General features: G+C 41.3%; 3 protein-coding genes and 2 pseudogenes across 5 annotated transcripts in view; 1 reads left to right on the forward strand and 4 right to left on the reverse strand.

Moving 5' to 3' along the window:
- Positions 1-14,505: 14,505 nt before the first annotated feature.
- LOC143438332 (wee1-like protein kinase 2 pseudogene) lies at positions 14,506-15,258 on the forward strand (annotated as a pseudogene).
- A 5,227-nt stretch (positions 15,259-20,485) lies between these two features.
- Positions 20,486-81,905, reverse strand: Faxc (failed axon connections homolog, metaxin like GST domain containing). Of its 2 annotated transcripts, none has more exons than XM_076924075.1 (6): positions 81,318-81,905; positions 76,393-76,528; positions 63,889-64,085; positions 54,614-54,837; positions 34,505-34,621; positions 20,486-28,691 (listed from the first exon to the last, which is right to left on the reverse strand). In XM_076924075.1, the coding sequence occupies exons 1-6, from the start codon at positions 81,581-81,583 to the stop codon at positions 28,402-28,404; spliced, it is 1,230 nt and encodes a 409-aa protein (XP_076780190.1). In that variant the 5' UTR covers positions 81,584-81,905; the 3' UTR covers positions 20,486-28,401. The 2 variants fall into 2 exon arrangements, with proteins under 2 accessions (XP_076780190.1, XP_076780191.1); XM_076924076.1 differs by lacking the exon at positions 81,318-81,905 and adding an exon at positions 74,496-74,658 and having other exon boundaries at positions 76,393-76,530.
- Positions 81,906-94,208: 12,303 nt separating this feature from the next.
- LOC143438481 (dolichyl-diphosphooligosaccharide--protein glycosyltransferase subunit TMEM258 pseudogene) lies at positions 94,209-95,627 on the reverse strand (annotated as a pseudogene).
- Positions 95,628-102,579: 6,952 nt separating this feature from the next.
- On the reverse strand, positions 102,580-138,100 carry Coq3 (coenzyme Q3, methyltransferase). 2 transcript variants are annotated; one of them, XM_076924077.1, is made up of 7 exons: positions 137,950-138,100; positions 119,082-119,199; positions 116,401-116,553; positions 114,287-114,386; positions 112,953-113,195; positions 105,839-105,998; positions 102,580-104,125 (listed from the first exon to the last, which is right to left on the reverse strand). In XM_076924077.1, the coding sequence occupies exons 1-7, from the start codon at positions 138,056-138,058 to the stop codon at positions 103,905-103,907; spliced, it is 1,104 nt and encodes a 367-aa protein (XP_076780192.1). In that variant the 5' UTR covers positions 138,059-138,100; the 3' UTR covers positions 102,580-103,904. The 2 variants fall into 2 exon arrangements, with proteins under 2 accessions (XP_076780192.1, XP_076780193.1); XM_076924078.1 differs by lacking the exon at positions 137,950-138,100 and adding an exon at positions 137,460-137,481.
- A 3,239-nt stretch (positions 138,101-141,339) lies between these two features.
- The window catches only part of Pnisr (PNN interacting serine and arginine rich protein), a 27,601-nt gene continuing 24,761 nt past the window's right edge, over positions 141,340-144,179 (reverse strand). Inside the window, exons 11-12 of the mRNA XM_076924079.1 lie at positions 143,158-144,179; positions 141,340-142,924 (exon numbers count right to left, since the gene is read on the reverse strand). The exon at positions 143,158-144,179 is cut by the window's right edge and continues 65 nt beyond it. Coding sequence (XP_076780194.1) covers positions 142,894-142,924; positions 143,158-144,179 — 1,053 coding nt within the window. The 3' untranslated portion in view covers positions 141,340-142,893. The remainder of the gene's footprint in view (positions 142,925-143,157) is intronic.

The raw sequence follows: 144,179 nt of genomic DNA on the forward strand, positions 1-144,179 counted from the left end.
TTTTAAAAACTCTCAAAATCCAAACAATAGTAATTCCTAATGGATAGAAATGACACCATACCAGTCCCAGGCCTAAGTTTTAATCAGGCCAGAAGCATCTATGTTAGCTCTTTCAGGAGCTCGAGCCACCATACAGATAATTTCACTATCCTTGTGGGAAGTGAAATCCTTCCTCCACAGAGGGAAGTGGCCCCCGATGGCTGGAGAGGGAGAAGGCTGAGGTCTCTCAGCATCCCCGGCTAGCCCTCAGACTAACTGAAGCTCCTTTCACTAGCAAGCTGCAGTCACTTAACAGACTTTAAGCAACAGAAGGAGTTAAGCACAGTTGATCAACAGGACTGAATAGATGATAAAATAATTCATAACTTCACTCCATTAAGCCTTAGAGAAGTTCATTACACAATATGCAACTACAACAGAATACTGTGTCTGGTCAATCAGACACAGCCTTGACAACTCAAAATGCTAAACCTACTTATAAACATCTACTTCATGTGAAAGAAAATTGCCAACACTTCCAGTTAACCAGCCCAGTAGACAACCGAGAGATCAGGGCAGCCCCAATGAACGTGAGATAAACACATTAGCTGAGAAAGGGTGACAGGCCCTACAGAAAGAGACATGAATACCTCCTGGTGTGACCAGCAAAACCCCATGCCACCTGAGATTACTTGCCACCCCCCTCCATAAACTGTGGATGACATCACTTCCATAGAGATTAAGTTCCAACTGTGTCACATTACAGAAAAGAAGGAAACTCTTCAAGAAACCAGCCAGATTATTTGTTGAAGAGCCACTGTCTCTGGATTCAAGGGAGAGGAAAGCCATTTGCAGCGCAGAACATTGGCTCTCTCAGAACTGGATAGCCTTAGCAACCTCTCTGGCTTCAAATTAGCACCTCATCCATAGTTGTCAATATCCAAGGAAAGGACATCAGGTGCGGGGAGATTGTTCCATGGGTAATATTGCTTACTGCATAAGCATGAGGGCATGGGTTCAAAGCTCAAGCACCCAGATAAGAAACCAGGCATAGTAAGTGCACAGCAATATCACCAGCACTGAGAGAGCAAAGTAGAGATGGGAGGACCACTCAGGCTGATCACCATCCCAGCTATAGGGAGAGGTACTGTGTCAGGGAATAAGATGGAGTGGCAACATAGGACACCAGATGTCCTCCTCTGGCATATGCACAAGCCCCACACACGTATGCATACATCATACACATAAACACACACAAAGCACACATCACAATATGATCAACCGGAAATTAGGGGAGCAATTAAGGCAATTAGGGTATATTTATGTGAAGTTTAATAGTTTCATTTAAAATTATGATTATGAAAAATGGTATTGGCATGGTAAATTCTCATACTCTGTTCTTCCTAAACAAGCAATGTAAAACACGTGACTTGAAGCTGTCTGTGCCTGCCTCCTTGTCAATCAGCAGGAACAACAGCATCCTATCTCATTAGCTTTAAGACATGTGGGTTTTCTCACTATCTCTCTGAAAATCATAATCTAGGATGATCTCTAGTTAATTAATCATGTTTTTCCTTCGCCTCTTAGTGTATATAAAATGCACTATATCATAGAACCTACCACACTTTAGGCTTAGTGACAAGCAAGGTTAAGTTCTAACTCTAAGTTGTGCTGAGATGGACAATGAAACTATTTATATGATTAGCATATAATGGTAATAACAATAATACTGACAAAGGGTTAATATAAGCGAGTAAACTGGGAACTGTGGTGTGTAAAGACAGACACGTAGAAATCAGCTATTTATAACTGTTCTCAGATGAGGGTGTCATTGCATACATGTGCTTACCTCGACAGAATAGTCACCTACCTGCTAGGGTAAGCCAAACAGCACTAACAAGCAAGCAATCCCAAAACACACAAACACACTTCTCTCTTTCTTTTCATGTCTGGACTTCATATACTGCGCCCTTTCCCATCCACCAAAGCAGGGCTTTTAACCCTGATTCCATATCACATGGAAACCTTTACCAAATGCCAATGCCTGGATTTCCACCTTCATCCCTCTCAAATACACACACACACACACCTTGTTGGATAGGACGCTGACACGAGAATTTTAAAGCTCCCTAGATACTTCTTTTATGCTCCTACATCAGAGAGCTACTGCGGTAACTTAGAAGATACTTGGTACTAACTGCCATTCTAGGATAGAGCAATGTGATTAGGGGCCTGCAGTCAGTGAGATCTGCATTCAAGTTCCTGTTCCTCCTGTTGACAAGCTAAGTGACAAACTGTTTAACAGCCCACAGCCTCAATGTCTCCATTTATATATTAGAAATAATACCTAGCTTATGGGATTGATCAGTGGGTAATGAAATGTCGGCAAATCAACTAAGCACACATATCTAATACGTAAGTTATTGTGGGTATTATTTTATGTCCCTTAAGGCAGGTACCCAGTGATTTTCCTGTAGATGTACCTAATAAATATTCATTGATTTGAATTTAGAGACTATAGAAGGACCCTCCCATGAGACAGAAGGACATAGAGATGGGAAATGAAAGGATGTCACAGAAGGGCCAAACTCATAATTCAGCCTAGGCCTGTCTGAGCCTTCCACGATGAAAACCCAGGAGCAATGATATATACTCAGAGTCACAGGACAACATTCAACCCTATGACCAACAAGGAAGACTCTTTAACAAGACACCTTCTTCAGCCTCCTAGGTAAGTAAATTGTCAACTGATTAGCATCTAATAATTTGGTAATCAGTGTGGTGTGAAGGATCTTCAGGAACAAGGGGTGTTAAAACAATAACATGTATTTGTGAGCTACCAGATGCAGTGTAAAAGCCTTCCTTTCCCTGGGAATAAACCCTGACCTCAAAAGCTGAGCATACAAAGAGGCACAATCTCCAAGCATCTCTGGGCGGGAAGACCACCAGCCCACACTTGCCACGCTCCAGTGATAAGCTGTGCTAACAAGAATGTGCGGGGAAATGAGACCCAGGTCCCATCCCTCCCGTCAGCAGCAAATTCTTATTTCTTGACTAAATAGAAGCCCTCTGGAAGCAAAGCAAAATGATTTTTTTTTTAAGGAAACAAAACCAGATTGGAAATCATTTGCTGCCCTCTTGTGGATGGCTTGGGGGTCCTATCCTGATGCTTTTCAAAAGATGTGTACTAGGGAAGTCCAGATGTGCAGCCCGCTGCTGAGAAGAAGCAGGAAAACAACAGTATCTCCTGCTGTTCACATTCACCCCACTGTCGCTTGGAATCAGGCTAGTTCCATCTAAGTCAGAAGTAGCCCAAGGACATCTGCACTGTGCCCTTAGCCTCAGGAAGACGAAAGGGAAAAGAGAAGAGAAAATCTGGTGTTGAGTTTCTTTCTCTTTCCTGGAGCACAAACCTGGATTTGGACTCCCTAACCGGCAATCCTCTCATGGAAGAAAGGAGAAAGACTTCAGACTGTTCCTTGGGGTACTTCTTTGGGGAATGGGAGTCCGTGGGGGCAAGGGTGGAGCCATAATGAAATCCTGGACCAGATCAACTGTGAAACCAACCTGGGCTCTAAGGAACAGCAGGGACGCAGGTCTAAGCCAGGAACAGATGGTCTGCTCCCTTTCCACTACAGCCCAAGTCCTGTTCTCAAGAGGATAGACAAGACTCAGGGCCCATGAGGAGCTAAGAGAATTGGTTTTGTCTTTAGGAATGTTGAAAAATATCCTCGTGGACTTGGAATATATCCAAAGTGCACGTCACAGCCCCTCTAGAGATCAGCCTGTGCTAATGAAAGATTTAAGGTTCCCCTGTTAGTTCCCACATCATTCGCAACTTAACTAGTGACAGGCAAATGAATGTGAAAGGATATTTTTTTTAAGTTATTACATTCTTAAAACGTAAATGAAATGTCAGAAATCTTACAAAAGTGCAACCACATATGTGAATAATCTAGGGAAGAGAAGAACCTTCATAAACAGTATCTTACTTACTATTGTTTTGTATTGATACATCACAATATATGCAGGAGCAGTGGCTCCTACATAGCATCCTCTCTGATCCCACTAGTATATTCACAACAGAAAAGACTGCTTCCAAGACCATTTGATTCTAAATCTACTGAATGTAAAAATTGACTGATTTATTTTTTTTAACTTTGTTAACTGTGCTGGCCTTGCATAGGAATGGCAGCACATTAATTCTTCTAATGGAGAATTCATGAGAGTCAGACCTGATCGTATCTGTCCCTACCAGGATGTCCATCTAGCCCTTGTATGCTAGAACTCCATTGTTCAATATGGAGGCCACTAGCCATGTCTATTTTTTTTTCATTTGTATTTCAAAATGCCTCCCTTGCAGAAGTTACATTTTAAGTATTCAGCAGGCATGCATGGCTATGTACTAACACTCCAGAAAAATATTAATATTAAAAATTCAAAATATGGTTTCAACTACATCTATATCACTTTCGTACCAGCACAAGGTTGGAAAAAAAAAAAGGCAGATTGAACCCTGACAAGTCAAAGGCCATCTGTATATGGGTAATAGATGATCTCTTATAAACAAATAGTTATATATTTTATATAAACTATTTAGTACTTGTCCTGTGGGATTCTTTTCCCCCTAAAGAATCATGTGCTAGAAGCTTATTCCCCAAGTAAGGTGGTATTTACTTCAAGCAGTGTGTCCTAGTGAAAAGTGAGCAGGTCATGAAGCACTACATCCATGATAGATTAAGAAGAGTAAGGGTTTGGATTCTCCATGTGTAAATGTGAGGCCACCCAGCAGAGTCGGCTGGCCCCACAGTACATGGCTGCTCCTCTTTCTATTTTTCTGCCGTGTTGCTAGACAGCTAGGAGGTCTTCATTCGAGTTTCAGCATCTGACTGTTGAGTTTCCAGCTGAACCTGTTAGCCACTAGAATCAAAAGATAAATAAATTTCCTTATAAGTCACCTAGCATTTGCTATGATGCTACAGAAACACAAAATACGCTAATATAAGTTACTAACTGTTCTTCATAAAAATACATTTTATTGAAAAAAATGTTTTTTAGACATTAATATTGCTTTATAAAATTGGAGAATGACTATTTAAAACATAAAGGTCATCTTTGATCTTATGATTCTACAGTAGAATCCGAAGAAAGAAAGGAGATCAAGAAGAAAGAAAATTTAACTCGGGGAACAGGAAACCTGAAGTCAAATCTTAGCCCAAGTCTCAAAAGCTCTTACCTTTGTTTGTTTATTTATTTATTTATTTATTTATTGAAAAGTAAATGGAAAACACTGGCACTCATGTGTCCCTAGAAAATACCATTCTTCCTAAACCTTTGTGAGACACAATCAAGTTCTTCCAAGCAACTCTAGGCCTTGTAACCCAATGAATCTTAACTAATCCAGATGGAGTATACTCTATTTCACTCTGCTGCACACAATCCTGTCACAGACAGTATTATAGCATTGTGGATATTGAATTGTCACGAAAATAATTTTACTCGCTGATCAGAGCTGCTCACTAGTAGGAAGCTGTCAGTGCAGGTGAAGCGTAAGAACAAGAGTAGATGCAGGGGCAAGAGTATGTAGTAGCCTAGAAAGCATCCAGAGCACTGGGAAGATCATACAAAACCAGGAGTATTTAAAAGGGGGTTTATTTTCCTAAGACCCAGCCTCAGCATTGGGCACACTAGCCTCAAACCCTGATGATGCTACAAGAGCTCCCTAAGCAGATGGGATGACAGGCATGTGTCAAAATACTCAAATTTTATGGAAATACTGCAAGACCTACATGAATGTTGTGATCATCGCAATGACATAAGAGATGTTCAGAGGATCTGGCTTCTTGGCATGAAGAGACTTGGAGATTTCAGGTGGCCCTGATCCTCACAAACCAACACCATAAATGTGCACAGTGAGAAGTGAACCAAACCCAGAGCAGTCTAAGCCAACACCATGACCACACATGGTGAGAAGCAGCAAGTGAATCAAAACCCAGATCAGGATAGGAACCAAGATTTACAGTCTGTATGACCAAATCTGCCATCATCCTACAAGGCTAGCCCTGGCTAAAGATCACAAAGATAGGGGTTCTAAAGTAATGAGAGATATGTAAATCACATGGCCTGAGGTGCCATTAACAGAACAAGACTGTGAATGAGGAAGGCAGGAAAGGTCTAAGAGAACGTGGTCGTTTCATCAAATGTTAAAAACAACAAACAAACAAACAAGCAAACAAGCGCAAGGCAGTTGTGAAGAGGGTCCATGCCTGAAAGCTCAACACTAGGGAGGCAGAGGCAGGAGGATCTTCAGGGGAATCCAGACCGGCTTCATCTACGTAATTGGTCTCAGAGCTATATAATAAGACCATGTCTGAAATGTTTTAAAAAGAAAAGAACAGCGAACCGGCGGTGGCGCAGCCCGTAAGGCAGGCGGACGCTGTCTCTCTCTGCGCATGTTCGAATCCCGCTCGCTCCCGCCTGCCTCCTCCCGCGTCTCATGGGGAAAAGAAAAGAAAAGAAGAGAAGAGAAGAGAAGAGAAGAGAAGAGAAGAGAAGAGAAGAGAAGAGAGGAGAAGAGAGGAGAAGAGAGGAGAAGAGAGGAGAAGAGAGGAGAAGAGAGGAGAAGAGAGGAGAAGAGAGGAGAAGAGAGGAGAAGAGAGGAGAAGAGAGGAGAAGAGAGGAGAAGAGAGGAGAAGAGAGGAGAAGAGAGGAGAAGAGAGGAGAAGAGAGGAGAAGAGAGGAGAAGAGAGGAGAAGAGAGGAGAAGAGAGGAGAAGAGAGGAGAAGAGAGGAGAAGAGAGGAGAAGAGAGGAGAAAAGAAAAGAAAAGAAAAGAAAAGAAAAGAAAAGAAAAAAAAGAAAAGAAAAAAAAAGACCCACCTGGAAGCCTTGTTTGCAGCTCCAGTGGACAGTAGTGGGGTCAATGAAAACAGCAGCCCTCTCTGAAAATTCTCCAACAATAGTAACAGACAGAAATGGGCTGCTCTCCTGGTACTGTTCTCAAGCAGTCTATGCTGGGATATTGGAAATCCCTTCGGCATGGAGTGGATGGACGAGCAACAGAGATGCCACCTAGTCTCCTTCAACACTAAGTTGAAGCATGGTGGTTTCCTGGCTTCTACCATGCAGCATCTGCAGCACCTGAGCAAGTGCTCGAGTTTGATTCTGTTGCTATGATAAACACCATGACCACAAGCAACCTGGGGAGGAAAGGCTGTACTTCATCTTATACTTATAGTCAGTCCTAGAAGAAAAGCAAGACAGATACTTGAGGAAGAGACCACAGGAGAATAGAACACTGCTTACCAGCTTGCTCTCCGTGTCTTGCTCAACCTTCGCAACCAGGCCAGGACCCCTGCCCAGGGATGGAGCACTGACAGTGGATCGGATCCTCTCACATCAATCATTAATTAAGAAAATGACATGCTAGTGTAAAAGGTGGAACTCTCATGAGACTTCAGCCCTACACGAATAACCACAAGCAACAAAAAAATTCAGAGAGTAGGAGAAATAGTCTTCCTCAAGGGAGAGAGCACCAATTTGTTGGCTAATATCAAATGGTCATCCCTGAAAACATACATACAAGTAACATTATACAGATGAAGCAGATTGTATTTATATATTTAGTATATACATATCCATATGCACATGTATATCTACTAAAAATTTTTAAAAAGAGGATATGAATTTGAAAGAGAGCAAAGGGTACGGTACATGGAAGGATTTGAAGAGATGAAAGGGGAGGAGAACATGATATAATCACAACAGAATTTAAAATTAAATTAGGAAAAACAAACAAGCCTTTTAAAAGTATATATATATGTATAAATATATAATTTATATAGAATTATGTATATGTATATGTGTGTGTGTAATCTTCTGTCATGTAACAACAGAAAATTAAAAAAATAACAATAATAATCAAAAGAAAACTGGAGATACAAGGACATGGAGAAGCTCAGCCTTTCTCTAGCCTTCCTGGAACAGTCTATGCTCAAAGTACCTTCCCAAGCTCTTTAATAAATCTCAACAGCACTAATGCAAGTCACGTGGTTAAAACCATAGTTTTAACTTCCAATTCAGTAGTGGTAGTAAAGGTTCTTTTTATCCAAACAAGGATTTCCCTGGGTGTAAATGTCACTTTGATTTCCTCAAATGAAGTGATGACGTGAGAGCCATATCCAAACTTTGTGAATACAGCTTGAGCTGAGCACAGAGCACTTCTTTCTCTGTTCTAACTATTCCTAGTCCTAGGCCTGGAAGCTTCTAGCCTTCTTGTATAATAGTATCTTCCCAGCTGACTGATTCAATGTGCTTTCTCTCGGCTTCTGACTGAATTGCTCTGCCTGGCCTCATACTAGCTTTGGCAACATCTTCTGCCTCCTTCTCACTCTCTGGCTCATTCTATCTTCACCTATGTCTAGCTTGTTCTCTCCAACCCCTATCATTGTAAAATGTCTGGCTATAACTGCCACACACACACCTTTCTCTCTACACTACTCTCTTAAGTCACGTCTTCTCTGTTCTCATGAGAGTTGGGTGTATCCTATCTCTGACTCATTCTGACAAATCTTTCTCTGATTCATCACTTTGTCTGACCCTCAATTAGATGTCACTTTCAAACATGGCTGCTTCCTCCTACAAATTAACTTCACCTTTATTGTTAGGGATTAAAGATATGTAAAGGTGTGCCTGTATTCCATCCAGAGAATACTGTAATTCAGGGCGTGCCTGCATTTCCCATCATATAGATCTAGAAGGTTTTTGGATGTGAGCCCTTGACAGGGCAGCCATGTTGCTGGATTAAGATTTCTCTACACCTGAGGCTTGTTGCATTTCCCCTTTTATATCTATCACATATTGAAGATCTCCAGCAGCACCTAAATTTCTCACTTAATGTTGAGTCCCCTACTTGGTATGCAGAAGATTCTGCAGCACCAGTCATCAGGAATGAGCTATAACAGCATTGCAACAAACACTCCACAAACAGCTCCTGGCTCTCAGGTGTCATTACATGCAAGTTAAACCAAATGGATGAATTTCTAGCAGGGATAATGTAGTTCATGTTGACATTATTCACTGCTTTCCCAAGAAGACAAGCATTAATCAGACAACACTCATGAAGATTTCTGTGTATAAATATTTGGGTGTCTGGCTAAATAGTGCCCTAACCTTTAAAAGCATATAGACCTTATGCTTTAAGTAGGATCATCAGTATAAAGGGTAATTTAGGACAAATAAAAGGAAGAACTTCTTTGCCCAGGAGTCTGGGTGTATATGAAACCCATCACTTCAAGGGTCTGAACGGCACAAAAATAAAAATAATCTAAACAATAGCTTAGATCAGTCACTAACCACAAGGTTCTGTGGGTTTTTCTTATAAAAATCACTCAAGCAGTGGGAGGTGATAGCACAAGCCTGCACAAGCTACATGGGGTGCTAAGTATGAAGGATCAGTTGAGCTGGATCCCATCTCCCTGAAAATTACTTAATCATGGGTTCTTTCCCTTAGCTTCTAATTGTCTTTACCTTCCACAAAATGGTTATTGACCACAGGTACACACATACATACATACACACATACACACATACACACACACACACCTGGCATTTTTAATTTTAGTTTTAGTTCAGAAACTCCATTACTTTTTTCTGGAAGTGTAAAATTTGTACAGTGAGATACAGTGCATCTACTACTGGGAATGGATAGAAAGTGTGCAGGCATAGGCTAGGTAGTAACTGAACAGATGGACTGTGTGTGCTTCAGAAGTTAAGATGGAACCTTGGGGCAGGAAAATTCCTTGGAGAGGGGTGAACTGGGTGGGCACAGATACGATGAGAGAATGGAAACCCTGAGCTGAGACATTAAGGCAACATGGAGGCTGACACAAATTTGAGTAGTAGGTTATCTAGATGGAGAACAAAACCCATGAGAAGAGAGTTCTTATGGGACATAAGGAGAATGAAAACTTTAAGACTTTGGTATTAGATTTCACAAGAAGGCTTTGGATTTATGTCTATTGTTAAAATGGCAAGGAGCCAGCAAATAAGCCAACAGGAAGTGCTATAGATATAGGTCAGTGGAACCCAAGTTCAGAACATCGATGAGAACAGAACTGATATTGAGACACACCATGCTCCCCTCCTGGGGCATGCTGCTGAGTAATTGTTCTTTGCCTGTGGCACTAGGGGCCTCACACAGGCTAGGCAAGCACTCTATCAGAGAACTTCATCCCCAGCCTTTTCATTTAACTTTTTGAGATTTTTTTTAGATAGGGTCTTGCTAAGTTGCCCAAGAATCCCTGAACTGCAATCCTCCTGCCTCCACTTCTAAGTAGCTGGGGATTACACACTAGAATTACCAGCATGACTGCATTTTTCCACTTGCCTTCTCAAAAATCCCCATTGCATATGGCACCGTCAAGCTTATCTTACCCCCACAGTGCTCCAGTCTGGCACACACTTATTTATAAACTTAGCTGCCAAGTACTTGCAGCAAGAGCTTGCCACTGCATGCAACCAGTCAGCTGACTAAACCCCACATACAAACAGTTCATTGTTAACAAATATTTAGAGGTCATGCATAATGCTCATCTCTGTAATGTATAGAAACATGAAGAACGAGGAAAAACAGAGTAATACTTTCTTGAGAGTCTCAAGTTCACTATGTAGCTGAGGATGACTACAAACTCCTGACCTTCCTGCTTCCACCTCCCAAGTCCTGATCCTTTTACCTCAGCCTCCCATCACAGGCATTTATCACCAATCCCAGTACAGAGTATTATTTTCTTTTTCTTTTCATCTTGTGTGTGTGTGTGTGTGTGTGCTATCTGTAGTTGTATATGTATGTATCTGTATACTTATGTATATATCTGTGTCTTAAATATGTGTGACCACATGTAAATACACACGTGCATGCAGAAGCCAGACACTGATGTCAGGTGTCAGAAATGTCAGAACCCTTTCTCAACCACTTGATGCTTTGTTTAGTGCATCAGACTATCTCACTGAACCTGATCCAGCGACTCTAGCTAGCCAGCTTGCTAAGGAGTCTCAGAGTACTCTGAATCTCACATCAGAGACAAAGTCTGGCTGCAGTAACCAGTTACTTAGATCAATGGAGAATTTTCATTCTACTACTTTGCAATGGTAAAGAAAGCAGATGGTGCTATGAGAAGAAAGAGAGACACAGGGCTGGTGGAGCAGAGCCTTGCTACCTCCCACACCGAGCATGGACAGAACTGGTGCCAATGTCCTATCCACTTAGGTGAGACTGTCAGGCCTACCCAGAAAATATTTGGTTCCTTTCTACATGCTATGTTTTATTAGATGTAAAGTTGTACATTAGATGTACTGTGACCTCACCCTTGACTGAGAACCTTAGACAGTAGGTGTCAGCTAATCCTGCTCCCATCAGTGAAGCCACGGAACACATAAGCACATGTATCAGACTGGGGTTTTGTGAAAAGTCAATATTTTCATTATGTCTACATTTTAACATAAAGATAGATAAAAATCAATTGCACCATCATTATTTGGGGGAAATAAAATATTTTTTAATGACATCATTCTCTCAAATGTTTCAAATAAATGTTTCCCCACTCTGCAGTTCTGAGTGGCACCATGTTAAAGAGACAGACGCTCCCAGAGAGGATTTTGGAAGAGTGATAGAATCCAACCCAAGAGCAATAGCATCTCAGAAAAGCCAGCCAGAGGTACATCTGCTTGTTTTATTTAAGGGGATAGATCACCAGGACTAGGCAGTCTTCAAGGGGACTGTGAAGGTGCCCCAGAAAGCCAACCTTACACATCTGTAGATATCTACAAACTTCGAAATGATTCTTCTATTTCAACTTGAGAAAACTCAAGAGCTGTGACTAAATGCTGTGGCAGTCAGTGTGTGCACAGGACAGCACACGGAAGGAAGGACAGGAAACTGAGAGAAGAAAGAAAGATGTTTGTGAGATACTCATTACATACAAGAGATACGTAGGAAAGAGGACCCAAAGCAACATCACATTGCTATGAATTGGAATTTGTCTTATAGAAAAAATAGGGAGAGGGAAAAATAAGAGAAGGCTCATTTTCTCCTACTACAGGGGAATTTCTCCCTCTGTCTCTATATGCAGAGGTTAGAGGATAGCCCCTTGTGCTGGCACTTAAGCTACTGGAGCGTCTCTAACCTCACTCTGCTTCCTATAGGATGAAAGAGCCAATAGCTAAAGGGAAATTACTTCTAAAAGTGTTTTACACTACTATCCGTGTGTGTGTGTGTGTGTGTGTGTGTGTGTGTGTGTGTGTGTGTGTGTGTGTCTGTAAGTATACGGTAGGTGTGGGAGCTTTGAGACCCAGCACACATGTGGAAGTCAGAGACCAACCTTTGGTAGTCAGCTCTTTCCCTCCACCATGGGGTCTGAGTGGCTCATAAAATGAGTGCTTTCATTCACATCACCAGCCCAGTAATGAAGTTGAAACCTCAGACAAATCAATAACATTTCAATGTGTGTTGCTTTGACCAAGTAATACAAAGAAATATCTAGGTGTCCTGTGTTTTTAGTAATATGAAATTAAGATACCTAACACTGAAGGTGCCAGCAAGTGACTTTATTGGCCATCAGAAGAGTACCACAGTGAAAATATATGGTGCCACCATAGGCAGGATTTGGAATTCATCCCCATGCTATGTGTGTTTCAAGGAAGCAGGAGCTATTTGAATTGTGGGGCTATAATTCCAACAAGGGATGCTGAAGACTGCATAAACCACCTGAGCCTACAAAAATTACTATCCTGCATTTCAGGCACCTGTGGTTTGTTTTATGAGTAATTTACTGACTCCCTTTGCACAGTGTGTTGTGTCAAACTTCAAACTTTGGATATTTCTTTGCAATTTGATTTGTCTTTTACCTGAGAATCTGTCCATTTCTATAGTAAATCTTCATTGAGCACTTACTATGTGTGTCATGCTGCGGGGAGAAGTGGATTGTGTGGTCCTGTTTGGACCTCCAGCTGCTGTGGACTTTAAAACCTTCATATTATCCAGCACAGAAATCAAACATCCTAGAGCCAGCAAGGAAGCCCTGCTTAGAAAATAAGTACCTATTGACATCTTAAATGAAAGCAAATGTTTATTCTGGACAAAACCACAAGTGCTTCAGGATGGACTTCTCAGAGAATTTCATCCTCAGGGCTCTAAATAGCTTCCCAGGACTCTACTTGCAGAAAAGAAAGCAAATGCGCAGTGACTTAGGAATGCTCCTTTAAGGAAGCTTCTACAAGGAAACATTTAGATGGTGTTAAAACATAAGGCATACACACAACCATTCCATACCACTGACCTCCAGGCAACTAGAATGCTGTTGGTAAAACCAGGTTCTTGCCTATGTAAGATGCACGCCATATCTATTTTAAGATGCATTGTTACATCCTTCATCCCTTCATCACAAACATTGTCTAGTATAAGGTGTTGATTATGAGAATCCTTGAGAGTGTGAGTCACTCTGGCTGATAGTACAGCAAAATCTCACACTTATTTAGGATTCAGATCAAGGGGTGTTGATTGGTAGAAGGAAGGGTGGGCTAAAGTTGTAAGAGATGCTGAGGTTTGTTTGTTTGTTTATTTGTTTGTTTGTTCCTCCTTACCTTTGAGGATTCAGTGTTACCTTCTCAAAGACCTCCTCACCCACCCTGTAAGGCTCTTCACTGAGATGGGGGTGCAAACCAGGGGCTGAACAAAAAATTAAACTTCTTTGATGAAGAAGAGACAGATCAAAGGGCAGAAGACTGCAGAGAGACCTTGAGGCCAAAATACATGAGTTATAAGAATGAGGACTTAGGGGATCCTGAGACTCTGCTCAGAGATGAACTTGTTGCCTCTCAGAATAGACACAAGAGAAGTTCAGATGCTGTTCTTCTGATTCCAGTTTCAGACTCTCCCAAATGTCTGGAGATACCAACACTACAGAGCAAGAGCAAGATGGGGATCCAATGACAATTCCTCTACTCCCAAAAGTTTGCTAAGCCAGCCAGAGATATCTTCAAAAAAGTTCCCTGCCCAAAGCTATAAACACCAATAAGAAGACCTCCTTGTCATTAGTCAATATTAATCCAATCATCTGAGAACCCTATAGAAATTATTCCTTCAAACAAAGGGCAAGAAGAAAACCAGAAGATAACCTGAGGGAACTGCAGAAGGGGAAGGCAAATCAGAACATGCTAGTTTCGACAGGAAACTAATATGGTTTCCTGCTGTGAAAAAGAATTCTTGGAAGTAGACAAAATCGGAACTGGGGGGTTTGGTGCAGTCTACAAGTGCATTATGAGATTGGATGGGGGCTTGTGAGATGGCTCACCAGTGCAGTCAAGAGCACTGCCTGCTCTTCCCAAGGTCATGAGTTCAATTCCCAGCAACCAAGTGGTAGCTCACAACCATCTATAGGTGGATATGGTGCCCTCTTCAGGCAAGCTGGTGTATATGCAGCAGAGCACTCATACATTAAATAAATAAAGTTTAAAAAAAAAAAAAAAACTCAATGAGACTGGATGGATGCATTTATTCAATAAAATGCTCTACAAAACCCTTTTCAGAGTTATCAAATCAGAAGTTGGATTTGTACAGCATTAATGCTCACATGGTAATTATCCATCACCCCCATGTGGTACATTATTGCTTTTCCAATGCAGAAGATGATCATGTAATCATTCAAAATGAATACACTAATTGTAAGAGCTTGCATGCTGCTATATTTGAAAAATCAAATGCTGTACCTGGTAATCACTTCCAAGAGTCCAAACTCTAAGGCATCCTTCTGCAGATTCCCTTGAGGCTTAAGATCATCCCCAGCTCTGTCAGGGTACACCTGGACATCAAACCCAGTAACATCTTCATTTGTCATAAGATGCAAAGTGACCCTCCTGGAGGCCCAGAATGTTGAAAATAAAAGCAAGCTGATTGGCTTCTCTTTGGTGGTGTGATGTATAAAATCGGCTGGGTCATGTGGCTTCAACTAGCAACCCCAAAGTAGGAGAAAGATACTTCCTTTGCTTCCAGGTTAATGAGATCTTGGAAGAGAGTGGCCAATACCTTCCCAAAGCATATTTTGCTTGTGGCTAACAACTGCAGTGTCTTGAGGAACAGAGTCATCACCCACTAATGGTAATGTGTGACATCATATCCACAAGGGTGGCTTATTGACATTCCTCAGGAGCTCCCACATGACTTTTACAATCTATTCAGGCAGAAGGTCAGCAGGCCACACAGAGCGACATCCACCACAGTGGTCTAGGAACCTTGGGAGCCTACACAGAGTGAAATAGCACAAGACATCTGGTGGGAGAAAAGTATAGAAAGTGTTCAAGCTTTACCAGTGGGGAATCTTCCTTGGAAGAACTCACTTCTCACTGGGCAGGCTTTTTGCCATACGGCCTTTAGAAACATCTTATAGGATGGAGAAATGACCAGCTTGAATGTCCAAAAATTTCCAAAGCAATCTGATTCGGTTTCTCTTGACAAAACCACAAAGCTTTTAGCAATTGTCTCACGTATAATAACTGCTAAGCACTTCCCAGCCCTATTGCAATGTCTAGTGCCACCTACTGAGAACTTCCGGTGAATAATGGCCAATGTTTTATCTGATACTGTATTATTAAATAAAAGACTATTATTATGTGAAATGATTAGAAATAAGGCTATGGATATTTCTGAGCTGCATATTAACTTGTGAAACAAAATTGGCAGAAGCAGAGGAGCCAAGGGACACTTGAGATGGCTATTCTCTGTAGGTCTAGCCCTTGTGTGGCTGTTCCTTATTACCTTTGAGTTTCTGGACATCACCAGATTCTCTTAATTTTAGCAGAATTTGTCTTTGTTTCCTGTGCCTTTTACATATTTTAACCAAATTTTACAAATTTTAACAAAATTTCTGTGTGTACATTTTAAAGGAACAGAACATGTATTAAATCTCTCATCTTGTCCAAAGACAAAAATGAATGAATGAATGAATGAATGAATGAATGAATTCAGGTCACTTGGTCAGTCTATGAATTGCCCTTTCTCAAACATGTTGCTTTTACTTTTTTTTCCAACCAAAGAAATCTAAGTTTCTCTCCTTCTCTCCTATAGAGGGGACACTTCTACAGTTGTTCTGACTTGGTTGTAAGAACAGTTGGTTGTAAGTTAGCTGTTAATGCTGTGAAGTCACATGAATAATGGAGGTGAGGAGCCTGGAAGGACATCTGCAAGGACTCCTGTTTACAGGCTTTAAGGACGTGCTCCATTGCAGGGCCCAGACTACCTTATTACCAGCATCTATGTTTGATCAAACATACTTCTGTGTTCATATCTGACCTTCCACTGAGGGCGAGGGCAGCGCTTGTCTTTACATAGCACTGGTCTCACCCTCAATGGAAGGTAGTAGAATCCAGTCTGAGTCCAGAAACTTGAAAAACATGGGAGCTAATATGTAAATCCTAGTCTGAGGACAGAAGACAAGACGTTTCAGCTGAAGTAGTGAGGCAGGTAAGGGATGGGGATTTCTCTTCTCCTCCCTCCACTTTTGTCTTATTTGGGCCCTCAGTGGAATGAGGGCCATCTCACTCCTACCCACGCATACCCTCATAGATAAGGAAGCCTACTTCTGCTGAGTCAGTGATTTCCTCTTTTCTGGAATATGCTGGGATCCAGATTGACCCAAGGCTTTCTCAGAAGCTCTGGTGAAAGGATAGGAGAATGTTAGTTCTATGTCCTTGCCCAGGGACAGACTTGGCAGGGTCCAGTCTGGGGCTAAAACCAGGGCCTTGAAGGAGTTAAGGTTTCCATTTCTGGAAAGTTGACGTTTCCCCTAAGAAGACTGGAGTTATCGGTCCCAAGGCTGCTGAGTGATTGATCTGTGTGATATTCTCTGTTCCTTTTGCACGACCTTGCTTGATTAGCTTCCCATTGACTTTGTCCATTTTATGAAAGCTTTCTATTGACGCTGTCCCATCTCTACCCTGTAAATTGTATATAAGATGCTGCATAATACTTCTTATAAAACTTCTTAATAAATTTGTTTGGCAGGAGCCATCAGTTTATGCAAGAATTCTGACCCCAAACTTTCTGTCTTCTGTGTCTTCTCGTCCCTGGACCTCCCTCTCTATAACCTTGTTATTCAGGATCCTATTCCTGTGGCCTTGGGTCAGAAATATATATCTAGAAATGGAAACAGAGTATGTATGCCCTCAGCTTACCACGGTGTTGCTGAATTCCTCTTCAATGGTCTTTTACAGTGTGAACTTTATCCTACAGTATATAAATTCCTATAAGGCTAATCTTATTGGGAAACATCCTCAAAGGCATACACAGAAATAGTACTCAATCACGGAGTCTCATGACCCATTCAAGTTGACACATAAAGCTAGCCATCTTAGAATTAAATAATGGTTAATAAAGTTAAGCATCATTGGCTCACTGTTAAATGAATGTTTACAATGATGATTACGATGGTGACAAGAACAAAATATATCTCCTAGCATTGCAGTGAAGATTACATGAGTTATACGTGTAGGCGGCTAAGAGCACTGTACTCGATGCATAGTGATTTGTTAACGTTAGCTATAATTACTTGATTTGGTCAATTAACTCCTCTTTTCGATGCTGTAAGGATCATCAAAGCAGAAGGTAAGTTAATATTTACAGACCAATAGCATCAGGGAAGGATGGGAAGAGGTTTGGGCTGGAAGATGTCAGAGATCAACATGGGAGGTTCCTCATTTTACGTAGAAGGGCACAGGCATGGTTTCTATTATCCTAAGGACAATTAAACATCATATACATGCAATAATTGTTCTCTAGTCAACCTCTGTGCTTCAACTATCTCTTCATGGTTGTTTCACACACACACACACACACACACACACAATTGGAAGACTTAGCCTCCTATTGGATGGGTTCCGTATGGCTAGCACCAAACTCCTTACCCTCCCCAAGCCTGTTTCCTTCTTTCTTGTCCCCCGCCCCCCATCTGACATTAGGAACATCAGAGCAGAAAGCTCAGCCTCGTCTTCACCTCTCTCCTATGCCCTCACATCCAAAGGATTGCAGCCTTTCCTTCCTGCACACCCAGTACCCTGCCCTATTCCCTGCTCTTGCCTCCCTAAGTCATGCAAATACGGTGCCACTCTCCAGCACAGTGGACTCTTCTCTGATTAGCCTTGCACCCAGACTGCCCTCATATAAATACCACTTAAATGCAGTGCCCATGTTACTCCTCTGCTCAGAAATCCCTCTTTGTAGTCATGTTAGCTTCCAAACAGTCTGGCCCTTCCTCCTCACATACCCCATCAATGCGAACTATTTTATGTCAGTGAGTAAATGCACAGATGTTCTACCATCTTTCCTGAATTGTCAAGTAAAGTTGGAGAGGGGCCCATAAGGGCAGAGAAGGCACCACAGCACGGCCGGCTAGCCTGTGCATCTCTTAGGACAGGGCTCTGAAACTCCTGGTCCTTCCTGCCTTTCTCTGACTCTCCTTTTCAAGGTTGCCATGGATCTTGGTTTTATTTGGAATTGGCCAGGACACACTGCAGAACACTTGCCCAAGCCAACCCAACCTCCACTCCCACGTGAGAAAAATCTCAGTCTCAGACCCTAAGGGCATGTCCACTAAAGATAGTTCTGTTAAGTTTTAATACCAACAAACCAGGCACCTCCCTTGTGCACGCAGAGCTACCTCACACTTAAGAAGAAGAGACCATCTCCTTTTCCTCTGTATTTTCCAGCATTTTCTTTTGTCCATATAGGATATGCTATTTAGCTGGGAAAGTCTCTAAGAGAAAAGTCTGTTGCTGAAAAGAATCATAATCAACTGGGAAACCTTTAATGGGAGCTGACAGAACTGCCAGGTCCTGAAGCACAGGGACCAGTTCATCCATCTCAGCACTTGCAGAAAACAGAGACAAACTATGAGTCATGGAACATTCGGCACAAGCAGCCAAGCGTTCATCTTCACCCTCTAATAGTACAAGCTGGAAGGCAAACAGCCCCTGTCCTAGTGAGTTTAAAGGCAAGCACAGCAATGCCTCCATAACAAGGCAGGCGCTAACATTAAGAGTCCATGTCCACACTTTTTCTCCATATAAGTTCTAGAAGGGTCTGACCTACCAAGTTACATTTGGGTAGAGGATATTTGTCCCAAAATATATCTGACGAGGGTCCATGGAGACTGGGCATGGTGATATATGCTTTTAATTCCAGAAGTCAGAAGACAGAGAAAAGGGAGCTCTTTTTGTGGTCCTCTGGTCTATATAGTAAGTTCCAGGCAATCCAAGTCTAGTGATATGAGATATATACTAAAAATAAGCTGGTGAATGGCTAAGAATGGATCTTAGGCTTAGTGCAGTGGTGGTGCATGTCTTTTGTTAGCACTCAGGAGGCAAACGCAGGCAGATCTCTGAGTTCAAGGATATCCTAGTCTACAGAGTGATTTCCAGGGCAGCCAGGGCTACAAAGAGAAATCCTGCTTTGGAAAAACAAGAGAGATGGGGGAGGGAGAAGGAGGGGAGGGGAAAGGAGGGGGAAGGAGAGAAAAAGGGAGAGAGAATGGAGTTCTTAAGCAAGATTTGTGCATATGAGGTGTCCAGTACTCTGTGCTTGGCACGTACTGTCACTGAGGTACATGCCATCTCACTAGTTCTCAGAGACCAGAAATTCAAACCATTCCACTTAAAATGTGGGATTAGAGATCCTCTTATCATCTATTTAGCAGCTATTCTGATTGTGTGGTAAAGTTTGGACGTTACCTTATTGTATTTTGCCCCAAATGGTAAAAATTAGTGGTTCAGTATCAAAGCATTAGATTTGAAGATGATATTTGAAGCAACTTATCCCCACAGAACCTGTCATGCCTATAGGTCCAGCTATTCTGAGGTTCAACGCCACACGTATACTGTGGAATGTGTAGAAACAGATTTGTCTTTACAAAACCACACCTGTGCATCTCTGACTTGAACATATTAGCAACACTTTAGCCAGATGCAAACCCCACCCACTGGGTCTCTAAATTGGAAGCACGGTTACTTTATTGATGTAAAATAGAGACTAAGAGGCAGTAAGAGGTGGATTCGTTGCAGGGTCTAGCCACAGCTAAAGCTTTAAGATGTGCCTCTACCTGTCCCTCTGATTCCTTCTTGGCCAGGGTTATGGTTCCTCACAGTGTTCATTCAGGCCACAGGGAGCACAGCGAAGGGGCAGAAAAAGGAGCACTACATATCCCAGAGACCAGTGCTTCTTCTTTAGAAACATACTCATTTAAAACCCAAGTGGGAATTTATGTGCCTAAAAAATTCATTACCTTGGCCCAATTGTATAGCAGCCTTACAGCTAAAATATCCCCCTAGTAATCTAAGAGCCCACCACTTAACAGCATATTTCCATATTATGCAACTTTCCATATTTCCCCCTAGGTATAAGGATTAAACATTCAAATTTTCCAAAAAAAAAAAAAATGAATTAGAAGGAAGACATCCACAGCAAACTATTTCATATCCATTAGTTATCATTTACACATCAAATACATATAGCATGAGACCAAATATACAGAATTTCCATGTTTATATAGAATAATCAACATAGTGCACAATTTAAATCTATCTTACAGTCAAGTGTACACATGGAAGTATGGCTTGTAAACTACTAACAGTAACTGTGCTAAGGTAACTCATAGCTCCGGAAAGAAACATTGTATGACACCTCCAAACTGGGGCTCTCGATAGGGAGATGCTATCTGTGTTTGCAAACCAGATGATACAGGTACACGTCCTCCATAAGCCCCAGGCAACTGAAAGGCAGGCTGATATCATGCCAGTGTAGGCCCTTACTATCCCATATACCTTAGGGGAAACCCAGACATCTTCCATACATTTGGATACACAGGGTGAGGTGGTGATTACCAGGTATTAGCAAAGCTTGCCTGTCAGAAACGTCCCCACATTCTCTAGCAATGCAACTCCATGTACTGAATAATTTGGGTTCCTCTTCCTTCATCTTCTTGTCTTCCGTAGTGTGGTGAAAGCATGTGGGAGTTGTCAATGCATTTTTTGATTGAGTGTTCCCAGAAACAGAATTAAAATGAGCTCTTGTAAAAGTGAGATCTGGCTACATGATACCCTGTCTCAAGTAGGGAGGAAGGAAAACAAGTAAAAACCTAGCCACTGACTCCTTCTTATCGCCTACTTCACATAAAAATAAGTAAATAACTTGACCGTGTATCGAAGTCCGTCCTGCCACACTGGTTACAGACAGATGCTCTAATCAGTTACAGCTTTCGGGTGCTATCTAAGCAACTGTCTCCATTCCCTGAACTCTAGTTTCCAATGCCTAGGCCTGAGGTGCTGAGTCATGGACATCATATCCATACATGCAGCAGTGTCTGTACATATACATCTGCATTTACTGTAAGTAAATAAAGAGAGACCAGCACAGAAAGTTCTACTAATAAATTAAATACAATGGTTTGGACAGATGTCTAAATATAGATGACTCGTGGTGTCTCCAAAGATTTTTTTTTTAAACTTCTCAAATAAAATATAATTGCTTCGTGCGTTGTTTATGAGTTGATATTAGAATAAAGATTCAAAGGTGTAAACAAACACACTGGGCCAGAACCTGTAAGTTTCTCTACAAATTGCCAGCCCACTGGGACAGTACCAGGACAGGAGTACTGAGACAGAGATGAACAAGGCTGTGAATTCAGGGATTATGTCTCTGGTGAGAAATTAAGATAAATGTTGCTTCACTGTTTCCCTCACTGGCCACGTGTGCATCCATCGGCAGTCTGTCACCGTGCAGACTGCTCCTCATCTAGAATCCTATGCTTTTTATTATTTTTATAACATTCCCTCACCTAAAAACCTTTCCATGAGAAAGACATTTCCAACCCAGCCACACCTCACCATTGCCTGAATCCTGGTGTTTGTTGCCACTTCTTTCTCTCCTGTATCAGTGAAAGTCGAAGAACCACAAAAGGAAGACTTGGAGCCTTACTTTCCTAACTGCCATCATGAAGTAACCATCACCCAAATTAAAACCTGAGTTGTCATTTAATCTGGTACAGGTCAGTTGGGAAAAAAAAAAAAAAAAAAAAAAAAAAAAAAAAAAAAAAAAAAAAAAAACCTGTTTACAGGTGGCAAGATCTGATCTCATGAAGCTTACTCGTGAGGCAAAATCACTTTGACAGGGAGTCACAAAAACGTCATTCCTGCTGATGCAGAGACCTGCCAAACAGTTGAATGTTCTCTTCAGTCATATTATTGTGATAAATTAATTAATTCATTAATTCATTAAAAGTTAAATTCTAGCCACCGGGCTTGGTTAATAAACCAAAAGTGATCTCTTAGAAGGGGTACGATTAAAGGAAATATGAAAGACCTGAACATCTTTTAACAACTATTAAAGGGTAAACCCCGCAAACTGAAGAGTGTTCCTCTCTTTAGCCTGAAACAAATGTCTTAACTTACAAGCTAAATTCATTGTTTTAAAAGATCAGAGGATGACTTAAGTGCTAAATAAAGGAAAAGATTATAATATTACTAACAAATGAAGTGTACCATAATCTAGAGCCACAGAAAAAAAAAGCAAATAAATAACCATAAATGCTTGCCAACAGAGGGTGGGGGAGTAATTACTCAGCAAAACTATGTTTTGTAAACTGAACTGTTCATGATAAGTGTATATGTCTACCATTCAGCAGTCACTAGATCGTCTTAAGATAGAAAGCTGTAATGAGAGACAGTCATGGTTTTAAGCGCTAGGAAGCAATGCTGGAATTAACTGCACAGGATGGTTCCAAAGCACAGGACTAGGTGGGAAACCATATTCACGACTTATTTATTTCACTATTTCAAAGACTCCTTCTGTGCCCACGAATTAGACATTTTTGGAGCCATTATTCTCACGAAAGCAGAGCTTTGTAGTTGTCATGGTCTAGCAAGATGACTTTTGGAAACTCTAGGTCTGGGGAAGGTCTCTGCTCCTGCAAAAGCCAGAATGGCCAAGGCCACACTGTCTATTGGCTGTAGGACAGCTGAGTCCTTCTCCCTTAAGCCACGTTCACTACCTCCCATAACTGTCCTCTGGAGGGCACGGTATTGACTGGCTCCAGCAACTACTTCTTCAGGGCTTCAGATATTCTTCAAAGTCTAAAGACCTAAGCTCCAGGTCAAGAAGTAAAATGAGGAAATTGTCCTACATGTGTTTGTACCTGCCCATGGCACTAGTAAGACTTCTATAGGCAAGGGGAACTCCAGTCCTACCCCTCCCCCCACCTGAGGGGTCCTTGTGTATGCTGCAGGTTCTTACAGGTCACTAGAAGGACCACATAAAGGTAAAGCATGTCACAGTCACACACAGTTATCTCTGGCAAAGCTCAGATTTCAAAGTGGAAAGTATAGTCCTAGGTCTTCTCAAACAATACTGTGAGCTCAGAAAGGATTCTAGGTCAGTCATGAGCACTAAAGAGAACTTGGTTCTGATTTGGGGTTGATTGTTTTTGTTTTTTTTTTTATGCAAGAATAAACTGAGCTGATCCCTACCACCATAACACATTACTGTTTTATTGAAAATACAATCAGCAATTGATCCATGAAAAAATGAACATAGGAAAACTTGTTGCGTAGATGTTATTTCATAAGGAAAATGAACAAATAACAACAAAAGAAAAGGACCCAACCACTTCTTTCCCACCTTCAGTCCCAAAACAGCTGCTTACCCACTCAGAGGTGGTAAATTTCAGGGCAGAAACCATGTCTCCCTGGTCCTAAACTCATTTTGCTATATCAGCCGTGGAAGTGATTAAAATAAGTAACAATAACGGCAACAAAAAACTGTATCACTTTCAAAACTGTAAATCCAGGGCTGGAGGGATGGCTGAGTGGTTCAGAGCGATTGCTGCTCAACATCGAGGGCCAGAATTCGAATCCCAGCACCCAGGTCTCACAAACACCTGTCTCTCCAGCTAAGCAGGATCCAATTTCCCATACTGGCTTGTGCACCCTCAAAGGTACATGCATCCACAAAGACATGTACACACAACATCCCAAATCTATCTAAACAAAGATAGTTTCTTAAACAATGTGGGGCAGCTGTTCTTTCTCGTCTCTCCATTGCTCAGCACTTCCTCAGTGTTGATAACAATAGACATCACTTCTCATTCTAATTATGTCCTCCCCGGATGTGTAAACGACAACAGCAGCAACATCCAGTAACTCATTAGAACAAGACCTCTTCATCTGGGGTCTGTAGACCCCCTAAGGAATTGAAGAGCAATTCCACTATCTAAATCTATGAATTTATATGTAAAATCTCAGCTATTTGCATATATGCACTTTTCTGGGAATAGAGCCTAGGACTCTCATTAGATTATCAATAGAGGCACTGAAATACACACTGAAAACCCATTACTTCATAGAATGTGGCCCACTTTCTGAGCATGATTTTCCCATCTATCCTTCAGGGAAAGAAATGATAAGTGTTTTTGTTTTTTGAGGGAAGGGGAATGATAATAAGTTGGGAATTCTTCATGCGGAACTGATGAAGTTGGGCCTTAAGAGATGAGTGACTGGGGCCAAAGGGTAGGGCATTTCAGCAGAGGGACTGCCATGACCCAAAGAACAAAGGTGGAGCATGGGAGACATGATAGGTAGTAATAAATGGATCTGCTGCAGTACAGGCTGTGTAGACAGTCCTCGGAGACAAGTGAAGAAAGTGAGAATATCAAACCCTAAGGGAGGAAGCCTCAGCCTGAGCCAATAAATACTCCTCTAGAGACCAAACATTTTCCAGAGATTACTCCAGTGGAATGTGTGAGGTGTGTATGGAAAAACTCTGGGCATGTAAACAGTTACTACAAAAAAACTAAACAAAAGAGGATACTCTGAAGTCAGAGTGTCATGTCCGCCCCATCAGCAAACTCTGTTCCTAGTGTGCATCCCAGGGTCAGACAGAGGGGAGGTGCTCAGTACATACTGAGGGAGTGAATGAATGAGTGAACAGAAGTTATTTTAAAGATAATAAAATACAGAGAGGGAAGTATTGGTAATTTGTAAATCCCTCTTGTTATTATTCACAAGGCCTACCCGTGCTATACATATACATATACATAAACTAAGGTTTCTATCCTATAAGGTTGAGTTGGTCTGAACCAGCCTGACTACATGAGGGACATAGGAACCCAGCACTCAGAGTGAGGGTGGGGTGTGCCACTACTGAACGTGGGGCAACTGCTCAGAAACATGGATTGATGAGGAAACCAAGCCAAGATGCTGTGATAGCAAGAGCCCTCGGGGCAAGGTGAAAAACTTCAGTTTTGGGTCTTATTGTTTGGATACATGGTATGTGATGGAGACAGAGATGACCTTGGAGCTCTCTTATAAGGGGTTCTCTAGAGCTAAGTCCTGGAATTTCTTCAGTTCTATCCTCTCAAACAAAACAAATCTCATACTTCCTTTCCTCGACTCTTACTCATTTTCCAAAAGTTTATGTGACACCTCTGTGTACACGGGAAGATGCACTTGGCCTGCACTGCAATGGAAACTCAAGTCCAAATTGTTCTGAGTCTGTGGTCGATGGTTTCGTTGCCCTAGCCTTGGTTGTGCCAATGGTCACAATCGATTGTAGGACAACAAAATGGTAAGACCTGGCAACACAGTCTATTTCCGCATAAATGTATTTTGCCCTTTTAACTGTCCTGATGGATCCAAAGCATATAACTACTGCTCACTGACTAATACTGATTGTGGAGTGGGAAACAGACATATAAGAAGCTTTGTTTCTATAATAAAAGGTTTAAAATAGCATGTGGTCCCTGGGTTCTATCCAATCAAAAGCATCTATTTATATAAAAGACTGTGCTTCCTTCAATTATTTTCTGTGGGGGTGGGGAGAAGAGTGACTTGAGCAAATGAGTCAAATGTTCCTGAATTTCTCATTGGCTTCCTTATAAGGCACACCTGTTCACCAAATTGGACAGGATTTCAAATCTGGGCAGCACATAAATAAGTGAAGGCCTCCCATAAAGACCTACAGCGCTATGATTTTTGTCTTGGTCATTTTGTTTTAATAACCTATGTGGAGGATGGAAACAGGGGTATATTGTCATATTCTAATTCGAATCTGCACCCAGCTATAAGGTGTTCGAGTAGCCATGACTCCAGTTGGTAATACCCGTTCATCACACCCCTTCTTAGGGGACCTGGGTCAAATGAGTTGCCCTACTTCACAACAACCACTGCCTATCTGAGGAGGTTCCCTCCAAGAAATGCATAAAAGAGCAGATATTCATCCGCATACTCATACTGAAAACATTCTTACAGGAAAAAGCATCACTTGGTAAGAATACTTGCTTATCTGCAGAGTGTCAGGCATTTCCTTCCAGCTGAGAAAGGGAAGCAGTCAAGAAATGTGTGCAGAGTCAAGTCCACAGTCTTCTATCCATTCTCTGTCCATGTCTCCCAGTCACACGGACCTGCCGCGAGTTGCTTAGAACACCAGGAGACACCCAGGCATGTCTACTCGTGTGTACTTTCTCCACTCTCTCTCTCATGACTCCTCAGACAGGTCCTCCCAGTAGGAATGGTTTTAATATAAAATATTCATAGCTAAGCTTTCTATGAGTAAGGATGTCTAACTTAAGAGTTCAACATTACTCCATAGGCCCTAAGGCTGCTTAAGTGGTAAACATCTTTAAAACACTTCCTCTCTGCCTCTTCGAAAATGGACAACACCCTAAAAATTTTCGTGGAACAGCTATATTAAAAAGAGTTTACTTTTCAAACAGAGGACATTACCTTCTCAGAAACTCCCATCTTTAAAGGGCCTCTTCAACCCTGTGTGAAGTAATCCTTACACAGTTGGTCAGAAGCAAAGCCACTGGTGCACAGTTGAGTCTTACAGCCCAAATCCACAGCCATCACACAGAAACCTGCCCCACAACTGCCTGCAAAACGAACTAAGCTACCCAATGCTGTCTTCAGAGACAAAGACAAATACAGGGGAATCCCACCAGTCGGAGGCTCTGTGGCCAGGGAGAACGGGGAGAGGGGTGATGGGAAGGGATGAGCGACCATGAAACACTAGGATTTGGTGTCAGTGATATCATGTCGTCACCCAACAACAGTGAGACACCTGACAAGGAAACTGCAGAGGACTCAGACACAAGGAATATCTTCTTCATGCTTCTTTTTTCTAATACATCTCCATCTTTAAAAAAAACAAAACAAACAAACAAACAAAAAAAAAAACCCACAACAGTTGACAAGCTTCTGCCTACAAAGTCAACTACTTTCCTTTATCTCTGCTAACCTGCCGTGGCCCTAAGCTTTATCTTCTACAAATCAATAAACACAGGTAAGTTAGCACTTGTGGGGCGCAGCAAAGCCATTCTGATGGTCCTGGCAAAGAAAGAGACGCCGTTCTGTAAAGCACAGAGCTGAGGACCATGCGTAGCTGTTGCTGATTTGCAAAGTCCTTTCCAAAGTCCCTCCAGCAAAGTCACAGGAAAAAATGACACAGTCCTAATTGGCTTTGTGTGTGTTTCATCTGCACAGCCTTTGGCAAGTGACTGTGCTTGCTGCCCAAGTATGACAGTCCTTTGCCCCCAGACCCTAACATGTATGAAGCACAATGAAGAAGAAAATAGGTTCATGTTGCACCACTTCCCAGAGGTTTAAAGCATCACACTAATGCTGCCACGTGAGTCCCCACAACACCCCTGTGAGGTAGGTAGGTGGAGAGTATTGTAACCCCCACCATACAGGTGGGGGAAATGAGGCACACAATAGTTACAGGGCCTGCCCCAATCACACAGCCAGTCACTGGCAGTGAGAATGACACTCGTGCTGTGTAGCACCCCCATTCAGCGCCGCACACAAAACAGCCATCCACTGAATATCGGTGGACTTCACTTGACTTCTGTCTCGACATACAAGCACATACATAAAGTACAACAGCAGCCAAAGGGCACAAACTCCTACATCTTTTCTGATAGCATTTCTCATTACTTAAAACCCCAGTCGATGAAAGATGGTCAAGAATCCATCTGACAACCGAGTCCTCAGTTGAACAGGAGCAATACCAGTTGACAACCCACTCGTGTACCTCCCACACAATATTGGTTTTCTAATGAAAACAAAAATGGATTTCAGGTACCATGCTGATATTTGTTTTGTCTGCTCTGGACGAAGCCATCTGAATGGTTCTGTGTTTTTTGTTTGTACAAAAAAAAAAAAAAGAAAGAAAGAAAGAAAGAAAAAAGAAATAAGGCGGCTTATAGTCCAGTTAGCATGTTAAAACTGGCCCAAGCTTGAAGGTCTCCTCCCAGCTCAGATGGATTTCTACCTGGGAAACAAGACCGACCCCAGGGAGTGGTGACTCCTGAGAAGAGGGTCCATGACGGGCATCATTTGCACTGTTCGTGTTCTGTATAATCATCCATGTCTACATCAGAGTCAAAGAGAGAGTGTCCGGTGAAATCCGTGTCTGGGGTCCTGGAAAAACTGTTCTCAGCCCCCTCGTCTTCAAAGGTGTCTGTCCTTGAGTAAAAGCTAAAATCCAGCATGGGTGTGTGAGTCTTGCTACCCTCGCTGCTCTCCTCAGACTCATAGATGGTGTTGTCATCGTCATGGTGCCACTCGGGCCAGAATTTCCTCCTGATCCTCTCGCAGTACATGGCAAGGTTGATCAGCTCACCTGCAGCATGGCAGAGAAGCAAGAGTTAGCGCTCAAAGGCAGTGACCTAGCGGTGCTGTGGTCGGAATGTCTGCGTTCCCATTCTCCAGGAATCCACATGTCACCATCCAAACTCCCAAGGAGATGTCGTCGGGAGGTGGGTTGTCAGGAGGGGGTAAGGATGAGATGAGCCCTCACGACTGGGATTAAAACCTCAGGATTGACTGAGCAGGAGAAGTCAAGGACATCACACGACCTACAGAGTTAACTAACCTGGGTCTATGGGAGTTCACATAGACTAAACCACCAACCAAAGAGCGCGCATGGTCTGACCTAGGTCCCCTACACATAAGTAGCAGATGTGCAGTTTGGTCTTCATGTGAGTCCCCTAATAATTGGATTGGGCTGTCTCTGTCTCTGTTTGTCTGACTTTGGATCCCCTTCCCCTAGCTGGCCTGCCTTGTCTGGCCTCAATAAGAGAAATTATGCTTACACCTGCTGCAACTTGGATGTGCCAGGGTGGGTTGGTACCCATTGGGGGCTTCCCCTTCTTTGAGGAGAAGGGCAGAGGGTAGTGAACAGAGGAGCTTGTAAGGGTGCGACTGAGAGGTGGGGCTGTGATCAGGATGTAAAATGAATAATAGTGAAAACCAGAAGAAAACAACAACAACAAAAACCCAAACAACAACAAAACCTCTAGAACAAGGCTCAGCTAGTGTTCCTTCTGTTATATGAGAACATGGTGAGGAGGCACTCCATCTGTGAACAGGAAACGGGCCCCCCTAAGACACAAGTCTTCCATACCATAATCATGGACTTCCCAAATTCAAGCACTGTGAGGAAAAAAAAAAAAAAAAACTTTTACATATGAACACCTACTTCATGATATGAAGAAGACATGACATAGTCACTGGCCTCCCAGGTAATGTAGAAGAATGAAGCCAGGTATACATTAACACTATTTTTTCATAGAAATACTGTCAAAATATTTGGATTTTTATGTGCACAGTAAACGTTTTTTAAAGTAAGAAAAGTTAAAGGCAGGCCGAGTGGACAAAGGCAGAATGCTCTATAGCAGACAGGAGAGGAAAGTTTCCAAAACCTGGCAGCTCCATCTAACCATCTGGCTTTGTGAGACAGTTTACCACTTCAGACCTGGATATCAAATGGACTAATGTGACCATTCATATTTAAGTTAATTTATGAACACCAACCCAGGCATAAACCCTTTGACCTACAATCTGTCCTACCTGCAAGATATGTCAGGGCAATGGTGGCACAGAGCTTATAGGAGTAACCAACCAATGTCTGATTTGACATAAGGCCCAATCCATGAGGTGGAACTCATATCTGACACTGCTTGGGTGACCAAGAACCAGAGACCTACAATAAAACCAAATACTACTGGTCTAAAAGAAATTATCAATAAAATGACACATGATGATAGTGCCTTATTCCATCATCAGCAGTGATTCCTCCAGCAGCTGATGGGAACAGATGCAGAAACCCACAGCCAGACGTTACACGAAGAGAGAGAATATAAAAGGGATGTCTCCATCAAATCCCTCTCCTCAGAACTCAAGGAACGTCTCAAAAGAGAGGGCAGGATGAGCCAGCGGTGGATGAAGGACACCAGGAGAGCAAGGTCCTCTGAATCAACTAAGCAAGGCACACGTGGACTCACAGAGACAAAAGCTGCAAGCACAGGGCCTACTGGATCTGCACTAGGTCCTCTATGTGTATGATAGCTTGTAGTTTAGTAGTTTGGGGGACTCTGAGTGTGAGAACACGTGGGCCTCTGACTCTCGTGCCTGCTCTCAGGACCATTTTCCTCCTGTTGAGTCGCCATGTCCGACTCCAATGTGATGGGTTTGCTTCATCTTATTAGACTTTATTTTCTCATGTTTGGCTGTGCTCTCCTAGAAAGAAGCCTGTTCTTTTCTAATGAGAAACAGAAAGGGAGTGGATCCAGAGGGGAGCGGAGATGGGGAGGAACCGGGAGGAATAGAGGGAGGGGAAACTGTAATCAGGCTGCAGTGTATGAGTAAAGAATCTGTTTTCAATAAAAAGAAAAAATGAAAATAAATTTTTAAAACTATGCCACAAACAGTTCAGAAGTGACCTTACAGATAGGTGTGCCAACAAACACACATAATAAAACCTATGGTTTTGCTCTTTTAAATATTTTAATTTAAACAGCTGTACACACAATTATAAATATGATATAGTATCTGACCACTGTTTCCTAATTTCAAATGAAAAAAATGCATGAATTTTGCCTTTGTTCCACTAGATGGCAGTGTTGCTTATAAATAGTATTTGATCATCTTACTGTAAGAAGACTGTATATCTTTACAGCTATATAAACATTTCACTTATTATACATGTAATCCATGTTTAGTTTTTAAAACCTAGGAAATCTCAATAAGAAAAATAAAGAATTTTCAGTAACCCATTCTCAATAATAACTTTATACTCTCACAGAAAGTACTTTCAAGCATTTACATAGCCTTGCACTCACTAGAGTCTGTGCCTGACCCTTTCTGCTGACAACACAGAGCGAGCACCTCTGAATTCCACAGTGCAGCAACCACAGACATCTCCGGTGCATTATGTGGACGCACACACTAATTACTTCTTCCAGTCCCTGTCACAGTCATTTGATCTGTTCCTACACTCAAGGCTCTGTCGGTTAGAGTCTAACTGCCCTGGTTTATTTTTTATTAAAGAAAATAACATAATTCAGAAGACTGTAAGTCTGTGGATAGAAATTGTACAAACACATAAAGAAAGAAAGACCACTTACCATGTTACCCACCTAAGGTAATCACAGTTCTCACTTTAATTTGTCTTTTCTACTTCTCTAGATTGCCGTTACCTGTTATCCCGTGAACATTACTGCAAATGTTTTCCCATGTCGTGAAAACGTTCCAGATCCTGATGGGTGTTCTCCTGACATTGGCACTCCCTCTACAAGCATAACAACACAGGGCCCTGTGGGCCTGTGAGCCGACGCCTTCTACTGGCTAGAGCTGAGCATAGTGTGCTCCATATGACCCAAGACCTTGTCTTCCGAAGCGGGTCTTTATGCTCATGCTCAGGGGGCAGAAACTGAGAACAGAGCATCCCTCTTCTCCTAAGGAGACACATACAAAATGTTCCCTTTCCTCCTTAAGGGGAAGCATAAAATACCTCCCCGGGTACCACTGATAATCACAGGGAACTGAGAACTATAAACTAATGTTATGGCCACAGCAAGAGAGACAACTGGTAAACATTGGGTATTACTGTCTAACTTAAAGATCTAATCAAGTAAATTAAGAAAAAAAAAACCCTAAAGTGACACTCTCAGACAACTTGAAACCTGAATGCTCCTCTACCCACAAGGCAATCCTAGAGTCCTAGGATAAAGAGTCTTCTTTTGGGATTTCCCAAGTGGAAATACCCTTCTCTGCCTTTTCAAGGAAAAAAAAAATAATTAGTGTTATCTTCCTATGTCACCTTAATATCCCTAATAATCAAAAAATTCTGTGAACATTTTCACTGACACTGGAAACACCATCACACTGACCCCAGAATCCAAGATCAACTTTCTCCAAGATCGGTGGTGTGTGGTAAGAATGTGGATGAAGGAGAGGCCTGAAGCATCCCCCAGCATTAGCTACAACCTGTCCTGGTCATTACCAGTAAATATTTGCCAAACATGGGACCAGTGGCCACACACACACACACACACACACACCATAGAAAATGGCTTATGAAAAATGACACCATAGAAAATGTTGGTGGGATTGCTCAGCAGGTAAGTGTTACCAACCCTGACAACCTGAGTTTGATCTCCAAAACCCACATAATAGAAAGAGAACCAACTCCTAAAAGTTATCCTCTAGTCTCCACACATGTGCCACATGTTCATATACATCATTACACACACACACACACACACACACACACACACACACACACAATAAAATTTAAAAAAAATAAAGAACAGAAAATGTTACACAGTACATTGACAATAAAAAATGTGGAAAGACTATCACTGATAACACAGATTACAAAAAAAGTCAAAATTTTAAGACAAATTATAGTTAACCTAGTCAAGGAATTGAAATTAAAGAGGCTTTGGGAGATTGCTCATAGGTGCAGAAAATGCTCTGGCCTTGCTAGAAGGTATACAAGTCTGAAGCATCAATCCTTCGACATAGCAATCCCCACCTAGGGTTTAGCCTCAGGGAATAATGAGGGAAAGGATGAGTGCATATACAAAATAATATTCACTACAGAGCAATGATTTAGGGTAGGGAAGGGGCTGGAGAAAGGCTTCTTCAGTGAGTGAAGTACCATGGTAACCCTGAGGACCTGAGTTCAGATCCCCAGAACTCATGTAAACGCTAGACATGGAGTTCCAGCCCAGCCAGTCAGTGAGGTTCAGTGAGAGACCCATCTCAAAAAAGAAACAGAGTGGAAAGTAAAAGAGGAAGAGACTAATGTCGCCTTTGAGCTTCCATACACACATGCGCTTACATGCATAGGCACCAGGGTGAGCTCTCACACACACACACACGCATGAACACACATATGCACAAAATGTTAAGACTTAAAGAAAAGAATACTAGCGAAAATACCTTAAGCAACCCACAAATACAAAGCAATACCCATTGCATAAATTACAATATAGAAAAAAATAGGATATTATACAATTATCAAATTCATTCTTGGGGATTTAATAGCAAGGGAAGACTAAAATGCACTGTTTATTTTAAAACTTCAGGTTATAACAGCATCGGCGTTATGGTTCCAGCTTTCTTGGTTTTTTTGTTTGTTTGTCTCTGTTTATTTTACTTTATTTTTTCATTGGTGGTTCCAGATTTTTAAAGTACATTCACCGTTGTAATTGATAAAACATGAAAGTACATAATACAATATCAATAGTTCTCTGTGAATGGTGGAGTCACAGATGTGTTTGTGTGTCTGCTTGTTTGCTTGCGTGTATGTACACTATGAGACAGAATCTCTCCATATGCTCAGGCTGGCCCTCAGCCACCATTCTCTTGCCTTAGGCCTGAATGTTCTGGGACTACAGGTATGACTCACCATGTCTAGTTTACATATCTCAATTTTAAAAAAAAAAGTCTCTCTTTTTTATATTTTCTCCAGTTAAACCTGTAATATTTGCTGATTATATGTGTAGCTACAGTGTGTGACTCTGTTTTTATTATACTTATCTATTTACAGTGGCATGAGGAAGGTCAGGGACAACCTGCAGGAATCCATTCTCTCCTTCTCCTATGTAGGTCCCAGAGATGGCATGCTGGGTGTCAGGTTTTGTAGCAGGTTCCTTTACCTGCTGTGCTATCCCACTGACGCACCGCATGTACATTTAAGAATTGCTGGCTATTCAGTCTGTCTCCGTCTTCATTTAAATTAAGAATTTCCTACTATGTCAAGGACTTCCAAGAGCAGCTATCATGGCTCTGTCAACAGCTAAAACCGAAGAACTAAAACTCACCTTAACACACTCATACACACAACAAGGCCAAGCATGTCCTGGTTGCTTGTTCCAAAGCTACCACAGGAAACCTCCCGACCCAGGCCACTCACACACCTGGTTTTGGAACAGTCCTGAATTGACCCAGCTCTTTACTGCTGCCCTCTTGGCAAAGCTTCTACCAGGAGAGCAAAAGCACTGAAAGGGGTGGATACAAAATTAGCTGCATGCTGGGGACACAGAACTGTGGGTGTCACTGGTTCTCACTGCACCCATCTCCCCATGTGGCTGCCCACCCACCCAGCCCTGAAACTCCTACAACTTGAAGGGGATCATTGCTTGCCTTTGATGAGCCGCTCCGGTCTTGTCCCAGGCAAGGTCCACATCGCCTGTGCCAAGTGCCCAAAGACAGTAGCATCAAGAGTAGAAAGCTTTGGCCCCATGATGTACTTCTTGTCACCTGCAGCAAATGGAACAGAAAGGTCACTGGAATGACACTGTATAGTAGGATCACAAGGGCATGAAGCCCATTCTCACTATACATTTGTTTAACTGTATACCAAAACCCTTTATAGAGTCAAATGCATGCATGCCCTTTCCAAAAGAGACCCCCCAAAAAATGTTCTATGACACAACAAGATAGCTAGCAAAGCAGAGAAGGGTGCTCACATAAAGAATAAGGATGCTTCTAGAAAGATGAATATCAACTCATCAACAACTGACTTCCAGGGAACCTCCTTGTCTCAACTCTAGTAATTAAAAGGTGTGATACTTACCAATACCTGGAAGTTTGCTAGAACCATCTCAAAAGTAATTTACACCAAGGACATGAGACTCCAATGTTTGTAAGACTAAATCAATATGTATTTGCTTAGAAACAAAATCAAAGCCTAGGCTAAGGAGTTGGAAAGCAACGTTATCAGTGATACTCCCATGGACAGGGCAACTGTATGCCACAGAATAACAGCTTGCCTGAGAAACGACAGCTACAGAGAAGATAGAAGGTCACAGGTTCAGCCCTGGCATCAGGCCCTAGGCAAGGATGTTTCAGACATCGCTCTCATGTCTCTTTAACCAGCACTGATGGTAAGTTCAGGCCTTGATACACATGAGCTATCACACTTGACAAAGAACTTCCCAAGTTGTTTTGGGGGACTGGTGTTAGCGACAGTGTAGCATAAATAGAAACTTCTATTTTTAGCAGACTGAGACCAACAGAAAACCACAATGTATCTAGTCAAATGTAAAGAACAGTTGGTCATGGGATATCCAGTTTCAGTTGATATGGTACGTCTTCAATATAATCCCTAATACCTAAAGCTCAGGGAACAGCACAGAAGAGGGGACAGAAATATTTTAAGAACCAGAGGACCAGGACTTCTGCTTCAAAATTGTATCTTCTAGACATGACAGGGAAGCCACAGCCCTGAAATCTCCACAATATGGTTGACTGTACAATACCTGATTAATGACACCACCAATCAATATTCCAACATAGATAAGGGAAATGTCATAGATGAAGAACTATAGGTATAATTAATGACTGCTGAGAAACAGAGACTTAGTCTTCCCAGGATGGCGCTCCTAATTAATTATCCAGTACCAAGTGGTCAGCCCTAAAAACATACATACATAATCAAAACCAAATGGACTCATCAGGTGGTATTTATATATTTATTCATATATATTTGTAACAATAATAAAGACAAATAGGCCATGAATTTGGAGAGAGGAAAGTGGGTTATTTATCATTCACATATGTGAAATCTTTCTAAATTAATTTAATTGAAATGAAAACTGCCCCAAGTTGGTTGCTGGGCTGTTATCAAATACTGTATCATAAAGAGACAACAGTAGAGTTGTATTCTCCCAGGTCACATCCTGGCACATGATTATCCATCCTGATAATTACTTAACCTCTCAGAGACTTCCTGTCTGCAATAGGGAGATGACATAAAAGATTCGTGTTCCTAGGGCCTGGTGATATATCTTAGTCAATAAGGTTTTTGCTTTATAAAGATAATAACATAAGTCTGATCCTTACAACCCACAAAAGGAAAAAAAATGGGCAAAACAGCACATGGTTGTAACCTCCTTGGGGTGTAGAGCCTTGTTTGCTGGTCAGCAAGCTGAGCCTATTTTGTGAGTATTGGTGAGAGACCCTGTTTCATAAAAAGTAAATGATGGCTGAGAAATGACACCCACGGCTGTTCCCTGGCCTCTTGAGAGGCCTAGCACAAAAAGAGCATGTAGGAACACAGTTGCTCTCACACACAAAACAGGGCCTGTTCCTCAGGACTACTGTGGGAATGTAAAAGCATAATGGACTGTGCCCCAGTTCTGAGTATCTTGGTGACCGTGAGCTCTCTTGATAACAGACTCTCCCTTTCCATGCCTCATCCCCTATGAGTGTCGTCTTGTAGGTCATATCACTCCTCTTCCATGGCTTAGTAAAGGAGTTATAAAATAAAGCCCAAACTCAACTCAGAAAATGACACCCATATACTCTGCTCATGCTCATGGAGGTAGAAACAGATGGCCCTAGATATCTGTGGGAAAGCTAGCTTCTTAGCAAGCTGGAGGCAGGTAAGAGACCTGCATTAAAAAAAAGAAAAAAAACTGGTGGACAGTAGACAATGGCTGAGGAAACAGACACACACACACACACACACACACACACACACACACGTACGCACTCTGAGGGAAATGCTAGAGTGTATATTATGAAGTCTCTGATAAAAACCAAAGACTTCAGGGACAAGATGGGAAAACACATATCGATAAAACATTAAGTGGCTGGAGAGATGACTCAGCAGTTAAGGGCACTGACTGCTCTTCCAGAGGACCTGAGTTCAGTCCCCAGCACCCACATGTTGACTCACAACCATCTGTAATGAGATCTGATGCCCTCTTCTGGTGTGTCTGAAGACAACCACAGTGTATGGAAAATAAATGAATAATTTTAAAAATTTTAGAAAATCTAAAATTCAATCATGATAATACATATATGTCTATAGAATCATTTTAGGCCAACTTGTGTACATGAGATTTAGCCAAAATTATTTAGGCTCAGAAAATAACAAGTAGAAAGAAATGGAGTTAATATAGAACCACACTAAGAGCCTCTTGAGCTCTGGACCAGTATTTTTTTTTTGTCTCCATAATATTATGAATATATCATCATCTCAGAGACAAAGACCTTAGAACTAGCAGAGCCAAGGAAACTTGCTAACACATGCTACAGTCAGAAGAAGCACAGAGCAGAAAAAGGAAATCGGGGCAGAAAACTGAGAGATTTTAAGATGTTCATAAAATAAACATGGATTGAATTTAGCATCTGTGGAAAACACAGTAATTGTTTCCAGAAAGAACCAGTTCAGTATCCCTTCCGATCCAAAGCTCTCTTTTATTACTTCTCTACAAGATCTGTTCCCCCACTGAGCCCCATTTCCACCTTCATGATGAGGGTGCCAGACTATTCTGTAGTTCTTAAAAATGAGACTAGATATATCTCTTTGGAATACCCCATTCTTTCTTCTGGAACCACACAGAGAATGTGTGACCCATGCATAGTTTCACAATAGCCATTCCTGTCCCCTGCTACAGAAGAACTAGTCACCTTTTCCCCACATTTCTATGAGATGGCACACTGCAAGGTTTCCTTGAAGCAGCAGAAAGAGCATGACTCTCCTTCCTTACTAACAATTTTTCCAGTTTCAATTATCATTTCTCATCACATCTCTGCAACTTTACAGAATTTTCAGATTCTATGGAGCAGAAATGAATGAATTTTCAAGAGAAAATGATTTTTTTTGTTTGTTTTTTTGAGACAGGATTACTCTGTGTAGCCCTGGCTGTCCTGGAACTCACTCTGTACACCAGGCTGGCCTCGAACTCAGAAATCCACCTGCCTCTGCCTCCCAAGTGCTGGGATTAAAGATGTGCACCACCACTGCTGGGCAGAAAATGATTTTCAAATACTCATTTTTGTTGATTCACGGTGAATAACACTTGTATGTTTTGCCCCCAGAGTTCCCTGTACTTGACACTAACAAGCAGACAATTCCAGTGAAGTCAAAGTGGATGCCATTCATGCTTCATGTTGTCCCCCTCTTGCCTTGAATTAACTGAGAACTCAAGCAAAGTTGAGAATCAAACATTTCAAATGCTGCCCCCAAGGACAGCAGAAAGCATCAGGGTAATCTTGAAGTCATCCACCAGGAAACACGTCCTTTCAACAGCTTATGCTTCTGACCTTCCCAGAAGATAACAGAGTAGAAAAACAGCCAGCTTTCTGCTCTCCCTTAAACTCTGGCTCAAACCACTCTTTGTTTGACATAGTATATACAGCAGCCCTTGTTCATGGTTCCAGCAAACTCCCAACTGAGCACACAGTTCTTAGCTTCTCTCTCAGATGAGGTTATCATGCACTGCTTGTTTAAGTCTCAGAACCAGGAAACAATGACAATTCTCTAGTTGCACTGACCAGCTCAAAATCTGGGGAAAGACAAAGGTGGGTAAGGAGAGAGACTAGTAGACTCTGCTTAATTTAATGCCTTGTCATTAGCTAGAGTGAGTACCTGATAGCCCTCTAGTTTTCTGTACGATCCTCAGAAACAATTTCCTTCGGCTTGGATGAACTCTGCACATCATCCCCACGCATGACCAACACCAATCACCCTTTCTCTTCCTCCCAATCTCTCCTTTGCAGATATCCTACCTAGGAAACTTCGGCGTAGGGTTTCACCCATGCAGAAAAACCTTGCCACACCTGCCTTGCCATCCACGCTGACTACAGCATCAGTGTGACAAAAATGTGCATGCAGAAGCTACTGAGGAGTTCCAGTGTTACAAAAGCACTGAACTTACACCCATGTTTGGGCATAAGTGTTAAGCAGAAGCCTGAATATTTGTAAAGACAAGTGCCTCAGGTTCCCGGGAAATTTGAGGAATATATTTTAATGTTAGGAGTATTACCTATAATTCTTTTTTTGTTTTCCTCTTTGCTCTTTAGAACAAAGGGCCTTATAAAGTTTCCCTTATTATAGTGCCACCCTTAAAATTTTTATAAAAAATATAATAAAAATATGCAAAAATGAGTAATATACAAAAAAAAAAATAGTTCAATTTTATTCCCTAAGCCAGTAAAAAAAATAAAAAAAATTTAGGCCACTTTAGTGTATGTTAAATCCGCCCCCCAAAAAAAAGGTCCTAAAAAATATTGCTAATGCCACCAGCAAGCATGCAGGAAGCAGGTGGTGCAAAACATGGCCACCTAGTCCAAAAATAATGTATACAACCATTGCAAAAATGGCGCAATTGTTAAAAGGGTACAAACAAACTGGCCATGGGACCCTGTGCCCACAAGTACCCACAAACTATAAATAGGCTTTGAGGCTGTCTGCATAGGCTGACCACTGTCTGGCACGTCAACAGGGCAATGTATTTTTGTTGTTTATGATGTTATAATTTTTTGTGCAATGCATTTTGTAAAAAAAATTGCTAATGCTTTGACTTGGAGCAATACCAAGCCTTTCAGTTCCTAATTTAATTATATAAATTTTTGCCTAAAACTAATAAAGTTCGCAGCAGCATCAAAACCCTTCATGTGTTCGTATTGTCTGTAGCACCGAATCCGTTCCCTCACCTAAGTATCTTCCCATTCCCTAAATTGGTGCCGAGACCCATTAGGTGGTCTGCGGTAAACCTGACTTATGGGAATTCTAGGTAATGAAAGCATTTCTTGGAAGGGGCAAGAGCCATCTACACTCACTTCTTGCAATTCAACATTACTGAACAGCAGCTCCTCCATCTTGAAATGAGCAACTAGCATCTGGAGCAAAGCCATCTGTGTTTCTAACTCACTGCTAATCAGAGGACTTGTATATCTTTTCCTATATTATGTCGACATTGTTGCTTCTGGGTCTGACCATCCATCTGGCTGCAATGGTGAAATTTGAGAGGTATAAAAGTCAAATAAGGAGGCTGGAAAGACGGCTTTCTAGGTTAAAAACAATGGCTGCCAAACCTGGCAGCTGGAGTTTGATCTCTGCAATCTACATGGTGAAAGGAGAGAATGAGAGAATAGACTCCTACAAGTTGTTCTCTGACCTCCACATGTGTCCCCCCAACACACACACAAACATGCATGCAACTCACACACGCACATGCACGAGTGCATAAAAGAAAACTAAGTCACGAGTTGAGTGTCCCCCCCCCCCCCCAATTTCGAATCCCCAAATGCACTCCTGAAGCTAAGAATTTAGAACATTCAACTGAATTTATCAAGACAGGCTCCCTCACTTCTGCCTCGGCTGCCTTGTTTTGGGGCATCAAGTGAATCTGCTTTTCTATCTCTCTGTTCAGACTGTCTCCTTACACAGACTACTTCACAGCCTTGGAATTTACCTTAATGAGAAAACCCATTACACAGAACTCAGTGCCATGCTGAAGTTTTGTTTCCAAACCCTCTACAAAGAGCATGTCTTTCTATTGAGAAAACAGGACAGTAACAGAGCAGACGGTGTTGTGTCTAATCATCAGGGCTATAAGAGGTCACCCTCACAAGCAGACCCCACACTCCTGGATGTTTCTTCAATGATGGACTCCAAGCGTCACTTTAGCTGGAACCCAAGATCTTCGATCACATTCAACATCTGGGTGAGCAGGGAACCTATTGGACCTGCCTAGAGAACAAACTGTATTCAAATCAAATCCATAAGAACAGATCACCAAGGAAGACATCCAATTGCTTTGTCTTTGCATGGGCACATATGCAAGTGTGTGTGGGAGGATTCACATGTGCATATATGTGTACATGTGTGCATGTGTGTGAAAATCAAAAGTCAGTATCAGACATTATTCTTTAGGAGCCATCCTCTACTTTGTTTTTTTGACACAGGGTATCTCACAGGGAATTGGGACTCACTGATAGGATAACTTGATTGACAAGTGAGCTCCAGGGATCTCCCCATCTCTACTTCTCCAATGTTGGAATACAAGCATGTGCCTCTGCACCCAGCTTTTTACATGGATTCTGGGTGTTTGAACTCAAGTCCTCATGCTGGCAAGGGAAGCACTTAAGCAGTTGAACTATCTCCCCAGGTCCCTGCCTTGTCTTTCAACACAGGAGTCTACACCTCCTTAGGTCTCTGGGCTATGCTGAAATTCTGTGTGAGGGTTCTCGGCATGTGCAATACCAACCCTCCACTCCCACTGTCGGGGAGACCTCACTATTGCCTATCCAAGGTTCTTATCACTTGTGTCTGAACCATTAAAAAGTTAAGAATGGGCACACAGATCTTCCCCCCAACCCCCTGTGCACATTCCCTTCTCAAAGATCGCTGAATCCACAGAGAGAACTCTGTCTGCCATGCTCTGTAATCTTGGAATTAGTCCCAGTTTCTTCACAGCCAAGATAAAAATATTCCTGCTGGTTCAAGAACAGTGGTGATAATAGTCTCTCAGAGACTGCACAGTAAGATGCTACCTCTAAAAGATGTAAAATCTGTTATCTAAACAACTTGAAAATATCTGAGATCCAGTGCCTACTATCTACTAGTGAGATAAACACTCTTAGGACTGATGGCAAACTGGCTTTGCTCTCCACGGCTTAGCAGCTAGATACAGGAAGCCACTATAACTGAGGCTAAGGCTATAGTGGAGGGTTACTGCAGGCTGCCGACAAAGTAACGCCCAAATTTAACATCTTTCAACAACAACAAAAAAATTCTTCTTGTTATTATTGTTTTTAAGACAAGAGTCTCCCTGTGTCATTGGCTGTCCTAAAACTTTATATGTAGACCAGGCTGGCCTAAAACCTATAAAGATCTGCCTGCCTCTGCCTCCTGAGTACTGTGATTAAAGATATGTGCCACCACACACAGCTCTGTTTTCAATTTTTAATTACACTTTGTGTGTGTGTGTGTGTGTGTGTGTGTGTGTACTTGTGCCATGGAATATTTCTAGATATGAACTGACCAGTGGCAGAAGCTGATTCTTTCCTTCCACCATGTTAATCTTAGTGAATGAATTCGGGATGCCAGGCTTGGTGTCCTTACTCAATGCGCTAGATTCTATGGGCCCAGAACCTATGAACTCTTCTCTGGGTACCACAGGCTCAGGGTCTCTCACAGGACCACTATCGAAGGGGTAATAGCAATGAGCCTGCCTGATCACGAGCAGTACCTGAAAGCCAAAATAAACCTTTTCTCTTTGTAAGCTGATTGTCTCCATTACTTATTACAGTATCAGAAAGCTGACTAATATGCCAGGGTTGCAGTTATCTAGAGAGCTAACTTAGGGAAGATCTGCTAAGAAATTGTTCACATAGCTGCAGATATGTTATTTCTCTTCTCATGAAATATATATATAATATATAATATATATTATATATTATATTATATATTATATTATATATTATAATATAATATATATTATAATTATATATAGAGAGAGAGAGCGAGAGAGAGAGAGAGATAATATAATATATATATATAGAGAGAGATAATATATATTATATTATAATATATAATATAATTATATATTATACATTATAATATTATATATATATATATATATATAGAGAGAGAGAGAGAGAGAGAGAGAGAGAGAGAGAGAGAGAGAGAGAGAACAGATTTATTGGGAAACTGCTCTTGGGTTGAAAGTTCACTGGCCCCAAGAAAGGAGGCTAGGGAAATCTCCATGGGAAGGGAGACAGAGGGGAGGGGGGAGAAAAAGAGAAAAAGAACAAAGAGAAGAGGAAGAGAAAGAGCAGAAGAGAGAAGGGAGAGTGGGTAGAGGAGAGGAGACCAAAATGTCTGCATTATATAGATAGAGAAGAGCATCTGGGGAAGGGCAGCCCAGCCCCTGGGTGGAGAGTTCAGGGTTGGGGCAGGGTGTGCCACATAGGGATTGAGGGATGCTGGGAGAACCTGGGAGCCAGATGTGCTTGGAGATGTAAAATATGCAGCTAAAACCAAGCAGCTGATACTATGTCTCTACTGTTCACCAGCTCTGGGGTAAAGACAGCTCTTAGTTGGTCCATGAACCTTTCTAGTTAAAGTGACATATATAAAGCTGCCTATTGTATTATTATTCTATTTTTTTAGTGTTTTAAATGTTTCATAATAAAAACAAACCACCTGACTAAGGGGATGTGTATCAACTACACCTGACCTTAAATTATAATGTTTGACAGATATTCTCTAACATTAAAGCAGTCTGTGGTGTTTTGAATAGGAATGGCCCTCTATAGGCTCATAGATTTGAATATTTGGTCCACCCGGGAGTGGCACGATTAGGGGGTGTGCCTTATTAGAATAGGTGTAGCCTTGTTGGAGGAAGTGTGTAACTAAGAGTGGGCTTTGAGGTTTCAAATGCTCAAACCAGGCCCAGTTTCTCTCCCCTCCTCCCCTCCTCCCCTCCTCCCCTCCTCCCCTCCTCCCCTCCTTCCCTCTCCGTCCTCCCATCTCTTCCTGCTGTCCCAGGCTCCTTTTCCAGCACCATGTCTGCCTGTTGACTGTCATGCTTCCTGCCATTATGATAGTGGACCAAACCTCTGAAACTGTGAACTAACCCAGTTAAATGCTTTCCTATAAAAGAGTTGCCATGGTAATGGTGTTTCTTCACAGAAATAGAACATTGACTAAGACACAGACAGTGCTGTCACCACAATTTTTTTAAAACAGACAGTGTGACTTAGCATAGCACTGTAATCCCAGCAGTTGGGAGCCGTCAAGGAGGACTTCAAGTTCAAGGCACCCCCAACTACATGGGAAAAGTCTGCCTCAAAACAAGCAGACACAGACAATGCTAACTAGTCCTAAGTAACAGGCAGATTAACTCAACTATGGGGGGATTGTTTGGGACCTGTATGCCCCAACAGTCGATTAGAATGGTTCTCTGATGACTTTGTCTAAAGAATAAATTCTGGAAAGACAGAAACTACTGTAGATATGAGATCTGTCTCAGCTCTAAACTCCATCTCCCAGCATCTGGCCAGTGGCCGGCACTACAGGAACTCAGAATATATAATTGTTCTTACATCAGTGGAAACCAGGTTACAATACTTTGTCCTTAAATCTTGTACACTAAATTCATTCCTTTCAATATTTAGTGTCATATGACTACAGACTCTAGAACTTTAGGAGCTCAGCAAGGGCATGGGTACTCAAGCTAACCATTGGATTATGTGGGCCTACCTCATACTATCAGGGCTCACTGTGCCCAGTTACTTGGCCTTCTATTCACTAGGCCTTCTAGTAGGTACCAGCATCACAGGAAAGCTGGTCAGTTTTCAATATGATCATGTCCACAGGCAAGGCTGGGAGAAAGTAGAGAAGAGGAACATAGGAGAGATGGATGGCCCCTTACTACCAGCAGGTATGGACGGTGCCTCCACACTGGGTACCAATATAAAAAGAAGCTGCTCAGAGGGGAAACCACCTATCTTAGTAGTTTCATGAGGTGAGAGGGAGAGAAAATACAAAGAAAATGTCTAAGTAGAAGTAAGTATCGAGCGAGGCAGGGGAGATAGCCCACACAGTGAACGTCAGTTATACAGTGTGACAGACGCATATGGGAACAAATGAGAAAGAAGATCTCATGAGGGCAGGGTTAGGGTATAAAGAGAGGAGCTTAAATATTAGGAAAGAAGAGTGAAGGCTTTCAGTTCCGGTTTATATTTTAGAACCAGCTACAGAATGAAGAGACAAGATTAAAGGTTGAGACAGCAGTCAAGAAGCTAGAGCAAATCCAGGCAAGCGCTTTTCTACCTCAGCGGACACTTCCACCACAGTGGGTACTTCTACCATAGAGGCGGGGCAGAAAGCCCTCAGGAGATTACGGAATTGGGCGAGCACTCCACCAATCAAGTCTCTCAGTGTTCTCAGTAAGCAGTCACTTACTCAGTCAGGGGCTTGGGTCCAGGTTCCATTACCCATCTACAAATCAGACATAATTATATCACTGGTAATCATAATTAGAGTAATGCCCACTTTCTGATGTTTTTGGTGAGGATTAATAAAATAATTTCTACTCTAATTCTACCAAACCTGCATAATACACTGTCATGACATTACTACTCAGACATATATCTAACTTATATTCGGTATTCTTGTGCATATTTTAGCTTATGTAATACATTCATAATAGACACACTATTTTGAATTGAGTTCCATATGAAGGTATGCATTATATACTGCACCTCTTGCCTATGTGCACTGTGAGTACTGGATGAGTGGCAGCTCTCTCTTGTGGATGTCATCTTGATTCTATATAAGGCAGAGCACTCGAGGCTTGAGATATAGAGGTGAATAGAACAAACTCTCATGTAGTTACTACGTTAAGGACTAAAAACATGCTCATCATCTATTTTTAAAGCTGATTGTCTATGTGGTGTTACCTTCTCAGGGTTTTTATTTTTTGAATCCTTATAAGGAATTGTGTGGAAACACACAGGTAAACCCTTTTCTCTAAGGAAGAAGAAGCTAGGATACCATATCAGAAATTCACAAGGTAGGAGGACAGAACCGAGTATCACAAGCTAAGCCGTCCTCCGACCTACGCACACACCAAATGAAATGAAATGAAATAAATATAATTTAAAATTTTTTTCTAAATGGACATAGTGTCAAACTGCCCTTTAAACTCAGATGTCTCTACCCAGTCACAATTGACCAAAGTCCTAAAAAACTAGTGACTATGTAGAGACCAGCCAGAAATGGAAGATGGGGTGGAGAGACCTGTAAGAGTCAGACAGAGAGAGGCCAGGAAGGACTGCTGTACTTGTGAACGCAGAGCAGATGTGGGATCCCACGCAAGAGCAAGAGCAAGCCAGTAAACACCCTAGCATGGGGGAAGGAAACTCATGAGTGTCCATCCGTAACTCGGCAGCTATGGACAGTTTGTCTTCTGGGGGAAGAAGATCAGTTTTCGTCAAGGATGTGGCTCCTGGCAGGTGAACCACGCTCCAGTGCATGACCCCACCCCACCCCAAGAAGTATATGGACAGCACAATTTAAAATCAATAGGGCATTAAATTTTAAAAGGCAAAGAACTATGACAAACATTTATTAATTTTTAAATCCAAAGTTACAATTAATGGATGAAATATGATGCGAGAAGGCCCAATTAGGGTCACATCCTCAACAGCACTGAGGTAAACCTGACTTGATCTAATTTGATCCCCTCCCTAATAAAAGATTCCAGTATTTCTTTCTTATAGTGGCATGAAGGCACAGAACCCTCATGGGCCCCTGCATGTGTCCCCTACCCAATCTTCCCTTCCCTAAGTACATAAGTCCTCACTCCTAACCTGCGTCAGATTTCAGACCTGTTTAGACCATCCACAAATAAGCAAATAAACAAATTACACAGACTGATCAAATGGGGATGCACAGTTTACATGAATGAAAAAAAAAGCTTTCAGCTTTTGGAAAGAAAAAAAACATCTCTTCATAAATACTGCTGGGAACGCTGACTTATCTGGCTGTCGTGGGGCTGTATACCTGGCTCTCTACCTGAATACACACATCTCCCAGGTGATCTGAAAGAGCAGTCAGGCTACAGGCCACTTTTCCAAAAGTGTCCCCATACTGTGGCAAGCACTCAAAGCCTGTTTCATGAAGCACTGCTTTGAAGTTCCAAAACATTCCTTTTAATACCTTTTTTTTTTTTTTTTTTTTTTTTTTCTTTTCTATGTGGATCTCCCGTTTGGGGCATGATTGACAGGCATGACTGTTTTTGCATCTTTATTCTTCCCAGCTGGCCTGAGTTCCCAGCATGCAGTGTGTGTGCTAAAATGTGTACAGACACAAACTATTGCTTTTGTCCTTTCTCACTACCCAGCTGTGAGGTTTGCTCCATCGTGTTCACTGGGAACAATGTGTTCTAAGCAGTGCCTAGGCAAGGCCTGAAGGCCTAATGTGAAAGTGGCCCAGGCATTCCTTTCCATGAGGTGCCATTTGTGTGACATGCAGAATAGGGGGCTGAAGACATGGTTCAGCAGCTTAGAGTACCTGCTGCTCTTGCAAAGAATGGGAGGTTGGTTTCCAGCACCCACATCATGAAGTTCCAGGATACCTGACACCCTCTTCTGACTGCTACAGATACATACACACAAAATAAAAAAAAATTTTTTTTTAATTTTAAAAATTGAGTATCAAAAACGAGTATAAAATACTATGCCAAAAATATATACATGGTTCAAAATGTTACATTTAGTAAGATAGTGGTACACGCTATAATCTTAGCTACTGAGAAAACAAAGATATGAGTTCAGAACATCTGAGGCAATTCAGTAAGACCCCCATTTTTAAAAAGAAATGACATCCTACCTTTTAAGTTTGTGTAATTACTATATGTTGATCAAAATATTTATTAAAAAGATAAAAATGTTCAATTGTCCAAATCAAAAATCCTCTGAGGAATAAAAAGCTAAAAGAAAAGATTCTGGGGCCAGGGACATGGTTCAGCAAGTAAACGTGCTTGTCAGATGAACCCAATAGCCTGCATTGCACCCCCCCCCCCCCAGAGAATCAGCTGAAAGGCTGGTGGCCGGCCAGCCTGCAGGTGACTGCAAAGCCATGGCAGAACCAAGAGTGGCTTTCCTCATCCAGGTGGAAGGTGAGAACTGACTCCTAAAACCTGCCCTCTGACCTCCAGGGGAGCTTTGCTAACTGGGCCATCTCATCTCTCAGCCCACCCAGACTAAGCTGTTAGTGTTTCTTTGACACTGGGAACATGGTGAGATTGAAATCCACTGAAGTCATTCAGTACTCTTCTTTTACATGGGCCTCCCAACTCTGAATAACTGCAAAGTAATTTCTGGATCTACATACAAAATCAAACATTTTTCTCTACTAGGCTTCATCTTGTTATGGTTAAAAGCTTGGGGTTCTTGGCTTTTCCATCCAATGTCATCGGAAAATCAATTTCTCCAAAGTTGTGAACAGGTCATTGAGAAAAGTACTGAACACAACCAGCATTGTTGCTAAGTGGTGGGTGGTGTCATTCTATCATAACTAACAACAGGAAAATACAGTTGTTCGCCCTGCCATGAGTCTGCCTCAATCTAACGCAGAAGTTTTCTATTGTTCGCTCGGGAGGAGGAAGTTCTCTTGCCCACCAGAATATCATGGCATCCAGCCATATGAAGAAATCCAGAAATGGTCTTCCCAGTGACCAAGCTATGCAGGTAATGTTACTTTTGTTGTAGCTTGCTCAGAATTAATCAGACGCAGCTTGTAAAGCCAGCCATCGCCTTAATAACTCATTTGAGTATTTTGTCTCATTTTCTGAAATCCTTGCCCCCCTCCCTTTGTAAATAGAAACTGTTTCGTATCTCCATCCTCCCCCATCCTCCTTTATAAATGACGACAAGAGGATTCCGAGATCAGATGGGACATCTTCCCATATTATGACACTGTTTGGACCGTGCAGATGGAGTCTACACATCGAGAGAGTAAAGACCTTGCTTGCTGCTGTTCTTTGTTTCCCACGGAATCAGCACAGCACCAAATTAACAATTGCACATAACTGATACAAGATCAGTATGCAAAATCACTATCTGCAATGCTAGCCTGCTTATCATTCAAAGATATAAAAGAGCTTTCTGGCCACTTTCTCACCTCTTTTGGAGTCCAGGTCAATTTACCTATCTGGAAGCCAGCTGAGTGGCTTTGCCCCTGCAGCTGCTACAAAGCATCCTTTACCTCCTAAAGCCACCTCACACACTTCAGCCTACTGCATCCCCACCTCCTGATGTACACACCTCAGCTCAGCACTGAAGAAACATCATTTATGCAGGTGTAGAACCAAACAGCACTCACCACTGCATCTACCAACCTGTCTGTAACCTGAAGTCAGAATTACATTGATTTTGTTCCAAATCGTTGCAACACGGCTTTAGTATAACTTGATAAACTCATTTGCCTGTTATCCACTAACAATAAGCTCCCGTTGCCACATACCTCATCTCCACTCGTGCCTGTCTCAAATGGAGTACAACCACACCTAAAATCCATGAGTCCCCCTCCTCCAACACTCTTCCACAATTAACTGTCTTCCCCACTCTTGTCTTGAAACTCAAGCCTAATCCATCCCTGACTGTCCAACTATAACAACTTGGTTGTAGCCCCAACATCGTCTTCTCTTTCCTGGAAAGCAACAACTCTCTTCTTCACACACACACACACACACACATACACACTCACTCATATGCACACCTCTCTCTCTGTGTGTGTGTGTGTGTGTGTGTGTGTGTGTGTGTGTGTGTGTGTCAATGTGTATGGGTACATCACACATGTATAGAGAGGCCAGAGAATCTTTTAAGAGTTGGTTTTCTCTTTCCACCATGTGGCTCTTGGGGATAAGACTCCGCTCATCAGGTTGAGGAACAGAGCCGTTTATCTACTGAGCCATCCCATCAGTTCCCAACCTCTCATGGTCCCCTTTGCTCTCAGACAAGAAGCACAAAAATTATTTACATGACATATAGAACCTGAATGGTCCCAGCTCCTGACCACCTCTGTCTGCTAACACCCCTCTGCTCTTGTAAAATATCTAACCACACTGGCCACCTTTTCAGTCTTTGAAAGTTCCCAGCTGCATCTGATTTCTAGAACTTTCCACGTAATGTTCCTTTCTTACCCCAAGCTTTTCGACTCGCTGTCATAGCCCTGCCCTCCTCCCCCACACATATGCTTGCCTAACTCTGGCTTGTTTCAGCATTCACTTTAAATGTCACCCACCAAAGAAGTCTTCTAGAATGACTACGACACGTCCACAATTACTCCCCTGGAAACTGCCCTCTTTGCATCCTGTTGTTCATAAAGGCACCCCTCACAGATGGGTGATTTTATAAATGTTTACCAAAAATATTTCTTTCTCACGGCAGCCCTGGTAACTCGGAGCTGTGCTAAACTTGTCTCTCACTGACTCTCAAGTCCTTCGCAAAGATCTCAGCATGCTACTCAATGTATGTCTCATTGATCAAAGAAATTTTCGGTGTTCTCAAGTTTACAAATACATTCTTCTACCATGTTCCTAGCCATGGAAATGGGTCTGAATCCCAACACTCAGAACCCAGAGACAAGAGAATCAGGAGCTCAAGGCCAGACTTTGCTACATGGGAGTTTGAGAACAGACTAGGCCATATGAGACCCTAACTAGAGAAAAAAAAAGGGGATATTCATAAATTTAATATTTTTGCTCAGACTTCATTCTTAGATCCACAAATCCTGAGGTTATTCTTGGCTGTCTGCTAACTGTGTGCAGTCACTATTAACTGCCATCTATACGGTACCGGTGCCCATACCTGAAACTGGATTTTATTACTTTCCCCATATATGATTCCATCCCACAAACAAACTCCATTTATCAATTACTCATCTACTGTCACGAGATAATGGCAGCAGCATCATCCAGAACCTATAGATGTCCAATTAAAAGCAAAGAAGCACTCTGAGGGACCAGTCTATACTGCTTCATTATAATCAGAGACACACTGTGGTCAGATAGATGGTCCCCAAGTCCAGTTACCACAGCCAGCAGCCTATAACTCCACCATGAGCCTTAGAAGCCAGAAGAAATTCTAGAGAAAAAAACTGAGGCTCATTTCAACCCACTCATTAGTCACACACAGAGAGAGAGAGAGAGAGAGAGAGAGAGAGAGAGAGAGAGAGAGAGAGAGAGAGAGAGAGACAGACTAGGTGACCACCTCCACACTTCCAAATAATAACACTTAGCTTTGGTCCACATTATGAAATCTACTTTTCAAAACAGTCTTGTTTTGTGATGAGAAGGTCTGAGAACCACAAGGGCTAGAGATTTTCTATTTTTCATCACAAATGCTTTTCCACGTTGTTCTTTGGTAATATTTTAACCGTCTATATATAACTTAACTGTGAACTCAATGACCATCCAAGTATCTTTTTTTTTTTTTTTACTTGAAAAACAGAAGTAGTGATTTCTTTTATCCAACAATACTATGTAACCATTCTGTAAAACTTCACCCATGTTGTAACTACTTATGCTTAGGAAGGGGCTGGGAAGCCGACTCTTGACAGGACACACTACTTTGCACCATTTACCCTTCATTAAATAATCAAGATCACAAATGCTTATTAAAATAACCAATAGATATGGTTCTTACAAGTGTGCCAACCGGATATCAATAAGGACTGAAGACCAAAGAATCCCTGAGCTATTTTCAGACTCAAAAGAAATACTTCACACTAGAAAAAATGCACAATAAATTTTTTATTAAGCAAGTGGTGCTTTCTGGAAATCAGCTTTTCTCACTCCCCTTTGTAAGTCAAATTTATCAGTTGTCTCTTATCTAAGCAGGCCTTTAAAGGTATGCCTACCAATGGATGGGACAACCTCAGTTTACAAACACATCTATATTTGTTTTGTTTTGTTTTGTTTTCAGTCTTTGGGGGTGGAGCCTGGAGTGCTGTGTCCACCACTGTGGACAAGTGCTCTACCACAGAGCTACACTCTCAGAGAACCAAAAACTGTTCTGTAGTCCACTTCTAGGAGAAAGCAAATAAAACACTCTTTAAACATCACTTTAGAGACCACTCTTTAATTTGAAAGTCTAAGCTCTGTCTATTTCAGGAAATGTTCTGAAGATGCCACCCTGAAATAATAAAGAGTCATTTCAAGTAAACCCATGAGGAAATTTGGGGTCACAGTTGGGTAGTAGGGAGCCATGTCACAGACCCCAGTGCCTCAGCCCCACGGGAATGTCAAGCCCTTCCGTCCTCGTTCGTGTACAGATATTGATAGAACATGCAGAAAATGTCCACCATAGCTTTGTCATCTCACTCCACACTTGAGTCTGAAGCTTTCCCAGAGACATTCTCACTGTGATTACCTAAACCTGGGTCCTTGACTCTGCTGTATGCCATAGCCTGCCTCCTTATTCAGTCCTGTATGAGAAACACAGAGAGCCTCAGGAGCTGCAGCTTCTCTGCCACACAGCCCAGACCACCCGGTCCCAGCTTTCCCGTATGTGCATCTGACCTCTCTGTATTCCCTCACCATCCAGATGTGAGTTCTGGAACCCAAGCCATGCAAGCACTCAGCAGGTAGAAAATAATCTCTTGAGCCTAATGTTCTGGATTTGACCCCTGTCTCACTTCTGCCTAACAGTGTGACTCGGTCTGTGTATGCTTCCATTTTCTCCATTATCAGATATGTAGTGTAGTTTGACTTTGTCCTGGATCCCATGGTCTCTACTTCAACTGCATACCTAATGGTCCCAGCCGAGGACCTCTTTGTTAATACTAGACTAGACACAGATATACCAATCTTATTCTCATGCTGTCTTATTTTCTGTTTGTTTTTAATGTATCTGTAGACCCAGAATTAACAGAACAAAAGTGTAAGACAAACAGTAGGCAAAGTGAAGTTTGATAAATTTTTCTGGCATCAACTATGATACCGGCATATAGTCACATGGTACTGAATATTTAATGATAGAAAAAATAAAATAAAAATGTGTGTATACATATGTGTGTGTATGATTCAAAATTATGTGTAAAAATATTAAAAGGCTAGGCATCAAATGGTTAGCATCAAATAGTACTTTGGATAGCAATTAGTTGTAAAATTATTTTGACTTGCTTTCCCTCTCTGTTCTTTTCTGGACCTTCCCAAACTTCTATAACTGACAAATTTAAAAGTCAAGAAAAAAGGTTTTTGTTTCAAACAAGTTTTCATAGGAAATAATATTTCTGATGATGTTATGTTAAGTGCAAATTCCGTTTAAGTGAAATGAAGCTTACTTCAAGACAAGCATTGTCACTCCTCACAACAGTCGAGCTTTTGCTACTAAGTGGCAGTGAACATTAGCTGTGACAGCAGTAGACAGAGAGGAGTCACCTATTTCCTAGACAGAGCAGGCCCTGGAGAATCCATCATAGTAGTCAGAACAGCACCCAACTGAGAACTTACAAATATGAAGTGGGACCTCCCATTCTGACTACAGTCAACCACTGATGTCTGGAGCCATAGCAAATGAGCCATGGGTGAGGGCAAACTCCCATGCTTACAAGGCTTCCAGCCTAGCCATCAGTGATGCACGGGGATGCATTGGGAACAAAGCTTAGTCACCGAGTGCTCAGAGAAAGTATCAGTAGCCATTACTGCCATCACCCTGCTCTCTAAACTTCCCCGAACAAGAAACACTCCTAGCGGAGTGATATTCACCAATGCTCTGGTTAAGAAATCAATGCTGTTCAGTTGTTCAAAAGGCTTTTGCTGACATAATCTTGGCCATAATCATGACTCTGGAACTCAACCCCTCACATGTGGAGGTTTCCAACAGCGTAGACTGGAGAGAAAGCGTCATAAATCAGAAACAGACATAGCCACTGTTGAGGAAGAAGGATCCCACTAAGGGTTGGTCATCTGAGGTCAAGACCACGATTCCCAAAGCAAGGCACCAGAAGGAGGACTCCAGGTCTAGCGAGTATCTGGAATGTGGAACAATCAAGTGGTCAGTGTAGACCACTCTGCAAGAGGGGTTACGTCCACACAGCCTCCACTTATAACATCCCAGGTAGGTTTCAACCAAAAAAAAAAATCCACACCCCAGTTCCTCGTGGAGGCAAGGAATTTAGCATGCTTTACAATGGGAATGGTGACAGATCTGGACATCATTACCATAAAGGGAGGACTCGCGAACCAAGTCAAGTTCTGAAAATAAAACCAGAAGTCCCACTGAGTCCATTAAACAGTCTCATATTAGAGGACATGGGTTCACATCTGTGCTACTGCTTTGGACAGTCTCTTTGTGAATCGTCATAGCCAAGAATCAAGCTCACCCGGTATAGAACTATAGCAGCCCAGGTTCTCTGTAGCCAGCTGGTGAACGGAATAAATCCCCCTCACCAGCTCATGAACATTTAAGGCTCTTTGCCTCTCTAAGGAGCTCCTCAGACACAATTTAGCCCACGGTGCCCAATAAATGCAAAATCTTGGATAAAACATGTTAAAAAGAAGAAAACCAAGGATACACACCAGAATGAACAGCATTAAGATGGCAAGGGTCAACACATGCGCATGCGCACAAGTCAGAAGCGGGGCTGTCATCAAGTCTGTGTAACTTTACATGGGGAAGTGCTTATAAGCAGCCTGATCTGCATATAAATAGAAGAGGTTCCTTGCTCAAAATCACCTATCCTCACAGCACAGCCAGAATCCCCTGCAGCCATGTCCCAAGGCTGAAGTGTCCTCCACATGCTCTCACGGGGTCCTCCGCGGGTACACTAAAATCTAACATCAGACATTACTCTGGGAGACTAGGGGCCTTGGCTAAATGGTGGAAATGCAACCTACATATGGGAGCAAAACCCCTAAGCAAGTTAAATTCATAAACCAGCAACACTCTACTAGTCATGCAACAGTAAGCACAGAAAATATAGAAGGTGTGGTACGTTACCCAAAAGCCCCGCTAAAGACCGCATGTCCTTCTCCATCAGCATGTAAATCTCTTCCTCCGAGAAGCGGCCAATGCCGTGGCCGTGCATCTCCCGCTTCACAATTCCTTTTGTTATGTGGCACACGACCCACCTGAGCAGGTTACTGAAGGGACCACCACCACTAAGTGACAGCATCTTCCGGGTCTCATTGAGATTGTCCACCCACTGGCAATAAGCTAACGTCCTGGAATTGTGTGGAAACAAGTTACTGCTGTGCATCAGAGATGTGTAGCTCTGCAGTCACTTTCAAATGCATTGTTCAGAATGTAGTACTTTCCGGAGGAACCAAATAATCGCAGTGTTTAACCTGAGTCGCAGGGATTATCACAAAAGCTCTAGCCAATGTGTAAACTTACAAGCATTCCGAGAAACGACAACGGTGTCCTGTGCTCCTGTTCAACCAAATCTTCCAAGTCACCTGCCCGCAGATTGTTCTTTCTCGTGCTATCTCATAAAAGTAATAGCCTTTCAGGAGGCTGGCAAGTGCTATGGGGTGCACAGTAGTGCCTGCAGCCAATGGGGATAGAGCAGCATTCCCTTCTGGGGCGTAAGGACAGCTCCACAGGCTAAGTCCTGTGCTTTCATTTTTTTCTAGGCTGCATGTATTTTACATTTCACGATGAAAAAGGTTAGGTTATTTTCTTTTAAGACACCCTTTTGCCTTTTGAATAGATGTTAAGGGGAAGGTACACTTGCCTATGTGCCATAAGTGACATACTGTGAATATGTAAATTATTTGCTCTCCAGAAAATCAACTCTCTCCCTCAGGCTGTTTGCAAGGATTGTAAGTATTCGCCCAAGGAACTGTGTGGTCACTTTCCCACTGGGTGGCGCTAGTGGCAATCTCACCCACCTGGCATCCCCACACAACACATGCAGACAGTAAGCATCCTATTGCTGCAATGCCTGTACTTTTCCTTACTTGGTTTGAGAAACCTGCACAATCTCTAAAGTGTTTTTATAGCTAACCCTGTTGTTAAATATACAGTAAATGGCTTCCCTCTGAGAAAAATGTAGCTCTGAGAATATACACATGAAATATTTTAATTTTTCTTTATAATAGAAAAAAATGTACCGATCATAAACCACTGGAAACAAAAAGCCCTGAAATTTTTAGCGTTTTATATAGTTATGCTCCACTGAGGTCCTCTTCACTTAAAAAGGAAAAGAAAAGAAAAATAAAAAAGAAAAGTTTCTACTCATTCTTGAATTTTTACTAAAAAGCCCTAATTTAAATGTACTCTCCACACTACAGCCATATTTAACTCTTCCCTGTTATCCTTTAAAAGTAATACCTACAATTCTTGTAGAAAGTTCTCTGTGTGTGTCTTTTTCATAAGTCTCTCAAACTAGTGCAATGTGAAGAAATGAATTTTGTTGAGAATAGGAAAAAGTACCTCACCGCAGTATCTGACTAGTGCACATGATGGGTCTTTTGAGGTAAACTATCTGACATCCATTGCACTGAATCCTATGCAAGTGTCGATGTTACATACCCTTCGCAAGCCCTCTTTTCTATACCTGCAATAACCTAGTAGTGGCTTTCATATTCCATTAGAATAATGAGCACTGTGATTCTGGTTACACATTATTTAAATTCATAACAAATGAGGTTACATAACTAACCTTCAATCATCAGGAAAACCAATAGTCTTAGGGGAAAATAATTAATCCTAAGCTGAGCATAAACAACTAACAATAACACAGCAGAGGTTCTGAAAGCATAAAATGAGGCACATGTGACCCTAAGCTGGAAAATTCACATGAGAAGGGCCGTGCCACCCAGTTAGATCCTGGGCATAACTGTAGGATGGACAGGAAGGAGTTCAAGAGGCACCTGCCTGAAGACACTGGCTGCCTGGACTTGCAAGAACACCAGGAGGATGTCTGGGCTCTAGGATTTGTGTGAGGAAGCTTATAAGACATCAGATGGACAGGTCCCACAGAGCCGATCACAGGAGGCCTGAAGCCAGGCTGAGTCATTTTAATTCCAAAGTAAAGGTTAAGTGCTGGAAAGTTTCAGTCACACAAACAATCGGACCATGGCAATGCTGACAGGAAGACAGGGTGAGTGAGACAGACAAGAAAGGCTGTGCTGTAGACCATGACAGAGAGGTACCGCACATGGAGAAATTCTGAGGTGGAAGGGTCCAGTAACTGGTGGACATTCAGGAAAAGTGGCTGTCTTCTCCCAGGCTAAGTATTTATGTGGATTTCACTAATCAATGCTGGACCACAGGGTGGAATGGGTTTGAGGAATGAGAGGTAGGTTAACCAGATGTACTTGAAGGTTCCAAAGACAGAAGATGTTCAGAAAATAGAAAACGCAAGAGGCAAGCTTAGACTTTACACGGAGATCGAACTGGTGGGCAGGGACATATTAGTGAGTTTTAAAGCTGAGAGGGGAAATGAAATTATCTAAGGACATTTCTAAAATGAGAACAATGTTAGAAAATCATAGTTCAAAGGAAAGTTAGAAGATAAGAAGGTGCTATGGAGAGGAGAGACACCTCATTTTCTAAGATGAAGGAAGGTGGGTCTTATAAAGGGTAGGGGGTACAGAGAGGTTAAGCTTCCTGTCTTGTGATGACATCTCTTCCCTCCCCCTCCCCCAGAGCAGGAAATGCTATGCCTGTGGAGATGTGCAGAAAATACAGAGTGGCAGGTTGTAGGAGAGGCGGCTGGAGAGGCAGCTGCCTGGGCCACACAACTCAGCAGTGATGGCAGCAAGTGAAAAGTGTAAGGTTCTCAACCTGCAGGAGCATCGTGAACCCGGGTTACGAAAGAAGAACTGCTCTCAGTCCCAACTCTGCAGCTGTTAAGTAGCCTTGCAAACTGGTCTTTCTTTCTTCCTCCTCCGACTCTCGGTGTGCATGTGTGTGCATGTCTGTGTCTACGTATGTGTCCTATGTGTCCGTGCTCATGTTCATTATGTATACAAGTGCATGTTATGAGGACACATGAGCACATGTATGCATGTGAGTGTGAAAGCCCACAATTTGTTTCAGGCATTGTCTCTCCTGACCTAGAACTTGCCAAGTGCAGCTAGGCTGGCAGGACAGTGAGCCCCTGGGCCATGCCTGCCCCAGCCTTCCCAGCACTGGGGTTACAAGTGTGCTCCACCACACTTGCACCTGGATTTTTTTTTCTTTTTCTTTTTTGAGGTGGGCAGTAGACTCCATGTGTGCATATGCCCTGAGACCAGAAGAAGGTATGAGATCCCTGGAGTTACAGGTGGTTGATAGCCACCAGCTATGGATGCTAGGAACAGAACTCAGGTCCTCTGGAAGAACAGCAAGCATTCTTAAGGGCTAAACCATTTCTGCAGCCCCAACACTCAGCACTTTAAAGACATATGCAAATCAAATTCAGGTCCTTAAACCTGCAAGACTTTGCCAGCACGTTAGTGACTGAATATCTCCCCAGCCCCTGCTCTGCATCTGATTTCTTTGCTTCTCTACTGTTCCCATATTACAGATCAGTGTCAAATAAGGACCACAGGGCTCTTTGGGGATCAAATCCAGCAAAGTGTCAAAAGAAAACAAATGTGTGGATTACATACTCTTACCTCAGCTATGACAGGCAGGGGACATGATATTTTGCATGTTTCCATGTCATTACAGACAAGGGTACACCTCTCAATCAGGATTCCAGAAACAGTGTGAGAGATTCCACCCCATCACTCCACCCAAACAACTCTCATTTAGGTCAAAGGTCAGAAACTTTCTCCATGCCCTCTTCACTAAACTTAGCTCTCATGGACAGTACAGTATCCAACACTGTTAGCTTCTCTTGGGACTTGCCTTTAGCTACAATGGCTGTTTTCCCTCCCACCTTTCCGATACTCCAATGACTTTTAGCTATTTTCTTCTAGTCTCCTACCTACTAAACCTACAGTCATGAGGTGATCTCATTCATACCCAGGAGTTCAAAGCAAGTCCCAGATCTATACCTAACCCAGACCTCCATCCTGAAGCCCATGAATCCCACATGGAAGAGCTTCAAGAAATGCAAACTATACTTCCAATGTTGGATTGATTTTTGCTTACTTCACCTCACAGGTCAGAATCCCCAGGGTTATTCTTTGGGAATCCCAGGAGATTTTTCTTCATGACTCCCACTCAAGTGTGCCAAACCTATGCTCACAGGCCATGTGTTTCTCAGGATGGCTATAAATGCAGCCCAACATACTTGTAGATTACGACATCATATTGCAATGTCGGAAACCCAGGGCCCTGACCATATTCTGGCCCTTCCCAGGCTCCATCTCTCAGTATGGCCTCCCATAAACTGTATGTTAGCTGTGCAAAAGGACATGAGCCTGCTCACAACCCCAATTACAGACTGAAGATTCATGTCCCTAAATTTCTTGTATTAAAACCAGGTGGTATTGGGAAGCAGGGCAGTCAGTGTACTTACGTCATGAGACAGAGCCCTTGAGTAAGATTACTGCCCCTATAAAAATGATCCCACAGAGTTTCTGTATCCTGTTTTGTGGCCTTGCTGTTAGACAATGGTTATCTGTGGACCACTTAACACCAAATCTGCTAAAACCTTGGCCTTGGGCTTACTAGTGTCCAGGTCTAGTGAGATATAAACTTCTAAACTGCCCAGACTGCTATTCAGTTACAGGAGCCTGAATGGACTAAGACACTCCCGAAACACCTCTTTCTTGGTTCCAAACATTTACAGACACTGCTGCCTACCTGAACATCCTAATCATGACCCCTTACCATTAGCTCCGTCACCTGCCACTCCAGTTATCACAGGCCTCTATTACACTACCACTTCCTCTGGCTCCTTGCCTTCATCTGTCCAGTAGGTGCGTACTGCCTCCCTCAGCTCCTAAAACTCTTCCCGAACAACAACAATCACTAAGGCTTAAGGAAGGCTTTCTCATGAAGGCTCTCCAGCCTGGGAGCCACTTAAGGGTATGGGCATGGTATCTGTATACGAGTTGGCAGTCACTTCATTTGTTAAGAGTGAATTGTTGATTGAATGAAAACCAGCTTCATACTGAGTCAGTGCTGGCTGTATGGTGTTTCTAAGGGATAGTATGTACTTAGAAAAATAGAGAGAAAAACCCATGGAGGATGAAGCGGCTGACGCTCATCTCTTTAGCAGTCCATGGCCCCTTTATCTGCACTGGGAAGGAGCCCAGTGCACAGGGAGTTATGAATTATTAAGTGGAGTCAGCAGAAAGGGTCAATTGGAAAAGTAGACTAGGATAAGCAGTTAAAGTGATTTATCACGTGACAATCTATTTCAGAAAGTTCAGGTGTTTGTTTTCTTATCACAACTAATGTGTCTAATCTCTCCTACATAAATTGGGCCAAAGATTTCAAGATTTAAAAGCTTGTGCTAACACTTCTAAAAGAAACCTAGAAAATAGGCAAAAGGCCAAACATCATGGCCCATGGCTGTAATAATCCCAGCACCCAGGAAACAGGCAGAAGGATGGTGAGTTTACATAACTCACAGGACTACAGAACAGGATCCTGTCTCAAGCAGAAGAGACAGCTGGTTTGGTTTTCGTTTGGTTGTAGTACTGAATCAAACCCAATACCTTGTGCATCTTAAGCTGGGCGCTCAACCTCTGAGCTATATGTCTCTAGTCCCTTATTGATGATGTTTTGGTGAAAATGTTTTTTCACTATAACCTAACATGAAGTCAGGCCCAAGGCATAAACGAATAATAATATACAGAAAGTTACAAACTATTGAGTCTCAGAGCATGGCCTCCCAAGTCAGAAGAACGCCTTTCACTGACAAGCACGGTGGCACACCTTTGAATTCCCGAACTCCGAAGGCAGAGCTGGGTGGGTCGTATGAGTTCCCAGTTAGTCAAGACTACACAGTGAGACCCTATCTCAAAAACCACCTCTCTATGTGAGGCTATACCCTGGCTATTTTTTTTTTATTAATGTTCTACTTTAAAGGGATATGAACTAATGATGTACTTCTTCAATCATCATCAAATTTCACAAACCTTCCAAACAGGAGCTCCCCCTACAGCTAAGACTGAATACAGAAGAGGAAAGGTGGGATGGTTCTGTAGCTTTGTAATCAGTCATCATGGTCAGACTTCCACACAGCTTTTACACATCTTGTAAGCCATCTGAGGAAAGTTCTCCATCTCCCTTAGATACTAGAATTACATCAAAAGCCAAGTTCAGGTTGGGGATGAGTTTCCATGCTGGTGTGCTTGTCTAGCACGCACAAGGTCCCAAAGTTCAAATACCAGCACACAAAAATACAAAGCTTAAAATGTATAAATTATGTGCAACCTAGAAGCAGATTTGTGTGGAAAATGTTGAGTGTTGCACTTATTCTATAGTGTTAGAAGACTCTTAAAGTTTTCACTAATGGCCACAGGAGGGCAGTATGCATCACTGAAGAAACAACATCGTTAGAAAATCAATTTCATTTTGGTAATTTGATTCTCTGTCTGAGAAACCCAGTTTCCAAGCATTAGCTCTAACTTAAGCACTCAGTATAAGACAAAGAAGATACGAAAAAAAAAAAACCTAAGCTTATTCATCTTCAATAATAGCTTTTATAATGCAAGTGAGATACAATTATATAGATTTCAAATGCAAGAAAAACCACTTGATAGCTGACTGTGCTTATCTGAGTGGACATAAAACAAAGCTTTGAAATTATGTCATGTAATGCCAGCTTTTTGTCACCTCTGCCTTGTTTAAAAAAAAAAAAATTGTACCCAAGCAGTTTTAAAGTTTCAGGCCAAAATAAAATACACCTGAAAAAAACCTCAGATCATGAGATACATGGGTTAAACACTGAGGGTTGACTGACTTCCTCCCCTTCCTCTGTAAGTACAGCCACAACCTAAGAGCTTGATGCTTGCTAGCATGTGAGAGAGTCTCATGGACAACTGCCGTACATTGAGGTCAGGTTCCATGCTGGAGTCAGCTTCCATTCTGCCCTCTGGGACTGGGAGAACAGAAGGATAGGATAGGAGAACGTCACTCACTGCCTTGGGCATTTCCCTGTGAGAGTGGGGATATAAATTCCCTGGTGTGGTGGGGAGGGGAGGGTCCGCCAGAGGGAAGAAAAGAATAGGACAAGGGACTGTTTTCCTTTTGGTACTAGAGATGAAGATATATTGTATCTCAAAATGCCCCCCCCCCCCCCCCGCTTTTTTTCTAATAGAAAGTGAGTTAGGGAAACGATACTAACCTTTAAAGAGGCTACACACCACCCAAGTAAAGTAAGCTCTTGGAGGTTTATCATCTTCCCCTGCCCCCTCTCCCTCATATCCACAGCCTACCCTACCTCCCTATTAGCTGAGGGTTAGAGAAGACAAGGGCAGAAAGGTGTTGCCTGTGAGCTTCTACCAGGGGGTAAAGTTATATAAAATGATGCAGGTCCCTGACCAAAAGGCTTTGACATAGGAGAATTGGGTATTTCACTGAATCCAAATGTATGTATGTATGTATGTATGTATGACCTACTACAAAAGTGTAAGAGTTACAGCCAAAATATGAATGGAAACGTATGTTCTGAAGCTTTCTAGAAAGCTGAGATTTTGCTCTCCACATCCTTGTGACAGGCACCCCATCTCTCAAAGGAGGCACAGCAAACACCGTCAAAGGTCGCTTGAGGGTCAGGAGCCCGGGGCACACTCTTCACTTCCCTCTGCCACTGCAGAGCTGGGTCTGAGCCCTGGCAGACGGATGAGATGAGATCCTTGCCACAGCCTTCCCAGAAGCCAATGGGGTCAGACAGTCACACATCCTAGTGTCCACTGTGACAAAGCAGAGGCCTGGCATCTCCATCAGCCTCTTATGGAAAGGACCAGACTCCTGCAAACACTGAGTCTGCTCTCTCACACACTGATCGTTCTATGTTGTCCGACAAGGCACTTCCTTCATCAGCCCTCCTTCATCTCTATAGTGAGGTGGGGAGAAGATGTGGAGTTCTGGTCAGTCCCAGGACAGACAGAGTACAAAAGCCAAACGTAGGAAGAGAGAAATAGAGGGTCACATGTAATCTCGGGCATAAACAGACATCCAGTTTTTTACCTAGAAAGAGGACAGGAGGATGAAGCAGTGAGCCAGGAAGGAAGAATCCTACAGTGTGTCCCACAAGGAGATGGTCTCTGTGGTTGGAAGTGGTCAGTAGAAGCTGGATCAGCATCTGACCAAGAAACAGCAATGTCAATAAAGTCGGACTAAGGATTTCTAATTAAGTATTGAGACAAAGTAAAATCAGAAACTAGTCAGAAGAAGCTTCCTGTCAACTCTAGTTGTACAGAGAAGGGGGTTGAAAACAGTAGAAGAGGGGAAAGCCCACAAAACATATAGGTTTGCAAAGCAAGACTGAGCAGATATGATCGACACAAATGGTGCCGCAGCAGCTTGTTACCACCAACGCAAAACAAAACAACTGGTCAACCCAACTGTGTGCCCCTTCAAACTTGGGGACTGTGGACTAGGAATGAAGCAATCAGGGCAGCATGTTATCTAAGGGAAGGTGACATCATCTCACAAATGTCTAAGTTATTCCACAGAGGAATCGTATCACAACTTAGCCTTTCATGTCTTCCTCTGGTGTCTCATGCGCTTTCACTTTTTGTTTTTGTTTTCTGAGACGGTTTTTTTATGTGGCCCTAGTTGTCCTGGAACTCAATCTGTAGACCAGACTTGCCTCAACTCAGGAGATCTGACTCTCTCTGCCTCCAGAGTGTGGGATTAAAGGCCTATCCTAGTCCTGCCCAGCATCTGATGTTCTTTGATTCAGCAGTTTGTACCGATGAGCCCCACAAATTGATATATGCCCCTCGCTAAAATCCAAGAGACTGCCAACACATAGGCTGTCAAAGTTTTTTATGGATACGTGGTTGGGAAACGATCAAAGGAAGATTATGTTATTACAAATGAAATCTACGTTTCAGTGTGCATGACAGATGATAGTTTTAATGAAGTCTGCTTACAAACATGGCTGTGACAGAAAGACTCTACAGTGATACCTGTGGAGTCCTTATCTAGATACTTGGAGACAACAGGGAGATGGCTGACCCTAAATCAAAGGGGTTTGTTTTGGTTTTTTGTTGTGTGCTTGTTGTGTTTGTTTTTTGATCAAACCTTTAACAAAGGTGATGAACTTAACAGAAAGCGTTTGAGGCAGTGAGTATCAGATATCTGACAGAGACCTTCAGCTGGCTGGGCTGTGCCTGTGGGGTGGGGGTGGGGAAGACACAGCAGGGACTCACCAGTAGAAGTGCTCTTCCACCATCTTGGTCACGGCTCTTGAGACAGCTCTTTCATGGGGGCCAAGATTTTTATTTAAGTTCACTCCAAGTTTCTCTTCCAGAAAGTCGATTATAAATTCTGTGCCAGACACTTTTTCATTATTATATTCAATCCAAGGCATTTTCCCTTGAGCAGAGAGTTTTCCACCAAAATAGTTCTAAACAGAGGAGAGAGAGAGAGAGAGAGAGAGAGAGAGAGAGAGAGAGAGAGAGAGAGAGAGGCAATATGTATATAAACTTCACTGATTAGCAGAAACAACCATTCCAATCCCAGTGCTCAAATGAACTCGGCACACTGACTCTTTAAGATCATTACTCTAGAAGGGAGAGGGGACCTTTTACCAAATATTAATGTTCCCATAGGTTCTGTTGTGGACTCAAATTTTATCTAAACTAGGAAAGGAAGGGGACTGTGGGTCAAGGAATGGGAGAGGGAGGAAAGGGGTGAGTCTGAAGTAGACAAGTATAGCTACAATGTGTAAAACATTGTAAAAATGTGTAAAATCCACAAAGGGAAAAAAAAATCAGAAAACAAACCACAAAGAAACTTGCACCAATTTAGTAACCAAAGAACTCATTTGAAATCTAATATGTTGCATCTGAATAATGCTTATTCAGAAAGAGGTCCTCTAAATTATCATACTGAGGTTAAAAACAAAGAATACACAATAGATTTATCTGCAGTGTCTCCTAAAAGAAATTAGTTCAGCAGGTTCTTGGGTTTTGGCCCAGAATTTAATGTCTAGTCCTAGCGGTAGTACCCAGAACCTGTTCAGACAACCTCTATTTTGATCTACAAGCATGGTAGAAACTTACAGTGTCTCAGAAGATCTTGACCAGAAAGATCAAGCTATAGACTTTAAAATTACAACGACATTTATTCTTCAGTGTGTAAAAAGTAAAGACCTGGTCCACATGAATGGAGAGATTCTGCAGAATTCCACATCTTCAATCACTTTTCTCAATAAATATGGTCATTTAAACCTCAAAGTCAATTGTAAGAATGGTAACCACTAACACAACGACTACACAGCCTAAATTAATCTGATTGTCACAAAGTTGTCCTTATACTTTATACAAATAGATAGTGCAGACACTGTTGGATAATGCAAATGCTGGCCCCTCTGAGGCCAACTGATACTCAAAACTATGGTGGGAATGTTAAATGGCCAACCACTTAAAAATGTTCCGATGCTGTTTTTTTTTTTTAATGTATTTTATTATTTTACATGCATAAGTGTTTGCATCCAATGTATGCCTGTACCATGTGCAAGCCTGGTGACAGTGGAGCCAGAAGGTCATTAAGATCCCCTGGAACTAGAATTGCAGTTGTGAGCAGTCCTCTGATGTAAGAAACTAAACCAGGGTCTTCTAAAAGAGCTGCCATCTCTTAACTAAAATACCATCTCTCCAGTCCCTACAACTTTCTCCTAATCAAGCCATTTTACCCCTAAGTATTTACCCAAGGGTAAGAAAGCATACAGCCATACAAAGACATACAAACAGAAGTCTGGGCTAAAGGGATAGCTGTGTGATTAACAGCATGTACTGCTCTTCCAGAGGACCCAAATTTGGTTCTGACTGACCATATATGATTGGAGGATACATCAGTCAGTAAAGTGCTTGCTTTGCAAGCATGGAAACTGGAATTCAAACTGCAGTATCTACACTAAAATACCAGAAGTGAAATAGGTATCTATAATCACCTTACTGGGGAAGTAGAGACAGGCAGATTATTGGGACTGACCGGCCAGACAGCCCAGCCAAAATAATGAGCTCTGTGGTAGTTTGAATGCTTGGTCCCCAGTCTGAGAAAGATTAGGAGATATGGCCTTGTTGGAGGAAGTCTGTCATTGGGGGTGGGCTTTGAGGCTTCAAAAGCCTGCTAGGCGCTCTTTCTCTCTCTCTCTCTCTCTCTCTCTCTCTCTCTCTCTCTCCTAGGGAATCAGAATGTAAAGCTCTCAACTACTGCTCCAATACCATATCTGTCTGCTTCCTGTTATAATGATTAAGAACTAACCCTCTGAAACCATAACCAAGGCCCCAATTATGCTTTATGAGTTGTCTTGGTCATGGTGTCTTCACAACAGTAAAACAGTAACTAAGACAAACTTCAGGGTCAATATGAAACCATTTCTCAAACATTAAGATAGAGAGCAATAATATAAAGATAAAAATCCCAACATCAGTCTATAGCTCCCACATGCCATACACAAACAGGTACACGCATGCTGGGTGGGCATGAGGATGTGCACCTTTAATTCCAGCACTAGAGAGATATAAGCAGATTTCTATGAGTTCTGTGAGTTTCAGGCAAGCATGATCTACAAAAGTGAGTTCCAGGCTAGCACACATACATAAGTAATACACTGTAAATTCTTTCATTGTTTCTTATTCTTTCTTTCCTTTCATTCTTTCTTTCTTTCTTTCAAAAACACTAGAAAATGTAATCTTTGGTGACAGAAGGTCTATCTGTGGTTGTTGAGAATAATGAAGCAAAAGCAAAGAATTTCAAAGAGGCACATGAAAATCATACAAGAAAATCGATCCTTTCACTGTGTTTTGGGGTTTTGTTTTGTTTTCCTTTTTTTATTTTTTTTTATTTTTTTCCAACCTGTTTTTATACCATTTTAATTACATCAAGTACTAAGGTCAGCTCTAGGTTGAGGAACTAGCAATACCATAGATGCAAACAGTCAAGGAACAAGCAAGACAATAAACATAGTCAAAGAACAAGAAGCAATAAACAAAGTCCTGTGATCACTCCCATGATCACTGTTTCTAAGAACTTATCAGAATGACCAAAATATCTGAGCCTACTTCCGTGTACTAGCCCAAAGTCATTTTCATGCCTGAAGCCTACTTCTTTGTTCTAGCCTAAGATTTAGATTCCTGCCTGAAATTACTTCTTTGTTCTAGCTTAATGTCAGATTCCTGCCTGAAGCCCATTTCCTTGTCCTTGGCCAATGTCAGATTCCTGCCAAGCAGCCCCAAAAGCTCTCCATATCTCCCCTTTTCTATTTCAGAAACAAGACTGAGCCTGTCTTAGGTTGTTCTGACAAGAATGCCTTCCTTACCCATTGTGGAATATGCATTATCAAAAGCAATGCACTTCTGTCTTAGATTGGTAAGGCTCTGTGCAGAATCTTACCTGTCCTTGGCTTGCCAGCCTGTTAAATTAATACCTCTGTCTGAGGGTCCATTGTTAGGTTCAAGCCATGTACTTTGGCTGCCAACATGTTGATGTTGTTAAAGACAAGCTTTAATACAATGGGCAGAAATAAAAGTATTCCCAGGACATGATCAAGCTACATATGCCACTCTTGAAGTTTGATGAAAATGGAAATACTGACCTCAGGTCATGAATAATTTTATCAGCAGTATCTGTAGCATCAAAGCTCAGCAAAGCAGCATTCTTTAAATTCATAATCTCACTATGCAAAGTTAAAATATCCAGAGAGGCGTTAGAATTATGCCAAATACCCTGCAAGTGTCTTTAAACTTTTTCCTGATTATAAGGACTATCATTGTAAATTTTAGAAGTAACACCAATCCATTGGTTATGGGTGTCTGTCATGTTTGTGTTTTGTTTTGAGGCAATTTTGTGTACTCCAGACTAGCTTTGAATTCACCACATAGTTAAGGCTAGCTTTGAACTCCTGATCCTTCTGCTTCTACCCCTAAGTGCTAGGATTCCAGGTATGCACCACTACACTTGGATGATACTGTCAATCTTGATGGTGACAGTGATTTCATAAGTACTTAACCTGGTTGAAAACAATTAGCAAAATTTACACTTGAAACATGTGTGACTTGTTGCATGTCAATTTTAGCTATAGGAAGTTGTGGATTTTGTTTTTTTAATAGAAGAAAGTATTAGATAAAGTTTGGAATATAAATCCTGAACACCTTTGTTTCTCTAGAATAGAGGTCAGCAAAATTTTCCTATAGAAAGCCAGGTAGTAAACAGTCCAGGCTATAAAGTCTCTACTAACAGCTCAACACTGCAGCAGAAGAACAGGCATGGGTCACACAAGGAAACGAGTTTGTCTGCTCCAATAAAAAGTCAGGACACTGAGATCTGAACTTCATGTATGACAAAACATTATTTTTATTTTTCCCCAACTATTTAGAATCTATAAATGCTTCTTCCTTCACAGGCCTCATAAGACAACCCCTGCTGCAAAGGCTAGCCATTACCCACCTTCTCTGCTAGAGAAACCAAACTAAAACCAAGGCAGCATTCTAACCAAGCCCTAGACAAGAAAACGCCTTTTTACAAAGACATATTTTAACAGAAGACTCTAGAAGACCACAAATCAACTTCCACTAGTAATCCCAAAACTCCAAGAATTTCAGAAATGAAACAAAAACTCCTGGGTCTTTTGTTGGTAGGGATAACCTTGGGTACTGTGTGGAATCATCACCTGTCAATAAAAATCTGATGGCCAATAAGCTGAGGCAGGATTAGAAGATGGGACATCTGACAGAGAAACAGGAACTCTGGGATGGAGTCAAGCACCATAAAGTCAATGTATGAAACTGAGGAGGTAACTAGCCATGTGGTAGACAGAGAATAGTACAAGCAGGTTAAATAAGTCATGAGCTAATAGAACAAGCCTATCTTATGGCCTAGGCATTTTTAAATAAATAATAAGTCTCCAAATCATTATTTGGGAAGTGGGGCCTGGGTGGAAAGCCTGAAGTTACATTTGGTTTCTTGAGGGGGGGCACTGGGATTAAGACCCGTACGTTGGAGAGGACCAGGGCACAGCAAGCATCTGGACAGGATAGGACCACTACTCTCACAGTGCCTCACAGCTGTGGTTGCCAGCACAGAACCTGTACAAGATAAGCCAGTCAGCGACAGCATGGATGGAGAAGGGGCTGACACGAGGAGCTATTGACAGGGGAGGGCTGCTAGGAGAGGAAGAAGAATCTTCTTCACACCCTGGGAAGTTAACCATGTTCCGATGGATGGCCCCACCCCAATGGGTAAAATGAATGGGGCGCAGCAAATTGAATTCGGTCAGTTATTAAAAAAAAAATCAATAAAGACATAAAGAGAGAAGGGGTGGAAAAGTAGATTCAGGAGAAGTTAGAGGAAAGAGCTGAGGGTAAATAGTATCTAAATACAGTGTATGCATGAATAAAATTCTCAAAGACAATAAAAAATTTTTGTTTAAAAAAAAATCATTCATGTTGGGACTAAAGATGTGGCTCCATGATTAAGAATACTAGCTGCTCTTCCAGAAGACCTGGGTTCAATTCCTAGCATTCATATGACATCCGACAACCACTTGTAACCACAGTCCTAGAGGATCTAATGCCCTTTTCTGACCTCTGGAAATATCAGGCACACACACATACAGTCTGCAAACATACAGGCAAAACACCCATATACTAAATAACTAAATAGATTAAATATATTTTAAATGATTTAACTTGTTTTCATGTAAATCACACCCATATTTGTATATATTTGTATGATGCACACAAGCGTATGCCCTGCTTCTAAGATCTCAGTGAGATTACAGGCTCATGGTAACAAGGCAGGCACCCATTCGTGCCTACATGCTTAGACTTAGCTTCAGGGTCTGGACTTCTCAAACTGTAGGTGATCACCTTTTCAGAAGGCTCAAAAGCAGAGTGTGAACAAGGTAAATGCTATTTACCACTGTCTTTGTCAGACCAGTCTCTGTTCATAGAGTTCATACTTTTTCTCATTTTACATTATCAAATGAAAGCTCAAAAAGTAACTAAAGCCACACTGCCTATGCACAGTTTAGAAAAAGAAGCTTTCTCTAGTAATACATTCTATGCCAAGAACCTTTAGCCTTACACTGTTACACAGAAAGCAACCTACACAATTATACATGGCTGCTACATTGATATTATCCTAATGCCAACTAAAAGAAATGTCACACTTTCTCTAAAAGTTATTAGTGTGCCTGGTGTTTGTGTAATTAGTATTCTAGAGATGTAAGATCACCACAGAAGACTACCTCTACTGCCGATTTCTCTTGCTGCACTGGAATCCTAACATGTCCCTTTTAGATTCATCACTTCAGATGTAATCTAGCTTCAACACCATCAGAGGAACTCTTTAAAGTGCAAATAAGGACAAATATTCTGCCTCAAAATTAAGCACAGTAGCACATGCTGATAGTCTTGCACGCAAGAGGCAAGGCAGTGCAGACAACATAGTTGAGTTCAAGGCTAATCTGGGTTATATATCAAGACTGTGTCTCAAAAAAATAAAAATAAAGATAAAAATGCTTATCACCCAACTAAGAAGACCAGAGTTCAGTTGCCCATGTAAATGCTGGGTGAACATGATGGCTCACCTGTAATTCCAACTCTAGAGATGAGAGGGACCGGATCCCAAGCAAGTTGGAGAGACTAACCAAATCAGCGCGTGCTGAGTTTGACTGAGATACCCTGCCTTAGTGAATAAGGTGGGCAAGCAATCAAGGAAGGTTCTGATTATCAACCTCGGGGCTCCTGCACACACATTCCAACATGCATACATATCCACGGGCATACCACAATGCACACATGCAAACAACACAAAATTTAAAAGCTGAGGTTATAGAGTTCTAAGTCTATAGAGCATTTGCCTCGCATATAAACACCATTGGTTGACCCTAGCACCCTCCTCTCATAAAAAAAAAAAAAAAAAAAAATTGCAACAGCAACCTACACTCCCAGCATCTGGCTGATGCCACCTGCTGAGCATCGTGGCACATGGCTTTAATCCCAACACTCAGGAGGCAGAGGCAGGCAGATCTCTTCGAGTTCAAGGCCAGTCTGATGTACATAGTGAGTTCCAGAATAGCCAGCGCTGCACAGTGAGACTCTGTCCTGAGGGAAAAAAAAAACAAAACAACACAAAACAAAAACAAACAACTACAGAAATAAAACTTAAAAGATCAATTCTGGATATGATAACTCAATTATGTTTTCATAACCAATTTTTACTTTGTAGCTAAAAAGCAGGAAACAACATCTTAGAGACAATTATAATTTATTTAGATATGACTAGATCTAAGTAGAAAACTTTGGGTATCATCATCATCATTTTGAGATGAAGAATTTTAAAGCCTAAATGAGATTTCAAAGTCTTTGGGCTCTGACTTGCTGTACTGAGCGCTAAATTTTCAGCTCAATTGCTTGTAACTATGTAACAAAGTGAATCTTCACTGCACTCCAGAACTACCACCAGACACCTCCCACTGGCTACATTTGAAACCATTTGACTACCTTTTGTAAATTATAACACCTTAAGAAAAGCCCATGTATCTAACCTATATTGTAATTTTGTAGGAAAAACTGTCCTTTTTTGGGGAAATATGTATGTTAAAACATTGTAAATGAAGTGTCTTGATTTCTGTACAGTACTTTCAAATGATGTGTTAAAAACATCTTTCTAAAAGCATATAAAAAGAGAGCCAAAGCAAAGGAGGTGAAATAATAACCATAAGTGAGCCTGTGGGAAAGGCTGGGGTGCTCTTTATCCTAGACAGAAAATCAAGCCAGAGAGCTGGGACACCAGATGAGTAAATAAGGAGAGCAACAGTGGAGGCTGAGGACCACGGAGGGGCTCTAGCCCTTTCCCAACACAAACTCCTGGGCAGAAGCCAGTACTCCTGGTGGGAGATCTAAACAAAACGTGGCCCTCTGAGAGTACAACCACAAGAGAAAGGACTAACATGCCGAGTACAGGCAGAAATACTGACACAGAAATCCTGGGTCAGACCAAATGCTTCCAGTTAGCATCATGAATATCCTCCCACAGTTAAAGGGAGAAATTAGAAAAACTGACTAAGAAGACACACTTTTAAGAAAAGATAAGGGCCAAGTGGTGGCAGCACTTGGGAGGCACAGGCAGGTGGATCTCTTTGAGTTTGAGGGCCAGCCCGGTCTACAGAGTGAGTTCCAGGACAGCCAAGCTTACACAGAGAAACCCTGGAGAGAAGGGGAAGAGGAGGGAGAGAGGGAGAGAGGGAGAGGGAGAGAGGGAGAGGGAGAGGGAGAGGGGGGAGGGGGGGAGGGGGGAGGGGGGGGGGGGGAGGGGGAGGGGGAGGGGAGAGGGGGGAGGGGAGAGGGGGAGAGGGGGGAGGGGAGAGGGGAGAGGGGAGAGGGGAGGGGGAGAGGGGAGAGGGGAGAGGGGAGAGGGGAGAGGGGAGAGGGGAGAGGGGAGAGGGGAGAGGGGAGAGGGGAGAGGGGAGAGGGGAGAGGGGAGAGGGGAGGGGAGAGGGGAGAGGGGAGAGGGGAGAGGGGAGAGGGGAGAGAGGGAAGGAGGGAAGGAGAGAGGGAGAGGGAAGGAGGGAAGGAGAAAGGGAGAGGGAAGGGGGGAGGGGGAGGGAGAGAGGGAGAAGGGAGAGGGGGAGAGGGAGAGGAGGAAAAAGTCACCTTTAGTCAACAGCTGGCTAGAAATGATGACATGCACTTGGGAGGTAGAGGCAAGAGGAATGGCCAACCAAGGCTACAGTCGAAAAAAGAAAAAGCACAACAGACGAAAAACACCATGAGAGGCTGGAGAGGTAGCTCAACAGTTAAAGGCATGCTGCTTTTTCAGAGAATTCAAGTTTGATTCCCACCACCCCCATCGGGCAGATCACAACTACCTGTAATCCAGCTTCAAAGGAATCAGGTTCCTGTGGCATCAGCAAGCACCTATACTCACGTGTGCACACCCCTAGACACACAGGCACACAGAATTAAAAAAATAAAACATTAAAAAAAAAAAAACCCATCAGCATAATGGTTGCAAGAACAGAATACAGCATTGGATGTTCAAGGAAAGGCAAGTTCCAGGAAGCAGCAGAGAATTATAGGACAGCACAGACAAGGGACAGAAAAGCATAAGGACAAACATCTAGACAACAAGGAACAGGCGTGGAGAAAAGCAAACGATTATTAAAGGAAATATTTTTAAAATATTGATGATTAGGTGCCCCAGAATAAACATTGTTTAAAAGCTCATAGTCATGGCAGTCAGGTCCAAGTAGTAGTTTGTTGTCCACCAGGACAACAAACAATAGCAAGCGCTCCCAAGAACATTCAGCACTTAGAACCCAGAATATAAACTGGTGCAGCCAATACGCAGAATGAAGGTCTCTCAAAAAAGCTAGCATGTGACCAGCTATACTTCTGGATGTACAGCTGAAGCGATCTAAGGCAACAGTTGTATGTTTTGTTTAGTGCAGCACTGTCCCCAACAGCCAAATTATGAAGCCAGCCTAAGTGCCCGACAATACGTGAATGATTAAAGAAATATAGAGCAGAGGTTTACTGGGCCATAAAGAAGAATGAAATTATGTCACTTGCTGGGAAATGGATTCAACTGGAAATCACTGTGGTAAATGAAACACACCAGCCTCAGGAACAACAAACTCACATTCTCCTACATATACAAACACTAAGGTTTAAATGTATACATATGCGTGCATCTGTGTGTCACAGGGAACTAGGAGGTGGACCTAAGTGTGGGAGAAAGAGAGAGTAACGAAAGTCACGTGAGCTGAATATGGAGGAGGAGACTATTTGGGGTGATTTATTTATTTATTTTATTTATGTGAGCTCACTGCAGCTGTCTTTAGACACACCAGAAGAGGGCATCAGATCCTAAATGGTTGTGAGCCACCATGTGGTTGCTGGGAATTAAACTCAGGACCTCTGGAAGAGCAGTCAGTGCTCCAGCCCCATCTCTAAAGATTTAAAGGGCTCAATTATGTTTAATAAAGGAAAGAAAATGCTATCATACACATCCATTGCTTTTTGTATTGTCTAAAAAGACAAAGACACATAAAAACTCAAAAGAATTTAAAAAGAACCAGAAGAGCTGGTGAGATGGCTCTGCAAGTGAAGGTGTCTGCCACCAAGCCTGATGACCTAAGTTTCATCCCTAGGCTGCATAAAATAGAAGCAGAAAACTGACTACTTCAAGTTGCCCTTTGACCTTCACGTGTGTCATGGTATGCAGATGCATTGTTTGCATTTGCATGAACACACACAATAAATAAAAAGGTGAAAAAGTACAGGAGATAGATAGATAGATAGATAGATAGATAGATAGATAGATAGATAGATAGATAGATACATACATACATACATACATACATACGTACATACGGAGCACTCAATAGAATATTAAGATTAAAAGCCAATTCTAAAAAATATCAGAGAGAAAAAAAGAATAATATTACTGTTAAGTTTCTCAGTAGCTGCCAGCAGTTGAGAGGCAGAGGCAGGAGGATGGAGTTCAAGAACTGACTCTAGCCACTGGGTACAAATGAGTTCGTGGCCAGCCTACTCTACAGAGCATGTTCCAGGCCAGGCTGGACTACACAGTGAGACTGTCTTTAAATACCACCAACAAAATTCTCAGTAGCAACATCAGAGTAAAAAAAAAAAAAAAAAAAAAAAAAAAAAAAAAAAAAAAAAAAACATTGGGGGAATAGTTTCAAAACATGAAAAGCAGAAAATTTTGGAAAGAAATTTATGAAATGTGAAACTGGGGGTGGAGGGAGCCGTTTCAGAAATGCCAAGCCATGAGGACTTACCAGGAAAATATTCATCAAGAAATTTCCCAAAGCCAGGTGTTATGGTGCATGCCTTTAATCTCAGCATTCAAAAGGCACAGAGGAGGGCAGATCTCTAAGATTTCAAGGCTAGCTTGGTCTATATAGTGAGTTCCAGGCCAGCCAGAGCTAAAATAGTAAGGCCCTGTCTCAAGAAAGAAAGGAAGAAAGGGAGGGAAAAAAAATAAAACAAAAATATAAGATAACCTGTGTAGGATATGTGTAAGTAAATGTGTAAATAAATTTAAAACATTTTTTATATAAATTTACCAAATGTGAAGGAAGCTGTAAGAATGCTATTTCCAGGATGCAAAGCTGTAAGATCTCGGACCCAATACAAGCAATGCACTGCCTATGAGAAACAAATGTACAAAAGAAAGAGACAGAGGAAGCCCAAGCAAATAGGAACCAAGGGTGGGCTAGAGAATCCACCTCGTTCTATGACAAATCCAACTTTAAATCATCACAAGGGAGGTGGTGGCACATGCATTTAGTCCTGGCTGTTAAGAGGCAGGGACAGGTGGATCTCAGAGGGAGAGGATTTCTGTGAGTTGGAGGCCAGTTCGAGCTCGCTCTAAGGCCAGAGTGACTTCCAGGACAGCCAGTACCACACAGAGAAACCCTACCCTGAAAGGAAAAATTACACATTTGGATAGTCTCAGTAAACTGAAGGAACTGGTCTCAGAGACTATTTTCTGTGGCCATAACATCAAAAACAATTATAGAAACAGGGCTTCAGTAAACTTCCACACAGCTAGAACTAAAAAGGAAAACACAAGGGAAGAATGTTAAGCTACACAGAGTAAATGACAAGGAGAACAATAAAGCAACTAAATGTGGCAGCCATCTCCAGCGTTACTGAAGGAAAAGTGGACGTCTTCAAGTACACTCATCTGTTTAATCTTTTTATAAAGCGATGTTTATTTCTATTTTCATAGTGAGGAAAATTTGCAAATTTTAAAAAATTTTTATTAAAAAATTATCCATATTCTAATCATCAATAATTAGTCATAATTAAGATTCTGGCATTTTTTTCATGGGGTAAAAATACTTGCAAATTATTTATTACATATGAATGTGTATGTATGCGAATGTACATATGGTATTGTATTTCTTTTTCCTTCTTTTTTTTGAATTTCTTCCTATTTTTTTTAATTTACTTTATGTGTCAGGTTTTTTTCCTGCTTATATATCTATGTGCCCCATGCTTGTCTTGGTGCCTAAAGTCAGAAGAGGACATGGGATCCCCTGTAACTGAAATCACACATGATCAGGAACTACCATGTAAGTGATGGAACAGAACCAGGGACCTCTGCAGGAGCCACAAATGCTCTTAACTACCAAACCATCTCTCCAACATCTTTTAATTGCTTCTTTAATGCTGAAATGAACAGGTACTTCCTTGAAAGCCACTTGAGCAAAACACAGGAAAGTTAAAAGCTATTCAAAGGCCAGAGCTATAGCTAGGTGGGAAAGCCTTTGTCTGCTGCACGTGAATCACTATCTTCAGAGCCTAGTACTGACAATCTATTGTGCCCTCCAACCAGCCCTACATTCATGGAGGACAAAATGACAAATGAAAACCTAAAAGAAAAGTCCCACCAGGCAGACGCACGCTTCCATTTCTCACCTGCTGCTCCATACGCCTATCCAAACCTCCAACTAAAGAACACATTAGAAGAAATACTATGAGTCCTTCATTAAAACTGATGTAAAAAGAAGTCAATAGACCCTGGAATCGTGTACCTCTCTTACTGAGGACTGGGCACTGTTACCTTCAGACCCTGCCTACTGTGATATCCACTTGTGTGACATTAACTACCCCTCCCTCTAGGGGATATTGATGTTGTAAGAATAAAACATATTTGCAAACAAGTACCTGATACGGTAGGTCGGCCATTCTTAAGTAAGTTTCCATTTTCAAACAGAAAGGAGACAAGCTGGGGACACCATTGTTAGGTCTCGCAAACTGATGCAAAATAATAGCATCTTTGGAGTCAAGCTCTTGCTGTTTCCTGTCAAACCAAAGCAGAAATAAAAAACAGCCTGCATGTTAGTTTTCCGTTACCTTGGTCCTCAAGAAGACCCTGTAGGATTGTATTCCCCTGTGAACAAGCAGAAGTATCTGTGATAGGCCTTGCCTCATCCAGGGTTTAGAGACTGAAAGCATAGTGGACATGCAGGAGGATCTTAAGAGCTCTGAGATGACTATAACTCTGAGAAGTACTTACAAATCAACTTGCTTCCATTATGACCAGCTTACGGGCTTACTCTGTGCTCCGCCTCACTGTGTGTGTTTCATGAGCACTGTTTTATTTAATCTTCAAAGCAATTTTATGAAGTAGATATATTACATATTTTACGGATTGCAAATACTAGAAGGTGAGAATGGTACTTCAGGTCTTTAATCCTGGCTCTCAGGAGGCTGATACAGAAGGTTCACAAGTTCATGGTCTACCTGAGCTACGGAGAATCCTGGGTACAGTGATAGTCACACTGATAGTATTCTGTAGAACCCGGACAGTGCCTACATTAGACAATACCTTGAAACAGACCGTTCTCCATAAGATAAGGAGATAACAGAATGGGCGGGCTGCACCTTGACCCACATCTCCAGGAAATCTGATACTGAAAATCCTGGTTCCTTTTCTATATTAACAATCACAAGGATTAAATAAAATAGTGCCTGTGAACATTTAGTAAGCTATCAAGCATTAAAAGTGAGAAAAAATGTATTCTTACACAAGATATGGTCTTGTTCACTTACAATTTCACCCGATCTGGCTTATATACCCCTCAGAGACCTATGGCAGTTTCCACCGTTTTGTGAGCCTAGCATTTCCCGGTCAGATAAACTCCATTCTCAAGCCTTGGACCCCTCTAAACTTCCCCTCTCCAAATCCCAGTTTAGTCTACACCTACTTCTGGCCAAGCAGAAATGGTGTGTCACCATCCCCACATGGTGCTCACCAGCTTCAGCAGCTCCCCTTCATAAAACAAGTTCTCTTGGGGTTTACAACCAAGTGCCTATTCCATTTAAAGAGCTCCGAATGACTCATTCTGAAATTACAAGCCAATAGAGCTAAAAAGCATTTACTACAAAACAGGGGTTTTCCGTTATATGAAATGCGTGGGAGGTCAGATATTACAATCCAGGACCCATTTTGATGTTATTAGTAGACAATACAAACTCTACACTTCACAACTGACTTTGCCCAGTAAAATGATTCACAGCACAAAGTGATGTTTTCATATAACTTAGAGAGGCAAAGGTTTAAGAACTAAGAGGCGATAAATCGGAAATCGTCTGCCTTACTGGCCAGAAGAGTCAAGTCCTAAAGATTAATTTAGGCCCTGTCACAGTCATAAAGATGCTGATCATGTGCCAACATGTGCCAGCGACTATAGACATGGCCCACAGTAACCTACTTAATTCTGATAACTGCCCTCACTGTAAAGCGGGCACTGTTGGAGCTTACATTTGGGATGCCATACTAATGTTCTGTAGTAGACAGGAAACTTCAAAGTCAGGAAGTGACTTGCCCAAGAAACACCAGTTTAAGACCAAGTCTGTCAGGCCAAGAATGGCGGCAGATCCTAGCCATTTATAAGGCCTAGGGAAGAAAATTGCAAGTTCAAGGCCAGCCTGGGCAATTCAGCTAGAACATGTCAAAATAATAATAATAATAATAATAATAATAATAATAATAATAATAATAATAATAATAATGAGGAAAGTGAGAATAGAACTCTGTGGTAGGGGACTTGGCTTCCATGGGTGAGGCACTGGGATCAATTCTCACACACACACACACACACACAAAACCTCACAACTGACTTTCCCCAGTAAAATAATTCACATTACAATATATATATATATATATATATATATATTCACATTACAATATATATATATATTCACATTACAATATATATATAATGCATAGTTGGGTAAAGGCTGAATCAAATTTGAACCCAGAAACCCTGTGTCTCCATAGGCCTCCTTCTGCATGTCAGAACCTTCTCCCTAGTTTAAGGTCACAGGATCAGATGAATTGCTTCCTGTGCGACTTATCATAAAACAACCTTAGAAGGAGATTTGAATAAGAACACCTGCAGAGGCCAGCTGGCTGACATACGAGGAGGCTGCCCAGCTCCTGGCCCTGCTCTAAGGATATCAGAGATGCTCATGCCTCTATAGCAGGCAATGAGTCAGGCTTAGGAATCAGATGGGGCCCCTTTAGCTCGAATGCACAAAGTGCAGATGAGCTCCAGGTAATGAAGTCATTACTTAATCATTCGGTTTACAAGCAAATTTCCAGATGCTTGAGTAAATTTACTATAGATGCCAAGCCATCTCCACTCTGGGGGAAAAAAAAAAGGATTAAGACAGTAATTATTTTAAGATACAACAGTGGAAAAATACAAATACCCAAAATAATATTGCAAATAAGAAACCATGCTTCACAAAAAAAAAAAAAACCATACATTGGTTATACTCATTAATTAGAGTTCTTATTTAACCTTATAATATTATTTTCTCATGAGACAAGCCATAGACTAGGACTAATTTGGGCCACAGAAAGTCCAGGCAAGGTAGGGGAGAGTTGACAGTTGCCAATTAACTCAGACAGTGGGGCCACCTTATAATATGTTCCCCTCCCACACGTGTCAGATTTTGATTTTGCCTAATTGTACGGAAGCTTAGATTTCTCAGCAAGCCTTTCTCTCTTGTACCCTCTGAAGCCTGTCTTCAGTGCTCCTGTTTGTTCCGTATCTCTCTGGAAGCTGGCAGAAAGTTGAGTCTTGACCACAGGCCTCACTTCCTAGGAAGTACGCCTGTTCTCAGTTCTCTTCCTTTCTCCCCCAACACAAAACCTCAAAGTGAGCTCTTTCTCCCAAGCAGCCAGGCTCCACACTGGAACCTTGGTCTTAACTCCTGTTACTGTGTGGTCTTCAGTAGGTTACCTGACCTCCTCCTACTCCTTAGTGGTAGCTGTTAAAGATAACCTGCAATCCCAAGGTTTAGCACACACAAGGAGTTAGTACTCCCAAAAATTCAGCTGCCTTCTTTCAGTTTGTATTATAATAGAGGTTTACCAATTCATTTGTCAAGAAACAAAAATAAACAAATATGGATCTTTTAAACTCCTTTGATCTAAGTAACGATCCAGAGCTGGGGCTTGTGGTCACCACAATGGGGAAAGAACAAGCCTGGGCAGAGGGTTAAAGAATATACAGGGTCCAGACCTCAGGGCATGGTCTATTCCAAAGTGAGCTCCCAAGGCCCTGTTATTTCTGCAAGGTCATCGAAAGCCACATTTTGGATTCAGCCATATGAAGCCTTCACTCTCCACAGACTGGAGACATGCTGGAAAGCCACATGGGACAGTCTTCATCGTCTTTGGAGTGAAATACAACTGAGAAACAACAGGCTACTGTTTACAGTGATGAACAGATGTGAGGGTTCTTTATATGGACTGAAACCTGACTTGAAATAGACTTCTAAGATTTGCACCAATGGGGTGTAATCTTGATGATATCTCACTTTAAAACTTTTGTGTTTGGCTCAACTAAATTCAAGACGCTCTGCTAAATGAGATGTGCTGCAGCTAAAATAAACTTCCCAGTCTCCCCTTGTGTCTAAGTGATATGAAAGCCAACACATTTTCTCAGATCTAAATGCTCTCTTATCCTTTCAGAACCAACAAATAGTGTGAATTCAGTAAGTAGGGCTAACACAGTGTCCTGCTGGACTTCCTGAAGTCCATTAGAGGTCACCAGCCACTTTATAACCTCTAGAATCGTGCCCCTGGAAAATATGGTAAGAACACATCCTTGCTCCTTCAAAAATACTGGCCAGAGAGAAATTCTGAGCTAATGAAAACTCCTCTGTCTCCAATTATCTCCAGAGACTGGGGCCCGACATGCATGGAAATTATAACCCCAAATTGACATGCCCATTAGCCAAAGGCTGTCTTGGTACCTAGTGGCATCTACCAACTACGGCACTAAAGACCTATCTTTGGGACTAGCAGTACCAACAGCAGGAGCCCTCCGTTTATTGTATTTTCACGTCAACCCTGTACACATTCTGCGGCAGGCAGCCATGAAACTGTTTACAGGCCGGGGAGACTCCCTGTTATGTCAAGTGCCCCATGTGCTAGCGCTGCCCTCAGATCTCCTACCGCTCACGCAATGATTGTACTTAAGCCTCAAGGTGCTTACAGTTCCATACCAGATAAGCAGGTAAGCAAGTTAAGGCTGCATCAAGGCTGAACAGGGTTACACGAAGCTTCTGCAACTGCAGCCTCTTAATAATGTTGACATTTATAGAGAGGAATAAGAGAGAACTAACCTTTTAAGTAAAGATGAGGTTAATAGCTAATATTCCAGCATTATTACCCATAAACCAATTAGGCATTTATAAAAGTGTACCTTAGTATTTCTACAGAGCTTTATTCTATTGTTACAAATGCGTTGATTGCAGTTAGAATCCTTCCTATGGGCTTTAGCAGATTGTTTTGATCCATAGCTAGTGACTCACAGCACTTTGCTTTTAGCATCGAAATGATGGAAGGCAAATGCTTTCTTTCCCCTCCCAATTTAATTCTCCCATCAACTCTAAATGGCCCCTCACAAGTGGCCAGGTGACCGTGAAACGCCTTAGGGGGGAGACGATAAGAGAGGACGCTTGGACCTCTGGGCGGCAGGACCTAGGGGCTGGCTCCGGAACCCCCTTGGAGCCAGCCCTACCCGGACTAGCTGCCCAGGTCAGTGCCCGGGGCCCTCTCTCTGGCTCACCTAATGACCAGGAGTTCGTGGAGCAGATACGCAGCCGCGGCCAGCAAAGCTCCCCCGGTCAAATAAAGGGTTTTCTTCCACCAGGGATCCGAGCCCAGCCCTGCCATGATCCCACCGTAATCCTGCAAAGGGAAAGCGATGATGTCCCCATAAAAGGAGAAGGGCTCCTCGGACCCGGCCCACCAGCCGAAGAAGGAGATGCTCTGGTTCCAGCTCAGGTCCACCACGCACGGCCTGGACGAGGCAAAGCCAACCCCCCAGTGCATGCTGCGCGGCTGGCTCGGGGCGCCCCTCCCAGGGCCCGCGCCGCCCGCATGGGAAGGGGCCGGCGCCCGGGCGGGCGGGCTCAGCGGTGCGCAGGGGGAGCGGGCGGAGGCGGCGGCGGAAGGGCGCGGACGGCGAGCAGAGAGCCGGGCTGGCGGAGCCCCGTGGCCCGGCGAGGCAGCGGCGGCCGCCGGCCTCCCTGGCCGAGGCCTCTCGCAAGCGCTCTTTGTGTCGGTGCGTGGAAAAGGCCACGTGATGTCATTGCTCCCCTGGGCCGGGCAACAGAGGCGGGATAAAGTCACCTACCCCGCGCCCTGCCCCCGCCCAGCATCCTCGCCGCGGTGCACTGCCTCCGCTCGGCTGCAGCTGCGGGGCTGGGCGCCCGGGCTCCCGGAGGCGGGCGGCGCGGGAGGCTGCGATTGCTGCAGCTGAGCCGAGCCCAGAGCCGCCGCCCTCCGTTCCATCCGCTCCCGCCCCGCAGGCGCCTTGCGGAGCGCAGAACTCACCTGCCCTGAGCCGCCGACTAGAAACCTTGGGCCAGGGCAGATTAAGGTCGGGTCTGTCTGTCTGCTCTCATTGCTTTAAAGCGCTCAGGGAAACACAGACACCTAGGTCCTGGGCAGGGTACCGGTGAAGTGATGCCTACCTTGACAAGTAACAGCAGAAAATACTCTAGGTGAGAAATCTTTCCCCCTTGGAAATCATTATCAGGGATATCGCTGATACGTGTTTTGTGGGTCTCCCTCCCTTTGGGTGCAGAAAATTTGTAAGATAAGCAGCTGTGTATTTAATGGTTTCCCTACCCTGGATAACCCTGAAGAGATTGATTAGCGGTTGGATTTAGGGCCTTATACAAGGCAGGCAAGCTCTCTATCAACAAGGAATGTTCTAGGTCCTTTAAATCCTTAAACGTAGCCATAACATGGGCAGTTTTAGTTTAGGGGAAATAAAACAAAAACATTGAAGACAGAAGATTCGTCACAATTAAAATTCAAGCATGAATATAAGAATACATCCATCCCCCCCAAAACAGTAGAGACTGGGATGCTGATGAAAGGGGCTCCCATTTCCTGGACTTCACCCCCCTTAGAATAAACAGGTATTACAGTCATGCTAGAAATAAAACAAGGGCTTATTCACCACTACAGATAGAGAAGGAGGCCCTAAGCCAAGTTAACACGAATTTCAGGGCCCCTACCTCCATCCCAAAGAAAGTTATTGACCTCTCAGGATGCAGAGTGTGTAGTCAGATGTGAACCCTCATGACAAGAATTCAGGAATCTACCCAATGCAGTGACAGAGGGGGTCACCAGAATGCCAGCCTGGGCCAGGGACCAAGGAGCTGCAGGGGCCTTGTATATAGAAAGGCAAAAGAGAATCAATATTGAATAATCCTATATCCAGAAAACAAGTTAGAAGTGGGACAAAAATTAACATGATAATGCCACGGAGCATGGACTGCAGTTTACTCCACAACTGCTGCCGTCTTCAGCGGCTTCTCAAAAGTATCGGAAAACTATTGAGTATTACGTGATCTTTGACTCAAATATGGTTTAAATGTTCAGAGAGAGTCAACAGTGAGCATCTTTAAAGAGACAAACAGAGGTCAAATAAAATCCCACTAAAGAAACCAAAACAGCATCTTAATCTGATGCAGGTTAAATTTTAGCATGCCCTGGAAGACAAAAGATTATTATGATTATAGCCAAGATATGAAGAAAGGAATTAGTAGACTGAGAAGCCAACACACCTGAAGATCAGGTACACTTTGAGGGGACACAGAAAGCAGATACAACCATTAAGGGAACAGCCATGCAAGCCTTTAACCAGCTTTTCATCCAAGGTCAGCCTAAGTCTCACTTAGAAAAGCACCTCCATAAAGGAACACTATAGTTTCTCTTTTGGTCCCAGGGGTGCTGCATGAGCCGCTGGTTACTGTGCAGATGTGGCCAAGTCCCAGAACCACACCACACACAACCAGTCCCACAAATGGCACAGAAATAGCATGAAGAAACCCCGTTCACAAAGATACATATCTCTTAGGGGGGTTGACCCCAAGTTCCTGAGGAACATGTGCTTTGCCAAGAAGCACAAGAAAGGCCTGAAGAAGATGCAGGCCAACGATGCAAAGGCAGTGAGTGCATGCGCAGAGGCCATCAAGGCCAAGCTACCAAAGGGCCCCAGCCGCAATCTCAGCCATCTGGCTTTCATGCTCACCCCAAGCTTGGGAAGCAGATTCGAAGCTACATGGCCAAGGGTCGTACGCTCTGCCAACCAAAGCCCAATGTTCAAACCAAGGCAGAGGCCAAAGCTCCAGCTAGGGCCCAGGCTTCAGCTCTAGCCCAGGCTCCCAAAGGTGCCCAGGCCCCTGTGAAGGCTCCATAGAAAAGGCTCCTGCCAATGTGAAGACAGATGGACTGTGATACACCAACCTCCACACTATTTGCAGATGACCAGTGACCTATGCTGTTGTTACAAATAAACTTGAGGCAAGGAAAAAAAAATAGGAGCACAATTCAACTGCAGAGAGAAGGCAACTGGCAACCTAAGGTTGCAGGGTAGGAATTCAACCAGGTAGTGAGTTCTGCAGATAAGCAGCCCATCCTCGTGGCAAATGTCTTTGATCCCAGCACTTGGGAAACAGAGACAGGTGGGTCTCTGAGATTGGGGCCAGCCTGGTTTACAGAGTGAATTGTAGAACAGCCAGGGCAGCATAGAGAGACCCTGTCTGGAAAGAAAAACAAATAGAAGTGAGTTAACCATAAAGCTGGGAAGATTTTTTTTTTAATTCACGTTACAACCCAATAACAACCCTTCCTCTCTTCCCAGTACCCCTTCATGCAAATCCTCTCTCCACTCCACCTTCCCTGAGAAGGGGAAGTTCCCCTCTGGGTGTCATCCCTGTGCACTAACACAACACACACGTGGGTGCATGTACATGCACGAATGCACGCATGCATACACACACACACACACTGCACATCACTGCAGAACTAGGCCAGACTAGGTGCATCCTTTCCCACTGAGGCCAGATAAGGCTGTCCATTTAGGGACATGGGGTCCACAGGCAGGCAACAAACTCAGGGAAAGCCCTTGCTCCAGTTGGGAGGGAATCTGAAGACTGACTCTTTAAAGAAAGGCTTCTCAGGTCTCAGATTTGGCAGTAGCTATGCAGTCCCACCTCATCTCTGAAGGCAGAGGGGATAGGAGCTAAGCCTGAACTATAACACCCCTCTTGGGCTCCACTAGCCACTGGGATGGTGTGAAGATTCCAGAGTGAGAGCCAGCACCCTTCTCCCAACCCTACCATCACAACTTATCTTATCATTTGGTAATTCCTCCCGGTCAAAAGAATGGAATATACCTCCAGCCCTGGGTGGAAAAGGCATTCTGATCTTTCTGTGGAGAATAGAACATTTTATACTATTTTCTTTAATTCATCTGTGTCTGAAAATCACTTGGCCAAGAGACCACCCCATCTGGAAGTCTGAGGCTAATGCTGATAAAGTCACCCTCAAGTTCCTCCTAACTGTTCTTAAGTCTGTTTGTGAACAAAACTAAGAACCCAGAGGGAGATTTTATTTCCCCTATAATAACATTAAAATCAAAATTAGTTGTGAGCAAACAAAGTATTTTTCAAGCAATTTTTTTTTTCAAAATCAACTTAAGTCAAAGTGTTGGGAGGGGAGGAAACTAGTTAACTGAACACTTATCTATAATAGTACTGTGAAACATAATTTTTCAGTAATTTTTCAAAACAAAGTTTCTTAGACTTGTTTTCACCCATCCGCAGACAAAGAAACTAAGGTCCCAGAAAAACCTACTTCCCAGAATTAAAATCCAAAGGAGTCTCACACAGTGGTCTTGTAAAATATCTATCACCTGCACTGCCATTCCGACCATACATGGGTGCTGGCATGCTGTCTGCCATATTGGAGGTCTTAGTCAGGGTTTCTATTCCTGCACTAAACATCATGACCAAGAAGCAAGTTGGAGAGGAAAGGGTTTATTTAGTTTACACTGCCACATTGCTGTTCATCACCAAAGGAAGTCAGGACAGGAACTCACACAGGGCAGGAACCTGCAGGCTGAGGCTGATGCAGAAGCCATGGAGGGATGTTACTTACTGGCTTTCTTCCCCTGGCCTGCTCAGCTTGCTTTCTTATAGAACCCAGGACCACCCACAATGGGCCCTCCCACCCTTGATCACTAATTGGAAAAATGTCTTACAGCTGGGTTTCATGGAGGCATTTCCTCAAGGGAGGCTCCTTTCTCTGTGATAACTCTACCTTGTGTCAAGTTGACACATAAAACCAACCATTATACTCCCCAAGTTGCTTTTGGTCATAGAGTTTCATCCCAGCAATAGTAACTCTAACTAAAACAACTTGTAAAGAACAAATCTAATATTGCCATATTTGCCTTCAAGAAGTGATTTTGGTTTTTTTTTTTCTTTTTTTTTAATTTTTTTATTTTATTTAATATTTTATTTACAATTAAGATGCCATCCCCTTTCCCCATTTCCCCTCCCTAGAAAACCCCTATCCCATGCCCCCCTTTCCTTTTTGCTTTTATACATTTTTTTAAATGTTAATCAAAGGATTTGTAAGTTTGGTAATGCTCAATCAGAAGCGTAACCCAATACCCAACCTAGATATATCAACTATCTTTGACTGGTGGAGACACATGAACATCTGCCTCCATGCCCCCTCTCTCTTTCTCTCATCACCTAGCTTCTCCTCTCCTTCATCTTCTCTCCTTACTCCATCTCTTCCTCTCAATACTCCTTCCCACTTAGCTCCTCCTACATACCACTCTTCCTGTTAAAGTAAAACTTTTCTCTCAAAATACAATTAGAGCATACTTATTCCTAATTGTACCAGTGAGGTACAAGATAGTCCTAATACCCAGTCCATCATTTTGTTGACTAACCAGAACCTCAGAACCTCTGTCATCTCTTCTAACTAAAACACTTACTTTTGATCCTGGATTTTTTTTTTTTTTTTTTTGGCTTTAGAATGAATGTCAGCTGAAAACAATCTACTCAGATCTTTTCTCTCAAAGTAAATAGCCAGGATTGGCTATGAGACTATGGGTCTTCAACCCCATCAGAAATCCAGAATAACTGAGTTAACTGAAGTTATGGGAAGCACTAAACATAGCTTCTAAAACTTAGCCAATTTATAGAGACCTGAAAAGCCCCTATACTCCCGAAAGTTGGAGCATCAAATCTTCAGCCTTCTGGCCCAGAGTCATCTGACAGACCTTAGTGATGCAGGATTATTAAGGGCTGATTACTCTGTCTAGGCAGATATAATCAGTCGACTATTCTGCAAGTGTGTCCTTTTCTGGACAGTAATTTGTCTGTAGATGGAAAGAGGCAATTCTTGCCTAGTGGCTGTCACCACACAACTGGAGTAACTCCAAGGATGCTCATTTCTTCTTAGAATCCACGACAGGAAGCTGTCAGGAGCAGACAGGTCTTGAATCAGAATGGACATTAATATATAAATATTTGTAGCGTCAATTCTATGGACTTCTGATGTTTTGAAAACCAACTATACATGTAAGGTAACCTGGACTGTTGTCTGTTCACTCCTCTCAGCTATTTCTAAATAAAATATGGGAAACCTCCTAACAATAAACTCAAAGCCATGAATTTGCTATAGTCCCTTAACTCATAGGTTAACCGTCCCAAAACAGTTTAAAAAGTTAAAGAAGGACTGGGTCTAGGCCTTGTATTCCTAAATGTGTTGTACAGGCTCAATGCCCATGAAAATATCAATATTCATCTCACTTTTATAGTAATAAGAAGCTCGTACCAATGAAAACCTTAAATTTGAAATCAAAGTAAATTTTGTACCATTTAAGAAATTATAACTTCATCTTGATAATAATTATACAGATTTCTACCAATAGGTTATGGCTATGCAATAAGTCCTAGCTAATCCTCCCTGTTCCAACAAAACCACTACTTTTCCCTAGAAAAATAGACCATTATTAACCACAATAGTCCCCAAGCCCAGAAAATAGGGGCGCTGACTCTTCTTTAACTTCTTCAAGCTGATTAAGGGTGTTGAGATATTAGAAGAGGGGTGGGGGGAAGAGTAAGTTGATAATCCTCTGATGCTGTGTCTTCACTGTATCCAGATGGAATTCCAGGACATCTGAGGTTTGGGCAGGTCTGCTCAGTATGCTTGATGAGTAGATACACCAAGACTGTGTATTCTTCTGCTCTGCGATCTGCGCCCTCCCTAGGGTGCCTCCGAACTCAGTTTCCAGAGGGGAGCAGATCGGCTGGGAGACTGCTCGAGCCACTGGTATCCCGTGATTTTGTTTTTTAATGCCAGGAACTGAACCAATAGTTCTGCACGTGATAGGCAAGCACTCTACCACTGACCTGTACCCCTGGCCTTTATTCTATATTTTGAGAAACCCTTACTAAATTGCTCAGGCTGTCGAACTTTCCACCTTCCCACCTCAGCTTTCAAGCAACTGGGATTGCAGACCTGCACCACCAGATCCAGCAATGAACATCCTGTCTAGAAGCTAGTCTGTCACCATGAAATGGCTCTAACTATGTGCTTTTTGATCCACAGGACTTGAGCATTTTATATATCTTTAAGCAGCTCCCAGAAAGCATCTCCTACAAGACTAGCTTAGTATTGAGAAGGAAGCTAGGGAACTGATAACTAGGCTCAGGTGAGGGTGGGGGCTGGAAATGCTTCATTAGAAGGATGGAGGCGTCTGTTAATTTAACAGTGTATTAGTTTGCTAGTACAAAGGACAAAACTAGTTTCACATCTACGTGAGCAAAGCAAGCAAGCAAGCAAGCAAGCAAGCAAGGCATATCCAGATAACCAGAAGGGCCAAACGTAGGAGAAGAGTCAGCCAGGTGTGGGAAAGACAGTCAAGGAGTGAGTGCTTCCAGAAAATACAAAGTGGGGTCAATCTGTTCCCAGAAACTCAAAGTAGGTGAATTCAGCCACCAGAGCAGATACTACTAACCTTAGTGTGTATAATAGACCTTTTTAAAGTTTTTTTTTTTTTCATTGCTGTAAAAAAAAAATGTTAGCCATGCTAATTTTAAAAACACTATTGTAAGGATACATTTTTTTGCAACCTGCTTTCAATAAGGGTCACAACCTCTCCTCTAGCCCTCCACCCATCAGAGGTAGTGAAAAGGTTATTAGGATAAGGGAGAAGTGGACCTGTTCTTTGGCAGTGGTTTGGTTCCATCACAAACACTAAATACGATTCAGCAGCTGCAGACCAGTCCTCTACACAGGCGGACACCAGGCACAAACCAGCAGTTACAGTCCAGTTCTTTCAGCAAGCTGACACCAGGCAGCTGTAGTTCAATCTTGGAAGAAAATGCAAGGCTCGCCAACGGGCCTGAGGGAAGGCCTCAAAAGCGGCGAGCTGCCACAGGAACCTCAAGAGCAGTTCTTGATCGAGTTTCTCTCAATGGCAGCCTTATCACAAGTTGAGCTCCACACCACTACATAAGGCAAACCAATGTATTTGTGTTTTTAATGAAGAACAGCAAAGTGGAACAGACCAATCCAAAGCTCAGTGCTTGTCCCCCACTGTCTGTGGGGTCATATTTATACTGCTCCATTACAGGTCCTTCTACCTGTTGGCTATATCCAAGCATCTTTTCACCTGTGTCTGCTTCAGGAGAACAGTCATGTGTCTGCGTTAGTAAGACATCCTCTCACCTGTGTGCCCCAGCAAACCATCATTGAGCATAACTAATTTTCCAAAGAACTAGAAGTTTCCACTTCACACTATTTCTCTCATATTTTGGGGGGAAACTAGAGTTCCCGCCTCCCCCACCCCCGACCAAAAAAAAAAAAGAACCCATCATAATGCTGGGTATGGCAAGGACTCCATGCCAAATGGCAGGGTGCTTGTCAGAGAAAGCAGTCACATCTGGATAGAGGAAACCACAGGAGACACTGGTTAAATAAGCTCCTCCAGTAACTCACTCTAGGACACCAGTTTGTCCTTTAAGTGACCTAAGAACATCACGCTGGCCATGCATCTTGAGAACCAAACCTACATAGATTGTGGGAAAACAGACCACAGCAGTGAATGAGCACAACCAAGTCCCAAAGAGGCTGAAACTTGATGAGTTTCTTCTCTCTCTCTCTCTTCTCTTCTCTCTCTCTCTCTCTCTCTCTCTCTCTCTCTCTCTGTCTCTCTCTGTCTCTCTCTCCTGTCTCTATCTCTCTCTGTCTCTGTCTCTCTCTCTCTCTCTCTCTCTCTCTCTCTCTCTCTCTCTCTCTCTCTCTCGGTGTGTGTGTGTGTGTGTGTGTGTGTGTGTGTGTGTGTGTGTGTAGCCCTGGCTTTTGGAACTTTATCTGTAGGCCAGGCTGACCTCTATCTCAGGCATCTGCATGCCTCTTCTACCCAGGTGCTGGGATTAAAGGAAAGCACCACCACACTGGCTTGGGTAAGTGGTACTCTTGATAGTTCTGTAGGTATCTGCTTCATCATCTCTACCCTTACCACTCAGGATGGTCTTAAAAAGCTTGATCTTTCCTCGTTAGAAACTGAGTAGCCAGGGTCTTATAGTTTAATACTTGTGCTTCTCTGGACACCTGAAGTCTCAACAATTTGGCAACCTAAACAAGATAGGAATAATAGCAACACTAGTTGATCTGCCAATGTATGTATGTATGTATGTATGTGTGTGCGCTCGCGCGTGCGAGCATGCACGTGTTTAACAATAATAAAGATCTCACCCCTTGACAGGGTGCAGGAGAGCTGGCCCCACCACTCACTGGCTGCAGCACTCAGGAGAGCAGGCCTGAACCTTACCTCACTTGGGCAACAAGGCAGAGCTGGCCCTGCCACTCATCTGGGCAAAGCAGGAAAGCTGGCTCTGGTGGTGTGGGCAAAGGAGATCTGGCATGCTGACCAACTCAGCTACCACCCAGGCCAAGCTCCAGGGCTTTGAGGAGGCTCACCCCAACATCTACCCCATTTATAAACTGTTGTAGTACATGAAGGGGCTGGTTTTGCAGAACCAAAGCTGTAGGATCTCCATGACACAGGACAACAACAGGATATCCAAGAGGAGTCCCAGTGAGGATGCAGTATTGATAGTGTAGCAGAAGGCAGAGGCCTCAAACCAGACCAGTGACTCATTGCGATGAATATTTGTAAGTAAAGCTGTTTGGGCAAAAAGGTATACTGTGTCACACACCACAGCTTCCACAGAGAGATATTGGTTGGGGCAGGGGGCATTCAATATGCTTGGCCCAGGAAGTAGCACTATTTGGAGGTGTGGCCTTGTTGGAGGAAGTGTGTCACTGTGGGTGTGGGCTTTAAGACCTTCGTCCTAGCTGTCTGGAAGTCAGTTTTTTTCCTAGCAGCCTTCAGATGACGATGCAGAACTCTCAGCTCCTCCAGCACCATGCATAGATGTCTTAATGATAATGGACTGAACCTCTGAACCTGTAAGCCAGCCCCAACTAAATGTTGTCCTTTATAAGAGCTGCCTTGGTCATTGTGTCTCTTCACAGCAATAGAAATCCTAACTAAGATGGAGCAGGTGTTAGTTTTATGATTTGTTTTCTTTTGGAGAGGAGATTGCAAGAAAGGAGAGCAGATATGAGGGGACAGGGAGATGAGTAGGGTCAGGGTGCATGATATAAAATTCACAAAGAATCAACAGAAAGTTAAAAAAAATAAGAAAGAAAAATACATGAATTTGAGAGGAAGTGGGAACATGGAAAATATTGAAGGGCGGAGGAGTGAGGAAAGAATGTAAATGTATTACACACATTATTATAAATATACATATATAATTTAAATTAATTTAATAATAAGCCAGGTGTGGTGGCACATGTCTTTTTATTCCATCACTAGGGAAGCAGAGGCAGGTAGATCTCTGTAGGTGTAGGGCCAGCCTGGTTTACATGGCAAGGTTCAGGACAACATAGAGACCCTGTCTCGAAAAATATTAATTTAGTAAACAACCAAGAAAATGGAACTCTGCTTTTCTTATATATCAAACAAAGTGTATTTTTGAAAGATGCATTTGTGTTGAGTGCTATGTGAATTATTTTTCCATTGGCCTATTTACTGATCTCTAGAAGCTTGTGATTAAAAGAAAACTCTTCACATGTAATTAGTTTGTGAATATAGATTATATAGCTTGCTTTTCAAATTTTTCCTTCTCTCTCTTATTGACTTTCAATCATGATTTTAATTTAATTTTTTTTGTTTGTCTATTTACACATACTCTCACTCTGCAACCTTGAAATTGCTAGGTAGCCCACACTGGGCTGGATCTCGAGGCAATCCTCCTGCTTGAGCTTCCAGGGTGCTGGGAATACCGAATAAAGCACCACACTGAACTGCTCAGATCTGGATAAAAGGCAGTAAGGACTGGCTGTCATAGGATTCTGCAGTCTAAAGTCTAACAGATCAAGCTTTGTTCTCAATACAAGGAAGAGTGGAACCTTCCAGCCAAGAAACAGCCATGGGAAAAAGGGTTTGCAAACAGACTATTAGCCAGAAATGGTATCTGCTGAAGGCAAGTCAGGATGATGAGCTATGCCTGGTGAATAGAGTCTGGTAAGGGAACTTGATCAACCAGTGATGAATCGAGCGGGATGGGAAATTCTCCCAACTCAGGATTCCTGCTAAACTTTGGCCATGTTTGATACTCGCAGAAGCCCATAGTTCTCAGTCTGGTTGAGGGGCTATCTTCAAGGGACTGAAATTTGACCAAGAATCTTAGACCAGCATCTCTGTGGAGATGGAACCCTTTAGAGATATGGCCCTATCATCATTGACAGACAGAACAGTGTATACAAGGACTGCCCACTGGAGTTACTCAGCAATGTATAAAGACTTAAGAAGGAGAACAATTATGGAAAGAATTTACAATCCTAGCAAGCCCATATAAAAGACAGGCAACCAAGGTAATTTATTTATAAGTCGTAAGCCTAGATTGGGCAGGTTTAGGGCTATACTAACTTATTCCTCAGTTATTAAGTCCTTTGTTACTTGCTGTTTCTCCTGGCCACGTGCTCATCATCCATTTCCTCTCATGGCAGTCTTCTCCAACTTCAGCTTCTTTCTTCCTCTTTTTCCCCTCTACCTGCAATCCCCCTCACTCAATCCTCAAGTCCCACCCTTCTCCCTCCACTGCCCAATCACAGGCTCTAGCCTTTTATTGGCCAGTTAATTTGGAGAGCAAGGTCCACAAAGCATCATTTGGTACCTGTAAGGATCTGCTCCTTGGGTGGGAGCAACCACTTCTTGAGGAGGCAGTATTTAGCATTAGAATACAAGCAGTGTCAGACCAACCCAGTACAAAGAACAAAGATATTTAAATAAGGAAGTGACCCCAAAAAAGGGGGCTGTGGGAGTGGCAACAAAGCTGTTGGCTTTGGAGACTGGAGAGTTGGGCCTAAACCCTAGAGAAGTATAAAGTCTTACCTAAGTAACAGCAGTGAGCAAAAGAGTATTTAAATCCACTGCCCAACTCAGGTCCACAGGAAATGTAAAATCACATCTTCAGAGAAGAGCTGGTTTCCGTTAAGGTAGGAGGTAAAGGAAGCCTTGAGAAGGAAGTAGACTTGGCACAGCATGAAATAGGATTGGGTCTGTAAAAAATGGCAGGTGGAGGAAGGTGGGTGGGCAGAGTCAGGGAAGATAAGTTCAATCGAGAGTTATAGAGAGAGATTTTAGGAGATCAGGCATCCATGTTGAGTGATGGTGTGTGACTCTTGTCAATCTTCCTGAATGGCCCAGCCATCTGAGCCCACAGATCTCTGAAGTGACAATGAGAGTTGTGAGAGGTGTCACCAAGGAGTGGAGAGGCTCCTACCTCCAGAAGTGTTACAGTCAGCCTCCACCATTGGGGTCTCAGGGACAGCTGTGAGTCCAGAACTGACAATTTTGTGCATGCTCTTCAATCAGAAGCTTGGGCACAGTGTATAACTGCGTTTCGTGAAGTTTTAGGAGGATAATGGCAGGATAAACTGCTTGGCTGTCCTACTGCACAAAATTCATTCCTGTGAGCTCTAGATTAACATGGTGGTAGAGTATCTCCCGTTCATTTACCCATCTATGTAGCCATATACACTGCCACTGATCCATTAATCCATTTATCCCTATTTAAAATCAGAAATCATTTGTTCTGAGTTGAAATTCTTGAAACATTCTTAAAATATTAATGATTCCTGACTCATCTTCTCTGATCCCATTTTCACAAAACTAAGTCTAACCGGAAGCTTAAAAAGTTCATCTATTCCCATCTCTAAAGACAAAGATTATACCTTGTCCATTTTTGCTTTTCACAACTCTGTGTGTGTGTGTGTGTGTGTGTGTGTGTGTGTGTGTGTGTGTGTGTGTGTTCTCAGTTACTTTCCTTCCCACTTTGTTGTTGTTGTTGTTTTGGAGCCAGGCTCTCTTGCTGAACCTGGAGCTATAGTCAACTGCAGGTTTCTGCCATCAATACTTTCCTGACCGAGCCATCTCCATAGCCTCTTAACGCCTTCATATTCACTTTTTAACATAAAGGAAGAATTAAAAAAACAACAACGCTTTTCTTTCCCTGTCAAGTAAAGACTACATGCAGAGGTTTTTTTTTTTTTTTTTTTTTTTGTCACACATCCGCCTTTATTGTAAACAGCAGTGGGATATGTAGCAATGGTAAAAAAAAATTAATTTACAAAAGCAGAGACTTGGTGAGCTGCCTGGTGGGTACCCTTGGAGACCCATACGTAGATGCCAATCCAGAGCAGAAGGATGAGGTCTCCAAAGCCCATGAAAAGCGAGGCCACCAAGGAGATGAGGAGCTCTTTGTAAATGTCACGGGTGTACTTGGTAGAGGTGACCTCGTAAACGAAGAACCAGGCAGTGAAGAACATGCCGATGGCCAGAAGTACCACAGTCAGGTGAGGGAAGACAGCCGGGTTCACTGGGCTGGTATACCTACTCACGGCCTTGAGCTCCATTTTGCCCCGCACAGGATAAACCACCGACCCACCACCGGAAGAACCCAGACATTTTCAAAGTAGAAATTTATAATTTTTCTAGGGTCAGACAGCCTTCAACTCATCAATGAAAGCTATAGGATTCTCAGAAAGAAAACAATGTGAGGGAGAACTGGTGGGGTGTATCAGTTGGGAATGTGCGGGGTGCTCACATGGGCCTGGGTTCAAGCCTCAGCACCACATAAAATGGTGGGGTAAGCACATGCCTGTAATCATAGCACTTGAAAGACGGAGGCAGGAGGATTGAAAGTTCAAGACTGTGCGCTGAAGAGAGTCAAGGTGGCAGTGGCCACCGATACCTGGGGGACCTTACCTGAGAGACCTCAGAGATGCTCCAAGGAGCCTGAGAGAGCCATGGAGGATTGAGGGAGATGCAGCAGGGGAAGATGGGTCTGCAGAGTGCACAGTATCTCAGGAAAAACAGCAACAACAAGATAAGTTTTGTGGGAAGATGCTTTTAAAGTGGTCTCATAAAACTGGGGAACAAAAGATAGAACGGGGAATCAGAGCCACACGCACACACACACAGAAATGAAACTAAAGATGTATAGATAACTATGCTGCAACTGCAGCAGACAAAGAAGCACGTTCTTGCTGAGCAGGACCAGTCCTAGGCTCACCAGGAGGCTCGGCTCCTTGGACTAGTCAACAACATGGAGCTGCCTCTGCTGCTCCAGCTCTTTCTGCTCACCTGTTGGGGGGAGGACAATGGCCATGCATTGTGAGCCAGCAGGGCATACAAGAGTAGAGTGTGCAGCAGCCTGGAACTCACATAGACCCTACCCCTTAACCACTGCCCAGACACAAGATCACCCTGACTTTGGGCAACAGAAGGATATCCTAGATGAGTCCCAGAAATAGTCCAGTATTTATGGTGCTTCAAAAACCAGAAACCTTGAACCAGACCAATGATAATGCAGTAAGTATTTGTATGTAAAGCTGTTTGGGTAAATATATAAATATGTTTATATATAATATATACAAATATATGTTATTTATATAATAATATAATAAATATATTTATGTTATTTATATAACATAGTCTTATACAATAGTAAAACATACTATATAATGTAAATAATGTATGTATAATACATATAGATAGATAGATAGATAGAGATATATAGATACACAATAGTTTGCAATGCCACTTTGATGGATGAAGGTGCGATGAAGATGTAGGAAAGCTGGTGGAACAGACTGGTAGGGCCAAAGAGGGCCAGCGGGGTGGTGTGCAGCAACCTACAGCTCATGAAGCTCTGCCCCAGAAAACACTGCCCAGCTACACAGTCACCTGGCTCTAAACAAGATATCTGAGATAAAGAATGGTTCATTTTCTGAATTAAGCTGCCTCAAAAGACTTCCATGATCTGTGCTTCCACCCAAGACCATATTGGTGTCTGTGATCCATGCTGTGACTTGAAGCGTGTAGATGTCCGTAGATGTTGTTAATGTCTAGGGTCTGTACTGCTGCTAGAGGCTGATGTCTGTGATAAGTGCTGCCTTGGGAGATCATGTTGATATCCGTGATCTGTGCTTTGGCCTGAAGCTGTGTTACTGTCCCTGGTCCTTGCTGCCACCAGAAGCTGTGCAGAAGTCCACGATCCTTGCTGCTGCTAGTGGTTATAGGCAAGGAAGCTTCTTTTGCAGAGATATCAATGACTGCAGACTCATGATAGAGAATGAGAGACAATTATGGCTTCTGTGACAACCTCCACCCATGGCCCCAAAAGGAAACAATACAGACAGGAAGCCCTGAAGAAAATCCTTAAAATTTGTGATAACGATGGTGAAGTGTAGCTCTTCACAGTTGATGGCTTCTGGGAAGGGAAAGGGAAGTGGGGGATAACTCCATAATATTTAAGGGCCTAGCCATTAGGAGTCTGACTGAGCTCCAGCGGTTATACTGCCAACACGAATTGGATATGGTGTATTTTTTTTCTTTTGGGGGAAGGGCACAAGGATAGGAGGGTGGACCTTGAAAGAATGAGAAGCTAGTGTGATCAAGGCGCATTGTACAAAATTCCCAAATAATCAATAAAAATATTATATTAGAAAAATGATGTCTTTTTCTAACATAATATTTTTATGTTCACAGTCATCCTTGACTACAAAGCGCATTCTAGGCCACCCTGGGCTACATTGCTACATCAGACACTGCATACATATCTTTCTTTTCTCTCTCTCTCTCTCTCTCTCTCTCTCTCTCTCTCTCTCTCTCTCTCTCATACACACACACACACACACCACCACCACCACCACCACACCACCACCACCACCACCATACCATACTTCCCATACAAAGTTTGTTTTTTTTTTTTTTTACAAAGTTTGTTTCTTATGTCTATCACCCTACATACAACTCAAGTCCAAGTGGATCAAAAACCTAACATAAAACAAGATACACCAAATCTGATGGAAGAGAAAGTGAGGAATAGCCTTGAATGCATTGGCACAGGAGACAACTTCCTGAATAAAACACCAATTGCATAGGTATTGACAATTAATAAATGGGACCTCAGGAAAGTGAAAAGCTTCTGTAAGGCAACGGGCGCCAAAAGTAGAACAAAATGGTGGCCTACAGAATGGGGAAATATTTTCACCAACTCCAAATCTGACAGAGGGCTAATACCCTCTGTCAAAATATATAAAGAACTCAAGAAACTAGACACCAACAAACTAATCCAGTTTCAAAATGGGGTATAGATCTAAACAGAGAATTCTCAACAGAGGAATCTTTCAACATCCTTAGCTATCAGGGAAATACAAATCAAAACGACCCTGAGATTCCCCCTTACACCCATCAGGATGGCTAAGATCAAAAGCACAAGTGGCAGCACAGGCTGGCAAGAATACAGAACAAGTGCATCACTCCTCCATTGCTGGTGGCAGTGCAAACTTGTACAACCACTATGGAAATCAATATGGTAGTTCCTCAGAAAATTGAAAACTGATCTACCTCAAGACCCAGCTCTATCACTCCTGGGCATATACCTAAAATGCACTCCACCATACCATAAAAAAAACTTTGCCTACCATGTTCATAGTGTCTTTATTCATAATAGCCAGAAACTTAAAAACAACCTCAATGTCCATCATGCAAAGAATGGAGAAAGAAGTTGTGGTGCATTTATACAATGGGGTATTACTCAGCTTAGAAAAAACAAGAAGACATCATGAAATTTCCAGCCTATGAATGGAATTAAAAAACTCATTCTGAGTGAGCCAACCCAGACCCAGAAAGAAAGAAAAAAAACAACATAATATGTACTCACTTATAAGTGGATATTAGGTATCAAATAAAGGATAATCAAACTAGAAGCCACAGACCCAGAGAGGCTAAGTAACAAGGAGGGCTTTAGGGGAACTCGTGATCTCCCCGAGAAGGACAAATAGCACACATTTGGAGGAGGGGACATGGGTGGGTGGGAATGGGAACAGGAGGGATCAGGTGGTGGAGGGAGGGACACAGGGAGAGATGACTGGAATAGGGGGGCATTTAGAGGGCAACTGGGAAACCTAGAGCAGTGGAAACTTCTAGGAACCTATGAGGGTGATCCTAGCAATAAACAACTTAAATAGACTGATAACCCCTAAAGTAATAGCAGCGGTCATTAAAAGTCTCCCAATCAAAAACAAACAACAAAAAAACCCAACAAAACAAAACAAAAACTCAAACAAACAAACAAACAAAAAAAGCCAGGGCCAGATTTTAGCACATAATTCTACCAGATTTTCAAAGAGGAGTTAATGCCAATACTCCTCATATGCTCATATGCCCCCCAAAATTTGTCAGGGAGCTCCTACTGCTAATAAACACCTTCAGCAAAGTGGCTGGACACAAGATTAACTAAAATGAATAAATAAATATAAATAAATAAATAAAGCCATAGCCCTCATACATACAAGTGACAAACAGACTGAGAAATAAATCAGGGAAACAATACCCTTCACAATAGACACAAAACAATAAACTGTCTTGAGGTAACCCTAACCAAGCACATGAAAGACTTGTATGACCAAAAACTTCAAGTCTTTGGAGAAAGACATTGAGGAAGGTATTAGAAGATTAGAGAAGGTATTAGAAGATTTTCCCATGCTAATGGATCAGTAAAATTAACATAGTAAAAATGGCCATCCTACCAAAAGCAATCTACCGTCTAACCAAAAGCAAAATATTCAGTGCAGTCACGATCAAAATTCCAACACAATTCTTTACAGATCTTGAAAGAAAAATACTCAACTTAATATAAAAAGAAAAGAAAAAAGAAAAACAAACAAACAAACAAACAAAAAACCCCGGGGTAGCGAAAACAATCCTGTACAATAAAAGGACTTCTAGAGGAATCACCGTCTCTGATTTCAAGCTGTACTACAGAGCAATAGTAATAAAAACCACAAGGTATTGGCATAAAAATAGACAGGTTGATCAGTAGAATTGAATCAAAGACTCAGACTAAATCTAACTATGTTTTTTGATAACAAAGCCAGAAATAGACAATGGAAAAAAGAAAGCATCTTAAATAAATAGTGTTGGTCTAACTGGATGTCTGTGTGTAAGAGAATGCAAATAGATCCATATTTATCACTCTGCACAAAACTCAAGTCTACCTGGATCAAAGACCTCGACATAAAACACACGGAACCTGATAGAAGAGAAAGTGGGGAATAGCCTTGGAATTTAGTTGAAACTGGCCTGTAAGTTCAACTTAGATCCTCCCCAGAGGCATAGCACTTTCATGTCTTTATCTGAGATGAAGCCAAGTCAAACACAGAAGCTGCTTTTACTGAGTGATCTTCAACTCTCAGCACCGAACAACATGTGTACTTTTTTTTTTTTTTTTTTTTTGGTTTTTTCGAGACAGAGTTTCTCTGTATAGCCCTGGCTGTCCTGGAGCTCACTCTGTAGACCAGACTGGCCTTGAACTCAGAAATCCGCCTGCCTCTGCCTCCCAAGTGCTGGGATTAAAGGTGTGTGCCACCACCGCCCGGCAACATGTGTACTTAATAAATGAAATAGTCATCTCTTTCAAAAATAAATGTTTGGGGAGAGCATTCTAATCAGTTTCCAAAGTACACATTCCTTTTCTTAAAATATATATATATATATATATATATATATATATATATATATATATATATATATCACATATATATGTATGTGTTATATAACACACACACACACACACACACACACACACACACACACGCGCGCGCGCGCGTGCATGCGCGTGTGCCAAATGCTGCCCCCTCCTGGTTCCCCTCCCCAGAGTCTCTCCCCTATCCCCCTTCCTCTTGTCCTCTGGGAGAGTGGAGCCGCTGTGTGTCTGCATTTTCACCTTGCTGGGGCTGCCCACTCGGTCTAAGACAGGGGCCTTAGCCTGTGTTTTTCCCGATGAAAAACAGTAGAGGCTGTGGTTGAGGCTGTGGTTCTCAAACTCCTGTGCACCTTAGACACCACCGGGAACCCTGGGGAATCGAGAACTGGGGCCTGCTAGCCAGTGATGAGCCTGGGGACAGAGCTGAATCTGGCTTAGTTCCGAATGACTGTCAGGAGTTCGGAGAGGCTTCTACAGGAGACTTAGGCACAGCTCTGTATGATGAAGGCCTCCCCTGTGGTGGTCCTTGATGAAGGAGACAGTCCTTACTTGCCCAAACTGTTTTATTCATGGCTGATAAAAATGCATATGCCTTACTCAGGGTGAACCAGAGATTAAATACCTTTTGCAGGAAGGGATGGATGTCCAGGAAGGAGAGCTCATTGGCTAAACACTCAGGGACCTATCTAGATACCGCATTATCATGGAGAACTCTAGGCTACATGACCGGTTGTCATGGTCCTCTTACTGGGCTGTTGTGGTCATGTGCCTACAGGACAGTAACCTGGTCAGGATCTAGTCTGGACTCCTGCCGTTCTCAATTATGAGATTTACCAGGGTTCTGAACTTGCTACTACCTTTCCCGTTCTTCTGTCCAGTGACACCGTCCACTGCCCCACAGGCCACCCCTGGGTATCCCCCAATCTTGTAGCATCAAGTCTCTGCAGGATTAGGTATATCCTCTCCCACTGAGGCCAGACAAGGTAGCCCTGCTGGGGATCAGATTCCACAGTCAGGCTTTAGGGTTAGCCCCCATTCTAGTTGTTGGGGAACTCACATGGAAACAGAGCTGCATGTCTGCTGCATATGTGTGGGGGTAGGGTGGGGGTAGGGGGAGCCTGTGTATGCTCTTTGGTGGTGGCTCAGTCTCTGAGTATGCATTTCTTAATACCAACATTTTTTATTCCAACAAGTAGAATAAAGTAGCTTGATTTATTTTATTAAGAACATTCCTAAAATTCAGCTTATAAATAAGTTTTCTTCTTCTTCTTCTTCTTCTTCTTCTTATTCTTCTTCTTCTTCTTCTTCTTCTTCTTCTTCTTCTTCTTCTTCTTCTTCATCATCATCATCATTATTATTATATGAGTTTTGTTTGAAACAAGGTCACATGGCCTTGAACTCACTATGTAACTACAAATGACTCTTGTGGTGGTTTGAATGGGAATGGCCCCCACGGACTCATGTTTGAATGCTTGGTCATTAGGGATTATTTGACCAGTGAGGTGTGGCCTTGTTGGAGTAAGTGTGGCATTATTGAAGGAAATGTGTCCCTGGGAGTGGGGCTTTGAGGTTTCAACTGCTAAATTCAGGCCCAGTGTCTCTCTCTTCCTTCTGTCTTCAGGTCCAGATGTAGAAATCTCAGCTACCGTTTCTGCCAGTGAGACTCTATGTTCCCTCCTATGACGATAATGGACTAAACCTCTGAAACTGTAAACCAGCCCCAACTAAATGTGATTTTCCTTTGTAAGAGTTACTGTGGTCATGGTGTCTTTACAGCAACAGAACACTGACTAAGACAACCTTAATATCCTAATCCTCCTGACTCCACATCTGAAGTTTGATGTGTGCTACTACCCTTGACTCAGGATCACCGTTTACGTGTGTGCGAGTGTGCATATGCCATCTGTACATATAGGGATCAGAGGGTAACTTGTGGGAGTCAGTTTTCTCCTGTCACCATTTGAGTCCCAAGGATCAAATTCAGGTTTCCAGGCATGGCAGCAAGTGCCACTGTGCCATCTCACTGGCCCAGAGTCAAAGAGTCAAATGGAATCATAAAAGTCATACTTTTTTTTACCCTAATTATGCAGAAGAATTTTTCTCTCCTTTTCTTTCTTGCTTTTCCTTCTATTTTTGTTGTTGCTTTGGTTTTAAAATAGGTCTCTGCTGGAGAGATTGCTCAGCAGTTAAGAGGACTAGCTGACTGCTCTTCCAGAGGACCCAGCTATCCCAGCACCCACATGGTAGCTCACAACTGTCTATAACTCTAGGTCCAGGGGATCCATCATCCTCACACAGATGGAAAACTACCAAAGCAAAATAAATAAATAAATCATTTTTAAAACATAGGTCTCACTGTGCATCTCTGGCTGGAGCTTCCTGGAGCTCATTCTGGCCCTGCGCTTCCTAAATCCTGGGATAACAGGCATGTGACTTATCCTGGGATAACAGGCATGTGACATACTTGGCTCTCTTCTGGTTATCTAAATTTCAGTTTTGTCCTTGTAAATGACATTATGAACAGATGAAATGTTTGTCCAAACTGTTATTATTTGTCTACAGTAAGCATATGAGCCTGAAAGTGAAAAGGGCTCTACCTTAGACACAAGCTGCAACGTGAACCACACACTTTCCACCTATGTCACTCAGCAGACACCCTTTGTGCATGTCCTTGCATAGCATCTGGTCTTTGAGGAAAAGTCAGCTTCACATAGTTCAAGAGGGGAAATAAAATCACATTAGCTCTTTTAATTATATAAATAATAGAAAAAAAATCTCAAAACTAAATTTTTAAAGTACAAAATTCAATAAAACTTAAAAGTTACTATACTAATTACTTTTTTGTTGCTATGATAAAGCACCACGGCCAAGAAAAAGTATAGAAGGAAGGGTTTATTTGAGGCTTACAGTTCCAGAGGTATGGGAGTCCATCACCGTCATGGCAGGGAGCGTGACAACAGGCTGGCAGGCATGGCACAGGAGCAGCTGCTGAGCGCCCACACAAATCCACAAGCAGGAAACAGAGATCATTCTTGCCAAGACATAAGTCTTTTAAAACCTCAAAGCCCACCAGCAGCGACAGACACCCACCAACAAGACCATACCTCCCAATTGTTCCTAAACAATTTCAGCAACTGAAGACCAAGTATTCAAACATATAAGCCTATGGGGACCATTCTCATTCAAACTACCACCAGTTGTTTTTATTAATTTATATGTATGGTTATTTCGCAGGGCATGTATGTCTGTATATCACGTGAATGTCTGCCGAAGCCTGAAGATGGGGTCAGGTCCCCTACAACTGAAGTTACAGATAGCTGTGGCCCATCATGGGGGTACTGGGAATGAAACCCAGGGCCTTTGCTGGAGCAACCAGTGATCTTAACTGCTGAGCTATCTCTCCTGTCCCTGGACCATAAAATTTTCAAAGAACCACATACGGAACTAAGTCCTATACATAAAACATTAGCTAAACTTCTTTTAATGTTTGAATTCAAATACACCATATATTTAATAACCCAGTGATGTCCAGAATCCCATTTTTTATGGGATAAAGTGTATTTTACTTACATAGAGAAGAAAGTAGCTCACCTCTGAGGTACTATTGGCATTTGATAGCTGCTGGTAAAAGAGGCAATTTCCTTTAATGCTGTGACCTCTGGTGTATCAGCCACACTCCAGGGTAGACCCTATACTCAAGAGAAGTTGGTCAACACAAACTGAACTTGAGGGAGGGAGGGAAGGAGGGAGGGAGGGAGACATGGCCCCACTACCTTAGGTTTAATGTATATTTTGTACTCTCAAGTATCAGTGAAAAAAACTACAGTGCTTTTTAATCAGTCAAGGGCATTGTATCTTTAACTAAAATAAAGGAATACCATAGACAACAGAGATTCCAGTTAAAATAAATAAATAGCAGCATATGCTTCTGTTTACACGTGTGAGAAATGCCTAATATGTAAAATGAAATAAGCACACGTGTTTCTACAATGAAAGCCAAGAGTCTTAAAACTCCCTAAATCTTCACAAACCCTCATCAGAAAATTCCTCAGAGTGTCTCTTAAGTGATACAGAAAGTTTTCTCCACTGATTTAGATATTTTTATTGACCCTTTGTTCTTCAGAATCTCTCAAAAAGGAGTAAGAGTTTTGAATTTGTAAACAACAGTTCCCAGCATATTCACTGCTGTCCTCAGAGGTGTCTCATTTTTTCTGCTCCTCACGGACACTTGGGCCACCAGAGGCACTGGCATGGAGTGCTTCTGTTTCCCTCTTTAAAGCAGACTCAGCAGACTCCGGGTGCTCCGGAGCCCTGGACCTCACAGCATGGGCTGCATAGTTAAGGCTGGTATTTTCACTCCAATGCCAGTAACCTGAGAAAGGATTATAGATCATTCCTGCCACAGTTTCAACTGACAGACCATCTGAAAAAAAAAAAAAAAGAAAGAAAGAAAGAAATATAAAAACTTGGACTCAATAAACGTTTACCATTCAAACCACAAGAACACACAGTCACTCTTCATATTAACATAAAGTTACCAACTTAATGAACAAAAATGCTTTGCAGTCATGCTTGATCATTCTTAATTACATACTTAATTTGCACACTCCAAAGCAGAGGACTAGGTTACCCCAGTCGAGACTATTGTATGCGGTCCCTTTCTGAATGCCACATAGAGAACGTGTGTTCTCAAGCACTGGAATTAGAGATTTGTCTAGATTAGCTAAGTGCTTAGAATACTCTTACGTTCTCAACAAATGGTAGCTGTCACTTGAGAATCTCTGTCAACAAGAAACTGTCTCCATAAGGTACTGTTTGGGGGTTGTATTCTCCTTTATTTGTTGAGACAGGGCCTCACCCTTGTTTAAGACTGGCTTTTTTATTTTACTTTTTATTAATTTATTTACTTATTCACTTTACATTGGGTAACAGCCCTCCTCCTTGCTCTCCTCCAAACCCCACCCTCACAAATGCCTCCCCCATTACCCCCCTTGGGTACCACCCCACCCTTGGACATCAAAAATTGGCTTTATTTAATACAGGTTTTCTGCATAGCCAAGGCTAGCCTTAAATACCCCGTCCTTCCGGCACAGCCTTTTCGTTTTGGGATTACAAGTCTGCATCACTATGCTGAGCTCCAAAAGGATTCTTACAAATGTCCTTTCTCTATCTGCAAAAGCCACCACACTGCTCTGAACTGACAGTATTTTAAAGAAAATATTTTGCTGATGCACTGTGGTCAACAAAAGCATGGGAAATGGTGTCTAAGTACTCAACAAGACCTCCAAAATGCCAAATGGGTGAACTAAGAAACATCCCTTAACAGATTCCAATAAACAAATCATTTACCGTGTCAAAGCATGGTGAGACACTGTGTAGAGGATAAAAATGAGCTTATGGGCCAGAGAAGAGTGAAGAAATGAGAAAATTACACGCATTCATGCTTAGATCATACTTGATGGCAGGTGTGAACACATACTCCAAATACCAACTGGGTTCAAATACCAACTCTGACATCTGCTGTGGTGACTCTAGGGCGCTCGTGTAGGTATCAGAAATATATAAGAAATGATATGGAAGTTAAAATACATCTGAGTGTAGAAGAGTCAGGGAAAAAATATCATAAGATACATTAAGATAAGCAGGGCTCATCAGGAGAAACTGAGAAAGTGGAATACACCCTGACACCCATCCTTAAACAATGAAGACTAAATAATCCAGGAAAGGGTTTAGTGTTCACCACTCAAGGCTAAGTGCAAGTCAGTGGTATCTACTTCATTACTATACTTTCAAAGAGTTTAAGACATAGTTAAAGAAAGGAAACTAGGGCTGGAGAGATGGCTCAGTGGTTAAGAGCACTGGCTGCTCTTCCAGAGGTCCTGAGTTCAATTCCCAGCAACCACATGGTGGCTCACAACCATCTATAATTGAATCAGATGTCCTCTTCTGGTGTGTCTGAAGACATACAGTGTACTTATACACATACAATAAATACATCGTAGAAAAAAGAAAGAAAACTAACATTTGAAAACATAGCAATCTGCTTACATAAATCCTAGATTATGCAATTAATAATTATACAGGCATGACAGGTTCAGATAGACCTTGACAACTGGAAAACAATTTTAATACTTACTTGGTTCCAATATGCTCTCTAGCTTTTCAGGTGAAACAAACTTCTCCCATGTGTGAGTGCCTTTTGGAACAATGCCTGCAATTTGCTCTGAGAAAACAATTCCCAAAGCATAGGACAGCTGGGTTTTGTTTATTGTAGTAACGAATAAAGAGCCACCAGGCTAAAGGGAAGAAATGTATACACAAGTAAAACAGTGGACGTGAAGAACAAAAGTTAGAAGCAACTGTGAGGTAAAAGCTTGCTTCCACACTCTGCTTTCTGAATGAAGTAAGTACAGTTAAAGACACATAAGTAGCTATAAAACATAAATACCAAATAGCATTTTTCTCTTTTGGGAAAAAATCTGTTATTACAGACAATCTAATACAGACACAGTCACTAAATCTATACATCAAGCATAGCTTTCAACTCAAAATTCTCTTGTTATGTATGTATGTATACATATTTATTTATGTATATATATTCTTTTGTATGTATTACAAAGTAGTATTACTTTACTTTATCTGAGTTGATACATGTCTACATTTATATTCTTTTTTCTTTTGTTGAGACTTTTTGTATATCCGTTCCTCCAAATCCATCCCCCAGTCTCATTCTCTAGCTTTGTAGCATGTCTGCTGTGGTCTCAGCTCACTCTCTACCTCAGTCTCAGAGGACTAAGCAGATCCTGTGGGATCATCCTGTTTTTCTCTGTCCTGTGGACCCCAGACTCTACCATACACACTCCTAGCTCATTCCCATGTCTATGTGTCAGCTTCTAGTACTTAGGAACACATTTTACCTGGACCCCAGTGACCACACCTATCAGGATCCCAGAAGAACTTCCTACCAGGCAACACACAGCCACCACACTTGCCTAAGAACCATAGAGGAAACAAACCAAGGAACAAAACACCCACCCAACAAAGATGAGAACAGATATCACCACCTATAATTACAACCTTCCAACTCCACATATTTAGATGATAGTGTAGAAACACAACCAATAATATCCAGGACAATATGTCTCTATTAGAACCCAGCAACTCTAATTAAGAAGGCAATAAGTATTATAACTGAAGCACAAGAAAAGACCTTAGACTAGCCTAGATGGATATAACAGAGGACCATAAAGAGAAAATAAATACACCCCTTAGCACAATCTGTGAAGACACAAACAGTGGGAGGAAGTGAATAGAACAATTCAAAACCTGAAATTAGAATTAGAGAAAAAAAAATGGAGGGAGACTGGAAATGACAAATTTAGGAAGTCAAACAGGAACCACAGAGGCAAGCCTCACCAACACAATACAAGAGATGGAAGTGAGAATCTCATGCATTGAAGACACAATAGAAGAAATGTCTATCTACAAAACCAGTTCTACAGATGGTGCTAGAAGGAAAACACCAACTTAAAGGGGTTAGCCACACCTAAGAAAACACAAGGTGTAAATAATCCCAGGCTAGCAAATCAAAAGAAGGGAAACACACACACACACACAGATCGCCACCACCACATAATAACAGGAATCAATAAAGCACTGCTCATTGATATCTCTCAGTATCAATGGTCTCAATGCTCCAATAAGACAGACTAACAGAATGGAGGTGAAAACAGGATCCAGCCTTTGGCAGCATCTAAGAAACACACCTTGACATCAACGTTAAACATTTTAAGCAAATGGTCCTAAAAGTAAGCTATTATCAACATTTAATATAAAAATTATAATATATAAACATATATAATATATTTACATGTAAATATAAACATTAATTGTTAATATTTAATAATATGGACTTTGAACCCAAACTAACCAGAAGAGATAGGGAATGATACTACATATTAATCAAAGGAAAAACCTACCAAGAGGTCTTAGCAACTCTTAACATCTATGCATCAAACACAAAGGCTCCCAAGTCTGTTAAGGAAATACTACTACAGCTAAAATCACATATTGTCCCTCACACACTAATATTGGAAGACTTCAATACTCCACTCTCACCAATAGGCAGATTATCCAGACAGAAACTAAATAGAGAAATGTGAAGTTACCTGGCATTATAAACTAAATGAACCTAACAGATATTTACAGAACATTTCATCCAAACACGAAATAATAAACCTTCTTCTCCACACTTCATAAAACTTTCTCCAAAACTGACCACATACTCAGACACAAATCAAGTCTCAATAGATACAAGAAAACTGAAATAACACTCGGCATCCTATCTGATCACCATGGATTAAATCTGGCTATAAACAACAACTGAAACAACAGAAAATTGACAATCTCATGGGAGCTGAACAACCTACTACCGAATGAAAAATGGGTAAAGACAGATACCAAGGAAGAAACTAAGTGGGGTGGTGGTGATGTATGTGCTTAATCCCAGCACTCAGGAGGCAGAGCTCTGTGTTCGAGGCCAGCCTACACTCCAGAAAGAGTTCTAGGACAGCCAGGGCAACACAGGGAAACCCTTTCTTGAAATACCAAGAGAGAGAGAGAGAGAGAGAGAGAGAGAGAGAGAGAGAGAGAGAGAGAGAGAATGATTAAAAATGAGGACATGATAAAAAGCAGTTCTAAGAGCTAAGTTCATAGCACTAAGTACCTACATTAAAAAATTGGAGAGATCATATACTAACACCTTCAGATCCCTGGAAAGCTCTAGAACAGAGTTATGGAGGTCTATCAACCAGCTTTTGTTTTAATGCCATGAATACCATAGTACCTTGGTATTCTAAAAATAGCTTGCAAGTACTGGAAGAAATGAGTCAGGCTTTAAGCAGAAGCAAGAGGGTAGTGGGCTTGATTATTGCTGGTATAACAGCTTTAATTCCATTAATTACTAGCACCACTGCTTCTGCAATTGCTGTGACTCAAGAAGTTAAGATAGCTACTTTTGTTAATCATTTAGCAAAAAATGTTACTAATGTGTTGAATATACCAGAAGTGCATTGCTTTTGATAATGCATATTCCACGATAGGTAAGGAAGGCATTCTTGTCAGAATGACCTAAGACAGGCTCAGTCTTGTTAATGAAATAAAAAAGGGGGAGAGGCGGAGAGCCTTTGCGGCTGTTTGGCATCTGGAAGAATGGATTGATGCTCTTTATCCTATCCAAATTACTGGAAGGAGGTTCAAAACTTAAGGGTAAGGAGCCATCTTGAGGGTCATGCCAAATACCATTGGATTCATGTTAGTTCTACAATTTACAATGGTAGTCATTATAATTAGGAAGAAGTTTAATGACACTTGCAGTGTATTTGGCATAATTCTAACACCTCTTGGGATGTTTTAATGATACATAGGGAGCTTATGAATTTTAAGAATGCTGCTCTGCTAAGCATTGATGTGGTAGATATTGCAGATAAAATTACCCATGGCCTGAGGTCAGTATTTCTATTTTGGTCAAGCTTCAAGAATGGCATATATAGCTTGATCATACTAGCCCTTTTTGTCCTGGGAATACTTTTATTCCTGCCCAATGTGTTAACGCTATTCTACAACAACATCAACATGTTGGCAGCCAAGTACATAACTTATTTAACAGGCTGGCAAGCCAAGGATGGGTAAGATTCTGCACAGAGCCTTATCAATCTAAGACAGAAGTTTTTGCTTTTGATAATGCATATTCCACAATAGGTAAGGAAGGCATTCTTGTCAGAATGACCTAAGACAGGCTCAGTCTTGTTAATTAAATAGAAAAGGGGGAGAGGGGGAGAGCCTTTGGGGCTGCTTGGCAAGAATCTGACGTGGGCCAAGGACAAGGAAATGGGCTGCTTGGCAGGAATATGACATTGGCCAAGGACAAGAAAGCAGGCTTCAGGCAGGAATCTGACATTAGGCTAGAACAAAGAAGTAATTTCAGGTAGGAATCTAAATCTTAGTCTACAAAGAAGTAATCTCAGGCAGGAACCTAAATATTAGAATAGAACAAAGAAGTAATTTCAGACAGGAATCTAAATTTCCAGCGAGAACAAGGAAATAGGCTTCAGACAAGAAAATGACCTTGGGCTAGGACAGGGAATTAGGCTCAGATACTTTGGTCATCCTGATAAGCCCTTAGAAACAGTGATGGGAGTGTTCACGTAATTGGGTTTGATGCTTTGCTTTTTCTTTGACTATTTGTGTTTATTGTATTGCTTGTTCCTTGACTATTTGTATCTATTATATTGTTAGACCCTCAACCTAGAACTGACCTTAATACATGCATCAAAATCAAAATGGTATAAACGCATAAAGGAGGAGGGGGGATGGGATGGGGGTTCTAGGAAGGGGAAATGGGGAAAGGGGATGACATCTGTATTGTAAATAAATAAAATATCCAATAAAAACAATCCCCCCCAAAACAAACCAAAAAGTATATGTAAAAAATAAAAATAGAATCTATTTTGATACTTGAAAAAATAAAAATAAAATCTTTTGATACTTGAAAAAAAAGGAAAAAAAAAAAGAAATCATATCCAAAAGGAATTGTATCCATTTTCATTCAATTCCAGAAAGCCTTTAATTTCTTTCTTAATATTTGTCTCTAAATATTTTCGTTCAGTTGTGGGTTGCTCAGTCTCCTTGAGTTTGTAAGAGTTACGTTGATAGCTCATGATGGTAAGCATGGAGACCTGGGAGAACGTTCATTGCCACAGGAGTGTAAACATGTATAGCCACGATGAAAATCAGTGTGGCAGTTCCCCAGAAAGATGGGACTCTATCTACCTCAAGAGCCAGCTGTATTCAAAGGATGCTTCATCTTATCACAGAGACACTTGCTTAACCATGTTCATTGTTCTTCTATTGATAATAAGAAGAAATTGAAAACAATTTCTAGGTATTATGCAACAGGAAAATTGATAAAGAAAATGTGGTACATTTACACACTAGAATACTATTCAGCTGTTAAGAAGAATGAGATCATAAAATCTTCAGGTAAACTGGAAAATGGATGGAAAGATTATCCTGAGTGAGGTTATCTCAGACCCAGAAAGACAAATATGGTATGCAATCACTTATGTGTAGATATTAGCTCTATGTTATCATTAAGTATGTGATAACCAAGCTACAATCCTTAAAGGTTAGGAATACAATAAGGGACTAGCGGGGACACATAGATCTCACTAGGAAAGGGAAATAGAATAGACAGATATGGATGGAAGGAGGGTCTAGAATAGGAGAACTGATAGGTGGTGGGGAGAGAAGGCCAAAGGGGGAAAAAAAACAGGGAGAGAGTTAAAATTAAGAGCAATCCGAGGGGATGAAATAGAAGCTTCCTAGAATATATACATATATGAAAGCAATCTAAATAAAATCACCAAATAACAGGGGAAGTCTGAGCCCCAAATAGACATCTGTGTTGATTTGTTGGCCAAAGAGGTCCCATAGACTCCCAAAACAACCTAGCCTGTTGCCAAGACTATAGGTTGTTCTTCATGAACTGACAGCAAGCAACACCCACACAGCTCACTGAAGATGGAGAAGTCCTGCTAGTGCCATATAAAGCCTTCCCCCCATGAACTAGTGTCTTTGATACAGGAAGGTACTTTGCATGATACCGAAAGAGAAATGCAGATACCAAACTAAGCAGCCACAAACGCTTTGCTCTACACAGTGTCCTGCATGCAACAAATGCTAGGGAAATGATAGCACAACATTTGGAGGCGGATCCAAGCAATATCTGATTTGACTTAAGGCCCTCTCCATAAGAAGGAACCCATATACAACACTACTTGGGTGACCAAGAACCTGAGTCTAGATATCCCAGGGACCTAGGGTAAAACCAAAACCAAAGAAAAACAAACAAACATAGCAATGAAATTACTCCTAATGACATTCTGCTACACTAATAGATCAGGGCCTTGTTCAGCCATCATCAGAGGAGCTTCTTCCTGTAGCAGATGGGAACAAATACAGAGACCACAGCAAGGCATTATGTATAAAGTGAGAAACTATGGAACACTCAGCCCCAAATGTGATGTCTCTATCAAATCTTTTCCCTCAGGAAAGCCTGAGGAAGGGAAGGCAGTCTTATAGATTCAGAGGGGATGGAGGACATCAAAATCAAATGGAGACAGCAGAGCCTCACAGGTCTGCACCAGGTCCTCTTATATATATTATGGCTTCCACTTAGTGTTTTTATGGGATGTGCAAACAAGTATGCTTCTGGTTCTTGTGTCTTCTTTTGGGCATTTTTCCTTTTGTTTGTTTGTTTGGTCCAAGTCTGATGTGTTAGTTTTTTGTTGTATCATATCATATCATATCATACCATATCATACCATATCATACCATATCAAAATTGTTCCTTAGAAGCCTGTTTGTTTTCAGTAAGAGATGGAAAGGGAGTGGATCCAGAGGTGAGGGGAGGTGGGGAGGAAATGGGAGAAGTAGAGGGAGGAAAACCATAATCAGGAGATTGTGAGAAAATGTGTATGTGAGAAAAAATTGTATTTTTAATAAATGGAAATAAAACTTTTGTTAAAATATATGAGTAGGGGCTAGAGGGACCACTCTGATTAAGAGCACTGGCTACTCTTCCAGAGACCCCAGGTAGATTTCCAGCACCCACATAGTGGCTCACAACCATATTTAACTCCAATCCCAGGGATCGGCACCCTCTTTTGGCCTCTGAGGACAATGCAAACATGGTAAACAGGCATACATGAAGGTAAACACTCACACACGTCTAATAAAGGAAGGCAAATTTTAAAGGAATAAGCATGGACAGAGGCTGGAGAGGCAGCTCAATGGATAAGTGTGCATATTGCTCTTGCACAGGACCCAAGGTCACTTCCCAATGCCTATACTGAGAAGTCCACAACTTCCTGTAACTCCAGGTCCAGGAGGGTCTGATATCTCTAGCTTCTGCAGGGATCAGCGCTCACTTGCACATACCTATAATTTTACCACCTTTAAAAATATTTATAGGTCATAGTGTAGGGCAGCATTAAGGCCTCAGCAGACTGGAAAGACCTGCTATTGAAGGCAACATGGAGCAGAAGTCATCTCTGGCAGAGATACCAGGCCCTAATCCTTCTTTCTCAGTCTCTCTCTCCTGTCTTACTTACTGAACTGCTAAAGTATCCCAGCACAATGCATTGCGATGGATATACACTTTGAGGAGTAAATAAGAAGCCAACTCTTACTTTCAATACTTGATAGCAGCACTGTATGAATGTTTCCAGGTTGATCACATGCTCTACAACTTCAGAAGCCACAACAGCATCAAACAACTCTGCACTCTCATTCACAATCTCCTCCAGGGAACACACTTTGTACTGGATCCTCTTATCCAGCACTGGATCAAATGATTTATGGTGCTGTGCTATCTTAATGTTTTCAGCCACCGGATCGATTCCAACAACTGAAGCTCCCAGTCGCCCTAGAGGCTAATGGCATAAAAACTGTTATGCTTAAGAAGAAAACAGAACACTTGTTAACAATAAAAAGTTTATACAAATTGGTTATCCAATACCAAGTAGTTGGCCCTAAATATATACATTCAAGCAATACTAAACAGAACCAACAAACCATCAGGTTGTATTCATATATTCATTCTTATACATATGTGTAACACTAATAATGTTTTAAAAGATGCTGTAGATTTGATATAGGAGATATGGGGAGGGTTGGAGGGAGGAGAAGGAGGGGAGAGAAATTATGTCAATATAGCATACATCATGAAATTTTTAAAAATTAATCTAATTAAAATTTTCCATAGGTCAAAACTGCTATTCTGTGTTTCAAAGGGCAGCATATAAAATACTAAAACTATAACTGAAAATATCTATCAAAGATTAAATTATGATGCAAAAGGTCCTGTGCTAATGAGGACTGGAAAACACAGCTGTAAGGCATACATCTCCCTCCCAGGGACAATAACCACACATCTAATACTCCAGACCACCTAAAAGAACTGATCTCCACAAGTAGCACAACTCTTGTAGGCCTTGAGATGTATAAAAGAAGAGACTAAACCTGTATTTAATCTCATAGAAACTGCCTAATTTCTTGGGATAAAAGAGATCAAACAAAGCTATTTGAATGTCATATTCCTATTTGTTATTAAAAAACAAACCCTAAAATCTTCAGTAGAGTTTTATAAATTTTTTTAACTTTGAAAACAAAACTTTTACAATAATATTAAAATTAGTACTACTCACTAAAAAAGTTATTTGCTGAAAGGATAAATGAAGCAGAAACCCACTTCTCAATTTTTTTATCCCAAATAACAAAATTTTGATAAAAACACATTAAATGCATGTATAAAATTCTTAATAATGCACGTATTCTCACTTGAAGAATGAGTTGAGATTTATTTGAAATGCATTGTTTCTGTAAACCTCCTGATGCGATCTACTTAATTACTGTTTGAATGATTTTAAGAATTTATTAATCTTACTAGCACTATTAGGCACATTGAGAAATTCTCATGTGCGGGGTTCGGGGAGGAATGGAAAAGGCTCTGGAAGGTACTTACTTCAGTTAATAACCCACCACCACAGCCAACGTCAAGAATCTTCATCCCAGATAAAGGCTTTCCTGGATGGTGATTAGCACTTTTTTTCAAAAGATTGTCTCTTTAAAAGAGAAATTCAAAATATATAAAAACAGACAACTACTTTTAATCAACAAAAGGTTTTAAAATATAGTCTTTAAGGAAATATTCACCTTCATCTAATTTAATTTGCTTATTTCACTGTCTTACTTTGAGACAGGAGCTCCTTACAAGGCTTAGACAAACGTTGAGCTCCCAATCTTCCTTCCTCAGACACCTGAGTTCAGGGTTCACAGGAGAGTTGCCACCAGGTCTAGTCCAGAATCCTCATTAGAAATGAATCATTATAAACGTATCTCTTATTTTCAGAATGAAATGATGTATTTAATTTGTACATTCGATAGTCAAGGTTCTGAGATAATTTGGCATTAATCTATCATTGTTCTAGTAATAATCTAAAGAAAAATTTCAACCTAATCTAATCAAATGAACCTAATTTTATTCAACTACATTTTCAGTCAGTCAAACTGTCTCAACAGTATGAAATGAAAATTTAAAGCCTCTGTTGACTATGTTTTCAGAAGTTTCTAGGATAACTTCATGTATTATTTACAGATAAAAAAGCAGGTAAGAGTTCCACATTTATTTAAGATGTCTATATTCCCTTCTTTATTATGTCTCCTGTAATCTTCTAAATTAGTGGGGCCTGCTCATGTATGACTATGTACACTCACACCAAAATCAAGTAAACTTATTCTACAATAATCATAGTAATGCTTTACCACATACACAAACGTATTTGCACATGCACCTACATAATCTGTTACATACTTTATAGTATAGAATTGCAAATTAGGCTTTAAATTGGATATATAAATTTAATTATACATATACTAAAATAAACATATAATGAACATCTTAGACTTAAAATAATCCAGACATTAGCTAAGTTGATTGCTTCAGGGTGTTATAGGAAATGATCTGTTTCAAATGAAGTCCAATCCATTCTTCAAACAGTCACAAAACGATGTTGCTATTATTTTCAAATCATATTATTTTCTTCTGATGGCTTCTAGTTATGATGAAAACAAAATCCAAGCACGTACCCATGGTTTGCATCATGCTAGATGACCTGTTTTATGTGATATATAAATAGATGAGAGCTAGAGAGATGGCTTAGTGGTTAAGAACACTGACTGCTCTGCCAGAGGATCTGGGTTCAATTCTTAGCACCCACATAGCAGCATACAACTATCTGTAACTCCAGATTCCAATACCCTCACACAAACATACATGCAAGAAAAATACCATTGCACATAAAAATTAAATAAGTAAGTAAATAAATAAAAATGCTACAGTTGCTTAACTATAGTTGTCAAACTTAGTAATGCTAGAATCTCCCAGAAGATGTACTGAAATGCAGACTGCATCACTGGCAAGACCTCTCAACTCATGTCTTTCTTTACCTCCCACTAAAACACGTGGTCCACATTTCATTTATCCAAGTAGGTTTCAAAGGCTGGTACTAGAGCCCCATCAACATCAGCTCTCAAAAGTCTGGTGAGCCAATCTGTCTCTGTAAAGTTTCCTTTGTTAGAACTGCCTAAAGGTCACAAGGCCATAGCTATAAAGGACCTTCAAGACACAGCACTTGAGTTCCATTTCATAGGGACTGAATTCTACCTGACCTAACAGGGCCAAAAATGTTTCAAGTTAAGTTGTAAAAGCAACCTGAGATTTTAGTACTGTTTCTACAAGTAAATGGCTTTAAATATATTGTTTTTTAATTTTAAATTATGCTTCTGCATATGTGAACATGGATGTCAGATACCCTGGAGCTGGACTGGTTGTAAGCTGCCTGATGTGGGTGATGGGAACCAAACCCTATGTGAGCAGCAAGAGTTATTAACTACTTAACCATCTCTCCACCCTAAAGCTAATACTTTTAAATCATGATGAGAAATATCCCTAATTTCCAAAGCAACCTTAAAGTGTAAAATTTTTGAATTTATAAGTAAATCAAAAGAGAAGGGAATGCAAATTAGCGAAGGATGCACTTTTAAGGTAAGACTTAAAGGGAGTTTCTGGACTGTTACCTAATGAATGGCACTCGTAGATCATTCATAGAATGAAGAGGTGCAAACTTTCCATACTCATCCCACCACTTGTGAGCCAGAGCCAGGAAGTTTTTAACCTCCTTGCTGTCAACTGTTGTTTGCAAAGTACTGTATGATCGCTTCCAAGGGGACCTAAGGGATGAAAACAAAGAACCAAGCATTGTCATTGTTCTAACAAGGTGTTCCCAGAGTATATTATATAGAAAGATTCTAATTTATTAGATTCTAAATATATAAAGCATAGATAGTGATACTGTAAGATCACAACCACATGCTCATACATGTTCACAATTCCACGGCTCTCATCAAGCTCCACCATCTTCTCCCTGCCTGCGGTCTCACTCTTCTAACGAGTCTGCTGGCTCCATACATCACCAGCATCTAATCTGATTTCCATAATTATTCTGAAGTAAAAAAATCTAGTTATTTTTTCTCACATAAAATGCTTTCAAGGATTCCAGTGTCATTAGAGAAAAGACGAAGATCTTTGGCATGACAGAAAGCTCGGAATTATGGAGTCCCCAGCTACTTCTTTCTCAAACTCATTTCCTCCTGATCCTCCTCCATTAGCCACACTGCCTGGAACTGGCCAAGCTTACTCTTTCCTCACACACCTTGTGTATATTCTTCCTTCTGTCTGGACCATTTTCCCTATATCCCTTTCTTTCCTCTACTAAGCACCTAAGTCTCTCATCCCTCAAATCTTATTTTAAATAAAATGTTACCTACAAAAATCTTCCTTGGTGCTCAAATGTGGGTTGCATTCCCCTATTTTAACTCCTACATCACTTTGTACTTACTCCTGGGTTGTATAGTCATCAGACATGTCTGTTACTCACTAGAATACCGATTAAGAAGGAAAGGCATGAGGTAGGTAGTCTTGCATATCATTTTATTCCCAGGGACTAGTGCAGTTCCTAGAATATTGTTTCTCAGGAGATCATTGTCAGATAGATAATTTGAAGAAAAAGGATGAGAAAAAACATATAATTTGTTTTCAGTCTTTTAATCTCATGAGAAGGGGAAGCAAAACAAAATTAGATATAACGCTAAAGCACATGTCAGTGCAGTGTAGAAAAACCCCAAAGTTCTGCTTGGCAAAAGATAATTAGACTGTGAAGTCACAAACAGTAATGCTACTCAAATGATTGCTATTCCTCTTGGATACCTTAGAGAGCACATTCTGTAGTCATCATTCTTTTTTTAATTTAAATTCATGTCCCACATGCCGGTGAGATGGTTCAGTGGGTAGACACTTGCTACCAAGCCTGACAACCTGCTTTTGATCCTTAGGACCCATGTGGTTGAAGGAGAGAACAGATGCCTGCAAGTTGTTCTCTGACCTCCACAAGGGTGTCATGGTATTCATGACTCACCTCTTCTCCCTCTGCCCCCGACACACACACACACACACACACACACACACACACTAAATAAACAAACAAGCAAACAACTGTAACTTTAAAAAATTTAAGTTCAAGTATCACTGTTCTCTAATACTCCTTTTAGGAATATGAGTGGAATTCTAAATAGGAATCCTTTGTCATGAGTAAGGCAAAACTTTAGTAACCAGGACTAACTTACAAAAGATAACAAACAGTAAGGAGTTGTTGCTCTTTTGACTAAGAATAGTTTTACCTACACCCAATCTCAAAGGTGCTCATTTATAAGACACAAGGGTGGTCCATACGGGTGTGCACTGAGGAAGCAGAGTCAGTTTTAACCAGTACTGGGAAGTATTTTTCCTAAGATCAGAAACTGCTTTGTAAAGCCTAAGCATGTAATTCTCTGACTTAGTCTTACTACCTAGCATTCTATAGACTTAGCATCATAACCGTCTTAGCATGTTTGTGTTTGGCTTTATCACAAGGGAATGACAAAGAAGTAAAACCATCCCCATGTCTTTAATACAGCCTTTCGTCTTTTCTTTAGTGATAGAAATAGGGGTGGGGAGTTGTGGGAGTTTGAAAAGGAATGGCCCCATAAACTCTTGTGTTTGAATACTTGATCCATACAGGACAGCGCTATTTGGAGGTTTGGCCTTGCTGGGGTCAGTGTAGCCTTGTTGGGGGAAGTGTGTACCAGGGGGTAGGCTTTGAGAAGCTCAAGACAGTTCACTTCCTGCTGCCTGCCAATCCAGATGTAGAACTCTCAGCTCCTCCAGTACCATATCCGCCGGCATGCTGCCATGCTTTCCATCATGGTGATAATGAACTAAACCTCTGAAAGTGTAAGCCAGCCCTAACTTAATGTTTGCCTTTGTAAGAGTTGCCATGGTCATGGTGTCTTTTCACAGCAGTAGAAGCCCTAACTAAGACAGGCTTATTAAGGGAAAAAGGCACTCTCCAAGGAGAAGTGGGCTGGTGAACTTGAAAGAGTGAGTCTAATCTTCATTAGAAATACAAATTGTCTCTGAATTTAAATAAGCAGCACTCATGGCTATGTACTATATTTTCCTTCTAACTTTTAGGTGAACTTGAAGTTTTCCAAACCTAAAAATTATTACAAAATAATTATTAAAGAATATTTAAACAAGTAAAAGTGACAAATTAGACCATATGAGCTTTAACATACTGGCCAAATTTATTAAACATAATCAAAACTAAACTGCCATTACACATAATTATGCTAATCTCTACAAGAATAAGAAATAGACTCACCTGTAAGTGTTTACTCTGGTCAAACAGGAAAAAGCCATCCCGTAGGATCTAAGCCACATAGTGCTGTGTTCACTGAGGTACCATGGCTTAATCTGTAGATTCCTAGTGAGCTGCTTCCCTGAGTAAGCAAAGCCAGAGAGAAGCATGTGATTCCTGCTATCAACATCGTTGAAGAACTTTATATGGTATTCATATGGTGTATTGCAAATGATAAACAAAAGAGTTTCTTTGAGATAATAAGGGCAATAATTTGGGATTTAATTAAAAAAACAAAAATGAAGATTTTACTTTTTCCATCTAAAAATTAAAATTATCAAAAATTAAGTAATGAATATGTAAATCTGTCACTCTTTTTTAAAAATGTGTGTGTGTGTGTGTGTGTGTGTGTGTGTGTGTGTATGTGTGTGTAGGTGCCTGTGGAGGCCAAAAAAGATTGTTGGATTCCCTGGAGCTGGAGTTCCAGGCACTTTCAAGTCATCTGACATGGGTCCTAGGGACCAAACTCTAGTCCTCTCCAAGATCAGCAAATGCTCTTAACCAATGAGCCATCTCTTCAGTCCATACAATTGATTTTTATATCTGCACTAGGTTGCATTAATAAAATCAGAACTGAAAAGGGAGACATAACAAAAACTGAGAAAATTCAAAAAAATCATCAGATCCTACTACAAAGGCCTATACTAAACAAAACTGGAAAATCTGGATGAAATGGACAATTTTCGAGACAGATACCAGGTACCAAAGTTAAATCAGGAGCAGATAAACCATCTAAACAGTCCCATAACCCTTAAAGAAATAGCAGCCGTCATTAAAAGCCTCCCCACCAAAAAAAGCCCAGGACCAGATGGTTTTACTGCAGAATTCAGGGATGGTTCAATATTCGGAAATCCATCAATGTAATCCACTATATAAACAAACTCAAAGAAAAAAACCACATGATCATCTCACTAGATACTGAGAAAGCATTTGACAAAATTCAATATCCCTTCATGTTAAAAGTCTTGGAAAGATCAGGAAGGTCCATACCTAAACATAGTAAAAGCAATATACAGCAAACCAGTAGCCAACATCAAACTAAATGGAGAGAAACTTGAAGCAATCCCACAAAGATCAGGGACTAGACAAGGCTGTCCACTCTCACCTTACCTATTCAATATAGAACTGGAAGTCCTAGCCAGAGCAATTAGACAACAAAAGGAAGTCAAAAGGATTTGACAAAAATGACAAATAGAAAAGGAAGAAGTCAAAATTTCACTATTTGCAGATGATATGATAGTATACTTAAGTGACCCTAAAACTTCCACTAGAGAACTTCCTCTACTCAAAGGATAAATAGGCTGAGAAAAAAATTAGGGAAATGACACCCTTCACAATAGTCACAAATAATATAAAATACCTTGGTGTGAATCTAACCAAGCAAGTAAAAGATCTGTATGACAAGAACTTCAAGTCTCTGAAGAAAGAAATCGAAGATCTCAGAAAATGGAAAGATCTCCCATGCTCATGGACTGGCAGGATTAACTTAGTAAAAATGGCCATCTTACTAGGTTACATTAAAAAAAAATTGCAAAATATATTCAAATAGAAACTATTTCATCTTTTACATTAAAATACTAATTTCTAGATTGTCAAAACTAGTTCAGATTCTGTCAGTTCCTGAAGTGGTATTTTAACAAAAGTCAGTGTGTATGTGTGTGTGTGTGTGTGTGTGTGTGTGTGTGTGTGTGTGTATGTGTATGTGTGTGTGTTATTGGTAGATGGGCAGACAAACAGACATATAATTATATCCTAAAATAAAAACTTATAGTTTATATGTTCAAATTTACATAGACCTACTTAATAGGTTATTCAATTATTGTACAGTTACTATTTAGATAAAGTATCCTAGAGACAAAAATGACATTAATCATGATAAAAGGACAATCCACTAAGAAGATGGAGCAATCCTAAATGTGTATTACCAAACATTACAATTTCAAAACAAATAAAGCAAATCTGACAGAACTAAAGTGAGAAAAAACTAAACCCACACCTATAGTAGAGGGCCAGTGGTCCTCAGTAAGTGGAACAAGCACCAGAAAAAAAAATCAGACTGAACATCATTAAGCAATACATATAACTGAATTTGTGAAACACTCCACCCAACCTGCAACAGAATCTACATTCTCTCAAGCATTCATAGACTATTCAAAAAGACAGACTGAATAATTATTGTTTAGCCTCTAACGAAAGTAAATCCACTGATGCAAGCCTTCTAAAAATTACCAGGCTCAGACAATTCTACTGAGAATCTCTGTAAGAGCAGCAGGTGCTCCCAAAGGAATCTTCCGTCTGAACAAAGCTCCTGGAAGAAGAAATGACAAACAATGCATCCAGTCTCTCCAGTAGAGCACAGCAGTGGCTGACAGTAAGTGCTGATGAAGGATACCCTCGCTAGCCATCCATCCCAGCACCAGGGAGCTGAGAGAAGGAGGGAGATGCCGGTGCTCGGCCTGTGCTGCACAGTGGCCCTATCTTGTTTTGTTTCCTTTGTTTTTCTTGTCTTATTGAGGTTTGTGTTTGTTTTGATTTTTATTATTTATTTATTTGAGAGAGAGAAAGAATATGAAGTAGGGAGATGGGAAAGATCTCAGAGTAGTTGGGGGAAGGGAATATGGTCAAAATATATGAAAAATATTAAGCAAAAAAAGAAAAAGAAAAGAAAACAATAAAGTGAGACAAACCCTAACAACAATGCAGGACACTTCCCCACTAATTTTACAAAGCTAGAACCCCTCTAAAAAAAAATCAAAGAAGTTTACAGATGTATTTGCCTAAAGATCAGACTTACAAGTCTCAATGAATACTAGCAAATAAAATCATATTATATGTAAAAATACGGTCACACAACCATAGTGGCTGAGGCAGGTGCAGCAGTGTACACCCATCCATGATGAGTACTCAACAGATAAGAATGCAAGGGAACTTATTTTACAAAGCATCTACTTTTATTGTTCTATAGTCCTATAGTTCACATATAAGTTAAATGGTAAGAGGAAAACCTGCTACCCACATCAGGAGCCAGATCTTAGCCATGGCAATAAGACAAGAAAGCAAAACGCATAAATGATGGAAAGGAAGGAAGTCACGTGTTCCCATTGTCCGAGGAATCCTAAATTTATTTTAGTTTTTAGTATTTATTTATCTATGTTAATCTTATGCATATGAGCGTTTTACCTGTATTTACATACTCTGTGTGTATGGTGTATATGGAGGTCTGAAGAAAATGTCAGATACCCTGGAACCGGAGATGGTGAGTGGCTATGGGTTTTGAGAACTGAAACCAGGCCCTCAGCAAGAGTGACAGTGCTCTAACTGCTGAGACATCTCTTCGGCCCCCAAGGAGGGGTGCATGTAAACAAAAGCCCTTGAAATGAAAAATTTGAGTTCAACAAACTGAAATAATACTAGGAAAAAATCAGCAAACTGTAACTTCAGCAAAGCTGTTGGAAAGAAAGAATGGATTCCCACAGGTGTCCTCTGACCTTCACAAGCCTGCTGTGGTGTGCAGTAACCCCAGCCCGACATACACAAATTAAAATGTGAAAAATAAAAAACAAACCCAGTGATGTTCACACAAGCAACCCCAACTGAAATCAGTAGGTCTCACACAGAGAAACAACTAACAGTAGATGGGGGCTTTTTTAAAAAAAAAAAAAAAAAAAAAAGGATTCTTCAGGAATGCAGGGAGATTACAGAGGACAATGGGGGGTAAATACGATCAGTGCATGTGTGTGCGGGCATGCATGCACATGTGTGTAGTCGTAAAAGAATAAAACAGATGTTCAATATTAATAAAAACTAGGATTAAAACAAATGAAAGCCATAGGGAGAAACACACACCTATAAAAATGTCTAAAATTTAAAAATACTGATATCACCAAATGTAGAGCAGGAATGAAGCAACTGTATCTTTTATATAAATATTATATAATATATAATATATATGTAAGAAAGAGAGAGAGGGAGAGAGAAAGAGAAAGGAGGGCATATAAAAGAGTATAGCCACTGTGGTAGCAGCTCCTATCAAAGTAAAATATATGCTTAACATTTAAAGCAGGTAAGTAAGAGCCAGAAAGTCCTACAGGTTAGCAGCCTCAAATCCAGCTGTAGGCTGCAGTGAGGTGGTGATTCCTCTGAGGCACACACGGTTCAGCGGCACCAAAGCAAAATTCCAATTTGTCCCCCTGTATCACTCAGAGGATAACAGCCAGGTGCCATCTTGAGAAAAACTATTGGTAAAAACAGAGCCACTCGAAAAGACTTATCATGGAGTAGCCACTGTCCAAGGAACCCCAATTTAGCCTGCTGCAGCTCCTGGACAAAGGATGGCCAATGAGCCAAAAGGTCAAGGGGGCAGGAGGCTAGTTCAGTGTGGGCAGTGCATATGGCAAGCAAGCCCCACTCTCGGGTCAGAACCAGATTTCAAACCTGAACTTTGATAGGTCTGATACTGAAGCCAGTGGGTAGACAGAATGTTGAAGATGCTTCTCTGTCCTTTACTGCTCAAGTCCACAAACTGAAGTTCCAGTAGGGCATACCATACCCACAATGACATCCTTCCAGCAAGGCCCTTAATACTCAGGAGGCCTTGAAGGTAGGGCAACAGGGTCTCTGCTTGCATGCTGCAGTCACTTCCCAACTCGCTTGGAAGATAGTCCTCAACTAAAACAACTGCCTTACGTTGTGCTATCTGGGGATTTCTGTGGGGTATGAAATCTGTCCTGTTCATCCACATAGCACTAAGCTAATTGTGGCAAACAGGGTCTGGCATGTTTGTCATTTCCTTCCATCTGCCACAAAGAAGGGAAACACCTATTATGAAAATTACTCTGGAAGACACTGGATGCTCACATCATTCAGCAACAAAATAACCAAAGACAAGAACCCACAAGTACAACTGGCCCTCCTCCATGCCCAAGTCTAGGAGCCTCCAATGTTTAAGGAACTAGAAGAAATATCAATATCTACCTCTCTCTCTCTCTCTCTCTCTCTCTCTCTCTCTCTCTCTCTCTCTCTCTCTCTCTCTGTGTGTGTGTGTGTGTGTGTGTGTGTGTGTGTGTGTGTTGGTTCTCTCTTTCCACATGTGGGTTCCAGAAACCTATACAGATCAGGCTTGGCTTGTTAGGTCTATTATCCAGAGCCATCTTACTGTCTTACTGTCCCTCAATTGTCTTCTTATTCTTCTATTTATTTGTTTCACATGTATGTTTTGCCTGTTTGAATGTATGAATATCACATTGGTCTGGTGTCCACAGAAGTCAGAGGAGGGTATTGGACCCACAGAAACTAGAGTTACAGATGATTGTAAGCATGTGGGCTCTGGGACCCAAACCCAGGTCCTCTGCAAGAGCATCAAATATTCTTAGCCACTGAGCCATCTCTCCATCCCTCTTCTTTTTATTCTGTGTGTATTTGTCATTTCCTTCCATCTGCCTAATTTTATTTATACGTTTTTTCTCCCCAATTAGGGGCAGACATTTTTCTAATCCTTTGTTTATTACCCTTTGCTATATTTAGTATTTTGACTTTACCTTCTGATGTGTGAAACTTTTCTTGTGGAGACACAAACAAATGTCTACTCAGCCCAAATAGGGAACCAACGGCATTCCACCAAAGTCCACTATTTTTATATACAACTAGCAGACCAGTAAAGCAGTGACTCCTCAAAAAGCCTCTGGTCCCTAAATATAGCCTTCATTCAGGCAACTCTAGGACATTTCCTTCCTCCTTAGCAAAGGGTACAGCGGGGACAAGTCTGTTTTCCATTTCTTCTTGTAATGCTTTAGTGAACTGGCAGTCAAGTTTTAAAGCTTTCTAAAAACTCCCAAGCACAGAGTCTGACTTTTTATCAGTCTGTCTCCTTAGAAACTCCAGCTGGACACAAAGCCTACAATATTCACTTTCAGGAAACTGGCCAGGACCCAATTCACTAAAAGTGAACATTGAGTTTCCTTCATCTCCCAAGTGCTTTAGCATTTCACAAACATGATTTAGATGCCAGACTAGGTCACTCAAGGATGCCAAAGCCTATCCTACTTTGTGGGGATCACAGGACTCAGCAAAGCCACTAAACCCCTATTGAGTCAACATCTTTCTGAACTTCCCTGTGGACATAGTTCTGTCTGGCCTGAAGAACTGGACATCAATATACTTCTCTTCTAACTTCCCCAGTAATGCATGTCCTTCCTATACTGTCTTCTGTTTCCTGGTCTTCATGGAGACCTTAGCAGGAGAAAATCAAGTATTCCTAATGATTTGTAATAAGGAGCTGACTTTTCAGTGACTGAGTCCATGTGTGTTCTTTTGTGATTGGGTTAACTGACGTGATCAGGATATTTTCTAGTTCCATCCATTTGCCTAAGAATTTCTCGAATTCATTGTTTTTAATAGCTGTATAGTACTCCATTGTGTAAATGTACCACATTTTCTGTATCCATTCCTCTGTTGAAGAACATCTGGGTTGTTTCCAGCTTCTGGCTATTATAAATAAGAATGCTATGAACATACTGGAGCATATGTCCTTGTTATATGTTGGAGCATCTTCTGGGCATATGCCCAGGAGTGGATTAGCTGCGTCCTCAGGTAATGCTTTGTCTAATTTTCTGAGGAACCACCAGACTGATTTCCAGAGTGGTTGTATCAGTTTGCAATCCCACCAACAATGGAGGAGTATTCCTCTTTCTCCACATCCTCGCCAGCATCTGCTATCACCTGAGTTTTTGATCTTAGCCATTCTGACTGGTGTGAGGTGTGAGGCGGAATATCAGGGTTGTTTTAATTTGCATTTCCCAGTGACTAAGGATGTTGAACATTTCTTTAGTTGTTTCTCGGCCATTCGAGTTTCCTCAGTTGAGAATTCTTTGTTTAGCTTTGTACCCCATTTTTTTTGTTGTTGTTTTTTTGTTTTTTTCGAGACAGGGTTTCTCTGTATAGTCCTGGCTGTCCTGGAACTCACTCTGTAGATCAGGCTGGCCTCGAACTCAGAAATCCACCTGCCTCTGCCTCCCAAGTGCTGGGATTAAAGGCATGCGCCACCACCGTTTGTACCCCATTTTTAATAGGGTTATTTGGTTGTCTGGAGTATAATTTTTTGAGTTCTTTCTATATATTGGATATTAGTGCTCTATCAGATGTAGGATTGGTCTTTTCCCAATCTGTTAATTGCCATTTTATCCTATTGACAGTGTCCTTTGCTTTACAGAAGCTTTGCAATTTTATGAGGTTCCATTTGTCAATTCTTGCTCTTAGAGCATAAGCCATTGGTATTCTGTTCAAAGCTTGAAATACCCAAGATACAACTCACAGACCACATGAAGCTCACAAAGAAGGAAGACTAAACTGTGGGTGCTTTGTTCCCTCTTAGAAGGAATAACAAAATACTCATGGGAGCAAATATGGAGACAAAGCATGGGACAGAAACTGAAGGAGAAGCAGTCCAGAGACTGCTCCACCTGGGTATCCATCCAATGTGCAGTCACCAAAGGTAGATGCTGATGTGAATGCCAGGAAGTGCATGCTGACAAGCCTGATATAGCTGTCTCCTTAGAGGTCTGTCATAGCCTGACATATACAGAGGTGGATGCTCACAGCTAATCATTAAACTGATCATGAGGGTCCCAATGGAGGAGTTAGAGAGAAGACTGAAGGAGCTGAAGGGGTTTGTGGCCCCATGGAGAGAGCAACAATACCAACCAACCAGAGCTCCCAGGGTCTAAATCACCAGCCTGGGGCACATAGGGAGGCCCCATGGCTCCAGCTGTATATGTAGGGGAGGACAGCCTTGTCGGGCATAGGTGGAAAAGGAGATCCTCTGTCCCATGAAGGCTGAACACCGAGTTGGGGGGGGGGATTCGAGGGTGGGGCGTGGAAGTGGGTGGGTAGGGGCATATCCTCATAGAAGCAGAAGGAGGGTGTATGGGGTAGGGGGTTTCTGGGTGGGTGGGGGAATGGGGAAAGGGGATAACATCTGAAATGTAAATAAAATATCCAAGAAAAAAAAGAAGCTAACTTTTCTCATATTGCCTTAGGTTATATAGCTTTTGTCTAAAGAAAGAGTGAATAGTTATACTATTTAGTTTCTCTGCCTCTACAGCACTCAGACTAATCCCATTCACCCTCATGCAGCTGTACAACTGTGACAGGGTCTTTCATGGCTTGTTTAAAAGTCTTTTCCAGAGCTGGGTGTGGTGGCACATGCCTGTAATCCCAGTACGTGATAGGCAGAGACAAATAAATATATGAGTTCAAGATCATCCTGGTCGTCATAGTGAGTTCTGGGACACCAAAACTACATAGTGAGACCCTGAATTGAACACACAAACTAATGAACAAAATATCTTCCAAGCCAAGCAGTTGAGAGCAGAATATTCCCTTGCACGGTCTCCGGCATTCAGCCATTCCTAAGGCCCACATCTGCATGTTCTATCACAGATTTTGTCTTTCTCTTATTAAAGACTGAACCCAAGGGCTATCTTATATCACCTTTATCTTAATCTTTCTTACTATGTGACTTTTTCCAGGGGCCCCAACTTTTTAGATGCAAAGGCGGGATCTTGAGCAGACATTCGACCTGCACTCTCTTTCACTTGAATCTTGCCAACTGTGAAAAACAACATGCCAAAAGCCTCTAGCCCTCTTCTTCTTTTCACTTTCCTTTCCAAATCAGTGACTGACACAGAGGCCAGACACAGCACGTTTGAGGGTTTGTTTGCTTGCTTTTAAAAAGAAAACTGTAATTCCTCCCTTACTGTTACAAGTTCTTTCTGAAAGATACCTAAGTCTCATATGCATGTTACAGTGTCCAAAACAAAGGTGAAGCCATAGATGCTTAAGACACAACCCATATATCCCACTTTCCAGCACTGGTCAACATTCTTTAACCTACCAGCTGTTTAGGGAGCTGTAGTGACAATTTTGGAATTTTAATATCTTTTTAAAAACACAGAAATGTTTTAAGAATATGTTTTCATTTTAATCCCAGGTGTGGGGATGTGTGACTGTGATTTGCCTCAAGCTCTAGCAGAGGTATGGTTTTGCCAGCTGCAGATAGTTTCGATGATGTGTGATGTTTGGAATTCTGGGAACTTATCAGAGGGTATATAAATGCAAGGACTCAGGCCTCAAGAGGGTGAGTTGGTGGTTGTTGGTCGTTTAAGGGAGGTTTGTTGTGGTTTGTTGAAGAAACCAAAGAAATTGGGTTCAGGGATTTTTTTTAATTCCTCTTTCCCTTCTAACCTTGTTTCTCACCTACTAGTGTTATGTGGTAAAACCAGAGGAATAAAGGGTAGGAAAAAAAAGAAGATCTCACAAAACAACAGACCAACTACAGGGGACATTCCCATAACTCAAGAGGTGGAACACAAGAAGACATGCCACCCTATCAAGTACAGAAAGATAGCCATCCTGGAATTCCTCACAAAGACGCTCTACTCTCAGACAGCTCAGCATTGGCCACATGTTCTGTCACCTGTCTCATAACCTGTAACCATCACTACAGTAAGGAGGTACAGAGTCTCATGGGATAGGTAGCCTTACTGGGATTTCCCCCATGGGTGTCTTACCCTTATATGGATCAGATTTAGTTGCATGTCTCAGCATTTATTGAAGGGGACATGTGACCAATCCTTACAGTCATCCTTGGTTCTCTTGGTCCCTACTTGTGTGCCATGTGTTATGGGGACTTTTCTTGGGGAGTTGCATTCATATACTTAAGATAGGGAGCCAACCACACCCAAGTAACTATTCTCCCAAAGTCCAACTGGCAAATCAATGAGTTCACTGGCACTAGTTATAGGAATTTGGGTAAAGGGTTACTTACAGGAGCAGGAGCCATTGATGAGGGGTTATATTACCAAAAAGCCCACCCCAGCATGAGTAGGGACTTACGCTGTTGCAACCAAAGGGCTCTCTGCGGGGCTTACAAGAAGTTGACAAGGGGGCCAGAGTCTCTCAGCAATCTTTATTGATTCTATAATCTTGGTGAGGAACCTTTGTGACTCTTGTTCCTTTCAGCTTTCTTGACTTGTAAGAATAGTGTACCTCCAGAATCTTATGACTCTCACCTCCCTCATCCCTGCAAGGAATGTTTCAATTAAGAAGAAATTGTTATATAACATTAAAACATTTTTTGTGTGTATGCACCTGTGTGCAGTGTGTGTATGATGCTATACATGGATGTGTGTGCATGTAGTATGTGTCTATGCACACACATATGTGTACATATGTGTGCATGTGGAGGCCAGTGGTTGACTTCAGATGTCTTTCTCAATCACTCTTATTTTTTAGGACCAAGTTTCTAACTGAACCTGGAACTCGTTCATTTAGCTAGGCTGACTGGCCAGTGAGCTCCAGGGATTCACCCCACCTGCCACCGAGGGAGTTACAGGTAAGTAACTGTAACTGGCTTTTACATGGATTCTGGATCTACGCTTAGGTTCTCCTGCTTGAGTGGCAGGTGCTTTACTGACTGAGCCACCTTCCTAGTTCTGGCTTTAATATATATATATATATATATATATATATATATATATATATTAATATATATATATTTCTTCTTTTATTTTTTCTATTCTTTTGCCCTTCTCCTTTAGCATCCCTGACATTCAACCCCCCCTTTATCCTTTTGTCTGATTACCCAGGTTCTTTCCTTTTCTATCCCTTTCCTGTCTTCTTTCTATACCTTTTTACTTACTACTTTGACACTTACACTTAGCACACTGAACAGTAGTTGTCCACTGGTGAGTTATCAGTGGGCTGTAATTAATTTTTACACATGTTTCTATAACTTGTATGATTTGTTTCCTCTGCCCAGTGGTATGGGGATGAAGTGTTCAGAAGGAGATCCCTCAGTAAGAAGATGTCCCCAACCCAGAAAAGATATCCAGACCAACAGATATGTAAATCACAGGACATCAGAAAGCAAGGCAGCAGGACTCCCCCAAAGACCATACTTCAACTACAGAACCCAAAGATACTGAAGAAAGTCAAGTGCCAGATAAAGATTTCAAATGAATTCTCATGAAAATGATCAATGGCCCGAAGAGGAGACAAATAAACAGATGAACTCAATACAGGCCCAAGAGAGGAAACTCAACAACAGAGAGGAAAAAGTCAGAAAAATAGGTAAAAAAAATTCAGCAACATGGATGAAAAGGTCAGAAAAAAAAAAAGAGCTTGAAAAGAACAAAACAAATAGAAATGTTAGAAAGTAAAAACTCAATAAATCAATAAATAAGTAGATAAATAATACAGTGGAAAGCATCATGAAAAGAATCAAGTAGAATATTAGGAATAGAGGCCAGAGGTAACTGACACTACATTCAAATATCAATAAGGAAAAAACTAACACCAATTACACAGAATATCCATTCATTATCATCAGAGGAAAAAAAATCCTCAAATCTACAGAAAGAAACAGATATTCAAAACACATTTGGAGACTTGGAACCCCAACTAGATGTGACTGAAGAAAAACTTCTCCATGGCAATACAGTAATGTTATCAAAAATGCAAAGCATTGTTTGAGACCACACACGGCTCTTCTAGAGTTCAGTTCCTAGCACCCATGTCAAGCCGCTCATAGCTACCTGCAACTCCAGCTCCAGGGGATATAAAAATCTTTGGCCTCTGCAGGTGCCCACACTCATGTGCACATACCCCTGACCCCACATATACATAACTAAAAAAATAAGTTTTTTAAAAGGTTTATTTATTTATATGAGTACATTGTAGCTGTCTTCAAACATACCAGAAGAGAACATTGGATCCCATTACAGATGGCTGTCAGCCATCATGAGATTGCTGGGAATTGAACTCAGGACCTCTGGAAGAGCAGTCAGTGCTCTTAACCCCCAAGCCATGTCTCCAGCCCAAAAATACGTATTTTAAAATAAAAGAAAAGAAACAGGGGGCTGGAGAGATGGCTCAGTGGTTAAGAGGACTGACTGCTCTTCCAGAGGTCCTGAGTTCAATTCCCAGCAACCACATGATGGCTCACAACCACCTGTAAATGGGATCTGATGCCCTCTTCTGGTGTGTGTGAAGACAGCTACAGTGAACTCATAAATAAATAAATAAAATCTTTAAAAAAAAAAAAAAAAGAAACAATATTACAAACCATAAGAAGAAAAAACACACAAATCCCCCTAGGTAGTGGAAACATGAGAATACCTCCAGTTGTCTTGATCAACAACCTTCAAAACCAGGAAACCAGGATATAAAATATATTCTAAGCTGGTAAAGAAAATAACTACCAACAAAGGCTGTCATGTGCAAAAATCTATCTTTTATAATTGGCAACGAGGGCTGGAGAGATGGCTTAGCAGTTAAGAACACTGGCTACTCTTCCAGAGAAACTGGACTGGATCCTCCAGCATCCATGTAGCAGTTCTCAACCATATTTATGTAAAGTCCTAGGGAATCTGATGCTGCTAGCTTGTAAGGACATCAGAAACACACAGCCTGTGATCCACAGCCATAGATGCAAGTAAACACCTATACCAGAAAAGAAAAGACTAGCAGTGACATGAGGGTGTTTCCAGACAAGCACAAATTCAAGCAATTGCATCATGTCACCAGAGCTGCCAAAGGCATAGAGGAGGTGACTGTATAAAAGGGAAGAACATGCCAATCACAACAGCACGGGAGGCAGAGGCAGGTGGGTCTTCTGATGTATGAGGCTAACTTGGTCTGCAAACTGTTCTAGGATACTGAAAGCTATATAAGACTGTTTTTTAAAAAAAAAAAATTACAGGAAAAAATAAACTTTATGAAAGAAGCAGCTAAATAAAGGAGATCAAAGAATCTATGAAGCTAAACATACTGAACAGTGAGTTCCTGATACTAATAAAGGAAACAGCAAAGAATAAAAATAATCCAAACAACCAGAAAATGACAGGACTCAGTAAACATGTCTCAGTAATAACCTCAAGTGTAAATGGCTTCACTAACCAATAAAGAGGTACAAGTTGCTGACTGGATTAGAAAACCAGATGGGCTACCTGTTGTCTATGAGAAACTCATCTCTCTGGTAGAGATACTCAGGCTGAGAGTCAAAGGAGGGAAATCAATCCATCAAGCAAACAGAAATTTAACATTAGCTGGAGTAGCTACTCTGTTGTCTGAAAGTAGATAAAACAAAGTCAGTCAGAAGAAACAAAGGTGGCCACTACATATTAATAAAGGGAGCAATTCCTCAACAAAATATGTGCACCAAACATTGGAGCGCCCAATTTCATACAATAAATACTAATGTGCACATAAAATGTCAGATAGGTTCTGATCCAAAAATCATAGGTAATTTCAATATCTCATGTCTAGATAGGCCATCCAAACTAAAGATCAGAAATTAATGAAGACTAAAGAAACAATATACAGAATCAATCAAAGATTTGGTTCTTCATGGGGCAGAGGATGTAGCTCAGTTGGTTCTTTGAAAAAAAAAAAAAAGATGAGATCAACAAATCTTTAGCCAAAGTAAGGAAAAGAAAGAGAAAAGGAGAGCTAACGTATTAAAATTAGAGGTGGAAAGGCAGGAGAGGGGAGCACTATACAAGCCAACAACATAAAAGAGCCACCATTAGGGAGCTCCTGGAAAAACATGTCCCAAAAAACTGGAAATTCCAAAATTGGACAAATTTTTAAAAAACATATAAATAACCAAAATTAAATAAGAAACAACTTAAACAGACACCTATCAAGCATTGGGAATGAAGCAAGAGCAAAGTCTCCCAAGAAACAAAAGAGGGATTAACTGCTTAATTCTAACAAATCTTTAAAGAAGAATACCAATGCTCCTCAAACTGTTTCAATAAAATAGAAACAGAAAGAATATTACCAAACTCATCCTACAAAGCCAGCATCAGCCTCATCAAACCAAGAGAGAAATCCATAGACCAATTATCCTGATTAACACAGATACAAAAACTCAACAAAATTCTTGCAAGTGGAATTCAAAAACACATTAAGAAAATAATATGACCAAGTTGATTTTATTCCAGAAATATTATCTTGGTTTAAAATATTCATATAAGTGCATATAATTTAGCACATAAATAGACCTAAGGACAAAAACAAACATTTGTCTCAATCTACGAAGAAAATACTTTCAGCAAAGTTCAACAACACTTCTCCATCTCAGAGCCCTGAAGAAACAGGAATAGATGAAGCTTAATAAAACAAAAGCTATATACAACAAACCTATATCAACATTTTATTAAAGCAGGGAAACAGATTTCCTCTTAAATCTAGAATGAGGCAAGGCTGTCCACTCTGTATACCCTTATTAACTACAGTGCATAAGGTTTTAGCTAGAGCAGTAAGACATAAGAAAGAATAAAGAGATACAAATAGACAGGAAGAAGTCAAATTATCATGATTTGCAGGTTACATGATTCTGTACTTAAAAGACCCTGAAGAGCCTACCAGAAAGCTCTTAGGTAGGAACAAAAGAATAGGATAGAAAATCAACATGCAAAAAGCAGTAGCTTTTACTTATATTTTCAAAGCTGTGTGTATGTGTAGTATATTCATGTGTTCATGTGAGCCTGCAGCTCACCAACAGGCTGGACTGGCTGGCCAGTGAGCCGCACAATCCTGCTGCCTCTCCTGCCCAGGGCTAGGTTACAGGCACATGCTAGCACTTCTTTTTTCATGGGTGCTGAGGATTCCAACTTAGGTTCTTATGTTTTTGTACTTTACCCACTCACTAAGCCATTGCTTAAGCTCTTAAAATCAGTAACTCTTCTATATATCAATAATAAACTTGCTGAAAAATTGGGGTAGGGAGGTTCCATTCACTAAAGCGTAAAACAAACCTAGGAATAATCTAACCAAAATGGCGAGATCTCTACAGTGAAAAATTTTAAAACGCTGAAGAAACTTAAAACAAAACTAGGTGGAAAGATCTCCTATGTTCAATGGCTGGATCAAATTAATATCATGGAAACGGGTGTATTACTATCGGGAAAGCAATCAACAGGTTCAATGAAGATCCATCAAAATTCCAAGGAGATTCTTCACAGAACTAGAGAAAGCAATCCTAAAGCTTACCTAAAGGTACAAAAGTTATCAAATAACTAACGCAGCCTTTAGCATAAAGAACAACACTGGGACTATCACAATATCTAATCTCAAATTATATTACAGAACCACAATAGCAAAAACTGCATGGTACTAGCACAAAAGCAGACATGAAGATTAATGGAATGGAAAGGAAATAGAATAGGACCCTGAAGTAAACTAGACTGTTATAGCCACCTGAGTGTTGACTACACTGCCAAACAGACACACTGGCAAAGCCAACCTCTTCGATGTCCATATTTCTTACCCTGCACAAGTCAATTAAAAAATGGAACAAAGTCCTCAGTTTAAGATATGAAACTCTGAAAGTGCAAAAAAAAAAAAAAAAGACAGAGAAAATAGTTCAATACATAAGGAAAGATTTCTGAACAGGAATCTAATATCACAGTAAAGCTCAAAACCTGATAAATGGATTATGAGAAATTATGAGTCTCTGACAACGGAAATAAACACTGGTGTAAAGAGATAGCCTACAGAATGGGGAAAAGGATTTTTCCAAGAAATATATGTATGAGACAATGGATTAATTTCCAAGATAAATAAAGAATAGCAAAAATTAATCCCTCCTCCCTAAACCATCCAGTCACAACTAACTGAAAAACAAAAATAAACAAACAAACAAAAACAAAACAAAAAAACGAAAACCAGGGCAGTGGGTAAAAGCTCTTCCCACTCCACTGTACTCCTGAGTTCAACCCCCAGGACCTACATGTTAGAGAGAACCAAATCCCACAAGTTACTTTCTGACCTCCGTATGTATGCCCAGAATCACGCAAAACAGATACACAGGGGAAAGTCACACAAACACAAATGCTCAATAAAGCTTGAAAAAGTATTCAACAACCGCAGCTCTCAGGGACAAATACCAGGAAACTTATGCAGTAACTATGGAGATCAGTGTGGAGGTTCCTCAAAAACAAACAAACAAACAAACAAACAAACCAGAACCATCATCAGATGCAGACACACCATTCCTTGGTCTGTAGCCAAAGGAGTCTTAAATCAACACACAACCTACTTCCACATCCACCCGTATAACTCAAGTGTTCACAGGAGCCAAGGAATGGAAGCGGCCTACACATCTGCCAACAGATACAGAAAATGCAGTACATACACACAATCAAGTTTTATTTAGCCTGAAGAAAAATGAAATTATGATATTTTCAGGAAAATAAATCAAGTAAAAATCAATTAGGCAAAATAAGCCAGATTCAGAAAAACGAAGACCACATTTTTTTTTTCTCATATTTTAAACCTAAATTTAAAATTATAGCTGGGTCTGGTGGTCCATGCCTTTAAGAGCATGGCCTACCTGGTCTACACATCAAGTTCCAGGTCAGTCAGGACCACATAGTGAGACCAAGTCTCAAAAACAAGCAAAAAGTATAATCAGAGGATCCAAGCAAAGAATATTTGTAAACTGTGCAGGTTTTCTTTATTTTACTTTGTGAGTCTTAAAATAGTTTTCTTTTTTAATCACAAAGTTCAGTATAGGCTGTCTCTCCAACACTCGTGTCAGCATTCAGTCCTTGTAGGCAGCTGGGTCACTAGATTTGTGTGCAAGTTTCCAGAAACCTTTTATACACACACCATTATCTTAATATATAAGTTCCTGCCATTTTACATAACATACACATTCTCTTGCTGCTTTCTTTCCTTTTTTTAATCTACCAGTTTTTCTTGGAGACTGCTTCTTAATGTTGCACAAAGAGGTTCTTTTGCTTTGAGTAAGAACTTCACAGTAACCCACTGCATGGCTCTGTTACAATTTATTCAAGTAGCACCTTATTTAGGGGCATGTAGCTTATTTTTCTAATACAAAGACCATGAAACTGAATTAAATAGGTAATTTTCTGTATTGAATACGTAATTTTTTCCTTTAGGTAAAATACCAAACAATTGTTCAAATGTGAGCAATGGTAATTCATAGATATTGAATCAATTTATAACCATATAGATAAGTGTCTAGTGCCTGGTGACTCACACTGACCATTCAATGCTAATGAAATATTTCTATCCTTGATAATTAGCAAAAATGCTTTACTAAGGTAGTTTTAGTTGTCATGGGTGAGGTAATGTAGCTTTTCTTAAATATGATCATCATTGATATTCCACTATTTCCTTTTTGTGGTCTGCATAAAGGTCTTTCCGATTTTCGTTGTTGTCTGTTTATTACCGTTGTTTCTTAGATGGGGATCTCATGCTGTACCCCAGCTGTCCTGAGACTTGCTGTGGAGTCCAGGCTGACCTCGGGCTGGGTAACATTTATTTTTATTTTACCTGTTTGCCTACATGTACATTGTGGGTACCCTGCGTTTGCCCTATGCACGAAAGCCATTTGAATCCAATGGGACTGGGGTTGTGGAACCCAGTTGTGAACAGCCATGTTGGTGCCGTAGTCAGCTTCTAGCACCCATGTTGGCGAGCTCAAAACCACCTGTAATTCCTTTTGTGGGGACTCTGCTGCTGTCCTCTGGCCATCACAGACTCTTTCACACACAGGGCAAACATTAAAAGCTGGGTGTGGTGGTATACACATCTAATTCAAACACCTGGGAGGAAGAGGCAGGCAAATCCTTGAGCTCAAAGCTAGCCTGATCTACATAGTGAGTTTCAGTTATTTCAAACAAACAAACATTATGTCTCACGATATTCGTCATTTCTAATTCTCAGGATAGTCACTTTCAAGGAGTATATATGGCTTCTTATGAACTTGCCATGTGTCCCTTCCTGCCCTCTAACACTAGTTCATGTCATTCAAGACTCCATGATTCCAAATACAGATTAAATGCTCCTCCTACAAAATTTAGTTTTATTGATTCTTTTCTAATTTTTTAAATTATAAAAGGGCACACATTAAAAGATTGTTTAAACATGAACTAGAGATGTTCTGGATCTCTGGAACAATGGCTAGGATTGTTCTGGAGGACAAAGTTTAGACAATAAAAGATTATAAAAGTATATAAAGACAATAAAAGAATATAAAATCATCTATCCAAAATTATCCATAATTCCAAAATTAAAGTTGGAATCATATTTCTACCTAGATCTCCAAGTTCATTAATATTTGTACCTTGCTCTCTTAAAAACAGTCCTAATTATTTTTTTTCAGTAGGATTTAAGTAGGTTTTATTGTTGTTACTGTCATATTAAAACTCCCAACTGTCATCTTCTTGTACAGAATGAACCTAATTTCCTGCTTACTACTTTGAGAGTTCAAAATCTATAGCACCAAATGCAATTAGTTACTTTCTTTACCTTATTTGCCAGTCAAGAGCATAAATGCCTTAAATTCTTTGGCGGGGGCGGTAAGATAGTGAGCAAAAAAATAGTTAAACAGTGCTATGAGGTTCCCCGGTGTGTCTTTTTTGGTTTGGTAAGGAAAGCAAGAAGAACCACCTCCAGGTTCCAGCAAGTCGAATGGCAGCTCCCGCGCCACAAGATCATGGAACTCAAATAAAATACCGCAAAGGTCGTAGGCTACAAGGCGGCGGCACAAGGGAAACGCTCCCTGAGGCCCAGATCCTTAGTCCTCAGCTTTTTCCTGGCTTCTCAGAACTAGAGGCTTGTAGCCACTGAAGAGAGCAACACCTAGTCCCGAAGGTCAACCAGGATGACTTCGGGGTGGCGTGACACGACTTTTAAACTGAACCCATGGAGGCGGGCAGTCCAGCGCTCTCTGCCGCGCTTGCGCAGAGCTGCCACGGGCAACCGAGGCATGCGGGAGGTCCTCCGCACCGACACTCACCCGACCATGAAGTTACGCGAGGAGGCTCGGCTACCGCGCTGGGGCACCCAAACCCAAGCGTTTCTAGAAAACGAACCCCACGAGAGCACAGCCTTCCACCTCTCCACATCGCGACAAGAATCCTACTCCTTTTCCGGTCCCTCCTCACAACAAATCCCCACCGGAAGGGTTCCGCCTCCCACACGCCCAGAGGCCGGCTTTTGCATTTACATTAGTTAATGTGAATTTGTGGCCACTGTTAATTCGAGCTGGTCTATCAAATTATGTCTGCGATGAAATAATGAAATGTTCCTAATTAAAGGCCACGAATACCTAGAAGACCTACCTTCTCTTCCTACGAATCACGCCCTGCTGTTTTCGAGATATCTCCTCAGACACGAGTGTATGCTAGCAAGACCCTGACACTAACTAATGCTTAAAATCAAGTATGGAAGCACTTCTTCAGAGAAACTCATTGTGCAAGGCGCTCAAGTACAACAGAGACCAGAAGTCCGAATTTAAAGTACATTTTCTGAAACTGACCGATTACTCTGTCCAGGATACACCCTAGGTAGCAGAAAACTCATAATACTCAGTTTAGACAAAGTTGATTTGAAGTAGAAACAGGGATCAGTTCGTAAATTCTACTTCAAACTAGTTATTTTTTTCTCAATTTAACATGAATTAGATTCACCAGGAAATAGGGAACCTCACTTGAATTACCTTCATTAGACTGAACCGTGGTACGTTTGTGGGTCGTTTTCTTGACTAACAATTGATGTCCCTAAGGGAGGACGGTCCAGCCCTCTGAGAAGTGGAAGTGGGTTCTATCAGGAAACCCACTAAATAAGACAGCCAGCAGCTTTCGGTTATGATCTTGTCCTGGCTTCCCTCAATGACTGATTAGGATCTCTGAGCCAATGAAACCCTTTCCTAGAGTTGCTTTTAGTCAAGTATTTTATTACAACAAAAAGCAAACCAGGAACAGTTAAAAAAAAAAAAAAAAAAAAAAAAAAACTAAATAAAAAGGCCTTTCTTCAAAAAAAAAAAAAAAAAAAAAAAAAAAAAAAGAATAAATTCCTAAAATTTCGGGTGTCATTCTACATTTCAACAGGAAGTGCCATCCTTTAAATCATCGAAACTTACTAAGTTCTAATTTACATCCTCCAAGTAAAAATACTAACCTCATAAATCAGCTGTTCTATCAGAGTCCCTGTGTTTGGAGATACATGGTCATTTCTCCAAATGAAGGTGGAAAGTTTTATACAAAAGTTAACGTGTCCTGTTTTTGTTGGATTGTCAGATCCAAGGAAAGTCAACGGTGCAAGCAGGGTTAACATTCTAAGGACTTCCTGTGCATATATTGTACTTACATTAAGTGTACACCACCCAGCTTCACAGCCATCCCAGTCTCAACAAAGTCCCAGCTTCAACAAAGGCAGGAAATGATATGCTTAAATACTGGTAGGAAGCAAAGAACTCTCTAAATGCCCCACACAGCAACAAAAAGCTTTTCTGTAAATAAAGCCTGAGCTGGGTGAGAAATAAAGTTGTGGTGACTGTAATGCAGTATGTAGCCATTGTGGAAAATTTCCAGAGTAACTCTAGTCTTACTTATGAACAAGTTGTAAACTACCTCTTACCTCTTTTAGAAACCTCAACATCCATTTAACGTTTATAATGTGTTCTAGTTCTTTGTAATAAAAAAATGAAGGGTAAGTCACTTTGTGTCTATACAAGTTTTATCCCTTTGAACAACCTACTACTATACTACATCCACCCAACTGAATGAGTTTTGGATGTACTCAGTCTATCACATGGTCTCCACTATGAAGTTCTATCTTGCCAAATTCTATTTAAAACTGAACTTAAAGGGGAGCTGGAGAAATGGCTCAGTGAGGACCCAAGTTTCAGTTTTCACATTGTGACTCACAACCAACCCCTATTTAGGGCACCTAACACCCTCTTCAGGTCCTTTTGGGCACTCTAACACAGACATACATTCACTATCAGTAATTCAATTTAGAAATTTCAATGTTAATTTTTTTAACTGATTACAGGAATTTTTAGCCTTATGCAACTCCTAAAAATTTCCAAATATAACATTTTAAAGTTTAGGGTCTAGAGAGATCACACAGAGACCGCATTTAAAAAAAAAAAAAAATCAGTCCTGGAGCTCCTTGGTGAGCTGGTTTAGTGGTTGAAAGCTCTGGCTGCTCCACCACAGGACCCAGGTTTAATTCCCAGCATGCACATGGTGGCTCACAACTGTAACTCAAGAATGCATATAGTGGAGACCAATGAAGACAAAATACCAATACACATAAAAGACATACATTTAAAAGTATTTTTAAAATGTTGCAAAGCTCTTCTGCCATTATTCTTCATATTTCTTTAAAGAAAACTATACTAAAATGGACTATATTTGGGCATTTACCTACTGTGCAGTACTTCAGAAAAAAGTCAACAAGACAGTTTACAAAGGCAGAAAACATATACATTACTGGAATTGCACAATATTGTTATTTGGGGGCCTTAAACAATCTTGTAATTCTCCTAATGGAGTGGAGTCCACCCATATTCACAAGAACACTATGACTCCTACAACTAGAGAATGAATGGTGACTCCTTCAGCTTTTTTCATACTTCTATACATATGCAGGCACACACATAACTAATGTGGAAGAGTTATGGGACAATATTATTTAAATGTAATGGTATTATTGAATACTAAGAATATCATTATTAAAGTAAACATATTTGACTTGCAGATTGTTCTACAGCACTTCTAATCCATGTTCGTGTGTGTGTGTGTGTGTGTGTGTGTGTGTGTGTGTACCATGTGTAGGTAAGTACCCACAGAGGCTACAGAAGGGTGTCTTACCCCTAGGGCTGGAGTTACAGGAAGTTGTGAGCCACCCAGTCTAGGTCCAGGGAAGCGAACTTGGGTCCTCTGTAAATGCTCTTAACCACTGAGCCATCTCTCCAGACTCTCAAAAAGGATTGATCTCTTAAAGGCATTCTGATCAACAAATTCAGATTGACTGTCTCAAAAATTAAATGTATTCATTTTTCAAAAATGTAGTTTTAAAGAGTATTCTATAACCAAAGTTTACATCTAACATTCATATACAATTTAGCATTCAAATCCTAAATTATGTAAGCCCTATTTAAAAAAATTTTCCTAAATAAATACTGTGTTACATGTAAAGGAAATAATAATTTTCCACAAAAATCTGACAGTTGGAAATACAATCATAATGCAGGTGTATCTACTAATAATCATGAATACTTTGTTGGTTTTAAAAAGTCAGATTTAATGATAAGAAGTGTGCAAATTATTAAACAAAACTGGCAAATTCCTTTTGGTTTTCATTTATATGTCTAAAAATGTATGTATCATAGCCAGCAGAATTTTTCAGTTGAATTTTATTTTGAAAATAATACTTCACTTGAAGATTGATCTAAAACACTTTAAAGTATGAAAATCTTATACAACTTATCTATTACAAATTAATCAGAATTCTTCAATTAGATACACTGTGTTAGCTCACCTACATAAAAAATATTGCACATTTTGTCTCCAGATATTCCTGATGACTAAATTGTATAGAACTCCAAACTACTTACTCTGTGAAATGGTAACTTTATAAATATTGTAACTAAATGCACTGTAAACAGCCATTTTGGTAAACATGCATTTATTCACAGATTTATTTCCTTTAGATAAATGCGTAACTGCTCAAAATTAAGATGCTATGTCGAGGTACAGGAATGCACAAACAAATCTATTTCTGTCTTCATTTCGAGGAAACACTGATCTTGGCAAAAACCTGGCATATTTTCAAATCAACTATTGCTGGTAAGAAAGCGTAATACTTTGTCTTCTGTGTTCTGCACTTGTTCTTCTCTTTCAGTTAAAATTTGAAAGGCAATGTTTCCAGAGATTCAACTATCACTGTTTAAGTGTATTATCTTAAAAATTCAGACCCCGAAGCAGCTGCACACTTGGTAAAATGCCTACTACTCATTAAGCCATGACTCATTCTTGACTATTGACTGGTCAGTGGTTTTTGGAAACTGAGAAAATCAGACCATTTTAATGTTATGTAATTGACACAATCCTGCATAACACAATATTCCTCCATTAAGCTGAGGTCATGTTATATTTTTAAAATATAAATATATTGAATCCTAAGTCCTATTTCTTAATGGGTAACCCCAAGGTGTTATGCATGTAAAACAGGAGTGACTATATAGTTTCAGACTATTAGTGTCAAATAGTCATTACAAATAACTCTACTGGTGTAATGGCCTGATTGTTTCCAGCAATTTCATTTTACAGGAGTGAATAACATTTCATACAGAGAATATATTACTTGAACACCGCCCCACCCACCCCCCCAGCAAAAAAAAAAAAAAAAAAAAAAAAGTTTAGAAAGCTGGTCAGATGACTTCAAAGAAAAGTAAGGTCATTTTCTGGCCCTTTCCCACACCTTTAAAATTGGAATTTGACAAAAGTCCAAGGGCAGAATTTACAAACTTTGACAAACTATTCTTGGAGAAGATGGGAGTAACTTTTAAAACCTGTTATACAAAACTTCAGCTGCCTTTTTATAAAAATACGTTCCTTAGATTAAAATCATAAAATTAAGGTGCAAGAGTTTAACAAAAATGAACTAAAGAGCTTTATTGACATCACAGTACATTCAAGAATAATTTTGAGAACATTACAGCTGAAAGAGAATGGCATATTTATAGTCTTATAGTACTATTTCTTGAAAAAAATGTAATACAAAGAAATCCTATTAAGTAACGTGGAGCAGCATTTGGAAAAAGACACCTATTTACACAATTAAAAAAATCTGTTTCACCTACACAGCCACAGCGCCTCTACAATGAGACAAGCCCTTAAACTCATGGAATTTATAAGACGGCATCGTGGCGTTCTTGCCACGTCATTCCTCAGCGCTTACGACGGGGAGGGGTTGTTGATCTGAAAGAAAAAAAAAGGGAAAAGACAAAATTTAAAAATAAAAATGTATTTATACTTAAAATCTGCAATATAAATAAATACTTTTATACAGGATTTCTAACATTATTTTAAACTATTTAACAAATACCAAACTGAGTTTATAAAAGAGAGAGAGAGAAAGGACACTTTCAACTTTGAATAAATTCAAAAAACTTAAAAAAAAATCAGACAAAATACTTTAAAAAGTATACTACCTTGATCGGGACTTAGACTTGTGTTTGCGGCTTGCCTTCTTACCAGACCTTTGAGATTTCTCCATGGAGCGCGACCGGCTATGTTTAGGCTTCTTAGCCTTCTTTTCTTTGCTACTTCCGGGGGATTCAGAACTGCTCCTTCCGCTAGAATCAGAACCTGAATGCTTTTTACTATCTTTGGTAGCATTTTTCTTACTATCCTGTCTAGAGTCGTGTCTTATGACTTTAACAGATATAGAACCACTCCTACAGAAAGTTCTCTCACTTTCTCGCTTCCTTTTTAACCGATCGTCCTGACTACTGAATTTAAAATCTTTTTCTTCCCTTTTCTGTTTTTCTTTTCTTTTATCCTGTTCACGGTCCCTTTCCTTATCTTTCTTCCTCCTGTCCTTATCTACACTCCGACTCCTCTCCTTTTTCCTGTCTTCTTCTTTAGCCTCACCTTTATGCTTACGACTGTTCCCACTAAGATTCCCACGTGGATCCTCAATTTTACGCCTATCTCGACTCCTACTGCGACTGGAACGATTGGTTCGTCTATCTCTTGAGCGACTTCTGCTTCTACGTCTGTCTCTGGAAGGGCTCCGGTTTCTTCGTCTTTCTCTTTCAATGCTACTTCTATTAGATCTCCTCCTATCCCTCAGCTTCACCCTAGTCCTGCTGCTGTCTAGTTTAACTCTGCGAGAGTAGCTCCTGCTCCTGCTCCGTCTAGCTTTCACTGTGGGAGACCTGCTCCTACTGTGTCTCTTTTTCCTCTTAGGTGAGGAGGAGCGAGAGGACGTGCAGCTGCTGCCTGAGCTGGAGCTGTACGAGGAACTGGAGATGGAGCTGCTACTGCTGCTAGTCCTGCTGTTGGTACTGGAGCTGCCGCTACTGCTGCTGCCTGACCTACTCCTCCGCTCCTTCTCTTTCCCCTTGTGCTCTCTTTTGGGCTCTAAAGCTGAAGGAGCTTCATTTGGAGTTCTTTTCTTTTCATTAACCGCATCACCGTCTGCTTCACTTGCTTCTAGAAGTGATAAACT

This window comes from Arvicanthis niloticus, chromosome 25 (genome assembly GCF_011762505.2).
Source record: "Arvicanthis niloticus isolate mArvNil1 chromosome 25, mArvNil1.pat.X, whole genome shotgun sequence".
NCBI classification, from domain to species: Eukaryota; Metazoa; Chordata; class Mammalia; order Rodentia; family Muridae; genus Arvicanthis; species Arvicanthis niloticus.

What these genes read in the sequence shown, in the direction of transcription:
- Coq3 (XM_076924077.1), bottom strand. Translation starts at nt 138,058, where the DNA reads ATGTGGAGAGGTGGAAGGCTGTGCTCTCGTGGGGTTCGTTTTCTAGAA. An exon ending in GCTGCTATCAAGTATTGAAA is followed by an intron (nt 105,999 to 112,952) that starts GTAAGAGTTGGC and finishes TCTTCCCTTTAG; the next exon opens with CCTGGTGGCTCTTTATTCGT. An exon ending in AGAGAGCATATTGGAACCAA is followed by an intron (nt 104,126 to 105,838) that starts GTAAGTATTAAA and finishes TTTTTTTTTCAG; the next exon opens with ATGGTCTGTCAGTTGAAACT.
- Faxc (XM_076924075.1), bottom strand. Translation starts at nt 81,583, where the DNA reads ATGCACTGGGGGGTTGGCTTTGCCTCGTCCAGGCCGTGCGTGGTGGAC. An exon ending in GTGGAAGAGCACTTCTACTG is followed by an intron (nt 54,838 to 63,888) that starts GTGAGTCCCTGC and finishes ACACAATTCCAG; the next exon opens with GACGTTAGCTTATTGCCAGT. An exon ending in GTCTTTAGCGGGGCTTTTGG is followed by an intron (nt 34,622 to 54,613) that starts GTAACGTACCAC and finishes CATTTGCTGCAG; the next exon opens with GTGACAAGAAGTACATCATG.